At 40.5% G+C, this 144,179-nt stretch overlaps 3 protein-coding genes across 5 annotated transcripts; 1 reads left to right on the top strand and 2 right to left on the bottom strand.

Annotated features, from left to right (window-relative positions):
• Window positions 1-16,125: 16,125 nt before the first annotated feature.
• LOC119144868 (cytochrome P450 7A1) lies at window positions 16,126-23,253 on the bottom strand. Its single transcript, XM_037380746.1, has 6 exons — window positions 23,091-23,253; window positions 21,563-21,803; window positions 20,287-20,900; window positions 18,817-18,947; window positions 17,698-17,873; window positions 16,126-17,081 (listed from the first exon to the last, which is right to left on the bottom strand). Exons 1-6 carry the CDS (start codon window positions 23,168-23,170, stop codon window positions 16,782-16,784), a joined length of 1,542 nt encoding a protein of 513 aa, XP_037236643.1. The 5' UTR covers window positions 23,171-23,253; the 3' UTR covers window positions 16,126-16,781.
• A 15,282-nt stretch (window positions 23,254-38,535) lies between these two features.
• LOC119144754 (syndecan binding protein) lies at window positions 38,536-55,651 on the top strand. 2 transcript variants are annotated; one of them, XM_037380500.1, is made up of 9 exons: window positions 38,536-38,666; window positions 43,162-43,227; window positions 46,120-46,198; window positions 49,871-49,980; window positions 50,300-50,458; window positions 51,892-52,067; window positions 53,299-53,470; window positions 54,034-54,125; window positions 54,935-55,651. In XM_037380500.1, exons 2-9 carry the CDS (start codon window positions 43,177-43,179, stop codon window positions 54,987-54,989), a joined length of 894 nt encoding a protein of 297 aa, XP_037236397.1. In that variant the 5' UTR covers window positions 38,536-38,666; window positions 43,162-43,176; the 3' UTR covers window positions 54,990-55,651. The 2 variants fall into 2 exon arrangements, with proteins under 2 accessions (XP_037236397.1, XP_037236398.1); XM_037380501.1 differs by lacking the exon at window positions 38,536-38,666 and adding an exon at window positions 39,405-39,447.
• A 4,182-nt stretch (window positions 55,652-59,833) lies between these two features.
• On the bottom strand, window positions 59,834-99,595 carry NSMAF (neutral sphingomyelinase activation associated factor). 2 transcript variants are annotated; one of them, XM_037379774.1, is made up of 31 exons: window positions 99,316-99,595; window positions 88,822-88,911; window positions 88,646-88,724; window positions 88,490-88,557; window positions 88,363-88,399; window positions 85,566-85,616; window positions 83,015-83,086; window positions 82,575-82,622; window positions 82,425-82,477; window positions 81,789-81,918; window positions 80,760-80,831; window positions 79,787-79,895; window positions 77,121-77,297; window positions 76,116-76,195; window positions 74,611-74,701; window positions 74,452-74,515; window positions 74,283-74,334; window positions 73,163-73,283; window positions 72,726-72,857; window positions 70,898-70,940; window positions 70,278-70,441; window positions 69,161-69,269; window positions 67,681-67,739; window positions 66,904-66,971; window positions 65,168-65,235; window positions 64,809-64,932; window positions 63,999-64,082; window positions 62,805-62,955; window positions 62,300-62,402; window positions 61,174-61,283; window positions 59,834-60,187 (listed from the first exon to the last, which is right to left on the bottom strand). In XM_037379774.1, exons 1-31 carry the CDS (start codon window positions 99,366-99,368, stop codon window positions 60,093-60,095), a joined length of 2,757 nt encoding a protein of 918 aa, XP_037235671.1. In that variant the 5' UTR covers window positions 99,369-99,595; the 3' UTR covers window positions 59,834-60,092. The 2 variants fall into 2 exon arrangements, 1 of the variants encoding a protein (XP_037235671.1); XR_005103118.1 differs by lacking the exons at window positions 59,834-60,187; window positions 62,805-62,955 and having other exon boundaries at window positions 99,316-99,466.
• Between the last annotated feature and the right edge of the window lie 44,584 nt (window positions 99,596-144,179).

Raw genomic sequence — 144,179 nt, 5'->3', positions numbered from 1 at the left:
GCTTCCAGGTTTCTGTCTGGATCTCCATCATCCATAATTTCCCCTCTCTAAAGCAATTACTTAAATGAACGGAGCAAAATAAACAAAGGAGAGGGGACAGATGGATGTGTCAGTCTGGCAAACCTCAAGGCAATTTGGGCTTAGGAGGCAGAACAGCCACTCTCAGCAAACGTAGGCAGGAGAGGATGCTTGTTTAGTCGGGACTTTTAACACATCCCAGCCGAAATAGTCGCTGCTCTGTGAGAGGCCGTTAGCAGGATCAGCGGTGGCACTCCGGGCTGCTGGGCTTCTGACACCTGCTTTCCTTCATTCCTGTCTGCTAGTTATTGTCTCTGATGGTCAGTTCAGGAGAATAGTGCCTGCATTATGTCAGGTTTTGCAGACAATTATTGTGGTTTGCAAGAGTCTGTTACAAAAGGCAAACTTAAAGTCTTCCGCTTTCCTTCAATACCTCTCTTCATTCAGTGTCTTCAGCATAAGGCCCCAAGATACACAGAACTAACACTTAACCTGGGTATGTTAAGCAAGTTTGGATTGTCTTGTCTTCTCACCATGTCATTTACAAATATTGTGTTTGCCCTGCTTCTATTTCATATGGTTTAATACATGTGCCACAAACAAAACAAATTAGACAATCAATATTTTGGTGTATTCCCTGTATCCCTTCTGGGAAGCTTATGGTGTTGGCAGATAATTTCTAGCCAAGGATTCCAGCCCTGTGGAGTTCTCCTGAGGGCAGCTTTCCTTCCTTAGGTCAAAACGTCACTATGGCAAGAATTTTACTTTTTTAATTATTATTATTATTTGCTTAGTTTATTAGCAAATAAAGTGTGGTTAGTCATTGTGTGTTCCAGGCTGCACAGAGTTCTCCAGTGTTTTGATGTTTTACATCTAAATCTGACAATTCTTTTGACAACCCCCCAAGGGACTTCCAATAATATATGAGGTTTACTTTGCTTGTGCTTTTTGTAATCCTGTTGTTACAGAGCTCAGCCTTCAGAATATAGTTCTGTCTGAGTTTTGTGGATTTTTATAGTATCTCATGGCCCAAATTAAGAAATAAAACTTAGGTTGCACATATGGTAAAAGATGTAGAGTACGTCAGGTGAGAAAACTAGAACCTTGAAATTATTTTGGAACAACTTTGATTCTCCATGTGTCTCCTCTAATCTGCACTGACCTCTTCCACACAGAAGTTTTTACTTGTTATTTGCTCAGATAAACATGATCTCATATGTGTACAGAAAATCTCTTTAAGTTCTGTGTCAGAGGCTTGAGCCTGCAATACTTAATACCTGCCTTCTTCCGAAGCAACTCCCTGGAGGAGACTTGGCCTGCCTGTAGGTACACGTGAGAATAATTAACTTTTAATGCTCAAATCCTAAGCTTTTTGTGGCTGGTTCCATGTCTCAATGTGTCTGCAACCCCTAAAAATATGGCTGCCTAGTTCTAGTTGCAATCTTCAGGCCGTACTGCAGTAAAACTTCGAAGCAATAAAAAATCAGTTTAATGACTACATTATTGGTTTCTCCAATTCTAGCTCCTAGTACCCGAACAAATCTTAGTTCCTAGTTCCTTGGATGATATTGTAGTATCATTCCCACGGATCTCCAAGTTGATGCACTGATGGATATAATGTGTAGCTTTGGTGTAGAGAAACTGTACGGAAGAAAAATTATTTGTTTTCTCTTTCTTTCTCTTTTGAAGTAGCAGTTTAGCTGAACCCATAAAAAGTCAGAACATGTCAACCTGGCAAGGTCTGTTTGCCTTAGTTGTCTGTATAGGTTTTATTACCCAATCGACTGCGCAAGCAGAGAAGGTAGAGGTGACCTGGAGCTGGTGATTTCCAAATAGCCTTTAGTCATGGCCAAGGCCACCAACAAACACGCATTTGATTTTATGAATTTTCTTAGAATAGTAGCATATGCAAGCTCAGATAGCACTGCTGTCTTGTTACAAGCACCGTAACTAATGTTAAATGCTGTTACAATAGTGAGATATCTTTATTATAGAGAAAAGCTACATTCTGCTAATAGACTTAAGTCTACTCTTCTATGAACAGGTCAGTCTCTTTTCCATAGAGTAACAATATGATAGTCGATAATACAGATTTTTGTAATATATTCAGAAGAACTTGAAATTTTGTGTAGTAGCAGTAGCATTGTTATAGAGAACTTGTCTACAGTTATAAGGATATTTTAATTCTTGCAAGACAAGATAAAAAAACCAAACAACCTGTAACTATACTATCAGATAGGAAAAATTTATTTGGATTAAGATTTTATAGATAAAACAAAGCAGGGGTTGCCAGAGCTGATGGTCTGATGAAATCGGACCAATCTTCAAGAACGAACTATAGTATGGTTTGTTCAGGATGTGGTGTTTTGTCTAAATTCCTGGAGTGAAAAATGGATGTAGATTCTGCCAATAAATGTATAACAAAAGGAAAGTGTTAGGCTTCAAAAAGTAGCCTGAGTACACTGGAGGTTTGAAGGACAGGTTTGAATGCTTGTTAAGCAATTGAGAAGCAGCTGCTAATACCACTAGAGCCCAGTTCTCCCTTCTGGTTTGCCTTTACGTAGAGCAGTGGATTACAAACTGTGTAAGTTGGTCACAGCAAATGATTAGGGGGAGATTTTTTCTCCTTTATCATGTTATTCTGAGGGAGGAACAGATTGTAATCTGTATCAAGTGTTTCTGCTAGAAAAGCTTCAATAGATGTGACAAAAGAAGACACTGCCGCCTTACTCCAGCTATCATAGCACTTGCAGAGCTTGCATCTACAGTTCCCATGCCAGTGGGTGCCCGTCTTTCATAAATGCCACGCTTTTTTTGTATTCTTGCCTACTTGAGTATGTCACTGAAGCCGAGCGAGTCTTCTAACAACATATTTTCATTCTGTACTCTCAGGTTCTCATCTATTATGTTGTACCTCATCCATTTTATTTGGTCTTCTGCAGCTAATGATTCTGCTTGAGTAGGGAGTTTCTTGGGTGGCTAATTATGCTGATCATGTAGCAGTTTCTTTTCTGCTGAAAAATTTACTTTCTTGAGGATAGATCATAATAGTTTGTATCCCAACGATTCACCTTCTTTCTGAGACCCAGATTTTTGTGCATCTTCAGGAAATTGTTTGGAAGATGTATAAAAGTGGAAGAAAGAAAAACCACTCTTTTTCAACTCAGTGGAATATTGTCACGTTTCATGCAAACGTCGCTAATGAGTTCTTCTTTCTACACACTCTTTGCACTTCCTCTTTTTGCCATAGCTAAGCTTGATTTTTCATATTAAAGACCTTGAATCTCTTTTGTGTTGCTTCTCTGTTGCTGCTACTCTGAAGGTATTGGTGTCTGGATGTTTCTCTGCCCTGCTCTGCTCAGAGTGAAGTCCTTTAATCCATAGATAGAGGAAAAAGGCAAGATTTGCACTGGAAGCATGCACCCATTCCCTTACTCAGTGAGCTAAAAAACTGAACACAGTGTAGTGGACATAAGAAGTGAATGGTAACAACAGAGGACCTTGGTTAGCATGAGAGGCATGGTGGCTGCTTCTTACAGCAATATGTTATTATGGACTTCTTTTTTCCCCATTGCTCTTCTGTCTTTTGCATGCTAGAATGTGCCTCTCTCCTCAACATTTTTTACTAAGTGGATGATTACCACCTTCAACCTAAGTTCTAAAGCACTTTAGCAGTAGTATCGTCAGCTCCCATAGTTTCGTCCCAGTAATGGGATTTTAGCTGTCATTGCAGCAAATCTATCAACCCGTGACATGCCAAAGACTGAGCATGTTGCAACGTAGCTGTGGGAGAACTTCCCCTTTCCATTGCTGCTTCTATTTTTTTCATGTTTTTCTGTTTCCTAAAGCAGAACAGACGATTGCTGCAGAAGTCAGCAGGAGTTTGTTCTCATTCTGTGAGCCGATAGCATTTTCTAGATGAGGAAGTTAAAAGGAAAACAATCAAAAATAAGCTCCAGCAGCAAGAAGTGACTCTGCTTATGAACCTCTTCCTATGAGCACTGCACCAGTCCCTTGAAGCTCTCACTTCCCTGCTGCAGTACCAAGACTGGGATAAAAGAGGAGGGATGAATTGTGGCATAATTTAGGTTGAAAGCTACATCTGTAGGGTTCATCTGTACCCTGGGGTTCTTTTGCCCTGCTCTCCAGACTTAGTAAGGGATAAATGGATCAGTTTGCATTTAAACCCATGGCAGTACAGGAAATCTGTGGAGTTGCAGGTGGGAAACATGGAGTATGAGGTAACGAATTCAGCTTCACTAAGGGCAAGTCTTGCCTGACCAACCCAATGTTGGAATGTGTTGGAATGACTACATCAGTGGACAAGGGAAGAGCTACAGATGTCATCTATCTAGACTTCTGTGAGGCCTTTGACACAGTCCCCCATATTGTTTTCTTTAAATTGGAGACATATGGATTTCATGAGTGGACTTTAGGTTCATAAGGTATTGGCTGGATTTTCTCATCCAGAAAGCAGTGGACAGCAGCTCAATGTGCAGATGGGTATCAGTGCCAAGTGGTGTCCCTCAGGGGTCCATACTGGGACCAGCATTGTTTAATATCTTCATCAATGACATAGACAGTGGGATCGAGTGCACCCTCAGCAAGTTTGCAGATGACACCAAGCTGAGTGGTGCAGTTGACATGCCTGAGGGACAGGATGCCATCTGGAGGGACCTGGACAAGCTCAGGAAGTGGGCCCATGTGAACCTCCTGAAGTTCAGCAAGGCCAAGTGCAAGGTCCTGCACCTGGGTCAGGGCAGCCCCTGGTATCAGCAGAGGCTGTGGGATGAAGGGGTTGAGAGCAGCCCTGAGGAGAAGGACTTGGGGTACTGGTGGGTGCAAAGCTGGACGTGAGCCGCGAATGTGCGCTCACAGCCCGGAAGGCCAAACGGTGTGAACAAGAAGGTATTTCACAAGAAGCATGGCCAGCAGGTTGAGGGAGGTGATTGTCCCCCTCTGCTCAGCTCTGGTGAGACCCCACCTGGAGTGCTGCATCCAGCTCTGGAGCCCTCAGCACAGGAAAGACATGGACTTGTGGGAGCGGGTCCAGGGGAGAGCTACAAAAATGATCAGAGGGCTGGAACACCTCTCCTGTGAGGACAGGCTGAGAGAGCTGGGGTTGTTTAGCCTGGAGAAGAGAAGGTATTTGTGTATATAGCAATAGATAAAAAATAATTCTTGGAATCTGCCCTGATATGTCTCCTCTGTGATTTCAAGTTAATAGAAATATACAAAGCCACTTTCTGTCCATATAGTACAAGTTATAGAGGAGACTTTCAAGAGCAGTACACGTTGGTTTCTCTGCTTATGGTGGAAGTTTTAGATTAAGTTCCTACTGATGTTAACAAAACGGGAAGCAAACCAATGCCAAGTGTCTTGGGGAATTTTCACTACGTAAGAATTCCAGAGTAGTGGCTGGTAAATGTTTTCAGAAGAAAATGCTATATAATTCTACATAGATTTCAATATATTAATGCATGGTAGGAGAAAGTTAACAGTTCTATATTTAAAATGGGAAAAACAGAAGTTTTAGTTAGTAGGGAAGCTATGAAAATAATTCAGAAAGAGTTGGATAGCCATTTAGCAGATCTGGCCTAAGTTAAATATATCAGAATCTTCAGCAAACCAAAACATTTTGACAGCCAGTATAGATCAAATGAAGCAAAGTGCTATGCTTTCCATCTTTTGAGCCTTTAACTTGAAGTAATTTTGAAATGAAAGAATTTTTTAAATGGGAAGAAAACCAGGAATGTGTCATTTTGAATACAATGAAAGGAAAGAATTCATTTGCTTATTTCCAATCCAAGCAATTCAGGAAATACAAACCCTATATGATTGTTGTGATTGACTACAATTCGTGGTTTTTTCCACAAAAGTTGTTGGCCAAAGTGTTTTTCCAGATCTGTGCAGTCTTGACTCCCTTGGCTTATCCATAAATTACATGATACAGTGCCTAAACCAAGACATTGTCTGTCCAGGATCTCCTTTCAGAAGGTAATTGAGAGCAAAAGTCTCTATGATGGGTTTATTATTTTATATGATTGATAGCTGTCTGGTTCTGGTAGAACTCAAAATCTGCTCTAAAAGCCAATAACCAAAACTGAATCCAACGCCTGCATTTCTTTGGCAGTCATCAAATCCCTGATAATGGGATTCAGTTCAAAGATTAGGACACTTAGATGTTAGTACCTACCTGTACAGATTTACATGTGAGCAAGATGCCCAGCTCCCGTGCAGTCTGGTGGAGGTTTAGGGTGTGATCAGGCTATTCTACAGTCACATCCCAGAAGCTTTTCAATTTCTGCAGACTCCATGAAGTCGAGAGATTTGACACTTGATTTATGGGATCCACATGCCTGTGTGAAGGGAGCCTAGAGATTACATAGGATACCACAGGGCATCTCAAATGGCTCTAGACACCTGTGTGGGGACAAATGAGTCAAACCACTTCTTCATGCCATCATTTCAATTTAGAAATTTATTTGGTTTACCCTAAAGTAGTCATGCATGCTTTGGCAGCTGCTGGTGTTCTGCTGTCGACACATGCTGACCAGATCTCCACTGGCTATATGAGGATTTTTGAAACCTAGTTCACGTATCGACACCTACAGATAGGCTTCTAAATCTGTGAACTGACTTTCACTCTGGCTCTCTGTCACTCTTAAAATAGGACTTTAAACTTTTTTTAAATTTTGTTTTCATATAGTCTTTGGTGGTACAATTTAATATTTTATTTTTCAGACTGTGACATAAATTATTTTCATCTATATATGTGGCACCCAATTTTTCCTTTCTTTTTTGTATGCTTACCATATATTCATTACAAAACAATCTGGTTTACACTGAAGCTAGGAACTTGAAGAAAAGGCTGTTAACTTGTGAAAAACACCTGCTTCAAAAATATTGCAATTATCCCCCAGATAAGCATAACAAGGAGTGAAAATTCTATATTTCCTCAGCTACTACTTCTTGCCCAGCATGTTTTGACAATACATATATTGTAATAATGGTTCTAAGGTGCTGGTGATAGTTGCACACGTGTTTTATTTGGCATGCTCCAGATACATTATTTTCTGTATGTTCTTACCGGTAGTCCTCTGCGCAAAGGTTCAAGGTTGATTGCCAGCGCAGTTTGGTGTACTGGTCTTTAGCAATAGCTGTAGTAGTGGAACACCTTAATAAATGCTGTTCAAGGCCAGTTCGCATGGCCGAACATTATCACCTAATAACTTTGATCAGAGTGGTAGCAAATGTTTGCATAAGTACATGCATGTGGATCCAGTCTGCTGTATTTTATTTACAGCAGTAACTGTCTGGAATAGGGTCTGTCTGAGGTCTACTCTGGAAATTGAGGTTCGTGGTTTCCACGAAATCAGCACTCTTACTGGGCTGTACTTTTCTTCTGACTCCATCCTGTCGTATCTCCTGAGAGTCACCTTGTCTGTCACTCCTCCCCTTAACATTTTGTTCTCCCTCACTCTTTTGTTACCTAATACAAGCTTACTTCAGTGGTGATGGTGCTGTGTTCCTTTCTTGCTTCATAGCTTGCTGAATGCACCATTTAAAATCATGTTATGGAGTACTGCTTTTAAATGGTGTTCTGGCTTTCCATCAACTGAATTTATACCTGCTTCACTCAAGTGACGCTACTTCCCGATGTCTTTCATCAGGTTAAGTCTCAAAAATGGTACCTTATCCTTGCCCTTGGTTACCCATCAGTGGTCTCAGCGGTACTCCTCTACTTAAAATATTATGTCTTGGCTTCTGCGTAACTGCTGATAAGATACAGCCTTTCCTAGCCATTCTCCTAACAAAGCATTCATCCAAGTGCTCCCTTCTTGCACTGTAGCAATTTTCCAGTGCTTTTCTGTCCTACTACATCCACTCATATTTTTACGGTAAAGGTCATTTATCTACGCTGTGATTCCTCCTCCCTTGCTGCCTTCTCTGCATCTTTTATAGCACCAAAGCTAAGCCACTCTGGTTTTACTTTCAAGGAGCTTCAAAGCTTAATACTCACCTATCTGTTGTATGGTATTAACTGTCTTATTCTTATGTTTTCGATCTGACCAGATCAAGATGCTTTAGTGTCAGTGATAACCTTGACATTAACCAACCTGTTGGTCTCTTCAGCTGGCGTGCTGGCAACGCTGCCTTGTTGTTTCCTCGCCCTCCTCTAGATGGATGGCTTTCGCCTTGTCTTTTCCTTAGACTGTGACATCCTTGGGAGAAGCATGGTGGCGTTTTTTTCTGTGTTTGTATAATTCTTATAACAAAATCCTGATCTGTATGGAAATAATACCGATAATAAGTAACAATAGTAAAAATGTTCTTAGCAGGGAGGCCAAGGAATAAGCATGTAGCTTATGCCATCATTTAGCTTTAAAAACCACTTGTGGGGCAAGATGGGGCTGATCCTTCAGCTCTCATCTCTGCCCTGCCTGCACCAGGAGCCTGAGCAGTTAGCTTAGGTCTTCTGAATTGCAACCGGGTGTCTACCTTCAGGCATTGCAATGCCTCCACTAGAAGCCTAATGTCAGCCATCTGCAGATAGGTCTGCAGTGTAGCTTATCTCTGTGGCTGTATCCAGCACCCATAGCACCTGGCTATGGTTTCTGTAGATTCTGCACAATTCGTAATGCTTTATCATATCACCAGATTTCAGGAAAAGTCCTTTGGCTGTAGTCTCTCTACAGACGTAGGAAAATCTCTTCTAACTCCAGACATGCAACTTCAATGGACAGCAACTGTTTCAGTCTGTTTACGTAGGTTTGCTGTGTCTACGTAATACCTATAAGGAACTCATGTACCAAGACTATGAGGCACAGTTAGCAGAACTCATAGAATCAGCAGTTGCTTCTGTCATTGATGGTTTCCCCTGTCATTTTTAACAACATCTTCAAATGCTTATGTGTATATTAATCCTTGTTCCAAGTTCTTACGTCTAGGAAATAAAACAGCCACGAAATGACTCAGTTCAATGCGGAGGATGTATTTTTAGAAAGCCTCTCCTTGCCTGCCTTTCCTGAGGCTTCGCTTACTTGGGCAGAGCAGTCGAGCTGAAATGCCGCATAAAGCAGAGAAGAAGTCTTTCCCTCAGCGTAGGGAGCACTTATCGTTAGAGGAGGGAGCAGAGCTGAGGTCACCGTAGGGCAGCAAGGCCCAGTTCTCCTCTTGCCCACTGATTTAACCCTTCAGGCAGCATTCCCCACCCTGTGCTTCAGCCGTGCAAGCTCACCGTGGTGAATGAGAAAACTTTTTGCAGGCACCGAGTGCTTGTATCAGTCCACATTTCTCTTGCAGTCTCAGATTTACCTTCTGAGGTGCTCTGTGCAATATAGGCCAGATATCCATATGGAGCACGGTCTGACGAGAGCCAGGGGGGCTGGCACTGCTCTCTACTGGAAGGTGGGACTGGCCATGGCACAGCTGGGTCAAGTGTGTCCCAGGGGTGGCAAGGACTAGCCCCACACGCCTGCCCGCCAGTACTTCACGCAGGGCTTTTGCCAGCAGCTAGCAAAAGGACAGAGGCCTCCCAAAGCCCTCCAGAACCTGACAGAAAACCAGTTTTTTCTTGGAAAGAGCTGAGCACTTGTAGGTTGAGCATCTCTGAGAGCAAGTTCATTATGTAGGAGCCTTATACAGATCCTGAGGAAGCTCCACTCACGCTTGCCATACTCTTGGGCAAAGCAAACCTCTTGCCACACCTAGGGTGAAGTGGACCTCCAACCTGACCTTTTCCAGCTTATGGTCTTTAATGATGTTCTTGTGGATGTTTGTATGCCTGCCGTTACTGGCGACCATGAGTCATCTAATCCCCTTCCAATCAACTGTTACACAAATGTTACCAAGAAATAATGACATGGCTCCTCACACTGAAGAGATCTCAACACAAGTGTGATTCAGTCAGCCAAGGTGTTTTAATCTTTCAAAATCTCTATGGGTTCCTTCTATCTGATAAGGTGAATTTCAGAAATTACTTGTTATTCTTAAAATGATCAGTGGGATCTGCAGGATCTTATTTATTGGTGAATTATGTAAAATGAGCTTTCCATTTTAAAAATCTGTGGCTCTCCAGTGAATTGCGCTGAAGTGACCTCTCTCTCCTTTCATGACACGTGGACCACTGAAGATCGTTTGATTTGAAGTCTGTCCCACAGAGTTGTCTGTCTTGGCAGAAAACAAAGTCAACAACAGTTAGCAAGCTGGGTATTTGCACTGACAGCAGTCCATTTAATAGTATGTAACCTTTTTATTGTTTAATTCTAAGGTTATTATGAGGCAATGGCTGCTTTTACCACCAAAGCTCCTGTATGCAGCTAACTAAAGAGGGACAGGTTGTAGGCAGAATTATGATCAAGCCCCCTGTGTGTGCTGTTTAACTGTGTTGACCTTATGGTGGTGTAAATGAGAGCAGATCTTGGCCCTATCTTCAGGCTGCTGACATGCCACCTTAGCACTCTGTGCAGTTCATAAATGGCAGATACCAATTTATGCTTCTACAGTTACCCATTTACACTAAGACCATGAACAGTGTCTTTTGAAGCACCCTATTGGCAACCAAGCTATAGTTATCACTAAAATTTATTTTATGCTTTCAGAAAAAATATCTCATGACTTTTCCTCCTTTTGCTTCCTCATTTGTTATTCGTCAGAAACTTGCGTGAGAAGTCATATAAACAACAGTTTATCCTGATATTTCAACAGTAAAATACAAAATAAATTTAAGACCTTTAGGTAGGGTCTGAAAGTCTTTGTTCAAAACCACAGTGACCAAAACCACTGTTGACAAGTTGAAGAGTGGCTGCCTGAACTTATTGGCAGCTCTGTTGCTAGGTGCCTACAGTTCTGCTTCTCTTTAAGCAGGGAAGTGCTGTAATTTTGACTGAGAAGAGCAGCACTTTGCACACAGCTTTGACCTTCAGTCCATCAGGACCCACAGAGCAGAAGGTCTTCTCCCTCTGCTGTTGGGGAGCCCCTAAAAGCAAGCCTCACACAATGTGTCCCTACACAATGCAGTGGCAGCTTCTTCCTTTCAAAATTTGGCTAGGATGCTTTTAGCTTCATCCTGTAAAGCAGTTCCAGGCTGAACCTTAACCTTGAGAAAATCACCAGTGTGCTGCAGCTCACAAGGGCCAGGTCCCAACCACTGAGAGCTCCCTCCATGCTGCACCTTACTGCATCCCAATACATCCCTGCATACTGCATCCCAAGCCTGCCACTGCTGCCACCGAGTGTGGCTGCTGCTGCTTCATGCTCACATTGCCGGGAAGGAGCTGGTTCAGCCTGCTGGAGACAGATGACTGCGCAGGGTGGGTTTACATTACCCTTTACAGACAGCAAAGGCTTATCCGGGGTAGTTTCTCCATGGATGAATCCCAGCTGGTGAACAGCTATGGCCAGCATGGTTTTAGAAATGTAAAACTGTCTTGTTTTCTGATAAGGTGTCTTATTTTATTAGTAAGGTCATTGTGTCACCTCCAAGAACTCCGTGATGAGGTAAAGTTTTCTTTTATCCTGAAAAGTGTAGATTTTCACTGCCTAGATTCCATCTGCTTAGCTGAAATGCCTCCTTCTGCTGGGTTATGAGCCACCTGCTCTGACCCAGCTGCCTGTGTCATGCTCCTAATTTCAAGATCACTGTGCAGGGGCACCTGGTTAGCCTGATGCAGAGCTTGTCTGGGTCCAAAAAAAGCTCGAGCGCTTAAACTCCTGACTAATCTATAATATGCTTGTGCCTCCTTCAGAAGGTACCTCTCACTCTTACTCACCCTTAACAGGACAGCCGCAAGGTTAGCGTCATCCTGTGAGGTGTGGGAGAGACTGGACTGGGTACCCTCCTCTACCTCAGGGACTTCAATCCCGTGTTGAAATTGAATCTTTTCTCAGCCAAGAGAGCACTTTAGCTGTAAGGGTACCATCAGGGGGTCATGCAAATCATCCTGTTGAAACCATTCAGTTTTTCAGAGAAAACAGGCCACAGATTACCTGAGAAATGGAATGAATGCCTGAGCTAACCTAATGGTTAGGTTCCTCACCTGAGGGATGGGGTCTTTACCACACTTTTGCCCTTATCTCTTTACGTATTTTACCTAGTAAGTATGTAATGTGATATACATACACAACCCATGGCAGAGGTTGCCTCCTTCTCACCAGCCTGGATTTGCCCAGTATTTTTCTAATTGCTCTTATGGTCTTTAGCCTTCCTTTTTTTGGTCTTCTTATGTTAAGAAAAGTACTGCTGTTAGGAGAGATAGCAAAGAGGATTGCCCTGTTATAACCTCGTGGTGTCCATGACTCTGGCAAGGCAGATGACTATCGATTGCTGAAGTATTTGATTTCATTAGCTGAGGCATAGCTGCCACAGACTTTGTACTCTTTTCTGCCCTCACTTGCATCTGTGTGACCACAGTAACGGGGGTTTAACTGAGGTTAGAAAACTAGCAGCCATGGCAGCAAACCAAAATACTTGTATATAGCCTGATATAAAAAAAAGAAATCCCTATCAAAACTGTTCAAACTGTTCATCTGTATGTCTTTTGTCACAAAGTGGAAGCGTACTGGGGGGGTTATACTGGATCTTTTCAGCTGCATATCATCAGGTCAACATTAAAAAGTGGCATTGCTTTGCACAGTCCCCTGAAGACATGCTGATATACTCCTCGCGTTCCTGTTCAGAACCGGGCAGAAAGCACTGGTCATCTCTGTTGTTTCATACACTGAATACCAATCCACAGGCTGTGGGTCCAGCCGCCAATGGAGAATTTCTACACCAGCGACAGGCAAGTGATGGGAGGCCTGGGTGGTGAGGGCCGCGCCGCTGCAGGAGTGTCAGCAGGAGCACCTGAGCCACCCCGGCAGGACCCTGTGTATGGTCTGGCAACAGTGCTGCGTTCTGCCAATTCATGATGGCTCTGCAGTTAAGACATTGGACTTTGGTGGGATAGATCCGGACCCTCATGCCTGCCTCTGCTGTGTTTTGTGACCTGGGAATGGTCTCACTGCCCTGGTTAGGAAATCTTTGAATTCGCTCTCTAGGAGAGCAATGTGAGGGGTACTAAAGCTGGCCATTTTAAAGTTAAGCAGATCTGTATTACTACTATAAGATAGTTGTAATGCATAAACATTTGGGTGTTCTGGCCATTCGTTAGTCATATCTGCCCTAGCAGAAGTATATCTCTTTTCCATTGGACTTGAATTTCTTAAGTTTTCTTTGAAAACAAAGCTTTGTACTTTCCATATTGGAGTAAATAATTTTTAAAGCAAAGTTGTTTATCATATGCATAAATACGTATCACAAAATAAAAAAAAATATTATAGTTATTTTAATTGCAAATAGACCTTTAAGACCATCAGTTTAGATTATTTCCATTAGAAATCCGTAGGGATTTACGCAAGTTGCAATGAGGCACTTTTTGTTTTAGAATGTCAACAATTTTAGAACTGACTTCAAACATAAATTTGTAAATAGCAGTCCAGCCTGACAGAACTTCACAGTTTTTATTTGCTTGCTCTTCATCTTCTTGGTGCAAAATTGGCTGAAGGCTGTAGGCAGAACCTAACATATTTGTAGCATTTATCTGGTACATTCTGAACATTAAAGACTGAGCTAATCCTCACTGAAAAAACCAATATGAAAAGTAAAACTCTAACAGAAACAGAAGCTTCTCCCTATATGTCTGCTGCAATGAAAAATGTGGCATGGTTCTCCCTAGCTGAACGTCTGGTTAAAATGCTGAAGTCCCTATGAAGGGTTAGAGAGATCACACCAATATCTTTTGTAATACCCTCTATAGATCAGCCCACGTAGCAAGTATCCAGAAGGAATGAAAAAGTTATATAAAAAGGGGAGGAATATAGTAGCTGAGGGGAGAATGGGTTTCAGAGTCCTGGGAAAGAAAACAGGCATCTGACCTAATGTAGACACTGTCAGCATAGTGGGGAAGACTAGCTAATGAGATCAGGTCAGTCAAGCAAAGCCCTGAGAGCATAATTCCAGTGGATCAGGATTAACACACAGCAGAGGAAGGAGAAAGTGCCAAGAAGACCATGCAAACATGGAGATGCTGGCTTTTGTATCTCCTGTGCCATCTCCGAAAACATTGGCACTTGGCAATGAAGTCAGTAACCTCCCCACAATGTTCAGGACTTGGCTTTACCCTGCAGAGTGAATCCTGTGGTGGTTTTGCCTTCCCCCCAGTTTTCTACTGTTGGTAGCACAGGCAGGACATAGGAAACCACAAAACCACAGATGAAATGCAGAGAGTGAATTTGCTTTCATTACCAGGGCATCCCTGAAGTAGCACCCAGGCAGAGGCAGACAAGTGGGGATGCAGGCACCTTGGAGCTCTGTCCACGCCACAGGATCACCAAAGCTGCTGTTTTCCCCTGTACTCATTCGTGCGGGTGTAGTTTACCGCTGTGCTTTGATCATTCCCACAGCAGGGCAGGAATCTCAAGCATTTTCAATAGGGTGCCTCTAAGTCTATCATAGGCCTATGTTATCTAAACACAGATGTCTTACTTGTCCAACACAGAAGGCTAAACAATTATTAGTTTGATATATGTGGTTTTTGACACCCTAGCTGAAAGTCACTTGAGCATGTTTGCAATCCTCCTCTCCAGTCTTCCATTATTTTCCCACACTTGGGTAGCTGGAGGTCGTATCAGCTCTAGGAGCTACTGAATACTTCAGTTTCTCATAGACCAAAAGAAACAGAATACTTCAGTTTCTTATAGAGCAAGGGAGCTGAGAGAAAACATTAAAGCCCAGTCAGATCAGTTTGGAACAGCCAGTTTGAAGGAGGCAAAGGATGTAAAGGAAGGCTTAATTTTCCAGGGAACCTAGAGTTGCTTTAGCAGTTGTCTTCTTATCTTTTATTATCTGCTGTTGGAATTCTATGTTGAATTCCTGTTCATAAAGGAAGAGTATATTGCTTAAAGCATTGCATAGCTTTGCTACCCTCAGAAGCTGTTGTTTTAAGTAGGATTTCTCTAAGAAAGGGGGAGTAGATACTCTAATGGTAATAATATGTGCCAGGGCACATGTAGTGATAATGTCAGACTTTCATGTATTCTCTGAGTCAAAGCTAGCTTACATTGAATGTGCTGTAATTTATATAAATCATACCAAAATATAATTGACAGAAGTATGAAAACAAGCTGTACATAAAGACTGGATACTTCCCTTACCAAAAGAATCAAAGTAATAATTGAAACCCATTTGCATTACACATAATAGTTGAATATTACATGTATCGCAAATGGCAACAAATCGGTGTTCTCTATTCTCCTTTAAGAAGGAAAAGAGATTAAATAAAATTACAAAGACAACACACAGCTAATAAATAATCACACACTACAGAATCTTTTTATTTACCTTTGAATATTTAGCACAGTGGATAGTGAGAAAAGAAATGGATACATAATTTAAAGCAGTTCTAGGACTCAATCCAAAATTCAGTGTTTAGGAAGACCTCTATCAGCTAGACTGGATGTCTTGCCAGAATGTGAAATTTGAAAATATCTAATAGTCCTGTACCTCGTCTTCTGTGATGAGGCTTACTTTTGAGTCAAGGACAAAAGGTCTGACCATAAGTCCTTCAGAAACATGCAAACCCAGGATAAAAACAGTATTTTAAATCCATTTGTTCTTTTCATTGGCAGATGATAAGAAAACTATCTCTTTCAGCCTGAAGATGTTTCATTAAAAAATGGGCTTTTGTGACATCCATCCATCCATCAATCATATGCAGCAGGAAAGGATAGGGATGTTAGAGAACCAAATTTTATTTTCTCTAGAACAATTGCTCTTATGGAAATGCCACCACTAAAAATGAAATATGGGGGCATACTACCCATGATAACTTTAATTGAATTAGACTAGGAAGACCTAAGGAGTATGACCAGTGGAGGCTACTGGAATTATGGAGTTCAGGCAACTGTGCAAAATCCAGCTAGAATACTGGTGAATATAGGGTAGCTATTTATTTATCTCCATATTGGCATTGGAGCTGGCTAGTTTAAAGCTGGCTTAGGTGGCTTTGGATAAGTGCATAAATCTTTGATAGCATTAAGACATTAAAATGACAAGCAGTCTGGAGATGCATTTGGTTCAGCCAATATCGTTTATTTTAATACAGTTACAACTTTCTGAAAATAAGTATATTACAATGAATATCATACAAGTTTTGTAGTTTCACTAGAACGTGAACATTTCTGTAGGTTTTCTTCAAGTCTTTTTCTAGTTTTTCATAAAACCATAAAGGTACTTCCCCAGGAAACTGTCCCCTCCTCACTGTGAATCTGTCTTTATACAACAAAAATTTTATTTTGTCTGTGGGGAGAACCACCACCCCCAACATTTCACTTATAAAAAAGAATAAGTTTTAACTGTAGTTGAATTTTGACAATCATTTTGAAGTAGCAGATTAAATTCTAACTAACTCTGGGAAAGTATTTGCTGACAGAAAAAAAAAAAAAGAACTATTGTACTCACACAATTCAAAATCTTAACTTGCATTTCAAAATGGTTGGTAAAAGGGGAGTCATTTGCATCAACACAGTGCATTAAACCCACCGCATGCTGGTACCATAATGGTATACATTATGCATTTTCCATTAGACTGATGAATTAGCATCTTCATACAGATTTCCCCCCAAGTCTTGCAATGCTTCATTTGTATACATGCATAAAACATATATAAAGCATATGTTATATAGTACATAGTTTATATGTATAATATAACATATGTATATATTCATAGGCATTTCAGTCTATACCTGAAATCAATGTCATTGACTGGTTGCAAAATACCCAGTCCTGCACGGGATTGGTCTAAAGAAGGGCATTGCACGTTATTGTCCACCAGCTCTATCTCAAAATATGAAAAAACCAAAACCAAAAATTGTTTAATTTCATGGACAGCAAATAACCTGCCAGGGCATTTTGCTATGCCTGTCCCAAATGGCATATAGTAATACTTCAACTTGCGACCGTTGCGGTAGAAGTCCGTCTTTTCTTCTCCGTTCTCATTGAGAAAGCGATCATATTTGAATGTCTGTAAATAAACCCACAAAACAGTTACTTGGTATTTTAATGTCTCCAAAGACTAGAAAATGCCATTAAGACATGAAATGCAGGCTGAGGAAGAAAAGCCTCTAGCAGTAAGTGTTGTACGGTAGCACCAGGCCCCATGGGGCTGTTTTAGAGAGGGTGGCATCTCAGTTCTGGTATGTGCGGCATGATCCCAGGTTCTTTGCTGGTAACTCTCCTTTTCTGACCTCTGAAAACAAGGTTTATAACCTGCGTTCTTGGTCATGCAGTAGAACTGAAATATTTCTCATTCTGTGCCTTTGGGAAAATACTATCCTTACCCTTGACCTCCCTCAACCCCCCCATAACGGTGATCTTTCCTCACGGAGGAAGGCAGTAAGTAGAAGGCTGTCTTGGGCTGGCAGCACACTTTTTGGTTAGACTGAAACATGTTTTGGAGCTAGTGCTTGCACTGACTTTATTCTTTTTCTTGCCTACCATTACGTCTCCAGGCGTAAGAGCAGACTGCCCGGAGTACAACAGAAAACCAGTCGCGGGGGCACCCCTGATACATGCTCTATTTAAAGGCATGTCAGCTTCTGCTAGAACTCAGAGTTTAATGCACTTTGCTAAATACTTACCAAGGGATCAGCATAGATTTCTGGATCAAAATGCAACAGTTGAGGATAAAGAGCTACGATATCGTCACTGCGAATGTTGTAAAACTCATTCTCCAAGTGCAAAGTGAAATCCTCCTTGGCAACTCGGAATGTCATGGATGCACTTGATAGCCTCATTGCCTCCTTGATGATGCTGTCTATTAGGAGAGGAAAAGGAACGATTACCATGGAAATGGTATGTGTGTGTCCTTGAGGGAGATCATGTATTTTGAACTATTTCAGACCCATTACCAAACCCTGCATTTATTAGAAGAAATATTTTAAAATATTTTAACAAAAACTTTCTAAATGCCTAAGAAAGTATCTTTCTCATTTCTTTTTAGCACTATTATCTCTTCTGCAGATAATACTGAAAACATAATCTGCTTTCCCCTAGAAAAATACTTCTAGTTGATGCAACAGAATATTTGAAAGTGAGACACATTTTCACTCTGAGATAAAGAACGAACCAGTCGTAACTGGAAACATAACAAGAAAAGAAACAGTGCAGTGATCAGGATTTTCTGAAACTTTAAGAGGTGGTGCATAGAAACCAGTATTCAGAAAAAGTAACTTGGGGGTTTTTTTGTTTCAACATAAGCTGATTTTTTTTTTAAGGCCACAGTAGTTAAAGGATGACATTTTCAAAACTCTCCATAACTTTGACACTTTTGAAAATGTGCCCATAATTTGAATAATATTAAGAAGAAATAAACCTAGTGGTGTTAGAAGATACTGTTTCACTTTGTAAGAATTGGGATATAAAATTTGGCAACGCTGTTTTATTTGATCTAAAGTCATTACTAAACAAAAGACTGTTCTGAATTATCCATAGGTCTCCCATACTATGTTATGTAGCTTTGTAGCCGTATCGAGACATGCCATTACCCATGAAAAAGTGCTATACACGTGAATTTTTATACTCAGTACCACCTGGGACATTGGGAAGACTGATTGTGTTGCTCAGAAACATGTAGGGTTTTGTTCTAGCATTTGTTGGCTAATTCCATAGTAATTCTGAGCAAGCATTTATCTGGTAACAAATAAACACTGTGAATAATGTGGGGTGATTTCTGGTACTCCTGCATAAAGTAATCCTACCTAGTACTGGCATATTATCCAGCTGTTTTCGGTTCAAGGAAATATGTTTGCCATCTAAGCTGATCTTCTCTCCAGCACTTTCCAAAATACTTTGCACTTCTTTGGTAGCAGCTGTCATTGCTTCTGGATTCCTAAGATCAAAAGAGCAGAAGTATAACATAATTTTACACTTAAGAATGTTTTAAAAGGGGTTTTGTCATTAATTTTCTTCCTGACTAAAATTTAGTTTGATAGCTGACAAGTTCAGCCTTTTAAAATGAAAATGTTGCAGGAAAATGCTGCAATTACACTTTTTCAGGTATTGGCAAAGGTACCACAGCTTCAAAAAAAGGAAAAGAACCACAAGTATTTGAGTCCGTCTCCAAAGACAAGCAGGACAGAACTGATTTGCATAACTCAGGTAATAAACAGTAATATCACTAAAAAGGAATGCCAGGAACAAGAAATAAAACAATTAGATTAGGGAATATCCCCACTGCGGGTAGAAAGTTTGGGAACAGGATTATATATCAGTTTTATAACGTCACTTATCCTGGATGATGTCCCATTACGTAGCAATATTCTGCCTCGCTGAAAAGAATCTTCCTAATACTAAAAGTCCACATAGTATCCTTTGCTGTCTAGACTTTCTTACAGACATGGAATGTATGAGCTATGGTGAAATTTGTATACATAACAATACAGGATGCAATAGTGTCTTGATGAAGGTACAATCAGGGTGTTAAAAGACTAAAGCCAGAAGACCTAATGCCAATGCATTCTTGGAGTGAAAAGCACTAAGGAACCTCAGTTTTTAGCGTTGGCAGGTAGATATGAGGGTGCAAGCCACTGACAATAAAAAATGTCAGCAATTGAGATACATACTTAAGAGTCAGTCATGTTGAGGTAGATTATACTCCACAGAGACCCACTCTAAAATGGACATTTAATAGTCTTATCTGAACTTGTGCACTGCTCTCATGAGTAACAAGTTCAGCAGCTGCAGTCTGCACTGCAGCCTCAGTAGGTTCTATCAATATATAAACTATTCTCTATTATCTATCTGTGAGAACAGTAATGAAGTTAAAGCTCATTTTGCCTGCTCTAGTGAGACAGTCTAAAAATGTCTGATTATATTGGGAGCCTTCAATACAATTAATGTTCCGACTGCAACCAACAACTTTAATGTCATATCATATAGATTTACTTCAAAACTGTCTTGACAAAGAGTAGCATTGCCCCAGTGTGCTTTTCTTTAAAAAAAAAAAACCAAACTTCTGCAGAATTGCTCTGTGGTATTACTACTTGGTCTCAGGTGAGTGAAGAGTGTTTCTGTGGAAGTCCAGAACAACATGGCACTTCTGTTGTAATCAGTAAGCTTTTTGACACTGATGAAGTATCAAGCAGTGGAATTTGCCTGTATTAATGAACTGGTTTCTGAAAGATATGAAACTTTTTTCCTGTTTGGAAATAAGAAGCATTGGGACTTACTTAAGAAGATAGAACAAGCTCCAAAACGTGGCAGGAATGGTGTTGGCTTGTGAGGCCCAGAGCACTGCCACATGGGTCTTCGCTTTTTCCATGTCATCGAAGGTTGACAGAGTGTCATTCAGGAACATACGGAGAGTGACAAGCTCAGAGAGGTTGTCTCTCTTCAGGAGGTTCTTGTGGAGGAGTGCCTCTCCCAGCTTCTCACGTGCGCTGTGGGCACTCTTGAAGAGGTGGATAGGCAGCCCCGCCACGAGGGCTGGAAAGATCCTATCAAATTCCTTAAAGTTTTCAAGGGCATTTAGGATATGAGCTCTCTCAGTTTCCTGCTTTGATGATAGATTCTTGTCATTATTTGAATTAAATTCTTTACCAAAAAGTGTTAAAAAGCCAGACTCGAACATCACCTGGCAACAGAATGTATAGAGTCCTTCTGTCACCCAGATATTAGACTGAAGTTTAGATGTTCTTGACTGCAGCATGACGTACTGTAAGTTTTCCATCATTGCTTCAATGAGGGCATCTAGGGCATTACCTTGAAGCGTTCTAATGAAAGTCTGATGAAAATTTTCAGTGGTGTTTCCCTCTGCTGGGTCAATGCTACCATGCCCAAAAGCCTGTCACAAAATAAATTGTATGCATGATCAATAAGGCCTGTCATAACCTTGATGATAAATGTTAATAGAAATTAAATCCAAAGTATAACTTCATAGCTTACTAGAGAAAATAAAGGTTATCAGTACTAGCACTGATGCTTTCTCGCTGAGCCATAACAGTGAAGTGGGCAAATGAAATAGATTCAAATACATGCTCACAATTAAATGGACATGGTTACCTAGACCTTCATTCAGCTCCCGTTGACTTTAACAGGAGCCTTTTTGCTTACTTCAGTAAGAGTTTGACTGAGCTCCTACAGTGTTGCATCATTTTTTAAGGCATTAGGACCAAAACTTCCATAGCAGTGAGAACCTCCTGAAGAAGGTTTCAGCAAGCTACATTATCATTTTGCGGACGGTGTTAATTGTATTCCTGCTTTAGCAAGTTGGGATACTATGTGGCTAAACAATGTCATTCTTGGATAATTCAAACCATCGCAAATTTCCTTTCCATTAAGGAAATGGAAAAAAAGACCCCAATGTTTTAAACCAATAAAAGTGCAGAAATATGAAACCAATTCTATCTCAAAGGCACAGTTATGATATAGGGATTAACTGGGTACAACTGTCCTGCCAGCAGATACTTTGCATGTTAAATATTAAAACCATTTTTAAAGTAGTACCTTGGCAGAAGTAGCAAAATGGAACTTCTTCCAGTCCAAGTGTTTTCCTTGGCGTATCAATGCATGGTATGAAAAAGGGTCAGTGAGGAAATGAATGTATTTCCCCGCTACTCGGCAAGTGAAAATGTGGCCATGCTTCTTCTGCTTTTCTCTGAGAAATTCAAGAGGGTTGGCACTAAACTGCAAGGCACAGCCCAGGTATGGAAGGAACCCATTTTCAAGTGGTGGCTCACCTTGTCGCCTACAAAACACAAACAGAAACTGAATTTGTAAGTATGTATAAGGATCTCTTCCCCAGGACTACCAGGTAAGTAAAATACTGATGCTACATTTTTGTAATGTGAAAAAATACAAAAAAAACCCCAACCCAAACCACCAAAAAAATAGTATATTGACAAATATTATTCTCCCCTTTTAGGACTGAGCCTATTGTGAGGTTTATGGTGTGTAAGAAAGAATAACTTTAACAGCCTGTATTATAATAAACATAATAAAACACAGTTCAATTATGTCATCTTTCTTTTCCCTAGATCAGGAATATACTTTTCACCTGCAGAGTTGTTGTCGTTAGCTAACATACATAGTTATGTAATTGCCCCATAAATTAATAATCCATCCCATCAGTATCATCTGATAAATTTTTGGGCAACGGTATCCACAATTCAATTTGAATACCAAGGGGAATAGCCTTTTAGCGTAGAAAGTTTGTTAGTATTGGCATATCCCATTTGGACCAGATCCTGCTGAAAGCAGTGGGAATTTTGCTATGACCTTCAGTAAGCTTAAGAGTTAGCCTTTCAAGCAAACACATGCTGTAAGTTAGGCATATACTTAAATGATTTTTTTGTTATTCTGAGTCAGAAAATGACTTTCCTGAATAAGGACACCGTGGCTGCTAAAATAATGAATACTTTAGCTTTTCCAATAAATTCGTAATGGTTATTATCTGAAGATAACTATTTTCACCCTTTTTGTTAAGAGTTTAAAGTAAAACAAGTAATGACTGCTAAAAATACAAAGTTACAACAGGTAAGCAAATTATTTGCTCCTTAAGTAAATATGCCAGTAGGACAAATGCTTTTAAGGAATTAGACATAATAAGGTACATAAATATCTGTATTAAACTGTGTTACTATGTATGATAGACTGATATTATGAAAATGGTTGTAAATAGGTATTACACTATAATTAGATATAAGAAGGTATTAGCTGTGATTACAATGCGGGTGAAACTATAGCCCAGGACTTTAGGAAACCAGAACATGCATATTTTTGTTTCAGTTACTTCCTTTATTCATAGATCTGTGTCTACAGCTATGTCTAGGAATTACCTCACTATTAAAAAGCCCATACACAAACATGCTATTGTAACATAAATCTCTCAAAAGACCAAACTACAGTGTTGCCCATGCCACCCTGCACCTGTCCATCTGACAGTCTTCAGATGACACTTCTTTTAGTTATGTACACAGTATATTTGATAGAAATAAAAGCTAGGTACACTGAGGTACAACTGTAGATTCCTTACCTTCTCCTCCTCCCTTGAAGAAACCAAAACCCACAACAGAGTATTATCAATGTTCCCCAGATCCATGATGTTATGAACATTTCTGGTGATGCCCAAAAACTTCCAAGTGGAAAAATGGTAACTACCAGTATGGCAGGAGAGGTGACTGAGAATGATACAGAAGACAGGTCACAATTTATATCCAGTGGGTGCCCCACTGTATCTAATGGCATTCAGCCAACCTAGCAAGCTATTGATTAACCATTTCTGGAGAGACCCTGTATTGTCTCTCTTCTGACATTTTTCTTCAGAGAGCTTTGCTGGATTGATGTAGGCAGTTGCAGACATGGCCTTGAGCTGATGTCACACATCAGTAGCAGTTCCAAAGTAATCAAACAGCTGTAATAGCTGATAATTTGAAGGTCTGTCAGGTGTGGTTTGATCTATCCTGCAGATTTACCGATTACAGTTTATAGTTCAAGTTTAGCAATATATGAAATGGCTACCAACAGGTGTCCAAAGGATTCAAGCTAAGTGGTGGCTGCAGCTCATGTTGTCCTTTAGCTGCCAACCTGCTCACCCCCTCCCTTCTCCTTCTCGTGGCCTGCCCTGGTTCCATGTACCGCTGTGAGAGGGGATGGTGAGGGTTCAGCTGTGGGCAAAGGGATGGTTGTGGAGATGAGCTTGCTCCCTCTAACTACGTTTCTCTGGTAGAAAGGGAAAAATGGGCTTTTATAATGCAGCTTGAGAGAAAAGAAAGCAGGATTAGACAACCATACTGGTTTGGGGTTTTTTCATTGTCTTTGGATCACCCTTTATTTTCCCATTAAATTGTTTTCCCTTTCTGTCGCTGACCAGGGAGAGCTCAGACTCTAGCTTTGTAGCAACTGGCATCAAGCTGTTGAGGAGGCAGCTCAGGTAGCATATAGTGATGACTCATTAGTCATTCAGGGCCTAATATGTTTCTAAGAGAGAAACATGGGTTTAAGTCACTTCTTCAGGCTCACTTTTGTACCAGTTTTTGTTAGTGTCCCTACAGCTGTGTGATAAAACAATAAAGATTTGGAACTTTTGCTGTCCAAATCAAACACTGCACTGAAGGTGTTGAGCTGCAAACCTGGCAGATGGGAACATTATCCTGGCTTCAAACCAAGGAAGGCAGTGAGGCATGGGGATGCACATCTGAGGCAATTTTTAAGCTGCTATACTGAAGAAATAAATTATTTTTTTAGCATTGAGGTTTTCCCCCACTTAAAAAGCCAACTCCTTTTGAGTGTCAGCTCAAGATCCAGTCCCTCACCCCACTTCCATTTAAGCACAGGCGTACAGGCATTTCTTTCATTTTCCTGCTTTTTCATTAGCTGAATTTAGTCTGTTATAACAGAATGTATAGAATTTATAAAAGCCATGCTTTCCCATTTTCTGCTTATTTCCATTATGGGAAATTTCAGTTCTGGGTGTCATCTTTGACTACAGCCTATCATTCCTCATCCTTAACAAGTACGATAATTTGTGTCTAATTCTTATTGCATGTGTAGGTCTCAGCCTTTTTATGTCCAAATGACAACGAACAACAAAGTTGGAAGCTTCTGTCAGTCAGGAACAATGTTTAACCAGCAACAGATACCTGTGGCTCCTCAAACTATCATGCACCAGGTAGAGCTGCCAGTCACACTTTTTCCTTGCATGGATTGGGTAGTTGTACTGCAGTGTGATGATAACATCATTTATAAAAGGTATCCCGCTGCCAGAACAGGAGTAACTTCTCTAACGCTGCCCGCCTTCTTTCTCTTTTTGATTTGTGCATATATAATACCACTAAAAGTGTAACCAGGTGCAGGCAGAGAAGAGAAGCTGCTTGGCAGCCTACCTTAAATAATTTCTCTTTCTCTCAGGAAAACCAGATGTGCCCTGTCTTTTCCATTTAAAAGACCCTTGTGTGGCATCCCCCTTGATAAATAAGTATTATGATAGAACAGAGTCACTTTTTCCCAGTTTCAGGTGCCTTCTAGTTCCAGATCATCTCCCACCTAGTTTCTTCAATAGGCAAATCTACAGCCCCAAAGCCAGCCAGTACTATAGTAGGGTGCAGCCTGTGACATATGTCCTTGTGATAAATGTAAGCGGGAGCGCTGTTTGCCATAGATACTCTCCCACATTCAGCAGATGAGAAATGTCAATCTCCTTTCCTTTAGACCAGCGGGCATTAGGCTTTGCTGATTTTTCAGCAGTACCAGTAGAGTGCCCCGACATTCTGGATATGGTATTTTGGCATTCTTCAATTTCAGACAGAGCCACAACATCTGGCTGGACGTTGGGTCCCATTTCCCACTGCCAAAGCTCATGTTGTCCCACTGGTTGACAGATACTACATTTTCTGCAGCACACTGCACATTGTGTATGAGGTTGGTTCTCTTGCCCCAGTCCAAAAAGGCAACAGGTAGGAGTTATGGATGCAGTTGGAAAAAACATACTGACTCATTTTGCCTTGGCTTTGTGAAGCAAATTTGTCGTGTAAATGGTAAGAAGAATATTAGTGCAAAGAACTGACATGACCCGGGCTCAAGACTCACCTCAGGCCAATGTCACCAGCAGCAATAAAGCACCCCATATCCTTGAATGTATAAGGCTTTGTCATTGCAGGTTTGAATGTGGGTGTTCATCCCTTAAGAACAGTGGAGAAACACAGTGATGCATTGGATGGTAGTTAGAAAATACAATAACTTTTAACAACTGTCATTTGACTTTTCAGTTAAGCCCTTGTACATAGTGAACTAGAACCAGACCAAAAAAAGCAACTAAAGAGGACGTGGATGCAGACAAAGCAGTACCCTGACATTTTACCTACTATGATGTGTTTAGCACAGACTGCCTGGCTACCCACACCGGCTGCAAGGTCAGCAGAGACATGGTTCTGCTTGCGCCTTCAGGACCACGGCTTTGTCAAGAATGATGCATGTTAAGAAAGATTGCACCACTTTCGCCAAAAGGGCATCAAGACATTTTTTACCTAGCTATGCCCGCTGACTGTGGGCAGAGGCTGCCAGGAGCACTCTTGTCTATCACCTCTGCTCCAGCCAGTGAAATACGTTTGGTTGTGGTCTTCATGGAGCCAACACTGTTTCCATAAATCAAACAGGCCCAGCTCACTTCTGTGGTAACTCGTGAAGCCTGAAAGCAGCCTTCTGGCTTGCTTTGTACAGCTGCTTGGAAACAACTCACTACTCATCCAGGTCCTCCCCCCGCCCCCCCCCCCCCCCCAGCTTCTTGTCCTATGTTGTAGCTATATGGCTTTTGTTAGTCATGACCCACTCATGGTGTTTAAATAGACAATAATAAATAGGTCAATCGTTTTTTTCCAGGGTTACTGATGGCTTCATAACTCAGGAGCACTGGTACACAGAAAGATGTGTTGGAGTTATGAGAGGCTGCTGATTACATTTGGCAGCAAAAAGCAAATTTGCACACAGCTAACCAGAAAACCTGCTTGTTCACTGGAAGTAAATAAGAGGAACAGCTTATAAAGAAATAATGTACTTTTTTCTCTTGTGTGTGTTGCAACAACTGGGTTAATAACTTTGGCCAACAGATGAGAAACACTGAAACCAAATGAAAAAAACAGGTCATCTGTGTGAAGGCAGCCCTGCAGTTCACAGGGCAGGAACAGTCTGACAGGCTACAACCGCCAGGAGATGGAATTGCAGCTATGAAACATTTCTGCAGCTGTGAAACAGTGGAAAAAGTGGAGCCATATTAAAGGAAAACCTTAAACAAAAAGTTGCAGAGCTGAGCTGTTTGTAGCTCAGAACCTTCTGCAGCCAGAAAACTGCTAATAAATAATTCTGTGTCACCACCTACTGGTAAAAGTCTTCTAATGGGACTTGAGTGTTCTACAGCATTGAACTATGCTAGTCAATTACATTTCTTGTTTCTAGAAAAGAAAAATGGTATTTATTCTACATGCCTATGTATTTTTCTTTGTATTTACATACAAGTATAGCTTTTTTGAAAGTTATCATGCTACTAGTTTCTGGGGAAGACTGACTTTGCCTTGTTCTGACAGTGGGGTATTTAGGAGCTGTTGATTGCTGTCTGTTCTGATATGCTGGGTAAGACCGCTGAGGTTCCTGAGGGCCAAGCTGAAAACCTGGCTTTTCTGAGGTCACTGTGAATGTTGCCATATTGATTTCAACGGAATCAGGTTTTACTCTTCTCCAGCCATGAGAAGCAGCTACTTTTAGAGAGGAATGACAGCTGTCATCACAAAGGATCCTGTACCAGCATCAGTGCTGGCTTGACAGACCCAACAAAGTCTAGAAACTGGAAAGCATCAGCAGTGCTCCAGGCATGGAGGGGAGAACGCTGGCTGCCGTGTTCACTAGTAACAACAGGCCTGACCTCCAGCCTCGGCATGCCATAGCCCAGCCTGCCTTCAGTGCCATTTCCAGACATCAGCACTGGTTCTCAGTGCCATTTCCAGACATCAGCACTGGTTCTCAGCTGTGTGTTGGCAAAGACCTGCCCTCACAGGGAGCAGTTAACAGCAGACAAGCCATTAAGTCCTGTGCCTCATCTCCATTGCACTCTGTTTTTTCTGCGTTTGCCCTCAAATTAAAATTACTACTAGGAAATGGAACTACAGCACTTCTTGATTGTTGCCTGTTCTGACCCCATCTTATTTTCTCTGCCATTTTAGGGCTCTGTTGAAAGAGCATAAACTAGCTGCTGTTACCAAGTGATCGTGCCAGAAATGTAGTATCTCCCCCACCGAGACTGTAATCTCAAAACTAAATACAACAGATCTCTAGCTGGATTCGCCTTTTCCCTGGTTTGGGTTGGGTCAATGGAAAAGGTGGAAATCTTGTATACCTGAATAAGAATAGAGCATCTAAAACAACTTGAGTAAAATGATATGAAATACGCTGTAGAGAATAATGCCAATCAGTTTAATTATATAATGAGCTACACAATCTACAATAAATTCATGCTACTGCAGTATCACTTTACAGGTCTATTTTAGCATCTGTCATGGTTGTTCAGAGAGCAGATTTTGTCTACATTGTACTCTGCCTTCTGCAAAATTTGTGAGTCATCTGGCTCCAAGAAAATAGTGTGCTCATATTTATTTTATTATTAATAATAATTTTTCTGTAATTTTTTTGAATGTAGTATGGTAGAGATACAAGTCTTTTGTAATCTGACATCTTTGTGATACCCTATCATTTTTTTCATTATGAAGCACTCTGCATACACAATGTCTTGTATTTGCATTATGGTAAGGCAATCAACTTTGGTGTGCTATGAAGTTGGACAGGCTTGGGAACCGGGTTTCTTTGCATCTTGTTTCAGGACCATTGCCCCTGAGCATTTAAATAATACTATGGACAGATGTTTCCTCTAATGACCAAGTTAATATTTACATGTTTATCTGAGAGTATCCTCTCAATGTGCCCATATATCAAATAGTGAAATTTGCTTGCTTACACCATATCAGTTCATTTTGCCTCTGAGATTTTCTTTGGTTTTTTGGAATGTCAATTCAAATACTAGTAACCTTTCCATCAAAACCTGGAACTTACAATGCCACTATCTTCCCTTTAATATCCAGCATTATAAATTAAATCTCCCTAACAAATAACATCCTTTCATTTGAATGAGAGTACTTTAATAATACGTTGCATTCTGGCATAACAGGTTTCCTTAAAATTGTAGAAAAGGGAATTAGGAAACTTATGGTTGCTGGTAACAATTGAGAATAGTAAGATTTAAGTAAGTTACTTTTTTCTAGGTATCACAGAGAAGAAACTGTAAAGAAAGAGAGCAATTATGGAAGTGGAGAACAAATAGAACTGAGATGGGAACACAAGCAGGATGCAAAATAAACCATGAGCCGTTATTACCATGAGGCATTATTGAATGAGTACTCAGTGCAGCAAACTGCATCTTCTTAAAGCATTTTTTTTTTAAACTCTGGAGTTGAATGGTATAATTTGATAACAAAACAGTGGCTTCTATATTATCCCATTACACCTAAAAGCCTAATTTCAGGTACTCAGAATGCTGAATAAGGAGAAATCAAAGCTTAAATGTGATTACAGAAATGATGCACCTCACTACTACCAAATAATTATTTGGAGAAAGGTAGTTAGGTAACAAGCCAGTAGAAGATTACTACACAATTGTCTGGATGAACATGACAAGCTATTCTGGGCTGCCCCAGCAGATGGAGTAGGGAATGTAACAGCACCTTCTGCCTCCTTTTGCTTCCCTTTCGTTTTCTTGCACTGCTGCAGTTCCTTTTTTGGTTTGGTTTTTTTCCTCCTCCCTCCTCCTTTTTTTTTTAAAAAAAAGTGCACCATCCTGCCTCCCACATACCATTGTAGCTTACTAGTTGCTCTTTTTCAACTTGTGGCGTGGATTCATCTGCCTGAGTTAGACATCCATTAAGTGTAGCTCTTAATTTATGTCCCCAACTTCATCATACTCACTCACAACTCCCTTTATATCTCCATTTAGAAGCCACTGAGATTGAGATGTTGGAAGGTCCCTATACATGCAAGTTGATATCAGCAGTAGCAAGTGGTGTGAGAAAATAGGAGTGGATATGTAGAGTGAAATGGTGCTGAAGACCTGATGTCCACTCTATCCACAATTTTTTTGTTGTTGTTTTTTTCTTCTGACTTCAAACTAGCTCTCTGGCTCAATGGACTGAATACTCACCAGCAGAACAGACTTTATGTCCTCCTGTATTGCAAAGGTTACTTTCATCTAAAATGCAAAAATGCACTTTGTGAAGTCCAAACCTGCCTCACCTCAATGCAAAGCAAAACATTGTAAGGGGACATCTGGAAGGTTTGTTTTGCACTCCTACTCCAAACTAAAATGCTAAAATAGGCATGCCCAAGTGTATTTCTACAAACATATGTAAGACCTTCACCCTTTTTACATACACATCCAAGAAAGATACTATTGCATATGTCTTGATGGATGCCCAAATCTCATGTTTGTCAGGGAAAAGATAAAAAGCTGGCCAAGCAAGTAAAAAAAAAAAAAAAGCTCCAAATCAGCAAAAAGGCTCAATCACCAACAAGAAAGCACCAAACCCTTTCACAGATACCTTGGCTGTTGGTATGTCAGACACCTTAAATGAAGAACGAAGGAGAGTAAGAGAGAAGGGTTATTTTGCTGTTCTCCTCTCCAAAACAGCCATTTAGATGAAATCAATCTGGTTTGAGCTTTAACAGAGTGGAAGATAGCTTCAAGGCTTTGGCAACATCATAGGAAAATAGGAGAAAGCAGAGACTGGCTGGCCAGTTTGTAAAGGACTGGGTGAGTATTTAAGAAAATATTAAGAATAACCAGTGACACTGGTACTTACTCTGTGAGAAGGATGGCATCTTCAGAAGCACTCTTGTTCACAGCTATTTCCATGTTCTCTGGGCAGGTGCTGATATCCCTCCGGTGCTGCTGCTTGGGTTTGTGCCAGTTCAACAAACTTCACATCAGGTTGCTAAGAGGTTGGCTACACACTCCTTTTGCACCTGAACTGATCATCTTGTACAGTGCCAACCTCCATCACTGCAGTATGAAGGAAATCAAAAGCTCTACCACCATATTGGTAGGTTTGGCTAGGAGCCAGCCTGGGACCTGTAGCCACAGTGCAGACTCTCCTTTCAGGCTGTGGCCACTGCAGATCTGAGGGGAGATAGAGGCCAACAGGGAACCAGCAGCTGGAAACCATCCCTGAGTTCCCCTTCCTGGTGATTTCAGTTGCTCTTGTGACCACTTTGGGATTGGAGAAGTCTCCAGAAATTTGGGGGAAACGGCGAAGCTGGATTAACAATGCCAGTTGGAAAGGATCTGCAGCCTGGAAATGATGGTGGCTGCCTAGTGGGCAAAGAGCAGTTGTCATCACAACTTTCCTAGGACAGTTTTTCTCTTGTTTCAGGATCCTCTATCACTTTTCCCTTGGATCTATGTACTAACACAGGGATCGTTCTCTGAGAGCATCCTCGGCAGGTTGTTGCTAGCCTATTGGCTGTTTTGGGAAATATTGCCTAAAACAGTTGTATATAAATGTGTCTTTTAATGTCAATCTGAGCTTCATTGGACTGTACAAAATGTGAAGAACTGGGTGAAGAGTGGGAAACACAGCTGTGTGACCGAGCTACATTTTACTCTTCCAAGGGAAAATACACATGTCCTTCTACTACTAGAATACTTGGATATTACATTTTCTCCATCTCTCTGTGCTACTTTCTATATTACAGTATTTATTGGAGGATACAAGTGAAAAGTTAAAGAATGAGTGCCTTTCTATATTGCAGGAGAAATCTGCCAGTCGTAGCTTCAATCTTTTTCTGTCATATATTCGTCTTCACGATCATATTTCTATGCAGCCAAAGCTTTTTTCCTCTCTTCCCCCGCCCCCCCCCCCCCTTATTTTTTTCTTTCTTTTTTTGCCCTAAAGGGAACTGTGGCAGTGAACAATGCCTTCATTGTGCAGAAGAAAGGAAAAATAAGGCATGGTGTTGCAATAGACATAACATGAAAGCAAGTTCAAAGTGTGAGGCAGCTCAGCTGCCCAGATTAGATTAAAGAGATGAATATGGGACCATATAAACAAGCTGTCCAAAGCACAGCCCACTAGTTTTACATGTGAATCAGCCTTCTGGCCTAAGACAATTTAATTACGACTGCAGACAGATGGCTAATTTGAAAAACTATCTATCTGTGCTGATGTTTAAGAAGGAATTCTGATTTTCTACTATCATAATTGCTGTAATATTGCATTTGACCCATTTCTTTCTATACGTTTTTATATTATTTTTTAACTTCAATAAGCAAAGACTAGAGATTTACCTCTTATGGCTTTGCTTTGCAGATGAAAAGACTTAAACCACAAACAGAAAGACAAAAATGGAAAAAAAAAAAAACCCAACACTAAACACGAAAACTGACAGATGAGGGATGACAGGTAGATGTTACAGAGAACAGGACCTGAGGGAGACAAAGACAAAACACAAAGTAAGACATAAGCATTGAAACAGTTGGAAAATTTACAAATGGAAACAAATTATCGCTTTTCTTCACCAATTGACAAGCCATATAGCTCAAGACTGATCTCATAAATTAAACAGATTTGGTGTGGTCAGAAATGCTGTGGCAGCCTTCCAAAAAACACTCCTGAGCCACGGAAAGCATTCGGGTTGCTGAGTCAGTGCAGAGACAGATCCCCAAAAAAGCAAGGGCGCCGTGCCAACAGCAATACATGCCTTTGGGTGAGCCGCCTTCTGATCGCTCATGGCAATTCAAGTTCCCATGACAGTCTCCCCCAGAATTTTCTGACTGGTCTTCAGATTTCCAGTGGTGACAGATGTAAAAGGGAAATTCTAATTATAACTGTTCAGCAGTGGTAATTTGTGACCAGGGAATGATCTGGCATGAAGGGCAAGGAGGCTCAGCTGCAGGAACGGGTTAAACTGGCTGGAAGCGGGAATGCCAGAGACAGAACAGATTCCTTGCAAAGGAGTAAAGTTTCCCTTGGTGATGAGATATCAAACAGCCTCAGCATTGTCTTGTAGCCATCCTGAAATGGGAGTGCGCAGTGACCCAAGCTCAGGGGCCACCTTTGGGAGGCAGAGCTGGGCTGGGGGATGGACCCACAGCCCGGCTGAGGTGCCCGGTGTGACCACTCTTGGGACTGGTGCTGGTGCAAGTGTATATAAGAAATCTGCTTGTGACGCATCTTTGCAGATTCCATGGAGAACTGCATATTGCAGTGGGACTCTGCCCAATGCATTGTTCATTAGATTTTTCTTATATACTTAAGCACAATTGCATGTTTAATTCGCCTCCAGGGATATACCATCAAAATTCTCCAACAGATGCCACTAGTGAGCCTTGCTGAAGCGGTTGACGTTGCTGTCAGCCCCAGCTCTGCTCCATCTCTTTTTCCAGAGGTTACAGCATTGGCAGCCAGAGCCACACAAAAGGAGTGCCCACCTCTGTTCCACCACCCCAGCCCAGAGGCCAGCGCCTGTTCAGATCTATCCTCGCTGATGTTTTAAGGCAAAGTGCCAGGCTCCCATTGAGGCATTACAGCTTAGGTTTCCTCATGCTGTGCTTGCTGCAAGCACTTGTGCCCTGTGTTCATGAAGTGCGAAGGTGAGGTGGCCAGGGTGTCCTCCCCGTGCATACCAGCAGCCACCATGACATTTGCTGAGTGATTTCAGTGGAGCTTCTCGGGCAGTGGCACTCAAGCCTGACCAAATTCCTGCTGCACTTTCAGCTGATTCCAGTGCATCACTGTGACCCAGTAAATGCAGAACACGGATGTATGCTCTGCCAGGCTATTTTATTTACGTGTTTTGAGGGCAAAGGGATCTGTTTGTAGTCCTCTAGTCCAGCCTCATGCTTCATCTAGACCACAGAATGTCACCTAAATCAGAGACCATAACCTCAGCCTGAACCAGACTGTATCTAACATGAATGTATAAAATGTTGATTTAGAGACACTAGGAGAAAGGAAAAAATATTGAATCCTGGGGAAGCAGTTAAACAGTAAAAATTGCCATTACTGTGAAATATACGTCTTACTTCTACTATGTCTATCTGGTCTTTACAACACAAAAACAAAAAATACAGATTTTTAAACACTGAAATATACACCAGAAATAGGAGAGAGCTGTTTGGGCTATTTAAAGTCCCTCCCAGCGAAGTCCCACTTGCGCATTAGGCACAGGAAGAGCACAGTCACCCCTCCCGTCTGACCACACAGAGCTCAAATCCACCCCTTCCTTGGCTCTCTTTCCTGTCTTCTGTCTCCTAGGACTGGCTCAGGGTCATGCATGAAGGTGCCGGTTGTCTGCAGGACCTCTGCTTCATCTCTTGTAAAGATTGGAACATGTCTAATGAACAATGAGGAGAGAGGAACATCTTACTGCTCACGCCCTGGATAGGCAGGCTGCAGAGCTGGATGCTGTTCGCACCTCTGCTGTAGTGAGAAGTCCTCTCGCCAGGCTCTCCACAAGCGGTTCCTGTACTTTCCTTATTTTCCAGTTGCCCCACTGAGGCTCTAGAGTCTAATCTGCAGAAGTGTTGGGTGCACACAACTGTGGATAACTGGCTAGCTGAAAAGGGTCACATAGACATAGTTCAGCTGGCTGGACAAAAATGCACATCGCTCTCAGCTTAGCTGAAGTAAAGCAAAAATACACTGTCTTTGGCTGTTCTTGTTACACAGTAACAGGAAGATTTCGGTGGGAAAAGAATGTTGCAGGTGGGAACAGATAACTACAGAAGAGAAACTAGGGGCGGGCTTGATATTTAGGCAACTAACCAATAATGAGCTTAACTTTTGTAATATGTATGAGCTAATTATAACAAGGCATAAAAGGTGACTGTAAGGGACAATAAACGAAGTCTGCTGATCACTCATATTGAGTGACTGTGTCTTCCCTCCGTCGCGACACACAACCATAAGTGAAGTCAGAAAGGTGATTTAACAAAAACATCTTCTATATTTTCACAAACATGAGACGTGAGTTTGTAGAACTGAGAGCTCAGAATAATGCATTATGAACATATTCAACTTAAGTGCCTGAATCCCCTGTGCGTATCCTGGGAATTACGATAGCAAATAACTGCATGATTGTTTGCACAGCACTCGGACACTAGAGTGTTACTTAGAAAAGACAGTGACATTAGTATTTCCATCTTTAGAGTGGAGTTTGAATAGGGGACAGGAAATCAGGCATGAAACTGCCAAGTGAACAGTGGAAAATCATACACTCGCTGAGCACCATCCACCCTGTGGGCTGGGGAGAGGACAATGAAAGTACTATATTATATTGCCCTTAAAAGAGAGGATCTAACATATATGATCAGGGAATACTTGGAATCTAACATATATGAACATATATAATCATATATGAACAAAAAAACCTCAAAAACTTCTTGTTTACAAAGTCTACAGGTGTAGTGCACAGCTTAGTGCAATGCAGCACAGTTACTTAAGCTGGTTTGGGGCAGGTTTGTTCTAGAAATACAAGCAGGAAACTCCTTGCACCTGGCTTAGAGCAGGCCCTGTTAACTCCCTCATAACTACCCCAGGTACAGGACCACTTCAATACAATTATTCTTTTTCCAGCACTGACAGGGTGCTGTCTTTCACAGTTTGTACATGTTTTGAGCGGCCACTGAAAATGTTTCATTGTTGAATGGGTGGAGAGCTTCCTAGTGAACAAAAGCAAAATTTGTTTCCATCTTCAAAGCAGAAATGTGAATTTTTGGGTAACAACCATGTATTATTTTATTAAGATTTTTACAACAGCTGAGACTGATACCAATCAGTAGGTGGTTTCTGTTATTCTTTGAAAGTTGGCACAAGACTAGTAAAAAGCCAAAACCAGTATATTGACGATGGAAAATTACCACGCTATTGCCCATCGGTGTTCTACTTTCAACAAGAAAAATCCGATAACTTGGCCATTTGTTCCACCTCTCTCAAAGAACAGATAATCTTTTTGCAAATACCTCAGGAGCTGATCAGGAGCCATTTGTTTGGGTGATTCACCTCTGACTCCTTAGAGCTCCCCAGTCTCGGTGGAGTTCTTATAAAGATATGGTCAGGCCCGCCTGCTGCCCCCTCCAGACTCTGGGGCACAGAATTATCTCCCCTGTCCCAGGTCCTCAGTTCATGTCACAGAGTGACTAAGGCATGTGCCAGACCCTTCCAAGCTTTGGTTTCCCCAGGAAGGAAACAAGACTAGAACTGTAGCTGGAATTGCTTTTGGGCTGTGTGTTTGAAGGATATTTGAAGGACCAAGACACGCCAAACTGCACTGGTTGCACAGATTAGCCATTTTCCAGCAATTATCTTTCTGTTTTACTATGTTTTGTTCCTATACTTAAATGAACAATAATTTTGAGAAAGCTTTTCAGTACAACAAGGTTCATTTTTCACTGTCTAAAACCTGTTCTTAAGCAAGAAGCAGCAGCCTCACACTGTACTTCAAAATATTTATTGAAATTGCATTTCATGGTACGTTTGGAGATGAGGATGATAAGATTTACTTCTGTTACCAAGGTGGATGTTCCTCAGGTGGATATGGGTGCCAGAGCTACTGCCTGTAACCCGGACTTCACTTGTTCTTAGATTACGTATTAGTAATAGTGCACACACAGTATGCTCAACAAATAATAGACTATATGGAGCCAAGTCTTTGGGCTAAGATATCATCATGAAGAAAATGAACATTCATTATGTGTGTAAAATCAGAAAGTGTGCACTAACAGTGCAGGTATGACATCCACCAACAAAGGCTGCTACCTTAATAGCAGGCTGTCGCAAAAGACCACGACAAGAGATGAAGTAATGTAGAAAGTACCAAATAACAACCTACCTTTCTGGAGAAAAGAGAGGTCTTTGCAATGAGACGGGTATTGAGTGCAAACCAAAAGAAAATATTGCAGTTTACTTATCAGCACCAGCACCATCTGGACGACTGTCAACCACAACCTGCAATTCCCATGCTATATGGACACTGCAGTGCTCTTGGTTCGCCAGGATGGGTACAGGGCTTCACCGTGCTGAGCTCATTGCAGGATGAAGAGTTACACACTCCGTCTGACATGCTGTGTCTGTCTGATGCTTGGTTTTCAGCGGGGGTTAAACCACGGCAGCATACAAAGTTTTAAATCTTTCACTGCACTAATGTTAAAAATCACTTTTGGCTACACAGAAAATTTAGCACTTCAAAAGTAGTAATCATCTGTCATTATTAAACCAGAGCTAGATTCCCTCCCTCCCTCCTGGCCCCAAAGGCACCTAACACAGGATTTTTGTGAATGCATACCCTATGCCCAAAACTGCACTTCATATATATTTAATGATCTGTAGTTGCATGACTCAGTAGCCAATGGTTCAGGCTCTGGTACACAGGAAGGTGCCAGCCTTGGCTGATTTTTGGGTGGAGAAGCAGAAGCCTTCTGAGCAGCTGGAGAAAGGCTGTTCCTCTGTAATTCAGCATTGCTGAGGCTGCTACCCCAATCCTACGCAGCCCTGCGGTGCTCACCAAGGATGCTGGCAACTGGCGAGGATCAAGAAACAGGAGGATTGGAAGATACACATTGCAACAAAGTATCTGTTTAGCCAAGGTGAGGTTATAATTGTTATAAAGCTCAAGTGATGAAATGGCCTGTTAGTGCTGGAAGAAACAGAATCGACCTTCCCTCTCATTCCCGCCTCTCCTTCCTCCTCCTCCTTTCTCTTGTTCCCAGCCGTACCGTCCCTTCCCTTGCTCTGGCTGCTGTTGGTGCTTGTGAGATCCTTTTGTTGCTGGTTTGGCTTACTAACCCAGCAGAAAAGCATTCATGTTTTTCGGTGGATTTGATTTCTGCTCGAGCTGTCCCACAGAAGAGCCTGACAGCTGCTGGGACTGGCTGAGGACAGGAGAAAGTGACTGGAGATGGGAGCAGACCTTCCTCGCTGCTGGCAAACTGATGAACTCCTTTACTGAATGCTCTGGTTTCTTAGCTGAAAAGAAGTGTTGGGGCGCTCAGCACATTTCATTATCTGTATGATGAACAAGATTTGACAACAGGCAAAGAAGGAGGCAAAGACTCTTAGCAAAGAAGGATTTTAACGACTGAAAATGGATGCCAGAGGAGTTAATGCTATAAATAAGGCCAATGCGGAACAATTACGGTAATGGAGTATGAAAGCCTCTTTCCGAGTGCGTTCTGGGATTTCCCTGTGGCTGGTGTTCTTTACTATCACAGCTTCTCCAGGGGAGCTTCCCCAGGGGACATGCTCTGCCCCAGGCGTGTCCGTGGGGGCGGCTCGGGCAGGCGCTGCCCCGCCGGCCCGTGAGCTGGCCCTGCGATACCGTGAGCTGGCCCTGCGGCCCCGTGAGCTGGCCCTGCGGCCCCGTGAGCTGGCCCTGCGATACCGTGAGCTGGCCCTGCGGCCCCGTGAGCTGGCCCTGAGACCCCGTGAGCTGGCCCTGCGGCCCCGTGAGCTGGCCCTGCGGCCCCGTGAGCTGGCCCTGCCGGCCCGTCCCCGTCCCGTCCCGGCGCACCCACGCCCGGCCGGCAAACACGCAGAGCAGAGCCGGTACAGGGCAGTTAGCAGGGTGCGCTTTATTGCCGGGGAAAAAACCCAAGAAATGTTGGAAGATGAACAGAGAACTGTACTTTTTCCTTCACGAAGGTGACAGCTGGGAACCAATGAAGGCAGTGCAAAGGCAGTAAAAAATGAAGAATGCCAGCGGCGAGCCGCCGCCTAGGTAAAGCAAGCAGCCGGTGGGGAGCGTTGCCGGCCGCGGTGGGAGCGGGGGCCGTGTCTAACGGAGCCGGGCCGCCACCCCCCGGCCCCTCGCCGCTCCGCCGCCGGCCCCGACCCCCGCCCCGCGGCGCCACCTTCCCCGCCCGCCGGGCCCGGCCCCCTCCCGCCGGCGGCGGAGCATGCGCGGGGCCGCGCCAGTTCCGCCCCCGCTCCCCTCATAGCGGCGCTGCCGGGACCCACGGGAGCCGCCGCTGCCCCTTTCTGTGCTGAAGGGCCCTGAGGAACGGCAGCCGCCGCCTCGGACGAAGGTACAGGAAGAGGCCGCGGCCGGCCGGCTGGCGGGGCCCGGTGCCCCGTGTCCCTTTGTGCGCGGGCCTGGGGCGGCGGCCAGGCCTCGGCGGGGAGGGGAGGGGGGGCGGCGCGGCGGGGAGGGGGGGCGGCCGGGCTGCAAGCACGGCGGCCGGGCATGGCGGAGCGGGGAGGGGGCGTGCCGGGGAGGCCGGTGCCGGGCTGGCTTCACTGTGCCGCTGGCGGGGGCAGCGTTTGTCCCCGCTCCGCCGGGGAGCCGTGACGGGCTCCTGCGGGAGGGGGCGGCTTTCCGGGGGCGGCCGCTGCCGGGCGAGGGGCGCTGCCTCCCCGAGGGGCCTCTCCGTCCGCGGCCGGGGAGAGCGGCGGGCGAGCGAACGCCAGTGTGTCCGCGTCCTCCGGCGGTCGTGGGCTTGGGGGTGTCGTCCGACCCCGGTCAGCCCCCGGGGCCGTTGCGTGAGGGCCGTGCTTCTCGGGCAGCGCCTGTGAGGAGGCCGGGACGTTTGTAATAACTTCTTTTCAGACAGGCTAAATATTGCGGGGGGTGGAGTGGATGCGACCGGCCTTTTCGGGTAAGCGGGCCGCGCTTCGGGTCTGAAATGGAGGTAGCAGCTTTCAGAGCTAAATGTGTAACGAGAGCAGTCGCTCAGAGGCTAATTGGGTGTGTGTCAGAAGGGACACGCTGAGTTACGTTAGTGGAGGGCTCGTCTTGCGAAACGGTTGCTCAGTTCCTGATGTCTCAGCCTGACCTTCAGGAGGTTTTGCCCCGGATCTGCTTCAGAGGTGAATTTTGGGGTTCCGAAGTGCCTGACGTCTGGAAGTGGAATCCAGTGTTTCGGTACTGGCGTTGTGGGCTGCCGTAATGTCTCCACGGGCCACTGGCAGAAAACACCTGTGGGTGGTGGGGTTTGTTCTGGTTTGGTTTCTTCCCCCTCCCCCAGTACTGACGGCGGGTGCTTCCAGAGACGGCCGGCGCGGGGGCTCGGCGGGGCCCTGTGCCGTGTCCAGCTCCGCGCTTTGACCCGGGCAGCGTGCCCGGCAGCCCGGCTCCTCCCGGCTGTGCCGCCGAGGGCGGTTCGGGATCGCTCCCCCCCGCAGGGCTTCCTGCCGGCAGCCCCAGCCCGGGCCGGGGCCTGGCGCTGCCCTGGGCGAGCAGGATCTGCTGGGTGGGACGAGCTGGCCGGCAGCGGCAGCCAGGCGTTCCAGCCGGGGGCACTGAGAAGTGGGGGGAGTTCTTAGGCCATCTCTCCTGCTCCACACTCTTCCTTTGGGTTTTACTTTTGCTTTCCTAAGCGCTTGCGTCCCTCGCAAGATGCAGGAATATGGAAATGATCAGGGAAAATGATTCTGATGTCACTATAGGCCTTTAACAGAGAAAAGGAGGTTATAGTGACTCCTGTTTTGTGGTAGCTACTGCCCAGTGCCTCAAGCCACTACAGTGCCTGCTGGAACTCCTGCTTATGCTGTGAATAATGCTGCACAGAAGTTGTGGGGAAGTTCTTCCTGCAATTACTGGTCCCTGACAGTGACAATTGTTAAAAAAAAAATCATATTTTAAACTAGATACAGTATTTTTGTGGGTCTGGCCTTACCTGGCAAGGGGTATTCGTGTTACAACTGCCTGTGCAGAAATTGCAAATACCATATAGAAAGCTATGAGCTCACTGAATGCAGTTACCGGGTGACAGTTATTCTGGCTGGTTAGTTGGAAAACCAAAACCAATAACTAGTAAGATTACAAGGAGGGAGCTAGCCTGGTGGCTCCTTGGTACCATGGTGAATGCTTGGGTTTGTGAGCCTGTGGCTGGGGGTTGTAAAATGGCAGGATAAGCTGTTGCAGTGTTGTCTGTGATCCAAGAATGAATGTATATACTTAGCTTTGCTTGTATCTTTCTACCAAAAGCACTGTGCCTCTCTTTATAAATTAGAGGAAGGTTGAGGTTGCCTGTTGATGACAAATGTCACCACCAGTAATTGTGTACAGACTGAGATTGGTCTGTGGAGAAGAACTGAAGCTGGCTGAGGAATAAACATGCTGGGGTTTGCGGCGTGGAAGTGTCACTGGGACAAGGGATGCAGCAGACCCTGTGCTGTGCTCTGCTACTGTGCGGATGTCGGAGATCACAGTCTGCAAAAGGCTGCCCTTGTGCCCCTTGTTGCCCTACAACAGGGTGATTCCTTTGGGGACACACTGTCCTTTTCCTGCCTGCATGCTGCTGGGGGTGGGCTGACTTCAAACATGTACCAGTGCTTGGACCGGCACCTGAATCTACTAGGGCAGCTGTAGTGTAGAATTAGATGGTGAGTCTGATGCTGTGTCTGACTTGACCGCTGTTAGCAGCAGAATGCAGCATCTGGGCACCACTTACCTGAGCTTTGCTGGACTCCAGCTTGCATTTGCTATTACCTGTTTTGGATGAGCAAGAGCACCAGACTGTTTCAGGTCAGTACTGGATTAAAATGGAGCTTTAAACTGGGTTTAAGTATGTATGTTTAATTTATAAAGCTTCTAGGCTTCAACCATGTTTGGTTTAGTTACAACAATTAGTCAAAAATGTCAGTGGCAATTAATTGTTACAACATAACTGGCTGCACGTTCACAGTTTAGGTCTCAATTTAGGGCATGCTTTTTGAAGTTTTATTTGTAGCTTGATATGATACTGGAGCTGTTGAGCGCTCTGCTGAACAAGTAGAAAAGCTGTTGATGAGTTTAGTGTAATACAAAGATGTCTGTTGTGTTACTGCAATATCACATTAGACATTTTTTTTTTTAAATCACTTGGTATCTGCACATACAGAAGCAGTAGCTCAAGGATTTGTGCAGTGGTCACTTTTAATCTGGAATTTTTGCGGAATTGCTACACTAATAAGGACCTCTATTGTTTGGATGAGTAAATGAATCCCCAAACTGGAAGATTTTAATAGAGCTGCCTCACTAAGGGCCTTCTGTAACTTGCAAAGCTGTATCAATCTTGTTGTCTTCTCTTTCTGTTGTCTTGTCCGGCCCCCCCCCCCCCCCCCCCCCCCCCGAAAATGTTCCCATATGTTGATGTGAAATATTTTATTGTTTTGAAGAGTTCAGCTGACCTAGGTAAGAATGTGAGTGAGCTCTGGAAAAATGGGGTTTCCTGAAGCCTCAGGTGCTCAGCCCTAGCACCAGGCGAACTTCCAGCTCCGCCTTAGAGGATCATGTGAAATGTGGTGTGGGTTGTCTTTTTTTTTTTCTGGTTTTGCTCCCTTCCCCCCTCCTTGGTTTCCTTTTGTTGTATTACTTCCTGATAAGTTGTTACAGGGCTCTCCCAACATCACATGAGAGCCAGCCTGGAGCCTCTGTGTTTTGAAACTCACTACTGACTGAATCTTGCTGGTTTATGGTCTCTTGGTGCAATTAATGTGCTACAGATGGGCATGGAAGGCAGTTCTTTTCAGTGGCTTATTAATTAATGTCATGGTTTAACCCCAGCAGGCAACTAAGCATCACACAGCCGCTCCCCGCCCCCCCTCCCCTGCCACCCTGCAGTGTAGGGGAGAGAACTGGAAGAGTAAAAGTGGGGAAAAAAAAACCCTCATGGGTTGAGATAAAGATAGTTTAATGGGACAGAAAAGGAAGAAAACAATGATAATAAAAGAATTGCAATATACAAAACAAGTAATTTGCGATACAATTGCTCACAACTTGCTGACCGATGCCCATCCACTTCCTGAGCGGCAGCCCCTGGCCAGCTTTCCCCGCAGTTTGTATACTGAGCATGATGTCATATGGTATGGAATATCCCTTTGGCTAGTTTGGGTCAGCTGTCCTGGCTGTGTCCCCTCCCAACTTCTAGTGCCCCTCTCTCACTGGCAGGGCATGAGAAATTGGAAAGTCCTTGACTTGGTATAAACACGACTTGGTATAAACACTACTTGGCAATAACTGAAAACATCAGTATGTTATCAAAATTACTCTTACACCAAATCCAAAGCGCAGCACTGCACCAGCTACTAAGAAGAAAATTAACTGTCATAGACAAAATGAGGACATTAGAATATCAGAACTGATGAAGGTGTTTAGATCCTTTAGATAACAGGGTGAAAGCTTCTGCAGTTGTATATAAAATACTGTCCCAGTTGGGAGGAGGACACTAGGAGGAGATGGTTAGATTTTTTCCTCTTAACCTGCATCATCATTGCATCCTGGCCTCCTAAAGTCTGTCTTTGCAGTGCATCATGTGAAACTGTTTTCTCTGTATAGGCTTTCTTACCATTGAGACTTAAACTTTGACAACGCTAAGTTTATTAGGTAAAGCCTATTACACAAAGGCTATTGCTGATAATGGTTTAAATGGGTAGTCTTAATGGAATTTGTGCTGTGCCGGGTATCTGTAGTACTAAGACTTGCAGGTCACAGATCACTTATTTAACACTCTATGCCTCCTTGCTTTTTCTTAAAATTGTAATACTAAGTAAATATCTCTAACTGCTAACCCTGTTGTTTGTTTGCCTCCCCATACCCAGTGAGACTGCATCAAAATGTCTCTCTATCCTTCCCTGGAAGATCTGAAGGTTGACAAAGTTATTCAGGTACGATGGGCTCTAATAAGATGAGTTTTGATGACAATAATATATATCTTGTGATATTTAATCCAGGGAAGGGGAGATTTTTGTTGTAGGTGAGAGTTCGTTTTACCATCACACTCTAAAAGGGAAAAGATAAAAAACCTGTGATGTTAAATATGATTAATGCTTATTTTACCACTGTTGGGTATATTTATTGTTTTATGTATTCATTAATAGTAATTTGTCTTTATGTTGGAATGTCTAGTTTTTTTGAAGTATAGGTACTTTGTCTTAAATAGACAAATGCGGTCAGTCTTTTCTCATACTTCAGCTCTGATGTGATGAATAGGTGTTGACTGCACTAATAGATCTGCTATCTCACTCCTGGTGTTCAAACCTGTGTCAGAAAACTGTCATGGTCAGTTGGGCACAACAAAAGAACACTGGGCTCTCTTAGTATCATCTGGCATCACAACTTGTCCTCTTGCTATTTCATGGTAGTGACCAGTTCTTTTAATATTTCCAAGATGCTCACATTTGTTTAAAACAGTTTATGTATAAGAATATTGGTAGCTTTATTATGAGACAGGATGAGGCTGAAAAAAATACCTGTGCAACAAAACAATGAAAAACATTAATGGATAAAAACTCCATGAGAAATTTGATATGAATGTATTTTACAAGGAGTTTCCTTGATTCCTTCAGCTTTTTACCTAGCTCCCGTTCTTATTTCCTAAACTTAAACTGTATTGCCTGCCAGTTCAAACAGTAGCAATGAGTTATACTGCATTTTAATGTAGCTGCTACTGCTGTCCTTGTCCTTCTCACTGGGAAGCAACTAAGCAAACTGCACAGAACAGCTTATTAACTCTCCTGAGCTGTCCCAAAGTGGAGTGCCTCAGCCTCACCTGTGTTTCTGTGTGTGGGGTGTGCCTCTTGAAGTTGTGGGTGTTGTGTTGGGATTTCTCATCGTTGTCTGCCCACCCCACCCCTTTTATCTTATCAAAGTCCTTCATCTACATCTGAACTGGGGGGGGGGAATAAAAGTACCCTGGAGCCAAGAATATGCTCCTTTGGCCTCTTAATGACCAACTGCTAGAGTTAATCTATTACATTTATTACAATTGTTAATTGTAACAAGTATGCCATTCCACTTTCACTGATATTTTTCATAGAACCATGGAATGGTTCAGATCAGAAGGGATCTTTAAAGGTCATCTACTCCAAACCCCCTGCAATAAGCACTAACATCTTCAGGTTGGACAGGGCTCTGAGCAATCTGACCCAGCTGATCTTGATGGTTTCCTGGGATGGGGCATCTACCATCTCTCTGGGCAACCTGTTCCAGTGTTTTGCCACCCTCTTTTAGTTGAAAACCCTTGTTCTGTTGCAGTGGGACCTGCTAAGAAGTCTGTCTCCATCTTTCTTACAAGCCCCTTTAAGTACTGAAAGACCACTATAAAGTTTCCCTGAGGCCTTCTCTGGGCTAAGCAACCCCAACCTTCTCAGGCTGTCTTCACAGGAGAGGTGTTCTGTCCCTGTAATCATTTTTGTGGCCCTCCTCTGGACCTGCTCCAACAGGTCCATGTCTTTCCTGAAGAGCTGAGCAGACGGGGAGAATCACCTCCCTCAACCTGCTGGCCACAGCACGTAGCAAAGGCTAAATTATTTGCCTCTCCCAAAAGGTACATTACAAAAATGCTGTTTCTTAAAATATGTGTCGGAGAGCAGTATTAGGAGAAAAGGAGGCAGCGTACTGAAAGATGAAGCCTGTATCCAACACAAATGTGTGAGATTAAAATGACTGCTGTTTAAAACAACATACTTGTTACATTAAATATTCTAACCTGTTCTTCTTGTCTAACATTTCAATTGAAGGCTGTTCTTCTAAATACATCTGGTACTGATAAATGATGAGTCATTCTTGCTCTGAAACATTTTTCTAAAAACAACTTCCTGGAGAGTACAGGACTATGAGGTCTTCTATTTTAAGCGTGATTTCCTTAAAAATGTTAAGTAATTTGACTGTCACATTGTGTTAGATGATTTGTGTGTCCTGTTCAGTGTCAGGTTTCACTATGCATTTACCAATTTCACCCCCACCCTCACCTTTGACGTTCAACCTCAGGAGAGCTATTGGTATAGCTGTTTCCATCGCACTTAACAGGCCTTTCTAAGGCAGTTTTTCACTGATACGATTACACAAGGCCAAACATTAGTAGCTGAGGTGTTGAGAAGGAAGGAAGGAAGTTGGCTTTATTTTTAACTTATATTGTATTTATTAAATACATTCTCTTATATTTGTGAGTCAGTAAGCAATACAGAAATTAAGCTTAGTGTGTTTGCTGTAGTGGCAACTTCTGTAAAAAAAAAAAATAATTTGATAAGTTCCATTTCTTTCAGAAGGTATTAATCTAGTAGTGTTGGGTTTTGTGGAACTTGCAACATTTAAGGGACCGTTGTAGAACTCATGAAGAATGTCTGTAAATGACAAAGAGGTAAAACAGCTGCTATCCAGCTGGAAAAAGTAATTGCAAAACACTCTACCAAAGTTCATACCTTGAAACTTAAAGTTATAAAGCTTTGTCAGCCAAGTTTAATGTGTCTTAAGGCTCTCTAACTTCTTTGATGACAAAAACAGAACAGGTTGACGGAAAAGCCTTTCTGCGTTATTACTGTAGCCTTGTCTCTGAGGGAGATGCAAGTTGATCTACTGAAGTACTTTGATACTACTACAGCATATTGTATTGAAGTTATTTATTTCAAAGAAAAACATGTGACTTCAGAACTTCAAGATGAATAGTAACTAGTGTGTACAGGAAAAAAACACACTTAGTCTTTGGCCTGGGTAATAAAGATGTAATAGACTTTTTTTTTCTTGTGCAAGATAACTTATGTGAGTGTCTTTGCTTTTAGGCCCAGACAGCCTTTTCTTCAAATCCAGCTAATCCAGCAATCTTGTCTGAAGCGTCTGCTCCTATTCCTCACGATGGAGGTAAGCTCATGTGCTGTATAGTATCCCAATGTTGTGGAATGCAGTTATGAAATACTAAAGTTAACAGTACAGTCAAAAATACCTATATATATGTAACCCTATTTACGAAAGGTGAGACTGTGCCTTCTTGGAAATGCCAGCACCCACCTTGGTGAAGGGTTATAGGAGTCAGAAAACAGTGTTTGCTTATAAAAGGAAGTTGTGGCAAACACTAACTCTTTCCTTTTCCAAGTAAGCCTAATGTAACAAGGTTTGCTGTTGGTACCATTTGAGCTCTTTTAAACTCTGACTCAAACACTTAGTTTTCCTTATTTATCACATGTATATTTGTAAGCTTTAGAGGGCAGCATGAGACTGTCTTTCTTCTCTGTATGAGGTTGCTTAAGCACAAACACAAATCTCTTTCAACAGAGAAGAGCCCAGTTATAAACGATAACAATTAAAACAATTTTATTTTGGGTTCAATCAATTTAGGTTGAGAAACAATAAGCAAAAACAGCGCTGGGTGCGCGGAGAACTCAATTACTTCCACCACAGGCACACCTGAGTCCTAAAAGCAGCGTCTTTTCTCCCCGGATCCTGACCAATCTCTTCTTGCCGGATGTTCATCCCGTCCCGCTCTTTCCCCATTGGGTTGTCAGGGTACGCCTTCTCCTCCTACTGGCTCTCCTTTGGTGTGCTTTTTTCAAATCTCAAGGTCTTTGTCTCCTTTGGCTGTCGTTTTCCTTATCTCCCTTGTCGGGCTTTTCCAAGCAGCGATTGCCTCAGGGGAAGGGGAAGCCATCACGTTGTCTTAAAGGAGAACCACACGTGCCCACTCGCCACAACTGCGATACAGGTCCCAGATTTACACAGGGTACAACAATTACACTTATCACAGTACATTCTATTTTTGACATGAATCATGACTGCGTTTATCACACCAGGAAGGTGGAACTTAATCTTACCATGTTATCAACATAAAGCTTCATACCATGTTAACAATGTAAAGCTTTATCAAGATAAAGCATTAGGCGAGATCTAATGCTGAATGACCTGGGAGCCCTGGGGGACAGCAAGCTGGCCATGAGCCAGCAGTGTGCCCTGGTGGCCAAGGAGGCCAGTGGGATCCTGGGGTGCATCAGGAAGAATGTGGCCAGCAGGTCGAGGGAGGTGATCCTCTGCTCTGCCCTGGTGAGGCCACATGTGGAGTGCTGTGTCCAGCTCTGGGCTCCCCAGTTCAAGAGAGACAGGGAGCTACTGGAGAGGTTCCAGTGGAGGGATATGAAGGTGGTGAGGGGACTGCAGCATGTCCCTTGTGAGGAAAGGCTGAGAGGGCTGGGCATGTTTAGCCTGGAGAAGAGAAGAAGACCGAGAGGGGTCCTTATTGATGCCTAGAAATATCTCAAGGGCAAGCGTCAGAAGGACGGGGCCAGGCTCTTTTCAGTAGTGACCAGTGGCAGATCAAGGGGAAATGGGCACAAACTGAAATGAAAGCAGTTCCTGCTGAATATGAGGAAGAACTTCTTTCCTTGAGGGTGACAGAGCCCTGGCACAGGCTGCCCAGAGAGGCTGTGGAGTCTCCTTCCCTGGAGACATTCAAAACCCACCTGGATGCGCTCCCGTGCAACCTGCTTTGGGTGACCCTGCTTTAGCAGGGGCTGGAGTAGATGATCTCCAGAGGTCCCTTCCAAACCTGACTAATCTGTGATTTGTACCTCCTTCTCCTCCTTTTCTCCCACAGACATGTACATCCATGAAGGTGCACAAGTATGTTTGAGGTCAGAACTCTGGGTTAGTGAGTTATACTTGGTCTAAAAAGCCTACAGCCTCTAACCAGTGTGACCAGCAGCAGTGCTGGAACAGCTGTCAACAATGCTGGTGGATCAGATTGTAAAGCTTGGTGGATGTAACTTTGTCCCCTGTTCTCCTGTGGGTGCTGGTGTTTTTAAGATGACTTTTAAGGCAGGGGTTTGTATAGCTGACCAGAGCGCTGCCTCTTGTAGATCCCTTCTGGAATAGATACTTACCTGGCTTAACTTCACCAGACCAGTTTTGAGTTAGCTTCAGCACTCCCTTCTTGGCAGCGTTCTTTCTGGTGTCCAGAGTTTGAATTTTCCAGAAGTTTTTGTCTGCCGGCCAAATGACAGAATTTTGATATCGACTTGTGCACTAATTGCTCAAGACCTGTGCGTAGCTAAAGAGTGGTTAATAATTTGGTATATCCCAAATGAAGGGAGGCCTACACCATCTATAGGATGTGCCAAACCCACCAAGAACCCTTCTGTTCTGGGAGAGGCAGGAGAATATACAACATCAAGAGCTTTTGGATGTGTTCTGCTATTTGGAGGTCTCAGTTTTGAATGAGAATGTAATACAGCGAGCAAAGATGCATCTTGTGTTGTGGTCTTTGAAGAACAGAAGAGAAAAATGGAGTAGCTGCAGAAGTCTTGTGCAGCGTTAATTGTATATAATCCTAGGGGCTTTAAAACACAAGGAAAAGTAGAAAGAATATTCATTGAAAGCTTGTTAACCAGTATTGGTAAAACTACAAGCTGATAGATAAATCCTGAAATAAGATCAGACAGCTCTCATGTGAAGCAGTGTGCAAACATGACCACTGAAAGTATTAAGGAGCAAAAAAGTCCCTAGTTTATACTGGAATTCACCTTGTAATGACCTTTGTTCTGTCCCAGAAAAGTTACTTTCCGTTCTGGTCAAATGTAGATTCTTATAATAGCTTTATACTTAATAGTTTTATATATGTACCCATAAACAAACTGTGGAGCCTGCTTGCTTCCACGGCCGGCCGGCCCTTGCACCACCTCGATTTTCAAGTAGCCTGTTCTGTCCCCACCAATTCAGTGAGAACAGCAGGTGGACTCTCAGAAGAGTTCTTCTAGCTGCCACTTGTTAGTAGCACCAGTTAATCTGTGGAATGTCAAGAGCAGTATCAAGCTTATTTCCAGAGTGGTTTGACTCGAGGTCTGACAAGTCTGTCAGTTTAACTTCCTTTCCTCCCACTCCTTTCTGGTGTAGAGGAATCTTCTGCTGGGTATTAGGGGCCGTGTTTGTTTTGTCTTGTTCAGAAGCGTGTCTAAAACCACTTCAAAGCTATGAGGAAATGACAGCTACTTTATGATGACTGATACAGCAGACCGTGCTGTGGACCTTACAGCCGGGAAGCTGTCTTCTGCAGAAACTGCCATGCCTGGGATCTGGAATGTCCTTGGCATGGCCGTCTTTTGAGAGTGCTGTCTTGCACTTGCTGGAAGGTGGCTTTGCGTCTGTGTGCATTCTCCAGCATACCTGGTTTGGGGGTGGGAGGGGGAGTAGTTCCCCACTAATTGCCCAAAAGCTTTGGAGCAAGGGTGTGTCTTTATGGAGGGCAGCACAGTGTTGGTTTTGGAATTTAGCACCATGTGTCCAATGTTTGTGCCCTAAAGGATGAATGGAGTAACTGAACGTTCTCTGTAAGCTCTTCATCTCAGAAGTGCTGCTGGTTACTCAGCTAAACTGGACTAGAGTAACAGCCCTGCTCCAAGTGCGTCTTCCATTGTAATTTTCAAATTAATGCGTTACAAAAGCACAAGATCTGTTGAAGTAATTATACATGTGAAAGCAGTAACTGCTCGTTCTGTTAAACCAACAACTGTACTGATGGAGTTTTTTTGTTTTGTTTTTCTCCTATAGGCTTATACCCCAGACTGTATCCAGAACTGTCTCAGTATATGGGCCTGAGCCTCAACGAGGAAGAGGTGCAGAGAAACTTACCGGTGGCAGCAGCTGCTCAGCCACAGGGTGTAAGTACCAGTCAAGCATGTTTCGGCAAAAGTATAAAGACTAAATGTATATCTAGCATTCTAGAGAGTAGATTACTATTTATTTGTTTTGAGTACCATACTTGACTGATAAATGAATTATTTTGACTAACAATACCTATTTTAATCTGGCCTTAAACCAAGCACTATATTTCCAGTGTTGGGGTAGGGGAGAGAGTGAAGAGAAGCAGGTGTTGTGAATTAATTTGTGTGGGTTTTTTTAAATATCACTTCATATAAACTGACATATACCTACTTTAAAAAAGTTGAAACTGTTGTCTGGTTATTTTGTTTTAATCAGCAACTGGTAACACGACCTTCTACTAATTACATGGTAGCTCCAGTGACTGGAAATGATATTGGAATTCGCAGAGCGGAAATTAAGCAAGGCATCCGTGAAGCAATTTTATGTAAAGACCAAGATGGCAAAATTGGACTTCGCCTTAAGTCTGTTGACAATGTAAGTATAGGAGCTTGCTTTTGCTTATACAGATATTAATGCTGGATTAAACTAGTAGTGAAGTTAGTGTATGGTCACAAAATTGTCTTCTATATAATGCTTGCTTATCCTTTATTGGGATTCTAAAATCCTTCATTAGATCAGTACCTAGATTTCCAGCTATCTGGACTAGGATCTGAATTTACAGTGACAATTTAACTTCCGTGTGTTTTGTAACATCTGAAAAATCCTTGTAAGTTTGGTTGGGGTTTTTTTTCCCCCACTTCACAGCATGAAATTGTCCTTGCAGAACTGCTGTGATACTTGTTAGCAGTTCAAGACTTCTTGTCTCTGTCTCTGTGGAAACACTGAGCGGTACTTAAAGCTCAGCAGTATGCAGAGAACTGCCCATGGCTTAAAGTAGTTCCTCTTATAGATTCTTGCAGTGTGTTGCTGGTGAGAAAGTAAGGATAAGGGTGGGTGTCATCTCACCTATATGTAAAGAGTAATTTCAGAGTAGGCTTTTTTTCAAATTTCCCTCAACATGAACATAGGTGCAAGGAGATCCTTAAATCTGCTTAGAAGCTTCCCTGTTTCAGTGTTGTTTGATTCTCAACATGGAAAATGCTACTTTGAGTGTTTATTTTTCTCCCCTCGGGAAGGCTATTTAATTTGATTGTTTAAGAAAAAAATGTACTCAAGGTTTCATATAAGGTTAAAATGCTTTTTGTAGTTCTCGTAACGCAAGAAATGCTGATGTTTTCTTAGAGTAGATGTTTTTCTTGTTTTGTTTGTGACACCTCCAGCTCAAAGGTATTATCTACAGTTTGCCTTGATATGCTTTACTTGGTTTTCAGGGGTACTTTGACTAGAAATAGTTTTTTAACACCTTGAGTTTTTTAGAGGTGCTAGCAAGTCATAATTGATTAAAAAAAAAAGTTGAAAACAAATGGGGTTGTGAAAGAAGGAAAAATCTGGAACAGAGTTCCTAGCATTGCTGATTTATTCTCCAGCAATATATAGACTTAATGTCTGACAAAGGAATTGTTAGTTAAATGTAGAAGGAGATACGCAAGTTTACAACTGGTCTGTTTTGATCCAGTTCAGATTTCTTGTTAAAGCAGAATAATATTTACCCCTTTGAGTAAGGCTTTAATGTTTGTCTTTTTTTTTTTTAATGTTTAGAGATCTAGCCAGAACAACTTGCCCACTTCTGAATTTTATTCTAGCATTAATTATCTGTCAGTCTCTTAAAGACATCTATAAACAGGCTGAAATTTCAAAAACACCTCTTAAGGTGATATAGTTAGCAAATTCTTCTGTCTTTTTGGTTTGTATTACATAGAGAATGGAAAAGCTTAAAGGGCTGTGTGTTATGTCACTGGTCTTCATCTTTAGGGAAGAACTTCCTCCTTTTTTTTTTTTTTTTACCCCCTTTTTATCCCCTTTTGTAGGGTATATTTGTCCAGTTAGTTCAGGCAAACTCTCCAGCATCCCTTGCCGGTCTGCGGTTTGGAGACCAAGTTCTGCAGATCAATGGTGAAAACTGTGCAGGATGGAGTTCTGATAAAGCACATAAAGTTCTGAAACAAGCTTCTGGAGAAAGGATTTCGATGATCATTCGGGACAGGTAAAGCCAACTGCAGATGTGGACTGTCATTGTCCATCTCGGAGTAGTAACTCTGTGGGGATTAGGTCTCCCCTTGCTTGAGCAGGACTGTGGGCATAATAGAATCTGTTTGTCCATGTACTTCAACAGTAAAGATACTCAGAAATGATCCCTTTTGTGGGGAACAGTCAAAATGGTTATTAATTTGTTATACCTCATCGTGCCCGGAGTGTGCACGGGATACTTGCATTTTCCAAGGTAAACTAGTGAGTGATAGCACAAATCAAACTTAAAACTCTGAATTCAAGAGTTCTGTGCTTTTTTTTTCAGACACAAATTGACCGTTGCTTATACTAACTGAAAAAGCAATGAAAGATGGTAGCAAAATACTTGCTATGTTAATGAATACATTTGCATTTTTATTTAGCATGATACTTTTCTTGTGAACTGTTCCTTACGTGTGGATTAATGTTAGTTTTGCTAGAAGTATGCTTGAACAATACAGATATTTAAATAATGAGCTCGTAGCTATTTGTATGTAGTAATAATAGGTCAGATTCAACAGAAGTCTGTAGGTTATGAGAAAATGGATGGTATGACTAGGTACATGTCCTGAAGCTTTTTCAATGTTCATTTTTAAGAACCAAGTTTGACTCGGTGGAGGGAATGCTGCTTCCATTGGTGCAGCTACTTCTACCCATGTATTGAATCAAACTACTGCAAGCAGTAGATTCCCTGCTCTGTCTACCAGTCCTGTGCCCAACTCCTCGCCCTCTTCCTGGATTTACTAGCTTTTTTTTAAGGCACAACTTAAATGTTTATGGTCTGTAAAGCAGTAGAAATGTTGGGGAAGCCTTGTACTCCAGAATCCTGTGGTCTGCCTATAACTGTTAAAACTGCCTGTGCTATTTTATCTACTTTGTAACATTTGTAGAGAACGCTTAATTTTTGGTGGATGTTTGTGTGTGGGGGTGGGTGGGTTGATGTTGTATGCGATTTTTGTGTTACTATTAATCCAGATGGTGAAATGCCTGTAGAACAGGGAAAACATATAAGGTTTATAAACAAGTATATATTAATATCACAATACTAACAAAATCAAGTTAAACCCAACTACTTTTTGTTGTAGTTGATGTGTAAGTCTTTTAGAGTACAATTACCTTTTGTAAGTCAAGGATGCTGAAATACTGTGTGGTTCTTTCTGTGGCTTAGTAGACTGAAAGAATGGTTTTGCATTTTAAATGTCTTCTAGGCCTTTTGAACGAATCATTACTATGCATAAGGACAGCACAGGGCATGTTGGTTTCATATTCAAGAATGGAAAAATAACCTCCATAGTGAAAGACAGTTCTGCTGCAAGAAATGGACTTCTTACAGAGCACAACATCTGTGAAATTAATGGCCAGAATGTGATTGGATTGAAGGTGAGATAAGCAGCATATGGTGGGTGTGGGCAGCTGTGAGTTTGTGTGTGTATAGTAACTGTCTTGGAGATGGCAATGGATTGTATTATATTGTTTGATGTTCATAAAATCAGTCACTCATGAAAGGTAACAACTTGCTTGGAGAGAAATGTGTATTTTGAGGCTTCTTTGCAGTTCTGTATCTGTAGGCAGGGCAACACATTCTCTTCCTCTCTGCCCCTACCTGGCTAGGCTGACCCTCAGTTTTTATCTTTAATCTGACTTTGCTGGCAAAACAAAGAATAGGCTTCTCTTCCTGCCAGCCTGTGTCAAACTCTAGTAGGAATTCTGTGTATAGTGTCTGTATCCCTTCTCTAGGCAGTTTGTACTAGTGATAATGTGATAAGCAAACATCTATGAAGTGGTATTGCAGGTTCAGTGATTTGCCCTGAAGGTTAAATACTCCACGCAAGGAGTTGTGGGTCTCTTTAAGCTGCATGAAATGTCTAGAAAAAGCTCTCGAACAGCTGCTTTATTAGTCAGCTCAAGTAATGTTGCTCATATGACTTGTTGTTTAATAACAGGACCCCCAGATTGCAGACATCTTGGCAACAGCTGGAAATGTAGTGACCATTACTGTCATGCCTTCCAGTATTTATGAGTATATAATAAAGAGGTAGGTAATAAACAAAGCAAAGAAGCCGTGGTGTTAATTATAATCAAGTTGACAGTGACTGTTTTTCTGTAGGTTAAATAAAATGTACTCATGCTAAGACTTAATTAGAAACTTAACATGAAGACTGGAGAGGGGGTGGGAGGAATCTGAAAATTTGCTTCATCTGATGTTTTATTCAAACTGGTGTGTTTTGGTTGGTTTTAAACTAGTCATGTGTTAGTAATGCTTGTTTGCCTTCTCTTGAAAATGCCTTTTCTAAATGTAATTTGAATAAGACTTGAGTTTCTGAGAACTTTCAAGTACTTAAGTAACACAAATATTTGTTACCTTGTAACTAAAACACTGCTTCTAGCGCAACTAACTCGGGTGACCTACACGTGACTCTTGGCAGGATGGAGGGTTTTTTCTAATCCTTTGGCAGCAGTGGCTTTCTACATCTAAATCTCTCCTTCAAAAATGTTTTTGAAGCTGCTAGAAATTAATAATGCTTTAGGTATAATTGAGTCTTCCCCCTGCCCTCTTTCTCTCACTTGTGGTGCTACTCTGCTTGCACACATGCCCGCATCCTGAAAGATGGTTGTAACACAACTCTGTTACTAATAAAAACATTGAGTATCGTGGGCTTCCCTTCTGTGTGTGCAGTTTGGTGCAGCTCTCTGTAGCAACATATTTGTCAAAAATAGTGGAATAAAAGGCCAACTTTGAAGTAGTATTGGAAGGGCTGGCAATGACAGAGGGACAGTGATCAGAAGCTTTAGTGGTCTTCTGCAGTTGTCTTACAAAACTGAATGCCTTTTCCTTTTCTTTAGGATGGCAACTAGCATTATGAAGAGCCTGATGGATCACTCCGTTCCTGAAGTCTAAACTTGCATCATGTATGTGTGTGTACATATATATAATGATGATTCCACTAAACTTGGGCTATTATACTCGGTGATTTTTTTTCTTCTGCACACGAGCCTTTCTGGAGGCTAAGAGAAGATATGCTGCATCAAGCATTTGCATCTATAATGGCTGGGAATGTTACAGTTCAACATATCTTGTTTATTCACAAACTGTAAAACTTGTAGCCTTATATGCTTGACAAATGTGAAATTCCACTTGTTATGACTTCTTTTCATAGGTCTTTTGGTTTACTACTACTATAAGCCATTGCAACTAAAGGAACCAGATATCACTTGCGAAGTCCCATGTTGTTACCTAGGACAATGCTGTGCTTTGTATGTCTAAGACGAATGAGTATTTTTACTGCTTTCTGTTCGCAAGAGTAGATCTGAAATAGCGTATTAGAAGTATGGCTAGTACTAGTTAATTTTTTGTTCTAGTAAATACTGTTTACACAGGAATGCCAGTTAAGCTGAATATAGCTAAAGGCATCATTCAGTAAGCGTATTAAATAAAAGTAGTGTACAGATACTCATATCTTTTTATTACTTGTTATACAAATTGTAACTAAAATGCTTATCTCTTGCCTTAACCATGTTCTTAAGGATTCAGAAGTAACCAAATAAATGACTGAAACTTTAGATCCTCTGTGTGTGCATACTTAAGATGAGCTAAGACGGGCTTGTTGAGGCCAGTTTCAGCCAACAACAAAGACATGATAGGAAATACAATTTAAAGTAGTCTTCTAAATAAGCTTGCTGCCTACAACGCTGAAATGTTTTAAAAGGGTAGATCTGGGATAATTTAAACAAGATCTGTGTAACTCTTCTCATACCTTCAGCTTAACACATGGCATGGCAGCCTAGCTCTTCTACAAGATGTACTGATTGTATAGATGCAACTTTATTTTAAAACTGTTTGCAGCTGACTGGGTGTACTGGGTCTGGTTGGGATGGAGCTAACTTTCTTTGTAGCAGTGGGTATGTGCTGTATTTGAGACTTGTGACTAAACCAGTGTTGATAACAGCCATGTGTTTGCCACTGCTGAGCAGTGCTTGCATGGCGTCAGGGCCTCTTCTGCTTCTTGCTCTGTCCCCTGCCCCCGGGGGGTAGACTGGGGGTGACCAAAAGGCTGAGAGGGAACATAGCTGGGACTGCCGACCCAAACTGACCAAAGAGAGAAATGCCATGTGGCTTGACACCATGCTCAGCAATAATCTGGGGGGAGTCTTTTCAAAGTAGTTGTTGCTTGGAGACTGGGCATCAGTCTGCTGGTGGGATGCGGTAAGTGATTGCCTCTACATCACCTTTTTTTTCCTCTCTCCCCCCTTTTACTTAGTTGAACTATCTTTATTGTAACCCACAAATTTTCCTAGCTTTTGCCCTTCTACTACTCATACTGTCCTGCTGTGGGGTGGGTGAGTGAGAAACTCGGTGGGGGCTCACCTGCTGGTTGGGGTCAACCCACTGCAACTGCTCATAGGCATGTTCAGCTGAGACTCTGTAAGTGATCTAAGTTAAACACTAGTCTTGGGGAACAATTTCCTCAGCTATGAAATGTAGGAATACTGAACTTCAGTCTCCCTTATAGTGGGCATTAGCCTAAAGTCAAAGCAACTTGCTTTAGTATAGGTATGAGTTGTTGTAAAAGGGGTGTAAGGAATCAGTTCAGCTATACTTCTAGAACTAACTTGGATCCAGAATTGGTCTGGGGGTGGGGGTATCTTAATTATTTACTTGCTTGTCCATCTAAGTAAAATAAAAGATGACTACAGGAGCTCCCACCAAGAGGAAAAGTAAACAGTTCATAGCTTGGCATTACAGTATAGTCTCGTGTACTGTCAACTTTATCGGCCTGGGTAGCTAGTTGCAGGTTTCTTCAGTTTGTAGGAGAAGCAGCAAAGGTGGTAGGGTTGAGAACTTTTGTTGTGGGTCTGCACCACAGCTTCTGTTCTTCCTGGGAGTGCTCAGAGTTAAGCTCAGCTCTACCTGTGAAGAAGAGTCTGTCTTGTACCTTCCTTTTTCTCTAATTTTTCAGTTATGGTAACTGAGAGGAAAAATTGTTACACTACTTCAGGCTGAAGTGGTGATCAAATTCATCCTGGGAGCCATTTTAATTGGAATATTTGGTTACTAAATGCTGTGCCTCTGGAACCATGGTGGCAAGCACTTAGTGGCAGTCATTGGTGACTTCATGTGGTGCTGGTAGGATTCAGCCTTATGGGCATAGGGCCTGTAGCAGTCATCTTTTAAGTTCCTTGGCAAGCTAGGTCACTTTGGTATGAATCCCTGGAGCCTCGAACAATGTATTATTGAAATTCTGATCTCTGCCTCTAACCAGTTTTTACTTAGGAGCAGATGATTCAGCAGGGAGGGGCCAGTTCTGTACCTGTTCAAGCTTTAAAACTCCTTATTTAAGTGAACCTGTTACCACATTACAGCTTGACCGATGGGGTTTAGGCCACCTGAATCTTGTGACTCCCCAAGTGCAAGTCTGGCTAAAACATAAATAGGTAGAGACAAAACCAGGTTGGAGGAATATACCCCCAGAGGAAGAATACACTTCTAGTTATCAACCAGGTAGCTGTAACAACAGGGGCCATCCCTTGGAAATAGGAGGGGTAGAACTTCAGTAGAAGTACTTAGTATACCTCCAGCTCTGCCATACAGCAACCAAAGTGAAAGAACTGATCCAAACCCTCTCCTTTCCATGCAGGAACAAGCTTGGACAGAAGAGTAAGGTATAGTTAAATGTACGTACACCAATAAACTTGGAGTTAAGCTGCAAGAATGTATCAGTCAATATGTAATTCCTTGCACGCATCTGATCAAAAAAAAACCCCAAAGATACTGATGATAACCCTGTTACTAGGTTGTAACTTGATTCCCCTCCTTCCCTCCCTTAAAAAGCTGCTTCATCACCCAAAGCAGCCTTAGCTGACTGAGCATTCTGTTTCATGAGTGCGCTTTACAGCAGAAAACAAACCTCAGCTGCACTTGAAGAGCTATGTGTGGTATGTATCCATATTTAACTAAAAGTAAAGGGTATCTTTTCTCTGAGGCAGAGAAATTTCAGATGTCACAAACTTCAGAGTCATTTTTCCTCTGGTTGACATGAGTGGGAGGCCCCCTAATGACAAAAGAGTCTAGTGTGCCCAAAATTGGGGTAAGGCAGCATCAAGGAAACAAGTGTGAAGGTGCATAGCATATTGTTGCTCAGGTAGTTCTTTTGTGGTTTTCAAGCACGCTGGCATATAACTTGAGTTGCAAAATTGCACATTAGCAGGTACAGAATACAAAAATAGGATGTGCTGAAAGGAAAAAGGAGTTACAGTGCACCTCTTAAACCCAGGCTTGTACTGTAATGCAGAAAACCAAAGCCTTGGGGGCCAGGGACAAAATACAATAGGGTGGAGGTAAACAAGCAATATGACAGGCACGCTTGAAACACCACATAAAAAGCTTTTAACACAATCCAGAAATGACCCAAGACATTTCCAGGCAAGCATAGAATGTGATTTTCTATCTCTTCTTTGCCTACACAGAGATTTATTTGGGAAATATAAATACAATGAAAGGTGAAGGATCAGGGCTCATGCTAAATATTCTGCAGCAAGACTGGTAACAGCAGGCACAGATGATATGGCTTAATACTTTGTCACATGTGCCTTCACCACACATACTCATTGATTACATAAAGATTCAGTTATTTGCTAAGCCAAGTGAGTAAAGCAGCTGAAATACCAGTTTGCTTTGACATCATGCTACTACCTTACTGAAAGGTAAGTTCAAACTCCAGCATAATAAAAAAAAAATTGGGAGACTGAAAAAACAGCACCTAACCATAAAACAATTGTTTTACAATGCCAGAGAAACACCTGTGCCCTGAAACAGGTGTTTTGGTATCAAAACCAAGGCAGGATATCTATAGACAAAGGGCCAGCTGAACATAGTTTAGAAGAATGCTTGGACTGGACACATTGACAGGCCACCTTAATACCAGCAGTAAAGAATACCATCAGAGAAATAAATATTGATCTTGGGTCATACTGGGGCAACATCACAACTACTTGTTGCTGTAATAAGCCACTTAAAGACTATTTCAAGTCTAGTTTCAGAACAGCTTATTGCAGGAAATCATATCTTAAGTCCTACAGAGTGTAAGCCTAGTACAACACTGCTTCGTCACTGGGTTAAGACAAGAAGGGACTGGATAAACACAGGAGCTGTAGCTCTGTTTAAAGGCTCTATTTAAATTCCATCTCAAAGATTGTATGAGTTGAAAGAAGTTGAGAACACCAAACAGAACAGGACAATGCTTAAGATTAAATATTTAGAGAAGGACAGCACCATAAGTGATAAAAGGCAGTAACAGCAGATCCTAAAACTAATTTCAGGTCCATTATTAGGGGAAGACTGATATCAACACATTACATGTGTTCTCTGTTAAGAGGATCACTTCCTTTCAGGCTAATATATTAATACTGTTTCTCAACAGGAAAAAACAATACAGAGTATGTTCTTATTCTCTATGCCTTTGCAAATAGCCACCTTTAGACGAGATAGTAGACTAGACTGACCACTGCTCAGGACGGCACCTCCTTGAGTGTTTGAAGTAGTATTTACCACTGTATGCATCGTCACTAGGAAGAAAGGTTGCCTACACAAGAGGTACATACATTATGTCATGAGACATGGCACTAAGCTGCAAGCATTCTTAAAGACTTAAGTTATTGCGAGTGTTTCCTCTTTGAAATCTGTTCAAACAGCAAGGTGTGATTCATTCTATGTAAATTAAACAATGACTGCAAAGACCTCTTTACTTATGAAAAATAGGTCTTTAATTTCATCTCAGATACCATTTTAGACAAGCATTTTCAGTACAATAGTTGATGAAAAACAAATGCATACACTATGGAAGTTAAGAGCTCTCAGTGAAGTTACCATGACATAGAAAGTCATAGCTGAACAAAGCTTCCTATCTGGTTGAACTTCAGCAGCCATCATTGCACAGAGTTAAGTTCCTTTAAAAGATTTGGTTTAAAATAAAGAGTTCATTTAAATGTCTGGAGGGAAAGGCACTTAGTATTGCAGTTTCCAGAACATGATTTGTTTGTCTTCCCCTCCTGTAATAACACTGTTGCACTGTTCATTCATCCACATGGACATTACAGCACCTGAGGAAAAAAAACCCCAAAACCAAACAAAAAAGTAAACCCAAATGCAAATAAAAGTGGTAGTTGAGAGGATGGAACAGATCTTTTTAAGAGCGTTTAGGATCGTATGATCGTTAGTTTGGATTACATCAACACCACATATACTAAGAACAGTTTTAGTAGGCTTCCAACTGGCTGCTTATATTCACACTAACAATCTCACCCTACATTGCCTCAGCTGCCCTGGGGTACTTGAGGGACAATGTCAATTGCCGTGTAGAATGCAGAACGGCACACTGGCAAAAGGATTCATAGGGATAAGGGGAGGAGGTTTCTTCAGAAAGTGAGATTTTCACTCCGCCATTTGGACTTCTCGTATTAAAAGTGTATTCACATCTTCCAGCATATGCTTAGAAGCTCACTTCTAAAGCTTCCCCTAGGTACAGAACGATCTCTACACACATCGAGTTCCAGAGTACAAGCTCATAGTAGGGAAGTTTGAAATAACCATTCAGGAAGGCAGCCATAAAACCGAAGCTGAATAAAACTTGAGGTTTTTTTTCCTTCACACATCCTGATTGCTAATGTACTGGAGACTGTACAGATACCTTTAAGAAGGCTATAAATCCCCATCCAAACCAATTTATCTAGCGAACTTCACTTAATTTGTTGTTAGACTTACAGTCTGGATAGACTAACGAAGTATACGATGCAGCCTGTACTACACTTTATTAGGGTTATGAGGTAGAAAAACGGTGACTTCTGTGATATTGTGTGAATTAGAAAAATGCCAAGTCATTTACCTTTGGTCAGTCTTGTAAACAGCAATATTCCTTCACTGTTAGGTTCATGTGGACCTACTTTTAGTTCTGGTGTTCCAGATAACGCTATCATCATGAAGAACTGCCCACTGACTGAGCAGATGACTCTCAAACTTTTCAGTACTAGCAGGGCTGGAAAACAGGAATCTTCCATCCAATTTGAGAATAGGAATAGCTCAGGCATACCTGTATGTCCTTTGATTCTTTCAGTAACTTTTCCTCCAAGAAGGTCCCAAATCAATAATTCACCGGATTGACCTCCCGATAAGATGGTATTTCCATCCCATTTGAAGCACCTGCAAATAAGTCTGTAATTAGTTCACTTCAAGCTTTTGTATAATGAGTCCAACACTTCCAAACTGACTAGGCCAAAAAGAATTGAAAATGGAGGTACAAAACTGAAAGAAATTCTACCCTTTAACAGTCTTTCCAGAAAGGTTATTGCCAAATTATTTTAGAGGGTTGTGTCCCAAACTTGCTTCTCTGTCTGCCCTAGACCCAGCCAGACCTTCCCCTGGCAGAAGGATGAAACTAATTCCTGTAACAGAAGAGGACCCAGTCAGCTGTACGCGTGTATAGTACCCGAGTGCTCACATGAACTACCACTTTTACTTCTGTCACTTCGCGTTCCTGAAACTGTCATCTAAAGTGCAAAGATGAGTTTCAGGGAAATAACTGAGCAAAACAAATAATATATGCATCTATCTATCTATCTATCTATATTTACGTATACGCACACACAAGAAACCAACAAGGATACTCCATGTACGGCTGCTATATTTTTACTCCAGTAACTGAGTTAGCATTCTGCGGTTTGTCAGGTAAACAGATAAAGAACTGCATTTTTTTTTTTTTTTCCAAACCAAAACCAACACTAATTATGATAGCCAATCTTCTTAAAATTGTCAAAACAAAAAGGAAGCATTGGAACTAAAAAAAAAAAAACCAACCAAGATTATTAACAGAGACGATTCAAGAAGAATCCTTGTTAGAAATTTCAGTGGCTCAACTGCTGGAACTGCTAGTTAGCTACAGTTCCCATAGTCTTTTACGGATGTTACAGTTGCTGTTGGAAAAAAACCCATGAGGCGATTTACTTAGATACTTGTTTGTTTTTGTCCCAGCTTGGAAAGCTTGACCATAATGCACACAACATGCTAGAACGTCAGCCTTTGCACTTTAAAAAGTGATTCAATAAAACAGAGTTGCCAGTATTACTGCCCCTTCCATTCTGCTGTCACCAGCCAACTATCATCTCCACAGTCAACTAGTGGGCCACACAGCTTCATAACCTGAATGGTGTCAGAATTACCTCTGTGGCTCATCAGTAGTTACAGAAGATATAAGCATTCCAGTTTGTACATCTATTACTTTAAAACAATTGTCCTCTCCTGCGCTAAGTAGATGTCTGCTGTCTGTACAAGAGAAAAAAGCAAACAAAAGAAACAATAACAACAAAAAAGCGCATGTTTAGACATTCAGTTATAGTTACCAAAGCAATCTGGGATACAGCGTGTTGGATGTGACACTGCCTGACCTACTTATTTATAGATAATTTACTGTAAATTAAGTCTCTAAGCAAGCAATGATAAACAAAACCGGTTAAGAGTCTAGACCACTGGTCTACAGTCTAGTATGGCCTTGTGTACAATTAATAATTTTTTTATAAAGGAGATGTGTGCCAATCCAAAACATCTCACCATCCCCCTTGAAGTAGTAATTCCAATTAAAAAAGAAAGGTATATTACATGACACCAGGAATAAGATTCCCTTTGGAACTCCCAAGGATGCGTATTAAAAACTGAAATCCAACGTACCAGGACTAAAAGCAGCATCAAACACAGTCCCAGAATGACATGGCAACTGGTGCAACACTGTTGCTGTAGTAACATCCCAAACACTAATGGTACCCTCTTTGGTTCCAGATGCTAGTATAGTGTTTGCAGCATTAAGGTTGATTGTATTTACCTAGAAGTTAAACATCCCATGATTTTCCTATTCTTTCATGTCAGCCATCTTGAGACAGGTTTTAAACATACACAAAACAAGGGCATTATCTATGAGATGATATTTTATTTACAAAAAGCTTTTCCATTTAATTCTGCAACATCCTTAATTAAGTACAATTATTAAAAATCCTGCCTGTAAAAAGTAAGAGATAGCTCCCTTTGATGATATTTGAAAATGCTTTTTATTTGCAGAATCAGAAATGCAAATTGACATTTCCGACTACTCTGAATACCCATACTCTCCATCTAATCTCCATCTAAATACAAGAATTTACCCTTAAGAGTAAAATTCTTTACTTTTAAGTCTTCCTAGCTGTCAGCTGTTTCCAATTCTCTTGGGCAGAGTTCCTAAATGTTATCAGAACTGTGTTGTAGTTTAGTAGTTGCCTGTGTTGTGACCTGTTAAAACTATTATGAAGGTTTAAAACACAGTAATTCTAAATATCCTACTAGAGTGATATTAGAAGCTTAACAAGTGTGCAGTTACATATTTATGATTCACTGCACACAATATATAGTTATAGTGAAATTCACTGATATGTTTTATAGCATGGTAAACAACTCAGAGGAATTCTTTTCCATTTGCTTGCCATTGGCAAACATTAAGAAGTTGTTGTAGTAATAAAAATACTTGAAAAACATTAGTCTTATTTCAAAAGCAAAGCAGCAAACACCACGCCCCGCAGTCTTTCCTGTCCCAGCTGGAACTTTGTACGTACAAGCCAAGCAAGGCAAATTAGGCACCTCTGTTTCCACTGTTGCTTCAGTCCCCAGGACAAGGCCATTCGAGCAGGGGAGCAGGGGACACTGGCGCAGCACGCATCAGACAAAAACCCCCAAAACGAAACAAAACACCCCTACACACACACGCTTCCCAAAACAACACCCCCACTTTAGCCCCCTAACCTAATCCTTGTGCTTTAGCACTACAGGTTGACTTTGATTTTAATAAGTAATTCATTTTCATATTCTGACATACTCTATCTCTACCCACATACTTACACTAACATCGTGTTCTAGCTCTGCAAGCAGTTCGAAGTGGTGTTTCTTATTGCTCAAGGTCTCTCCAGGAACACAGTGCCACACCTACAACACAGATATTTAGGTTTGCTCAAGGAAGCATTAATATAACCCTGGATGAGTTTCCTCAGTACTGAATTCTCACGTTCCCAGGAGGGCTGCTTGTGTTAACTGTGGGCCTTGCCTACATGGCAGAATACAGCAACAATAAACGGCACCTGAACTCATTTACCCTAAACAGAACCACATATGCTGATTCCAGATAGCTTACAGAAGCCTACCCAAGTACAGGTATATCACTGCACTGAACATATACTTACCAAAAAGCTGTACAAGGAAGGCTTTGGGAAATTCTTTCCTGTCCCTTATTTCCAAATTATCTTTCTACCTAACTGTAGGCATGCTTTTTCGCTTAGCAAGTTCCTGGTCCACCTAGCTGAAGAACATAAGCTACAAAACTATTAAACATTTTAGAAGCCTATTCCACTCAGCAAACAGAATCACCGGTCAAGGTCTCAGAACATTCTAGTTCCTCCAACAAATACAGACTGCCTCCAAAACTCCCATGTTCAGTTACAATGAATTAAATTTCTTTCAAGATAACACTTCAGCTTTGAAACAACTGAGATAAAGTTAAATGAAGAAGATATTCTACAAACAAACTTACTATGATACTAGCTAAGTTATTATTCTAGTACAACAGGTACGGTACATCCACTCCAAAGCATTTGGCTGGCTGACCATTACAAAGTACTAAATAGTTATTGAAGTATAACAACCCCACATACAAACCTTCACAGTGGAATCCCAAGATGCAGAATATAAACGCCCATCACGCCAACAGATCTTACTGACTGCATCATCATGTCCCATTAAGATGTCCTGCTGTCTTCCAAATGCAATTGAATAAAAATAGCTAATAGGAAAAGGTTAAAAAAGCATTACGTCTTCAGAAAATAAACCCCTTTTTTCCAAATAGATGAAAGTAGCTTTGCTTTTACAGTTTCTAGCAGAAATCTACTGAAACAAAAAGTAGAAACATAGACATTGCATTTTAACAATGAATTGCTGTATCATTATCTGAACCCATAAACATAATGACCAAGGCACTTGATGTAATTCAGTAAAGTCAACAGGAAGTAAATACATACATATGATTGTCCCATGAAGAACTTATGACAGTGGTATCTCCTGGTAAAATTAGACAAGATGACAAAGCCTGCAAGAAAAAATAAATAAAAATAATGTAGTGCTCGATTTCTTACCCCAATTCAAACAGATGTACATTAACATGCTTCTGGAGAACAAGCAGCGTTTTTATTCACACAACATAAAAGTGTTTTATGAACACTAACTATGAAAAACATTATGGGTTGGACACTGTACAGCAAAAACACTTAATCCCTCATAAATATACAGGTAGCACTGAAGTTCAAAAATACATACAGAACTGACAGATCTCTGTTCTTTAAATGCTGGTATTTCAAAGTTTGCATACATGGTATGCAATTTCTCATTCTGGAGAAATTGTGTCAGCTCTTCATCTTGTAAGCTACTGCCAATTTTACATGCAAACAGCTAACAGAAACTAAAAATGAAGGTTTCCTTTGATGTTTGTTCTCCATGACAGCTACTTACCATCTCAACTCTTCCAAACAAATGTAACCAATTCCTACTATTCTCAACAAGAAATATTCTTTACAGACAGCAGCTCAGCTACATTACCATCATGGGAAGCAGCAAAAAAAAAAAACCAACAAAACAACAAACCCAAAATAAAAAAAAAAACAGTCCATTGCCTCTACTAGTATCATTACTTGTCACGTTTTAAGACTGTTCTAAAAAACAGTAAGCTGCTGGACTGTAAAAAGGTTACTGCCTCTTGCATTGCTGCAACAGATCAGCACTAAAACTACAGAGAGAAGAGTTTTTTTTTTAAAAAAAAGTCCTCCTCAAGCAAAAATAACCTTTGGCCTAGGAGTCAGCAAAAAGCTTCCTTTTTACAGTGCCAAGAAACAACATTCCTAACTTTGCTTGGCTAAAGCATTAGGAATTACTGTATCTCAACTCACCTGCTAGCATGTGCCATGGCAGGCCATGGGGTCTTGACCCTGCAACTTAATTGGGTACCTGTTAGAGCATGCTATGGCTTCTGTCTGGGTGACACGTTTGCCTTTTTTGTTCCCTCTAGAGATGAGGGTACAGAGATGGCTGCTACATCTTAGTATCTTGCCTCAATAAAGGATTCCAAACACGACAATTGGGAGTGAATCTCTATGACCTAGGTCAGGCCACAGTGTTCAAGCACAGAAAAATTAAATACGGAATCTCTTTTCAATTGCTGTTTTAGAAGCAAGGGAAAAATGTTGTTAGAGGTTGCCATGACCATGGCTCATTGAGAAAGGGCGGCTCAAATTCACCCAGCATAGATTCCACCCCGTGCTTGATTTTCCTCTGCCAGCTGACTCGCAGCCTTCAAACACTTGGGAGCAGTAAGGCAATGCTGGATGTGAGCACATGGGTGGAATTTAAGCTTTGTGATTCTGGTCCCAGTGGCAGTTCAAGGTTGTTCAGGAAGACTCCACTGCACATGCCAGACTATCTTTGTCTTCTGCAAGCCCTTCCTTGGAGAGCAGGGCAACTCAGAACAGAGCTAGCACAGAAGTGAAGTGCAACCATTTAATGCTTCCTTGCCATGTTTGCAGAATGTGCTTTGTCTCCCTGGAGGCCTGAGTGACTATCAGTTCACTCCACTAAATTATTCACACACAATACAGGTGAGTAGGCAGCGGAAGAAAAGAGGCATTGATGCATGCTAAGAACCATTTCTCCGAGTAGCTTTCAGAAGATACCCAATGATCTTGTTTCTATTTTGACAGCAACTTACCATGTTTGAAAAGGACACACTTCTCTGGATTTTTTTTGACTCTTTAGAAAACATCTTCAAAGTTGAATCTGTCAATGTACAAAATTGAAGACAAAATGACCGGTTTATATTATAGAAGCTAGTAATTTTGCTCCTGTTTGAATATTCAAGTATCTTACTATGAAAAGCAGGTATAGCTTTCTCATAGTCTTTGAGAAACTCTTTATAAAGCTTGTGATTTGAGCCTGGAACTGGCCTGTTTTGTACCAGTTACAGACAGACTGCCCCATGCCTATCAAACTCTAAAAGAACTCTGGTGTCTAAAGGGAGAAATTACCACCTTCCCAAGCCTAGATAGAGATAACATTGAAACCCTTGAGTCGAAGTGATCTGAAACTTAACAAATTTATATACTTCAGCTATTTAATTACAGGAAATATTTAACTTAATTTCTATAATAGGTGACTTGCAAAGGTGACAATCCAAAAGCCAAAGAGAAGTAGCTTTCACATATGAATACTGAAATCCTCTCAAACAGTAAGGAAGAATTGAACGTGAAGCAAAGACAAAATTCCTGCATTTGGCACAAGATAGGGCCACTTTCATGACTGTAAAAAAAACAGATCTCAGTGATTCCAGAAATATCCCATTTAATGTTATCTTTTTTTTGCTCTCAGTGAAGATATTAATGGGATTCAATCTTAACTACATTTCAGAGTTTCATGCTGTTTTGTTCACAAAACAGTAATCTGCATTTATGCTACAGGTTCTAGTAAATACCTCTGAAGTAATACTTACCCTGGGATGTAGTGAAAACAGAAGACCCATTGCAAGTGACTGCTATTCCAGTAATTGCCCTGTTTAATACAAATAAGTTTATAGGTGATTTCATAGGTTTTGAAACTTAACCATCATACTGTAAATTGACTGCAGGTAAAATCTGTTATTTGATCTAAGAGCTAAAACACTGAAGGAGATTAAAAGCACCACAGTGGTATCTTATATACCTAGAAACAATAATATACCTTCATATAACATGTGAAATGCCAGTACAGGTTTCCCATATTGTTCTGCATGAACTTCATCCTCATCAGAAAGGACATTGCCATGTGAGAGGATAAATAGTTGCATAGTCCACCTTTCCAATTTGGGATTAGGCAAAAAAAACCCCAAACCCAAACAACAAACAACCAACCCCCCCCCCCCCCAAAAAAAAAAAAAAAACCAAACCAAAACCAGAAAGCCAGCCAGGAACCTGCCTACAAGCAGATACTGAATACCTCAAGTGTCAGGAAATCAGAACTTGCATGTCTTTTCTACTCAAATTTGACACTGGCAAAGTCACTATAGTCTAGAAATTCAGACATATAGCTTATGTCAGGGAGTTGGTTAGGAAGGACAAAGCACTCTGCACAGCTAAAATCCTGTTATACAGACCTGTTTATTATTTTTCTCAGCAGTCCTCAGGAAAATAAAAAATAAAAAAAAAATCAGAAGCTGAAATTCAAGTCTGCTTTCAGGATCAAGATTTCCCTAACCCTAACAATCTGGTAACAGAGGCACTTTCTCACTACAAATATAATCTTGTTTTCTGGACAACAGAATGCTTCTTTTCTAGATTGGGTTACAGTCACCAAGAAAGTAGTTGCACTCAGGGTAGTAAGAAATCCTCCTACTAGTCCAGCCACTAGGACAAGGGATGGCACCAAAGCAAAATCTGTTCTTTAAAATATAGCTGATGTTGTTCATTGTTAGGTACTTTCAAAGTTCACCTGAAGTGCCCCTGCTGACCCATGGCTTCCTAGGAATCCATCAGAACAATAGTTTCGTACCTGGATTAACAGAAAACCTATAGCTGGAGACTTGGCAGACTGCTCATACAGCAGCAGCTCAAGGTGTACAGTAGCTGAACTTAAGTGGGTTAACCTTTCAAATTAAATGAGATTAAGTAGTTAAGTCTTTCTGGGGTTATAAATAAATAAATGGAAGTCTTTGTGTAACTGCTGCTACCATAGTTTTAGAGATGGGTAAGCAATATCTGCTTCAGGTACTAAAATGATAATGAACTTAGCTCTAGATCTGTATAAGAAACAAACGAACAAGCAAGCAAAAGATAATCAAGCTGACATACACTCATCTTGTGTAATCAAATCAATGAGCTGTCTCACAAAGTATTTACCTTAAACCCTAAGACATCATTCAGATGGAGATGCAGATACCCCTACCCCACAATTAAATTGAGCAATTTTGACTGTAAAAACAAAAGAATAGTACCTACTCTTTGTGAATTTTATATTGCTCATCTAATTTTAGTTTGGCAATATTATTCCAAGCAAGGGTTATACTTTCTTCTGTCAAATCTTCAAATGATTCCTCATTTGGAGAAACTGCAATAAAATGCCACAATAAAGTTTCATCACAAATAGAAAATAGATTTCAAACAATGAGGTAGCTGAAGTTGCAAACATAAATATGAAAGTACAGAAATCATGCAGAGCTCCAGAAATAAGAATTTTTGGCTAATGCAGGGAGTGACAATATCACAAATTGTTTTTCCAAATTTCTTCCTGGATGCATTATCTTACACAGTCAAAAATATTATTTTTCTCCCAAAACTGGAGCTTTTAAACTGGAGACTTTACAGAATACATTTCCAAAATGGAAAAAAACCCAAAACCAAACAACAAACCAAAAATGTTTCTGCAAAGATGTTCTGGTGTTCCATTGAGATGTCAAGAGCTTTCCAAATGGAAAAGTACCAGGGAAGTCACCTACTGTTACAATACAGCACATGCTTTTATTATTCTGTTAGGAATGTCACAATTTCTTCACACTGCACTGTTGCGCAAGGAAGTTATTCAGTCAACATTGTCCCTACAGTATGTAGGGAAAACAAAGTAATTTCTATACAGATTTTCATTCAAGTCTTGGAAAAGAAAACAAATTTGGACATTTAATTTAAATTCTATGGGTTTATTTGCAACAAGCCAACGGATCTCTCCAAAGACATGCCTGTTCAAAAACTGAACAAATCTTCACATCATTTAGAATGCCTGGGGATACAGTCATTGAAGGTGTTATCATATTAGCTTGATTTTGAAGCGTCACAAAAGGTCAAGGATGACAGTCCTCCCACAGCTTCAAAAGCAGAGGTTGAACAGTCCCAGAGAAGACCATTCAAACAGAAGACAAACCATCGGACAACACCTGTATTTTCAAATTTGAAACTGGTCTTGCCCATTTTTCTTTAATAGTTAGTTAATGGATTTATTTTGAGTTGGCCTACAGGAGAAGTGGCCAAGAGAGCTGTATAATGAGATGCTGTGGGAGAAAGATGCAGTACTTCTCAAAATTACAAATCTGCTACATTGTCAGTTTATTTATTAAACATTTACCTGGAGACTCAGTTATGGAAACACTGTGACTAGATGTTCCAGACAAGCTTTTCAACTTCGGTATTATCCTTCGAGGATGAGGAATTGTAAACAACTGTTTTGGCGTCTGTCCAAACTCCAAGATTTGTGTCAGCAGAGCTACCTTTTCATTGGGGTCCATAATACTTTACAAAAACAAGATATTTAATTAAGCCAAGTAGGCAAGTATTTTTTTTTCTTGTCCTCTCCCCTGAAAGCATGGGCCTGCACATGCAGTTACTACTGCACTATAGGCCATCACAAATTCTTACAGAACTGATTTACCACAGATGTGATGGACAGTCATATGACAGCTTCCTTATTTTGTTTATGTACGATGACAATATGCTCATAAATTAAAAAAATAAAGCAATTTCAGAAAAGCCGGACTGACAAAGTGTTCACATAACAATCAGTCAATGCATGCTGAAACTGAGAAACCTGACGCTGGTTCTCTGTGTATTTGGGAGTATAAAATGGAAGAGCTACACCATTCACATACAGAGCACTTCTACAACCAGCAAAGAACCTGGAGGGATACTGAGAAATTTAGCTAACTGCTTTAACAAACAAACAAAAAAAAGTGGATTCCTGTTAATTACCTGTTTAAATCCACTCCTCCTTCATAAGTTAATGGGTGAAACACTAGAAAATAAAAAGTTTATTTGTACAATGTAGATATACAAGGCTTATTTTCTTTGTTTTTATAGTAGTTATGCAAGATGAAGTTGTGATTCTTACTCAACTTGGTTATACCTAAGCAACCAAGCTATTTCAGCAAACTATAGAGTTTGAGATCTTGTGTTTTAATCCTGGGTTTCTTACCTGAAAAAAAGTTAGGATTTCTAAGAAACTCAAAGAAAGTTTCAGAAGAAATCAGTCCTTTCATAAATGAAGACTTATTTAAGCTTCATTAAATAACTCCCCACACATATACACAATAAAGGGAAAAAAAAGCACAGTTGCATAACTGGATCTCTGGTTATCTTCTCAACAGGTAACAAAATGTAGTAAAGAATGATCATAAAGGTCCGCCTATTCACCTGTTAATTTGCTATGAGGATAGCAGTTATACAGTGAACTACTTTGGGGTCTCTGCATAAGAACATGTACTTTATCTTTTGACACAGGTTCATTCATAAACAGATAAATTCTGTCTCTCTTTTCTAAAGTATCTGCAACTCGTTATGCTAATAACAATCCATGCTGCAGCAGAAATAGCATGTTGTGCATAAAACGTGCTCTTATTTGAGAGATAAAAATATAGGTGCCGTAATTTAAATGCTGATTTACCATATTCAAAGCCTCTGCCACATTATAATTGACACTTACGGTCACTGTACGGTTGGATGCCAACCCCTGCAAACCTAAAATATAGCCAATCATGATTTAAGGACATGTGGGTAAGCATATTAAAAAAAAACCCAACAACAAAAAACCCACCACAAAACAAATCCCATCATCTTACCCTGGAAGTAGTAAGCACGGGCTACTAAAATGAAGAGTTGCTTATTCCTTCCCTCCCCACTGTTGTAGGCAGGTTCTCTTTTGAAAGTTATTCTAGTTTGCACTTAACAAGGTATCTCAATATTGTCTGTTACTTGCAATCCTTCAAAAGCATCAGGGGTTCTGGAATAAACACCCTAAAAATCTAAAGTGCTAGTGTTCCTTTGCCAAGGAGACATTTCCTTACTGGGTAGCAAAATACAGCAGTTTGATATTTAGCTGTAAGTTAATAATTGCTATTACTGTTAGATTTAGATAAATTAAACACATCATCATAGCAATTACATAACAGCCCCTTTTGTGAGCATTTACAATGGCTACATACATGCTCTGAATAAGCTTGCAAATAGTGAAACTTTCCACATGTACAGTAAAAAGTATATACACTACTGCAGTAGTATATATGTGCATAAGGACAAACCTAGTCACTTGCACATTTCTTCCTTCATTCTTGCTCCTGAACAGTTATAGCCCATTAGCCCCTTCTTTCCCTTGCCACTTCTCTCAGGTGGAGTTTGGAAAATTGTATGGATATTCTCACACTGCAATCACGGTGTAGGGAAGTTAAATACATGTTCATGTGGAGATCCTACAGATTCCTACTTTTAATCGGCAGACACTAATTCCATACTACATTGCCACACAACGCTGTGCGAGAAAGTAACAGCAACGCTATAGAATCTTCTTGCCTACTATCTTAGGTACATCTTCAAAGATGCAAATTACGATGAAGGCAATAGACTTTACTAGATAAGACATCGATTCCAGTAACAAAGAACTGCATTTCCTTTAAGGACCAAGCATTCAAAGCAGTTTTGAACGCTCAAAACAAGTCAGACACAGATATGCTGTTATTTACAATTCCTGTCTAATTAAAGCATCCCTTTTTTTTATTTTTGCAATTTCTATAAAGTGTGTAATTACCATTGTGAGCTGCAACTGCTTCACTTCCTTTCTGCTTGCAGCCAAATATTAGGTCAATCCATTCATGAAGATGTTCTGATACATACTGACTTTCTAAAGCTTCTTGACTCTTCCGCAGAAAGTCATCAGGACCTGGCAAGAGAAAGGTTAATTGCAGGAGAAGATACCCCATTCAGTATTGGTATCCATCTCTGTTCATCTTCCTTCTTGAAAAAGAAACCAAACAAAAAACAAAGCCCAACCAACCTCAACAGCCCACACCAAACCTCGAGTTTGCTACAAAAGTTAAATGCGACTATTAATTATCTCAATGGTTTAAAGCAAAAAATCCTTCCTAAGAAAACAGAACGGGTATTTTTGAGAGAACCACCACCATATCCCAGGAATCTAGATAATCTTGAATTAATTCATAATACAAGAAGTTTGACTATTATTACCTGATGCCCAAGGGGGAAGCTCTACATCTTCAACTATCTTTCCACCTTGCCTTTTTCCCAAGTCCAGCTTCAAACTGTTTACTAGAAAACTAGAATCATTTTCATAAAATTCTGGAATCAACTGGAAGAAGAAAAAAAAAGGAAATTTTGAGATTAGCCTAGCTTTGATCATTTATGTCAAATACAGTCAGTAAAAACTAAAAGTCGTCGAAGTTTGTATGTCAAGTCCTAAAGCTGGGTAGTAATTTTTCCAGGCTTTCTTCTTTGTCAATAAAGTAGTACTGGAAACTTCCTCCCATTACATCCTTCCAACTACTTCTAGGCTTTTTGAGTACCCACAAGGCAATTCTTTGAGATAAATTCAGAGTGGCATAAATATTTTTAACACGTAATGTGTGGCATACAAATCCATAACATCTAAGAGTATCTTCAGAACTGTCATTGCATAGCTACCTTCTTATTTTTAAGATATCAGGTAAGAGTCAAGACAAAAGTCTAGACTAAAACGAGAATGATAACAGAAGTTTCAGAGGTTAAGCCAATTATTTAAGAACCACCATAGCTAACCATTAACTATAGATTTTTTTTTAAAGTATCACTATTTTAGACTCCTTTATCAAAGAAGCATTAACACCCACTATCTGACAGTTAATCATTCTCAACATATTCTACAAGTTATGGTTTCTCTAAGGCTCAAAAAACTAAGATAAAACTACAGTTTAACCTCACCAGATGTACTGTTGTAACACAGCCAAATCCTTACAAGATTCCAGCAGACAATGCATAAAATTGCATCTTTTCAGCCCTATTCCACTCTGGTAATTCCCACTTATTCCAATAACATTCACAATAACACTTCTATTAAATTAAAAGCAGACACAGACAAGCAATCATGGAATTACAGAGAACGAAGAAGTTAAAAACGTTAAAGGATTCATAAATTGCAGTCAACAGCCCCAACAACCCCCACACACAACTACAATCCACAAACAAACCCTCTAAAAAATCCAACCAAACACACCCCAGCCCCACCTCAAAACTCTCAAATCAACAGGAGACATCTATGAACAGAAAGCTTAGCACAGATACCAAGGACTTCAATCATTTTCCATCCAATTACCTCTTTGAAATCTGTTGCGCCATCCAAACAGTTCTTCCATGTTTCTGCAAGACTAGATAACATGTATCAGTCACACATTTGTTAAAAAGCTATTTTTTAAGGCTTTGCACTCCCTTGATGCATATCTGAAAACAAAACCAATTCAGGTATAGACAAAATGTAAACAAACCTGTTGAACATTCTGTCAGCATGATCAAACTTTCCATTCTGCAGACACAGCATGTATTCTGGGGCTAAGGAGAAATAAAAAAAAAACATCAGCTTGCTCCAAACTTTGTCCACTTTGGAGGTAACGGTCTGCTCAGAGAGCATGTAAAAGCTGTCTTACCAACTCTAACAAGGTAAAACAAAACATAACCCGGAGATGAATAATGGCTCCCATACATGAACTTGGGCTCTGGCATTTCCTGATAACGTGTCTGCAACATATGAAGAAGAAAGAGAGGTCTGTTTAAAATCAGCACTCCTGCTTTCCTTCAATATTAAACACATACACACTTTTTATTTTTTTAAGACACAGACTAGGACCACCCTTATTTATTTTTTTTTTGTAACAATAAAAAAAAGCTCTAATAACCATAATCAGTAAATCAAGAAAGTAAAAAGTTGTTTTAAGTTATATTAGAGAGAGAGATATATATATGATATACATATATGTAATTTGTGTGTGTGTATATATATATCATCCAGAATTACCAGGGTTTTTTCCTCTCTCACTTTCACATGTAACTGCAGCGACTCAGCTTCAAAGGAGTCCAAACAAATACTTCCTTTTTGTCTTTCATGTGAAGTTTAATAAGTATGGAAGAACATACTGACTTAATTCAACCTGGAAGACTCTCTCCTGTTTGAAGCACCTAGGTGTTACCCCTAAAACCTATCATAATCTAAATAAAGTTACTTTTACTGTAGGCATGAGACAGCTAACAATTTAAGGACACAGTCAGATCTTAGAAAGAAAACTGTGTACTGTTATTGAAAACATAACATTTATCATGTTCCTACCTTCAACAACCTCAGGAAGCTTTACAATTTTGAAATATTTAATCTTTTTTGACAATATAATGCAGTTAGTCTGGCAATATTTTTGCTATGCTTCATTAAGAACTAATGAATGTTCTAAACCAATATGGTTATGTTCTGTAAATTTCAGAATAATTAACTTACCATAGAAGACAATGCTTTTATACAAAGAATTAAAAGCTAAGAAAGGGAGGATCTTCTAAGCTTGTAATTATGTGTTTGCTTACGTAAAGGAAGTCTGCCTACTTTGAGAAATAGAAAAAGTTTGTGCACTATTATCTGCATGTGCAAATTTTAGATTGGTGCTCTGATCTCTACGGATCCAGGTTTCCTCCCTTTGAAGTACTCTCCCTCGATTCAGCATTTTTCTTAAATGGAAGTACTTAAGTTTTCTACCACTTTGTCTTGTATAATTGATACATGTATTTTACATTATGCATTTAAATCCATTGGTCTTGAAGTTTTATATTTCCGTGTATGTTTATAGCATCCCAGTACCTGCCATACAAACGCACTCACAATAGTTGAATGGATTTGGGGATTTTATTTTAAAAGTGAGGTAAAACATTTTAAAGCATATCCATATGAAATGGCAGTAAGAGCAAGGAAACAGGTTCAAATGCTTTTAAATCAGTACCAATGAAATCAAGCTGAAAGGAAATGTGCTATGTTTACAGGTAAGTTTGCTTCTGATAAGGTTTATAGTTTGGTATCTACGTAATTCCCAAAACCTGCTTGACAAAGCTCCTTTTACTGCCAATATGTACAAGGCCCACAATGCACAGCACGTAAAAGCCAAGATATACATACCAATAGCCTATCCAGCCTTTCCTTATTCAGGGCACCAATTGGTTTGCTAAGGTCACGGAACGTTTCAGGCTTGGTCAGATCTAAAAAGATATAGTTAGACTCTAGGCATTCTACTAGACGGGAATGTACTCTGATCAATACTTGAAACCAGAAGACACCCCACCCCACCCCAAACAGCAATAAAACAAACAAAAAACAATGCAGAACCCCTCCAGTAACTTCTGCTCCCTAACTGCAAAAGAATAAAGTCTTACTGTAAATGGCTACTCATCATCTTCCTTCCAAGCAGATGTAATCTCATAGCTCTTGCTTCATTCAGAACTAGTACATGTACATGACATCACCTACTTAGCACAGGTCCTGCTACCTGAGGCACAAAATCAGCTGGTATTGTCTTCCTCCTACTCATTAACTATTCTGTCAGGCTACAGTTAAATACCACCAAACAATTGGATCGAGGTGTTTCAGTGGGTGCTGATGAAAACAGAAATAGATTCCCCTACTCTCCTCCTTGTAGAGGGACACAATCCTCAAGAGAACAAGCTTCCAACACAAACTGCACTAAGACCCTTAATCAAGTAACCAATTTTGGCACAGGCCATTAGTCTCTTCCTTTCAACTTACTATGCTAAGAACTATAAAAGAACAACCGGATCCTACACATTTCAATTAATCCAACTTGTTCCATAAAAACCAATTTTACCGGTTCCTTTGCATTTATTAGTCACAGACAGTCTTTGAACGCTCAGTACTGCCAATTTTCAAAGTGACCAAGCAGATGCTTGGTGCATACTCTGGATGTGAAGAGTGAAGTTTTTAACAGAAAAAGGTGAGGTATTTTATCCACTAAACTTCAGAGGAGGGGTAAGTGCACAATAAAACTTCCAAGATCACTAATGCCAGGTTCACTCTGATGTAACGTTAACTTTATGCAGTGTAAAAGCTGCCCTGAGACACTGCAGGTTGGACATAATGCACTAACATGCCTTTTTTGTATACACATACCTAATACTGAACTAGAGTAGTCTGCTATGATCCAGGGAAATACAGGATACTGGGAGAGATCGTTGCAGCTTCTATCAGCCAGATTGTTTAGATGAAGAAGATACTGGTAATTTGATATATGTCCTCGCTGCCATTGCAACATGTAACTTTCAGCTGTATGCTCTGTAATATGATTTTCTAAAATAAAAGAAAACATTAAGAGTTTTGTGGTTTGGACTTCCATCCCCAAATTATACTGTGATTAACATGCAAGGTACTGTAACATTAAGGGCACAGTTGTTTAAAAGAACAAGCCAAAATTAAGTGGTAACTTCATGCTTCAATAGCTACCATATTGTATACGTTTTTTTAAGGATCTGTTCAAACAGGCCTGAATGGCATTCAACAACAACAACCATGCAGAAGGAGTGCTGAAAACATGGAAACAATGGATGGGAAAGAATTTTAACTGTTATGGAGGCATAGAAAAGTATTTGCAGACCATGAACAGCCCTCTTGGCAATCAGGCAATCTTTAGGGTTTCAAATTTCTAGAAGTAGTTCTGCTGGAGTCAAGAAAAAAAAAAATTAAATATATTTTCCTACTGGACAACTAAGGATGCCCACTAACAATGACTTGTGGAAAGAAGTTATGTTCGTATGTGAACAGGATTCAGTTTCAGAACCACCAAAACAAAGAGACTTGGGGAAGATAAAACTTGACCACCACTCAAGAAAGTAGAAATTACGGACCTGGAGTTTCCATTTGAAGCATTAGGCAGGGGCTCAAGATATTCAATATTGCACTACCCCTCTACTCAATGGCAAGAATACAAAGTTATGCTGCTGGACAACGAAATGACCTGGGAATGTTGATTGCATTCTGTCCCTCCACCTTAAAATGAAATTAAAGGCCTTTCTTTGTTATCTTCTCTGGCAGGTTTATCAGGAGAAATTGTGGGGTGGGGGAGAGATAGCTTTGCACAGGGTTTTTTTTCGGGTTTTTCTCTGTTTTTTCAATTGTTCCTTCCATCGATTCAGAGTACAGCACCTTGGCAAATGCCTGAAATAGAACTGAAGGACTGCAACCATGGCATGATGGCAAGAACAGTCCAATCATCAAGTAACCACAGTGAAACCACATCCTAGCTACAGAAAGCATTATACGGCACATTTCTGGATGATTATTTTACCACAACTGTGTTATAGGCTGCTCTTCCCCATACTTAGAAGTCTTTACCTTTTACCATCATTTGCTGCTGAAGCTATAACACAAAGCTATAGAATTTCTATGGAACATCAAATTACTCTAATATTATCACTGAAAATATTAACTAGAAGAAAAGGAATTCAGATTAGGACATGATCGGCCTCTATTTTAGACTAGCATAGGCTGGAAAAACATATTCCAATCCTCCCTTCACCTTAGCACCTTAAATTCTACATGTAAAAAGCATTAGCACCTTCAAAGAGAGGATTTTCTGCTGTCAGACAGCTATTGAGGTGCTACAAACACCTTTAGAGAAAGGGCTCACCCTTTTTTGATTTCTAAGCTCCAACAACATCATCTTCATCTGCATCTTGAAATTTCATCTTTGAAAGTTATCCAGAAAAAAAAAGTCTGAAGCAGGGTAACAGCAGCAGTTATTTCAGTAACAGGGAAAACCATATCAGAACTTACTTCCTTTTCAAAAGGAAAATCTAAAAGACTAAAACAATTCTTAGGGGAAGTGATTGTTCCTGTGTGGCCTTTCTACTTTGCTTAGTGATGTGGGGAAAACGTCAACTGATACTTAGGCAAATTCATTACAAAACAGAACTAGACCTCTGGTACAATAACAGAACAGTACAAACTTTGCATAAACACTTTCAATATTGGCAGTAAATGTGAGTTTCAATGTTTCAGTTGTAGTAGCATTACAGAAAAACTATTAGGTTTTTTTCTGCTTGTTTTTCCTGCACACACTAGTCTATTTAGAAAGTTTCATAAAGTTTCAGTTCATGATCTGCAAAAGACAGGTATCACTTCCTAGAAATTAATGCAATTAAGATTTAATAGAAAGGAGAATTTAACTGTTTCAGAATGGTAATTTTCATCAATCACTGCTACGAGTGAGGAAAGCTCACATACTTAAGTGTACACTGGAAATCCATCCATTACGGGAACTTTCTCAACAGGATTTTCACTTGGACATAACTGGTGGCCGGGGGATCCACCCACAATTCAGTCAGCCTTTCAGCAAAACACAGTTTAGCTGAGTGGATCTTATTTACCCCTTGCTTTGAAGATAAAGTGTTTGTGGGGCTTTTGTTGGTTTGCTTTGTTGTTTTTGGTGGGTTTTGTTTGTTGGTGGGTTTTTTTGGGGTTTTTTTTTTTGTTTGTTTTTTTTTGTTTTTTTTTTTTTTTTTTTGGTGGGGGTTATGTCAAACAACAGTGTGTATCAAGTTGCAAATCAAATTTCACCTTAATAATGCTATCTCAGCTTCCACACTCAGCTCTTCAAATGAAGAAAATACATGCAACTTTGCAACATTCATTCTGAACTTCGCTTACTTCCATCAAAAATTTTTAGGGCCAATATATCTGTTTATTCTTCTCATTTTTCCCACAAATCAACAGAGCAAAGCCCAGACAAATTTACGTTCACAAAGTACTACAGACTACATTAATAAATAAATACTTCAAACCTATATATGTTGCAATAAGGAAATAGAGTTCATCTCGATCTTGATAGTTGTAGAATTTCAAGTAGATGTCAGAACATAGATCATTTTCTGTGCAAAATACTTCAAGTCCCTTAGAAGTTAAGGGGGGGGGGGGAAGAGGAGAAAAGTAAATGACAGCATTACTGACAAGCTGCAATATTAACATTTTTTAAACAGAATATTCCAGTTACTAATATCTAAAACTTAGGACTGTAAATTGGGTAGCAGTTTTGCCCACATATTCTGACATTTTTATAATTTCTATTTCCAATCATAAAAGCATTCAGGTCACACCCAGCTGAACAAATAGCTTTATAGCTAGCCATACACTGGCTCTGTCTAGATTGATTAAGCACAAGTAATACACTTTTTTTGTCCTAAGTGAATGGGGTGAGGCAGAGTTAAATGTCTATTTAGTTCAAATGTGTTTTGAGACAAAAAAAATTCATTCGAGACTGAAGTTTCAGTGTGAACACTGAAAGCATAAGTTCAGAGGTTCTACTGAAGCACTCTCATCGTCTCTTAGCCATGTACAGCAGAACTCATCACTCCGCATTAGTCTCAATCTGAACCAGTGATCAAACTCCCTCCATGAATCAATCCAGAGAGAAAACACACCATGAGAGAGCAATTCATTCTATCCCAAGATAAGTGTTAGAGATAAATGGAATTAATTGCTCCCTGGAGGTACTCCCTTCTCCCTTCCCCTACACTGACTGCTTACAAAAGAAATTTTTCATCCTTGACAAGAGTTCAGCCTTCCTGTTTTTATCTTTTTCACAACACTGGGAACGAGAACACTTAAAAACCAGAAAGGATCTGTGAGCGCAGTGCGCTACTTAATTCAGAGTTTTTAAAAACATTTAGCTTTTACCTAATGACATACAGTTTCAGCTGCTCATTTTAAGAAACAATATATACCGAAAGACATAAAAAAATATATATTTGAGCTTACCAGTGGCATTAGCCCATGTCTTCTTTTATAGATGCGACGTACATTTTGCAGTGTTATTTGTACTACTGGCTTCTGGGGGGGGCAAGAAGGGGGAAGAAAAAAATAGAGATATTCTAGAAAGTATTTTCTTCTACATTAACTTCTCCAGTCAGTCTGGAATACCAGCAACACGAAAACAATATCCATCCATGTCATTTTAGCAGTAGAACAGAGGTGTTAAGCAATTATGTTAAAAAGAAGCAGCTTGTCTTTGCTGTTGGTTCTTGTCTGAGTAGCAAAGCAGTTTAAGAATAACGAAAGAATAGCGTATTATCACCCAAGTCGGTTGCCAGTTATAATAATCATGCAAGAGAGGAGCAGAACACAATAAGCTATACGAAAAAATAAGGAAGCCATTGGGCTGCTGGGCAAACTGTTTGCCAATGGTGCCAGCTGGTGGACAGAAATGGAATAGCACGTTGTCATCAGCTGTGAAACGCGTTTTCCTTGCCTGGACATGTCTCAGCAGGCCACTAATACTCTAAAAGTATCACTGCTATTTCTCTGACAAAAGTTCCAAAGCTGTAACCTGTCTGCCACATGCACTCAGGTTTCCTCTAGAGAAAAGAGATTATTAGTTTAATAGAAAACGTACCTAAGATCTTCCAATATAAAGTAAATGCACATAAAACTCGCACTAGGTAGGAACAGCATCACAGAGTAAGATTAAGAAATTTATCTTAAATGCAATGTCAAAAAAAGTGATGTTTAAATATTAAGAGTATGAAGAAAGGATATTTTGTGCTTTGTCAGTAGGAGGTCAGCTTTAAGCAAGTTGGCACAGAATAAAGCCTCAGAAGCAGATATACACTGAATGCAACAGAGCAGCACAGATAAAGGAAAACTAAAGAGCTTCTGATTCTAACTGAAAATAGAGCCTTGGAGATGTGCGCCATGTCCATTTAAGAGGAATCATACAGAAAATGAAAACTGTCCACTAGAGGGGCAGCGTGCTCACACCATATGCAAGATTGTCTACGAGGCACTTACAGGATATCCATTAAGAGGTTGGAAGTACAAGTTAGCATCAGTAACACACACATGCCCTGGATTAGTCACCAGTGGTGTCACCATTTCTGCTTTACATTCCATATGCAGCGTTTCAGAAATGCTTTGAAATCTACAAGTGAAGAAAAGGAGTAAGTTTACCTCCAGTTCTTTCTTAGGTAGAGCTACCCTTAAATTCTTTAGAAAGGTTTTAAGTTAGTTTATAACCTTGGGACTCTACTAAGCCTATTTTAGACATGAATAAAGTTCTTTGTTGAGAACTCTACTTAAACAGGCACTCCAGAAAGGAAAGTTGCTACCTTCTGCATCAGTCTCAGAGCAGTAAGCCAGCTGATTTTTCCACACAGAGCTTTATTTGGCATATACTGATGCCAAATTTGCAACAAATTCACAGATAAATGAACAGTGTGGAGAGAGAAAAAAGTATCACATTCATCTTCATAACACAGAATTTCCCATTTCCATTCCAGATGGTTCAGAATACAAAGATGATAACTGCCTGAATTAGAGAATTTATGCTGCCCCAAACAAGCACCTTGTTTGTTAAGTACTCTCGCAGTAGACTCATCAACCAAAAAGCTGAAAATAATTTCCAGTAGAAAGTGATTAGAAGGATACCTGTTTTTATCAAATGATGTTCTAGCCAAGCGTGACTGCAATATAGCAGTTATCTAACGTGGAAGAAAAAAAAGTTAATATGGTCTATGATTCAAATGCAATTAAAATTTTATTATTAAAACAGTGATAAAGAGCTAATCAGTTACTTACCATGGCAGCTTGATCTCCCATCTTATCTAGACAAGAAGCCCTGTAAAGCTGAAGAACAGGGAACTTTAAGTGAAATAGCATAGAGAACTCCCACACAGCTCAGAAGTCAATACAAACTGGAGGGGCCTTTAGCATTCTTAATGACAAGAGTACTAAAAGAGATATTATTTTTTCTTTTTAAAGTAGGACATGTTTGTTCGTTGCTACTGTCATGTTATTACTTTGCCTGTATACTATACCCGTGCACAGTAAAAGCTAATATGGGTAGCTTACGACAGGTGTCAGAACTAGATGCTGTGTTCAACTGCTACATTTTAAAAATAGATACTACAAAAATTTCACCTTCAAATTAAGTATTTAAATACAGCTCTCCATTAAATATATATATATAAAAAATAATGCTGTGATTAAGTGTGTAGCGATACCAAATAACCACATACCTGATGCAGAGTTTGCACAACATCTCCTAGTTTCCCAGCAACATCCAGTTGGAATAAGTGCTCTGTTCTACCCTAAAACCAAAAGTACATTTACTACAAATGAGTTTAAAATAAAGCTCAGTGAAAAAAAATCAAAACTAAAAGCACTCTAAAACCTGGTCAAAGTATGCTATCAAAGGTTGCAGCATACCTGAAACATTCCCAAGGCAGATGTTAAACACTATTTTTTTTTCTTTACAAATGTATCCTTCCTGTGGTAAGCTCTTTGTGCAGTATTTAGTCCATTATTTATGCAATGGAACATAGTAACTTTGAAGTGAACAAACCAATACAGCTTAAACATCAGTAAATATAAAAGTGCTACATATATAGCTAAATATATATATATTTATATTAGGTACTATATACCTTTTTTTATATATATATGTATTTATAAAAGGTACTAGCTAAATATAGAACTAGTACCTGCTCTGTGTACTTCAATATCAGCTGAACACAAGTAAATGTAGAATTAGTAAATGACATATCAAACAGCTACTGTGTATCTTTTAGACAAACAATACCAGCCCGTCAAATCTTTAAATACTAGTCTATAAAAGTTACCTTTCTCCTCTACATAAATAGTTTTGAGCTGAAAAGATCCTAAAGCCAACCACAACCTGTTTTGACCAGTTACTTATAAAAACCTCGCTAACATACCACCCAGCATGTCCAGCACACTCATTTTTCCCCTTCAGAGTTTTCCCAGCTTTCTTAAGTGTCGTTTCATAGTACATAGTTCTGGGTTTGACTTAAGCATATTCAAAGTATGTGCATAGATCGACTGGCAATACTTTTACACATAACTCATATTTAGCAAAGGTTGTGGGATCCCTTGATGACCCCTAATGTAGTATAAAATGTATCAACACGTTTCTGTAAGGTTTTGTAATTTCTCAGGCTAGTCTTTACAGAAGAAAAAAAAAAGTGAGTAGTAAGATGACATCAAGGCATTGATCAGTGGGTACAACCGGATTGATCTGAAACTGAAGGAAAGAAGACAAAGAAGCCTAGATGATCTTCAGTGAAATGTACATGATCTGAGCTGAACTGACAGCAATCCAAGAGGAAAGCATGCTTCAGGAAGCAACTGGAGCTTGAGTAAAGGGAGACAAGAAATCCAGTAACATTTAGATAAAAGCCTTGTAACATTTCACCCAGAGCACCATCTTCCTTCAACAGCGAAAGCACGGGTCTCATAAATCCTAGTGGATGATCCAACAAGGATTGCTCACAGACAGCAACGTAAAAGCTTTTGTAAGCAGTTCTCTCTGTAGCTCTCCAGCCGTATACAAAGACAATACCTCAGTATTTTGTAATTAAACTGAAACAATCAGTGCAGGACATGGAAGATAATATGTACTACCAAATTCCCGCACTCAATGACATGCCAATGATTCAAGTAGAAGATATTCAGCAACAACAGAAAAAAATCTGCAATGATTGAAGACAAACTAGATTTCTTGTTTTAATATGCAGAAACATAGCTGCACTTTGGTGAAGTAAATTATAATGGTTAACTGTCAGGAACATTTTAGGTATGAATGAATCTTGACTTAGGAGAAAATAAAGTGAAAAGCCTTCCAAACAGCCCTTTTGATTGTTTTATTTTCACTGTGTTGGTAATGTGGTAAGGTATTTGTATGATGCTTAATAAATTTTGCACATGGAGGCTAAACAGAAAATAGAAGGACTAGAAAAAAAAACAGGTTCAATATATAAAGAATGCACAAAGCAAACAAAGAAAATGTAAAAATCCCTGTTTAGAGACAGATCTAATCACAAAACCAACCTAAAGCAGCTGTTGAGAGAACAGAGATCAACTCTTGCCTCTTCCCTGCTCATTACAGTAACACAAATTTATGTCTCTATCATTCTTGAAATGTCTTACTTGAACAAATATGTTGAGAAATATCATTATGTCTGTTTCAATTCCAGGGCAAATACGGTGTTTAATGACTCTGAATTTTCATTTTGTGTTTTTGTTTTAACCCGTCCTGCATTCCAGGTGAAAAACTCTTACCTTGAGGCCTCCAGGCTCAGAATCAGAGGAGACCCACTCCATCAAGAGAAATCAACCAGAATTAAGCTCTGATTTATGCTGTAAGCAGTCTTATCTGCCATTTCTTTGAACTGTGAAACACTCAGCTGGGAACTATCAATTAGCAATCTTATCTCAGGTGTGAGCAGAACTGATGAGAAGCCATTTAGCCAGGAAGAAGTGTCCACTGGATACTAGCAGTCAGCTGACAGCTCTGACTGTTGAGCCCCCAGAGCCGCACATCAAGCTAAATAGCAAGTGTCAAGTCTGCAGTATGTCCTCCAAAAAATATCACAAGCCAGTTATGGAAGAATTCAGACACTTGTTTTATCAATATGCACAATTATTAATTTTTTAAGCTTTATTGTCATATTCCTCAAATGATAATTATCTTACCCTTTCAGAAATGGGAACATAAATCCTTGCAAAACATTAATTTTCTAAGATTAGCAAAAAAAGAAAAATACTTACTCTTACTGTTTTATAGGGTGCAATAATGTTTCTTTCTTTAATGAGAAAAACCTGAAAGAGTAAGAGATGTTACTGCTTCAGTCCTTAAAAATAATAAATAAATCAGAAGTACTGATAAAGACAAAGCTGAGAACACTGTTTAAGCAAGCAAAACACTGTTGCAATATCCTGCTTTAGCTACCCCAGACCTACACTGCAGAAAAACAATTGCCTTTTATAGCAGCTGTGTCCTATTTAGTTCAGAGGCTTACTTATCTAAATAGTTTATTAGTGGGTTTTTATTCTAATCATATGACCTTCAAGGAGATACAACATTAAAGGCAATATGCACTGCCATCTCATTCAGTGGAAGGATCGTCTCCCTCTTTCTTCTGGTGGCCCATGCCCTTAGGGCTCTGTCCTGATGGGCATTACCCCATACAGCAATTCACAATATAAACTACTGTGTAAACCTTCTCAAATGAACCTTCTTCCACTTTCAAACATTTTGCTTCCAGTTCCAGCCACCATGAACACCAGATTTCCTCTCTCATCCATCATTTTGTTTCTATGATCCTATTCTCACACCTGAGAGAATCTTCACACACACACACAAACACACACCCCAAACCCACATGAGTACTCTTCAGAACAGACTTGACTGCTAGCACATTGGTTTGTAGATATTACCTTACTATCAGCTGTCTGAGAGAAGCCAAGCCAGAAGTAAGTTGTGGTTTTGCTCTGTTTGTAGGGAAGGCTCAAACTTGCTCAGTCTCAGGTCTGAGTGTTAAGACTCAGGATTGGTTCTGAACTGCAAAAACCACACTGGACTGCGCTACCAACTGCCTTCTACTCCACGGCCCCAGAGACTTGGCTTGATCAAAGGGCTTTTTCCTGCGCCTTAGTTTGTTTCCTACAGCTAGCACACCTGTGGCTTTACACTCCAAGGCATCATGGCAGCAGTCTCAAACCAAGAGCAAACACTAAACTTGCAAGAACAGATGCTGTACCATTCTCTAGCCAAAAGCCTTCTGGCTGGCACGTGCAACCTTCCCACTTCCCCTTGGCTGGCAACAGAACCAGCCTTCACCACATGACCACTCACAGCACTGTCCAGCTAGAAGAAAGCGAGTGGTGTTCTCAGAAGCTTACAAGCTCAGCATGCCTCCCTAAGTGCTACATTAAAAAATAATGGCAATTACTGCTTTCATCCAACATCAGCATGTACAGATCTCAATCAGGCCATAGGAGAATAGGAATCAGAGACACCTGCTGTACACTCAGATAGCTCTTCTGCAAGAAAATTAAACATTTTTCTACACTGAGAGCCCCAAACTACATTAAAAAGTAGAAAATAAGAAAAAAAAAAGCAGCAAGCGGAGCAAAAACTTTAGGAAATTAAGACATTATGCTATTTTGGAGCATTTTCCTCCAATTTTATCTTGAGAAAAAATAGTGAAATAACCTCCTCATTCCCATTTGCTGTATTTTATAGCCACTGGTTTCTATGTTGCCTGTTACGTAAATCAGTTTCTTATCCAGCTAAATATTAACAATTTTTTTGAGCCTGACGTTCCAATTATTCACTACGTGCAGCTTCCTATAAGGCAGAAATTCTTACACTTAGATCATGATTTGTCATATGTACAACTAACAAGTGCTTCACACTTGAAAGTCCCTATGCCTTTTATACAAAATACCAGCATTTATCATGCCAGTCAACTATTTCAGAATGTTTCCCCAAAGACAGAAGGATGACTGGCAAGCTACACATGGGAGAGGCAGGGAGCGGGAGGTACTAACCACTGTTGCCATTTTAAAAGTTAATTCTCCTTTCCTATGAGATGTTTTTATAATCATTTTTTTTTAGAACATATACTAAAGATGTATGGTGGAACAATGGCATAGAACAATTAGAAACGTATTTTTAAAAAACCACTTAATACACTAAAGAATTCCCAAGACAAGAAACTCTGACTACACAATACTCTTCACAGAAGCAGTTTCAAGATGAAAATAAATATACTGATTACTTTAACACAGTCCACAAGTTTCTCCAGCATAGACAAAATTAAGTGCTTGAGTTCATTTTTGACTGTAGCAGTACTTAACTGAGCAAAGCTATCAATTTCAGGTATTGCTAAAGGCAGATTTTACAAAGGTGTTGGAATGTTTAAAAGGTTATTTCCCACCTCATCCCTGTTTTTTCCTGAAATGAAAACAAACATTTTTTGGAAACTTTTACAGCTTTGGAACACCTATTAGCTGCAATTTATCAAAGCTTGAAGTATATTCCCTTGGTTAACATTAAGTATGAACATATCCAAGTTAATCACAAGTCATGATTGAAACTCGAACTCAATATTTCAGGACAGCTATGGAAAATTATTTGGTGGACATACAGCACAGTACAATGTTTTCACAAAGCTGAACTGCAAGGATCAAGATGGCTTTGCCATTACCACTACACACTGCAGAAAGCAGGAGAAAGCAATACTGTAAGACCAAACCAATTATGATTAATAATCAGTTTAATTTCAGTCTATTCTCCTTTTTCATTCAATTCTAAAATTGCTTTAAGCTCCATTATAAAATGCACAGTGCAAAAAGTTTGCTTTAACAAATTGACTTAATGAAGTCATTAACAGTTTGAAATCTCCAGTATCAACAGCTTCACATTAATGCGAAGATTTTGACACTAATTAGTTTTGTTCCCAGTTAACCCCCCCACCTTAAGATTCCAGCTTTGAGGAAGACACCATTAAAGAATGTAACCTTGCTCATTTACCAAGAATCTGTTATATGCAGGTCTTACCTGGTTACTTACAACAGAAATCCCTCCAGATGTATCCCTAAAATGTAAATAAGATATTTGAAGAGATGGGTGTTTCAGCTTAAAAGAAGTTACATATATATATATATAGTAACTCAAATTCACGTACCGTGTGAAAGGGTTATTTGCTTCATTATCTTCCGGGGCTTTTATACTAATGCAGTCTCTCAGTGATATCTGCAGCAAGTTATAAAAATACATACTCCTTAAAAGCTTTTTAAGAAAATCTTAAGTTACCAAGAAATTGTAAGTTGGCACTGCTTACCTTGATAATGGGTCGGATATTGTCATCAGGTTCAAAAATTATTGACTTTGAGCAAATTTTTAGAGAGCCTCTGAATTTTCTAAAAGGAACAGTGAAAAAGAAAGTATTTGTATATGTGGTAGGAGATACATGAGACTAGAATGATTCCAGTAAATGAAAGTATGCAAGAGTTGTACCTTTCATCTCTGCAACCTTTATTTATAATATGATTAGCTGTGTGCTGCTCAAAATAATACTCCTCCAGGTTAAGAAGAAGCAGGGAAAACCTACAAATAAATAAAACTATTTGGTCAAAAAGAAACCACCATAACAGTTAGTATTCCAAATAAAATATACCAGGTGTTTGGGAAGTCTCCACTGATTTCTGTGCCATACCCCACACCCCAAGAATAAATTAAATTATTTTTTTTAAAAGAACAAACCCATATAGAAAATTTGTATACATGTATACACATGAAGATCAATGGATGTTCTTCCAACATATACAAAGTTAGATATTTGATTCTGTTCATATGTCTCAGGTGGGAACTATCCTAACGTAGCCAGGGTTTCCGCCTACTAAACATTAGTTTCGCGCTGATCAGTGTATGCCAGTCAAAACATGCAACACCACAAAAGGAGGGGCAAGAACTAATCACTTGGAACAAAGGAGGTTAGATCTTTCTGAAGCAAAGCCAAATTACATTGGTCTAAAATGTTAAATGAAAACATGGTTTTTACAACACAGCTGAGCCACATGCCGGATACCCTCTGAGGAAGCATTACCTTCCTCTCCGACCACACTTCTGCACTTCCTCTGTACCAATGCCTGTTCAACTCCACAGGATGGCTGTTTGTGAACTAATCCAAGAGACAACAAAACCCAACAACAAAATTTAAGTCTTCTAAATATTTAGTTGCAGGATTGTAGTGATGCCGATGCTGGTACGAGGTAAAATGCAAATAGGCTAGATTAGACACAACATGAAAGTGCATTCTCTACGGACTTAACTTAAAAAAACTGTTATACATGATTAAAACTCAACTTTACTAACAAGGTGAACACATGGTCATCGATGTGTTTCAACTGTGGGGAATGCCAGTGGGTATTGGCACAGCAGGAGGAGCAGAAACATATCACTTCAGCTGGAAGTACAACAGCTTGTTTGTGCGCAGCACTAGTTTGATCTGCAGAAGTACTTAGCATTCATTCACATCCATGCTTTGAGCTTTTTGTACTGTGTTCGCAATGTGCTTCATGAGAAATGCCTGTGACAATGCTAATAAACACCATCTCCCTAGAGCAGTACTCAAACAGCAGTAAATATGTTGAGAGTTCACAAAATGAACTAAATATACTGAATAGCATGCTTGTTAAGAAAGCATATATCACAATAGGAAAAACAGTGTTATTGGCAAACACATCTTATTCACATAAGATTTGTGTTGTGTCTGTTACATTAAACAGAACATAACAATAAAGGTTTACTGTAACTACAAGTAACAGTGGGTCCATATATTCAAATCTGCTTGTGTGTACAAGACACTTTGTCCTAATGCTCTGCTGCCTTTTCAAAATGGCATTATCTTAAACTATCTGTTTTCAAAAGAAGAGAGGTAATGATGCCATTAAGAAACAAATTATGTTAAAATTTTAGAAAACATGTGAATTAGAACAGTATATGCCATACAAAATTCAATACAAGTCTCCAAAACTCTCTTCAGCCTCTACTGTTGCTGCTACTATATGGTTCTTGAATATCTCTAGTTTCCAACAGGGTTTTAGAGGCTTTGCCTTCCTGTAGCTTTCCTCAGAAGACATAACTTCTTGCCTTCTGTTTCTCATTAAGTCTGTTCTTCAAACTTACTGTCACCTATGAAAGCAAGTACTATCAACAGGTGTACACTGAATTTCCAGGTTTCTCAGGCCTTGGTGACTTTGAAGGAGGCAAATCATTTTTTTCATATCTATTTTGATCACTCACCTTCAGGAAGCTGAAATAGAAGGTCTAGCCCTGCATTTTGAGGAAAAAAAAAAAAACTTCACTAGGAACAGTCTACAAGCCAAGGGAAAAGATGAGTATGAAACCATAGCAGCTTCCACACAGTTACCATTAAATTCCATTTTTCAACATATCATCAAGTTGAAATCATCTGGGATGAACTTAAACAGCTTTCAGTCAAAGCGTGATAGGACTTGCTACATCTGAGTTTGCAAAATCCCAGAAATATTAATAGTTACATTAGGATATATAAAGAACAATTCACCATCAGAATGCTTTTCTTCCTAGTTTGTATAAGAACGCACATTCAACTTATATACAAGCCAAAACATTTAAATAAAAAAAGTTCAAAGGTAAAACCCAGATTTGTTTGAAAAAAAAATTAAAAAAATCTTCCTCTACCCTTATCAGGGGACAGACACTACTGACATAGGGAACAACCAGCTTCACAGCAATGACATCCACTGTACCACAACTTTTCTTCCAAGAAAACTGGTAGCACCTGGTTGATAGAATGCATTTCTGAAATTGTTCGTTCTTGGGCTCTTCCCTTTGTCTCCACCTATTCGTTAGACAAACTCCCCACATTTTTTACACTTTCCAAATTCACCTGTTGGCAGCACTGGTAATTACTAAACTTTCCTTTTAGGTCTTTGGTAAATACAGGAGTCCTTCATATGTTCAAGACAACCCCTGTTTTGACATTAGAACATTTGCTCTGTTATTCACAGTAACTACAGCATGTTTACATAAGCCAAAAAAACATGAACCAAGAGAGTACTTTCAAATTTCTCAAGATAACCATCCCCTAGAAACTGCAGTATCTTTATACTCAACACCTTATGCATCAATTCACCTTCCCAAAACCAGAAGCTGTGGGCTACTGGGAAGGATTTGAGGTACATTCTCCCTGGCATAATCCTCACTCCTGCTTAATCAGATGATTTCACAACAAAAAATAACACACAAGGTATCCACAAAAACTCAAGATAAACTTTTCATATAGGCTAACTAGGTACTGTGGGAAGGTGTAGGTTTCTTCCTTTTTAAATACAGTATTTACCAGCAGCATCCAATTTACCCTTCTACTATTAGTCTCTGTGTCTCTTCCACATGACTATTCCCTAACCAGTTTCACAGGGCATTGCTGTAGAGCTCCTTGCTGGATAGCAGTTACCTCCTTTGCCATAACCTCATGCTCAATTTCTGATCTCAGTTTTGCTGTCTTGAGAAAGGGTTATTTACTAGCAGATGTTAGTATGTCATATAGGCCAAGTGCATTTTCCCTGTTTTATCTTTCAGTTCACGCTCTCCACAGAGCCATCCAGGTGGTTCTGCAGTCTCTTCCAAGAATTTTTGCTTGTTACTACTCTCGTACTTGCAAGTCCACTTACTCTGACCACATCTTCCTATATTTTCAGCCTGCTATAAGTCACTTCTGCAGGCGGAGCCAGACATCATCTCCACAAAGATGTTAAATCTCCACAAATACAATCACCAATCTGTACTCTTCTCAAGTACCCATTGCAACTGGAATGAACTTAAAGCCTGTCCAAATATTGTCACAAAAACTGCACCTTTCAAAATTCCACCTTTCTTGGCTATAAATGATCCCTCAAACCACATGATTTCATGGTCTGCTTCTTCACCAGGCCAAAAGAGCATATGATTAAAGACACCACTAGCTAAGAAGAAATATTGTTATCCTTCTTCCTGGAGTTCGGCTGTTTACATACACCTATTGAGTCTATCTTTAACTCTTTTTCATGGTACTGCCAGTGTCTCCAGCTCCCTGGAGCTTTCCATGTCTCCTTTTCTCTTTCTCTTCTCTTTCAATTCCTCATGATAATAGTCCCTATTACCTTCATTTCTAAAAATATGTTTTCAAGTTCTAGTTATGATACCATAAGTAGAACCAAAATTTTCAGACCTGCATCTCAATTACTGGCTAACAAATCTAGATAAATTCAAGTTACTGCTAATTATGAACTTTGGAGATTATGAAGCATGATCCCTGCAGTAACAATTTCATTTGTCTGTGTTAATGATCCACAGGGTTGTCAAAAAAAAGGAAAAGTCTAGTAGCATCATCAGATGTTCCTAGAGTACAGTCAGAGCTTTTTATCTTCAAAGAACAGACTTCTTCCATGTAAATAAGCAGAGCTACTGATAGTTATTCTATCAACAGGGTTCCTCTTGAGAACAATTACTGCACAGGATGGTACTTCAGGCTTGCCACGAGGTTTAACAAGTATCTACAGAGAGCAAGGGAACAGATCAGTCTCTGGTATGTTGCGTGAGTAGACAAACAACATTGTGAAGGACTGGAAAATTAGGGAATCATTCACAATAGCTATACAGTTAAAGCCATGGGGATCTTTAAGATGCAACTAAGCAGCTGGACCTTAGGCTGACTGTCTTCCAAAGAGCTAAAGAAGGTATTCCAAAGACACTTGTGATATCAAGATGATAGTATATAAATTTTGTATGTCAGTCAACTGCTGTGTAGACCTATGACAGGAATTTGTATGCACACTTAGTATAGATCCAAAATAGTAATTTAATTCTTCTGTGCATGAAAGGAAGAAAAAAATCCAACCCCAAAACAACAAATAACAGTAGGAAGAGAATGCACGATACCCTGCATAAGAAACTGATTAAATCTGTAACAGCTGAGAATTGTATTTTGGTGTTCAGCCACTAAGCAGCTGTACTGTTCCCTGTGACAGCACACACTGTTAGCTTATGACTTACCACAGTGCCCTGGAAGAACGGCCTGGATCACAAAGCCAACGTCAAGTCAAGTAAGACTAACCCAGTTTGTTCCCAGTCTACTCTTGCTTGCCTTCAAGTCTAACTGGAAGGCACAAACACCCCCCCTCAATCTCACCAATTAATCCAGTAAACTGGTCTTCCAGTGAGAAGGACTGGACAACTTCAATAATGCAATTGGCTCTCCCCCCCAAATATAAAGAAACCAATAAAAATAAAATAATCACATGGCCCTTGAAGCAAACCATAAGTATTAAATGGGAAATGTACAAAAATACTGTAATATCTAAAATGAAAAAGTTGGGCTTTTTTTTTTGTACTTTTAAATTGTCAGCAAGAACCAGCATCTTAAAAAACCAGTGCTGGTTCTAACACAAACAGTTGTGGTTTTTAATAAAAAGCAAAAGGATCTTCTACATTTGCCTGCTATTCTCAAACTTTGTATTCTCATAACACAGAAATAATCAAATATCAGTAACTATTCCATTTCAGGCAAATGGAAAAGAGTTAAGTTTGAGATATTTTTCTTATCATCAGCAAGTGGTTCATTTTAATCCATTTTCAAAATGTATAACTCAACTGTTACTTGACACTTCCCAAGTATAAATGATTTAACCAACATTTATTAAAAATCTACTTAGAGAAGTGTAATGCTATATCTTCTTTTGGAAAGCAACTCATGTATCTGTTGATGCAAACCTCTTTGAATTCAAGCAATAAAACTCACAGCTTAAGGTGTATTACAGGATATTTTTATACTGACTTCCTAATAAAGACACATTTCACAGGTTTATGTTCACAGATTTTGTGGTCACCATGCTATTTAATGGCTTGCAACAGACAGATTAAGTTAGTAAGCCACAGTTGTGTCTTCAGAGGTCATTTATCATTTTCTTATCTAAATAAACCTTATATATTCTTTTGAAAACGACAAGGAGAGACAAATTAGACAAGATTTTCAAAGAAAGCTCAAACCTCATGAAAGTATCCGTAAGGGGTGAGAGTTTGAAAGATGTTCAGTGCTTTATATTATGGCTTAAGTCTGGTCTTTATCCTTAAAAATCTTACCAATAGCAAACAAGCTTTCAGAAAACTTCTGAGAAGATGATTTTCTTAATACATGTGATCATTTAAAAATTGGAACTTAAGGGAAAAGAAAAAAAAAAAGCTTCAGTAGCTTCACTGAACTTGCCACCAGCCTGAACTTGCAATGCCACAGAAACTACTTATGGTTGTGGAAACCATCCACTTCCAACTGAAAAAGCTATCACATTAGCAGATAGCTCACAATACAAGCTTCTGTTCACAGCTGTGGAGTTTCCCCAGGGCAGTTTTGCACAGATTTAGTAACCTGAATCAGCCCACGGAAGGGAACATGAAGTACCAGAGACAGTACAATGTGAAGGAGTTAAGGGCAAGAACAACGTGGCCAGGAATGAGACCCTACCCTTTGGAAGGCAGGAAGCCTGCGCAGCAGCTCTGCTGTCAGAGATGCTAAGAAGCAGTTTCACTTTCTAGGATGAAACCAGTCGGTAGCTACCACTGCCACCAGGGCAAAGCCCTAAGCTTTAGGGTGGGTGGAAGGGCACTTAAGCTGTTACAGATCAGGTTCAATGCAAACCGTGTATTTGAAATCAACAGCAGAAACAGCTTGGAGGAGGCAGGGAAAGAACAACATGCTAGGCAAGGGAACATCTTCTATTATGACAACTGACACAGCTGGGGGGAAAAAAAAGCAACACACAGAAAAAACCAACAACCTTTAAAGAACATAAGGAGTTTCCCAGGTCTGAAAGAGAAGGCAGATTTTCAGTCACGGTTGTGTCTGTCTGTCTGTCTTAAGGGTGGGGGCGCACGAGGGGAGACAGTAGATAATCAGTCGTGCACACCTCCACACACCCCCAGATAACTCTAATGAAGGCTCTAACAGCTTTTGTGTTGGAACATCTTCAATTTCCACTCAGTGTTGTAAGTATACAGAACCTGGTGGAGTAAAGGTTTTACTTTTTAATAGCATATGACAGAGCTGTTTCAGCTTAAAAAGGTAAGCATCTACACTTAAGGGAAGTATTAGATTAAAGCATGCTAATATAATTTTTCTTGAAGACTCATTTTACATTTCTGTCTTTGTATAGTCCCAGAAGAATTACATTAAGAAAATCTGAAAAATTCCTATGAAGTGATGTGGAAGGTATTTTCTTGTGAAGGGAATTGGTTTGAAAAGCAGCTTGCCAAGAAAAGCAGAACTTAATCTACAGGAGCAGAAAGACGGGTGACATAGGTAAAACCAGTAAACGAACAAAGCAGTTAAGAACTGCGGTTGCTTTCTTCTAAACACAAAGTTCAAAGTGACCTGTTTACTTTTTGCCTTTTTCAAAAAGCTGCCATATAATTGACACTCTGAAAGGGCAGATAATGAGTCAAGACACAGGAAAACTAGGTAAACGAGTCGCGAAACTAAGCAGCAGCAAAACTTCGCCTCCTATTATGTCATACCCTATACACAAGGTTTAGGAACCCAAATGGCACCCAAACATTCCTAGCATTGTTCACAGTATGCAACAATGAAGCAAACCACACTTTACAACTACAAGTCCTGACAAGATGCTATAAAATATCCTGCAAATAGAGTGTGTCCTATCAGGCTTAGTCTACGTTAGAATTTTACTGTTACTTTGCTTGATGTGCATGTCCCTCTACACTTCACTTTGAAAAGAGCTTGTCTGAGATCCAACAACATGGTAGGAAAAAACCCCAAAACAATAAACCCAACAAACAAACAATTTCTTTTATATGCTAATGTCACCTACCAGCTGAAGCCCTGGACTTGTTCAAATTGGACACAGAAATGAACATGCAGGGCCCAGTGTCTTAGCAAAATCCTGATTACACCACCCAGAGAAGGTACCCCACTGATCCTGCTTTAAATTCTTAATCTGTGGTTGAATTCTTACCATTTCCATCATTTCATCAGGAAAGCACATGCTGGAAATCTACTTGGACACAAGGATTTCAAGTGGCTGATCCAACACACCTTGCACAATCACTTGACCTGATATTGGAAGTACAACCCTGATAATGGAAGGACATTGTCAGGGATGCAAAAGCAGGCCGGCCCAATCAAGCAGCAACCAACAGCTATGTAAAACCGATTCTGAAATTAAACATAATGAAAGCAAGCTGTAGGACTCAATTGCTGATGTTTGAATAAAAGCCTTCATTATGTACATTGTGTCCCAAGAGAGTAAGATAAGACTACAGACCACACAAAATATCCATCCACAGGACCTACATGGTGGCAGTAGGCTGCTCTGCAGGAGTGATGCTCCCAGCAGAAGAGATGAACCTCTCAAACGGGAAGCTGAGCAGTGTGCAAGACAAACCAGCAGAACCATTTCATAAAGAGCCTCTCTATGAAGTGTTTGGTTGCCCGTGTTTGGGCACACTGCCAATAGAACCAAGAACTCAATTTATAAAGAGAACACCACCGTGAGCCAAACACCACACCGTTTAATTTGAAGTTTTGTAACTAAAGCTGTTGAAAAATGGATTCTTGTTCATGAGTGCCAAGTATTTTAGGCATTAAATAAAGCAGGTAAGCATGCAAACAACACTAATTTAAAAAGGACATAATATCTTTCTTTACTCTGAACACCTGGGCAAAGTGAAAACAGAGATGTACACAGATGAAATTGAGATAAAATACAGATGAATTTGAATGGAAAATTCCTGCTAGAATGAACCTTCTCAGTAGGGACTAGGATTTGTTCAATCAAATGTAAATTTAAACCCGCTCCTTGTCTCAGTGTGCACACACAGGACACTTCAGTATTTTCTTGTTTTCTTCTAGAGAATTGCATACAGTCAGAGAAGTAGGTTTATGTAACCAGATATTAAAGCAGTCCAACTAATTAGTTAAGAGGAAATAGTTCTTTTCAGATCACTTAAAACCAATCTGATCTTCCCCCCAAAGCAACTGTATAAGAGGATTAACTTTTTACCTACTAAGTTTCACAGTACTCTTAACTAGAACTTCTACAGGTTACATTTTATAGAAAGTGTTGAAAAGAAAAGCTCTCCAAGGCTATCCCTTCAATTAAGTGACAAAAAGCTGGCTTTTTCCTGCTGTTTTAAGGCAGGACTGTAAAGAAAACAGGACACAAAGCTCACTATTTCTCATTTGGTATTTCAGAGCCCAAAATCTTTTAAGTCACTTAGATGTTTTTAAGATTTCCTGATTCAGAAAAGCACAGGAAGAGAGAATGGGAGAAGACCTGATACAGGGTACAAATTATACACAAATTTACTTTTATTTTAGACAAATATAAATTGTTAGGTAAGGGGTACAAACAGAGAAATTAATTTGCAGAGATTTAGATAGGAAAAGCTGCCAGTGCAAATTAGAACAAGTCTCATCTTTCATGAGCTGCTCAAATTACAAACCCAAATAAGATGATCTTAAAATGCCTGAGCAAAGAAAAATATTTCTCATTAGAGAATTTCAGTAACTGCAGATCAGTAATACTGACAGACATTGATATGTTGGGTTTGTTTTCAGGCCTTTTTAGAAGAGATTTAGATGCCACTTGGGTTCTTTGGGACAAGTCTGATGAGTTCTGGCCACCTTCTCAGCTTCTTCAGACAAAGGAGACTGTATTAGTTCTGTTAAGGATCGTATATAGTCATTCTTCACACTTTTCCTATACTTCAGGTATTTTACTTCAAAATTAAAACCCCTTCTCTTTCTACACAGGAAATCCGTCCATTCCCCCTGTGATCCCTCACACACAACTGAAACCACAGCAGCCCCCAAAAGCAACAAGGAGAACCGATATACAAGACAACAAAAAGCGAGCCAGAATATGTCTGTACTTAGAAAACACTTTAAAAGTTGCAGTAGCTTCATGGGCTGAATAGCAATGAATCAGAGTTTTTATAGGGACAAAGTGAGACCAGCGCTTTGTCATGTGTTTTTCTCACCAACAATAAACAGTGCTGCGTAACAAGCAGAGACCTACATCAGGAATTTGCACGGGATCAGCCTGTCCAGCTCCCGTGCCTGCTGGCTCCCCAGTTCCTGCAGCAGGAGGCAACTGGGGAGCCCTGCTCCCCCCAGAGAAGACACCCGTGTCCCTCCACTACACAACCCATGCTAACCTGGGCTCTCATCTTACAGAGATTTCATACACAGCGATAATGAGATGGCAAATGGTTTTGACACTTTGTGACAAGCCAGATGCTGATAAGCCACATAAAAGAAACAGGACACTACCTAAAAATAAGAGAGTATATTCAGCATGTACTCAAGACGTTCTTGCATGTTCGGTTAGCCACAGGCAAAGAGAATAGATTACAGTCAGAAAGCAGGAATGGGCTAATTGAACTTAACACTTTAAAGCGCCAGCACAGAGTCTGTAATTTAAGGGCTGACAATACACTGATTATAATGTTCATAAAAAAAAATAAACTCTGTCTTATAGCGAAGCAGAGCTGTAACTCCATGCCACTAACACAACTGAGAACAAACAAATACAAAGAAACCTACAGACGCTATTTTCAGGCAGTTTACACACGGCAAGCTGCATTCATATTTTCCCAGGTCTGTTCTACAGCCTTTTCAGCCTTAACTCTCGGGAATCATCAGCCACCTCATTAAAACAGCAACAACAACGAGGGCACAGCCCGGTACAGCGCTGGGCGCAGATCCCGGCGCTCCACCGGGGCCGGCTGCCTCTCTGGAGGCCGCCCCACCGCCCCTCCGCCGCCCCCTCCTCGGCGGAGGGGGCAGGCCGGACTGGCGTGGGGGTAGGCCGGGGCGCCGGGGCACCGCGACACCGGGCCCGTCTCGCCAGCGAGGGAGCGGAGGGCGCCCCTGCCGTGGGGCCCGAAGCCGAGCGGGTGGCCGGGGCCGCTCACCTCTCCTTGGAGTACAGCTCCCGCTCCAGCCGCCGCTTGCGGATGAAAGCCATGGAGCCGCCCGGCCTAGGTGCTGCCGCCACAGCAGGCCAGGCCAGGCCGCGCCTCAGGGAGGCGGGGAGAGCGGGCCGGCCCGCGGCCGCAGACAGGCAGCCGGTCTGCCGGGCCCGGGCGGGGGCGCCCGCGCCGTTTATACCACCGGAGAGGCGGGGGAAGCTGGCACAAGCAGCCGGGAAAGCCGGCCTGTCAGCGCCGAGGGCTCTGCGTCCTCGCCCGGGCTGCGGCGTCTCTGCGGCCCCTCAGGGTCTCCGGGAAGAGGGCGCCGGGGCCGCTGGGCTGCCTTGGAGGGGGGGGACCCTCTCCGCGGGAGCGCCGCTGGCCACACCACGCTCCCTCCCGCCATCCCTTGCCTTAAAGCTTCAGCCGCTTTACGTGTATGGTTGCAGGCACGCAAGTGCCACCCGTGCCCGCGGCTCCCGGCAGCGGGGACAGGCTGCAGAAACGCGCCCCTCGGGGCCCGGGGCGACGGTGGGCCCGGCCTCCCGGCCGCGTCCTGGGGCGGCAGGGAGCGTCGTGCTGGGGCCGAGAGCCGCTTTCGTGTCCGCACGGAGGGAAGCGCACCCTTCGTTACCTAGCGAAAAAGCCTGTTTACTTGCATTAAAATAAAAATTGTAAATATAATGCCACTGCAGTGAGACCCCCTCTGCCCATAATGTGTGTGACAGATGCTGTCCCGGCAGGGGGTGAAGTTCTGCCGGGTGTTCAAAGCCCAAAGAAAAACTCTGCAAAAGGGGGAGGTAAATAAAATCCCTCCGTTCATATAAAACACTTCATATAACTGCCATTGTATCTGAACAATTCATAACGTGTTTACTGACATGATCTCTTGTGAGGTAGAAAAATACTGCTACATGCATTTTTATAAGTAAAAAAATCGATTCACAGAGGGAATGTAATTTTTCACATAGGAATAAAAATAATTACAGGTGTGTAGGCCTCAAGAGATTGTCTAATCTAATCGCTGCTCTGAGGCTGAATCCGGTATATATATGTTGATCAGTGTTACTCAAATATTTTCAATTTGTAGACCTATAAGCGTGGGTATGAGAAGTATATATACTGAGGTTTGCTTTTCCCAATTGTCTTTCAAGGACTTCTTAGGCGCAGTTCACAGAATCTAAGGAGGTGACAGATCACAGTTTGAAAACCAGTGATATCAGCTGCAAGAGCTATTTCTCCAATTGATTTGTAAAGGCACCTGTTTGAAGAAAATCTGCAACACTTGCATGTAGCTTGTACAAATGTCTAACAGCATTTATGAATATGTATGTCCAATATCCAATCTGAATTTTCTTTGCTGCATTCCTTGTTGTCATACTCCCCGTGGAAATGGACCATATTTGTTATGTTGTTAAGTTTTAATAAATATGTGTGTGTAAATATATCTATATTTATTTATACAGCTGCTTATATGTGCAGATATGTATACCATCTTCTCATAGACTAAACAGTTTTGTTCAGTTTCCTCAGAGAATGCACTCATAAATGATTTATTCTTACAGTTTTACTCTGGCTTCTTTCCAGTGTGACTTTTGTCTTTATCTTAAGGTATAAGATAGCAGTCCAATTGAGGCATCAACACCAACTAGAGTGCAGTAATTATATCCCATGTATTAAACATGAGAGGAATATCTATAAATACATCCCAGAAAAAAACCTGCTTTTCTTGTGACAGAAACTGCTGCTCAGAACCTTTCCTAACATATTGCCACCTAGTTCTCCCCATTTTATGCTGTGTCTTTAAGTTCTTCTCGGGTATTTTGCCTTAGCCTTAATGATTTAATCAGCTAACTTTAGGCATTTATACAAGTTATGAAACTAGTTTTGAAATCTGATTCTGTCTTCTAGCTCTCAGGCTGGTGAACACCAGTTTTTTTATGTATCTATATTCCATAGCATCTTGCAGATCACTAATGGAAATATTGCATAGAACTGAAGTGACTACAGATCCTTATGGGTTCTCACTGCAAATGCGCTCAAAGTTTGATTTTTGCAAGGAGCATGCCAATTGGTTGGTAGTTTCATGACAATTATGTTTCCTTTGCTTTTTGTTTTAATGAAGTGGTGTCTAAATTGTACTAAACTCAAGATCTATGATACTTACTCTTTTTCTACTGAATCAGTGAAATTGATTGTGAAAAAGAGCATTAGACTAGTGTGAGAGCATCTGACAAACTTATGCTAACTATGTCTTCTTCATCATGGAGTTTCTTCTAGAATATCCCTAAGGATCAAAATTAATCTGGTTGTCTTTGGACCTCCTTTCCTTAGATAGACACATTTTATCCTTTTATAGTTGCCTTGAACCTGTGTGGTCTTTTAGCAACTCAGAGACTGTTCTTGCTGTATTATTAAGTAAATTTCTTCAGGCCCTATTAAATAGAATACATGCAATTAAAATAGTTTTTAATGTGTTCCATTTCTAAATTCTATGGTAAGATAAATTTAACTAAGTATCTGGGCACTTCTAATGCATTTCCAGAACATTTTCTTGTTGCCCTTTATACCGCTTTTCACCTGTCACTCATCTTGTACTGTAGGCTTTCTGATTTTATTATTTTATTCATATTCTTTTATGTTACTTTTCAGTTATGTCCCTTTATTGTGACTTTTTTTTCAAGTCCTTGAAGAGCTCTTAGTGTGACGTTAACACAGTCTACTTAAGCTTCCTCTGGTTTCTTTTGTTTACATCAGGATAGCTTTCTGTTGTATGTTTAATTAAAAATGGATCTATTGTTCTCTGTAGAAAATCTAGGTTAGCTTTTAATGACTGAGCTTAGGCCTAGACCATACAGAAAGGAGGTTAATTAACTCATATAGAATGTCATGCTGTTATGATGAGCCTGCTTTTAGTACCTAGACTAGCTTGATTAAGGTTAGCTTAACTATTTCTACATAACAATGCAATTCATAGTTGGCAGCGTGAGCGTGCTTTTTCTTCCTCTTTTAATTATGGTAGGGAAGCCTATTTTGGTAAAATGTGTCATGATCACTTTCACCCAGTTTACCTTCTGCCTTTAAAATCAAAATGAGTTCCTCCCCAGTTGTCATGCAATTGAAGTTGGTAGTGCCTCATATAACTTCCTCTGCCCTGTGTAGCAAAAAATCATCCCTAAAATATCACAATAATTTGTTGGACATTTTATGTCCTGCCATATTGTTTTCTAACTCATATTCAGGTAATTGAAATCCACTGTTCTCTCCTGTGCAAGCTTTTTGAATACCTTTATTAGTTGTTCAGAGTAAGTCAGAAAAAACATCAGCTTCCTCCTTTTGAATACAGCTATAGCCTCTTATGAAAAATAGGCCCCAATCGTGCCATACTTTTACTTCCTCCTTGCCATTTTCACCAAGAACAGTATCTTTTGTCTCTTCCTGTGTTCAATATGAAATGAGTCATCCTCCCCTGATTTCCTGTGCCCATTTTCCATAGCATTCTTATATACAACTATCACTGATGTGTGACACCATATCTCTGGGATGCTACTAAACCCATATTTTTCCCATAGGTTCACTAGATCCCTGGCATTTGACTTCAAATATGCCAAGATATTTTTCATTATTTTCTTTTCTGTCTTAATACCTACTTCTTTATTTTCTCTTCCTCTCTAAGAGTCCTTATTTCTAGCACTTTTTAACTGACCTTTTTTAAAGTCCCTTCCTAATGTTGTCAAAAGGTCTGTGAATCACTGTCCTAAATGCTTTTCCCTGTCTTTGTTGAATGGACATTATTTCTTCCCAATAGTATTATGGAACAACACCCCATGGTCAAGTAGCTCAGACCCTCTGCCAAACCATCCACAAAACTGTGCCTTTAACCCCAGTATTTGTCACAGAGCAGCCAAAATCCAGTCCTCCCCATAAAAAATATTAGTCTTCTGTCAAAGTGCTGTGATAATCCTGTCAGTCTGGCTGGTTTCCTTCATTCTAGATTTGTACCAGCATCTTGCTAGGGATGTCCTTGTCTTTGCTTGTATTTTCCAGGTAAGCATCCCTGCTCGTTTTCCTGAAGAAACTGGTGGAGAGCAAGTAACAGAAAGAATCAGAATGACAACACTTAGAACCATTATATTTTCACACTGGTAGTGCCACCTTAAATAAATGAATGGTTCTAATCAGTCAGTGCCTACATATCAGCACAAGCTTAAAAATGTACATAGATTATTCTTTCATATATACATATGAATTTATATTGCACAATATGTACCTTAACATCATTGTAAATACAATCTTCATGTCTCAGGTGTAATACTGTGTCAACAGTTTTATTAGGGAAGGTTTTTATAATAGTGGGTTTATGGCAGCAATTCTTTGGGGTATTTATCTAGTAAAGCTTTGTCTTTCAGGTGCCTAAGAAGCCTCAAGTAATACAATGCTCAGTGTTCCATGTCAATCTGTTCTATTGTATTGAGAACTTTTAGACATGTTCAGAATAGGCTTAACCTCAACTATTGAAATCAGTGGTGAAGTTCTTACTGAACTGTTGGGAGCTTAAAAGACTCCTGTGTGTATTCAAGAATTCATCCAGTAATATGTTTATTCTGCAAGGTATGTCAATGGCCAACCCATGACACATTAACCAAAAGCAAAGCTAGTAAAGAATACAATACTTTAGCTTATTGTTATTAGAGTTAGTCAGAAAATGGAAGCACAGTTTTTTCATGGGAAATAGCATAGTCATCGCTCACTGTTTTCAATGACATTTAAACTATTTAAAATAAGTTTGCAGTTTTGTAAAGTTATCATTTTTTAAAGATACAAATGAATAGTTTTGCTTTCAGCAAAAGTTTAGGGCAGGCTAAATTCTGTAAAGCAGATGATAGCTCCAAGTTCTTTGTGGCATATGCTATCTTTTCATTGTGTGTGTACTCAGCCTAGAATAATATATCCTTAACTGGTACGTCTTGTTTCTACCACAGTAACAATAATAGAATCAACATCAGCAACAGGAACAATTAGATGTACCATGGCTTACCTGTTGCCCTGATCTGATTGATGACTTGAGGTACATGCAGAAATTCTCCTAATTTAAAAGTAATCATATAGAGTTTACCTTGATAATACCATTGCAAGCTCTGGTGTGAACACATTTAAATTTATAATCAGCTTTTTCATACTAAATTCTTCTAAGTTTTTTTGAGCTAGTTGTAAATCAGTTTGTATGTGTACACAAAGAAGCTTGTAAATATTTAACAGATTTAAAATCAATTTTAATTAAACCAATATCTGTCAATAAACAGATGTATAATTTACCATTGTACCTGGAGCAAAACAACCATAAAGGCAGATTTTCAGTGTCAGCATTTAAAGCTGTTCTGTAAGTAATACCATGAAGGCAAGGAAGAGAGACTTTTGTACAATTATTTTACCCAACTGTCACGACGGAGGGAAGACACAGTCACTCAATATGAGTGATCAGCAGACTTCGTTTATTGTCCCTTACAGTCACCTTTTATGCCTTGTTATAATTAGCTCATACATATTACAAAAGTTAAGCTCATTATTGGTTAGTTGCCTAAATACCAAGCCCGCCCCTAGTTTCTCTTCTGTAGTTATCTGTTCCCACTTGTAACATTCTTTTCCCACCACGATCTTCCTGTTATTGCGTAACAAGAACAGCCAAGGATAGTGTATTTTTGCTTTACTTCAGCTAAGCTGAGAGCGATGTGCATTTTTGTCCAGCCAGCTGGACTATGTCTATGTGACCCTTTTCAGCTAGCCAGTTATCCACACCCAACAATTTAAATTCATGATTTTATGTAAAATTAATGTTTCTAGTGACAACCCTCTAAACTACACCCACGATTAAATAGAGTACTTGACTATATATATTTTTTTTTTTAATTTTAGTTCTCATTTGAAGAATTAGGTAGTTAATACATCTCCTTTAGATCACTATACTCCTTCGGTAACATTACTACCAGCTCTTTTTCATAGGTTAAGCCATGTAGAATTTCAGCCTCTGGTTTGGTATACACTGCTTAGAAAGATTGATCCCTGCACTTCATTATGGAGGTGTCCTGAACAGGACTCGTAAAATAGTACAGAGTGTATGGTAATCCAGAAATAATCTGGTACAGTTTATATATATCCATGCTGCTGGGGAATACAACAATACTGATTTAGTCTCTTTAAAGGCATGTAAGATTTAAAGATCAGAGGCAAAATTTTAACAGAAAGGAATACATATACTTTATTAAAACATTCTGACTGTACTGGAAATAAAAGCTGAGTATGTTCATCAAGTAAGATGCCTCTTCACACCTTCAGTGACTCAGCTACTTTATGAAGCTGATGACTTGGCTCCCCTCCAACATTCATACTTCATGTCATTAGATGCATAAGAGTCACTCTGCTTTGCTGTATAGCTACTAAATATGATACCAGAGATGTTGATTTGAAAAGTGGATGAGCAGTTGAGTCATTTCTCTGTATAACGAGTGTTTGAAGGAAAGGCCTTTCTGTAAACTTGTTACATGTAGTCCACAGGACAGTGGAGCTGTATTTCATTTAATAGTAATAAAAGTAAATATGGATAGTAGTGGTGAAAGAAAACCCAACAAGTCTCAGGGAGGGTGGGAGCACCTATTGAGGACAGATACATTATGCCAAAGTAGTATACAAATACAGCCTTACACATTAAATTCTGTTTTCTTTTTTAACCACCTCTAAAATATAATGGAAATTTAAAGAGTAACTTGTAATGTCGCAGGGTTTTCCCCATTTTTGTATGGGCAAATTTGATTTGTTGGCAGAACATTAGTTTCCAGATGAATACATTGTTTTATTTCTTTCCTTGTGAGCAAGTGCATGTGACTATATGTTTAAGAATATGTATGTACAAAACTCTAAGTCAAAGGAAAGTTTAAATCCCACTCTGTAAATTCTAAATCACAAGTCTCCCTTTTTTAGTCAACAGGCTCAGTGTTCTGCTAGGAAGAAAGTGTCCTCCCTGGCAGATGGTGGCTTACCTTGGACGTAGGGGAGGGAAAAGAAAGCAAAAGAACTGAGATGCAGGGCTAGACTGTCATTTGCTTAGATAGGTTGTCTTTAAAACTTTTAAGTTTTCAGCTAAGAATATTTTAAATGGCTATGTTGTTTTCCATAAGTAATAGTCCCAGAGATGCTGGGCCATTTATTAAGTACTTCTGCCCTGTTTCCAACAACATTCCTGCTGCAAAGAAGAGTTGTGACAGAATGATATTCATGCTTCCATTTTAGTTCAGTAAAACAAATGCATCATTTAGACTAATTTTCAGACATACATGCAAGCATGTAATATTTCTTTGATATATATTCTAAATTATTGGTTGACTGTATCCTGCTTTCCACAAATCATAACCTAGTTCAGCAAAGGTAAAGAGCAAACCTATGACAACATAAGTTCCATATAAAAGATAATACTGTGTGATGAACTGGGGAGATACAAGATCAGCTCAGCCAAAGTCTGAATAAACAAATTAGACTGCTTTCCCTATACTGAAGAACACACAACAAATGTATAAAGGCCCTTCTTCATTCCCAACTAGAAAACCTGACACATTTTGTATGATGTGTAATACACGTGTCCTATGAATATATTTCTGAATGCAAGACCAGATTTTTTCTGAACTGGAAAATGCTGTCTCCTCTATCACCAGTCGATAGAGTTATATTTTATTTCAGAGCAGCTGGAGAAGTGACAAATGAATACAAACAGCTCTTGTATTCAGAGCGATTGTTTAGAACATAATTTCTTCAGGAAATAATTGTACTTGAGGCACTAAGAATGGATTCTTCTCACTTAAATTCAGCCAAATATGTAAGTTAAGCCTCTAGTCTGAGATAGTCTTCCATGTTTCTACTATACATCATGGAGACAGGTGGGTGATTCACCGTTCTTATCTCTGACATCACACCTAAGGAGAATAAATTGCTATAGGACCTCCATTCACTATGGAGAGAGTCCAGATGACTGTCTTAAATTAGACATTCAGTTTTAAGGTAGCTACAGCTCAACAAAATAGCCATGTGAGAAAAGTCATGGATTATGTTACGTTATTTATTAACAGCAACCCCAAAATTGTCCTAAAGATCAAACTCACCAATTGCCATCTCACACACATGCAGGAGTAACTGCTAGCACATTTTAAGCATGTCAAAATCTCTGTGGCCATGCTGGTCTCATGAGTTATAATGATCAGACATGCCTGGACAGGCTTTCCACCAGGCAGCATTGTGTTCACTGGGAAGTTGAACATTGAAAGTTCGCTGGACATAAAGCACACTGCTCTTATAGCTGCTGTGTAAGTTGTGCTTTTAATTGTGGTGGAAACATAGCTACTATCAGCTGACTGGTTAGAAGGAGAGAAGAAAAGGAGCCTTTTGCATTTTAAGAGGAGCAGAGGTGAAATTCTGGGTTCTTGTGTGCTCTGAAAAATTTCCAAAACCAAGTTAGCGCTTCTGCTCAGTACTCATAAGGATATGGTAATTTTTGCAGTATCACATTTAGATTTCCCACTTGGTATGATATGAAAGAGAAAAATTCAGTATTTGATATTGCTGCCTCATTATAATAGCCTGACTTCAATAGCCTTCTGCTCAAAGAATTGGAACAGAATAGGGTGTGAGAAACTGCTTAGGACTACACTCAGCAATATGCAGAAAATAAATTGAACTGTTCCTCATGCTATATGCCTTCCAATATTTAAACATTTTTTAAAATTTTCTAAAGGAAAAGACTATTAATGGAAGAACCTGTTCAGCTTCAAGGTGGCTGCTCACTTCTTTCAAAAGAATGCTGGAAACATGGTTTAGACATTGAAGCTGTATTTGTCTTGTCATTCTTGGGTGGTAAACATTAAAGAGTTCATATGCTACAATGGCATACTTTAAGTAAATAAGATTTTTTAGAAGTCTAAAGTGAAGGGCACCTATTCTTCTAAAATTTTGAACCTGAAATCCATTTCTTCAAAGCCACCTGTGTGGTCAACATCTCTTAATGGTCAGACGTTAAAGGATGTAGGACTTTGGCTGACAACTTAAGCAATGAGCTGTGGTGGTTTGGGAAAAATGGAACAGAAGGCAAAAAAGCCAAGAGTATGGTTCATCATCACTACATGGATCACCACATCTGTGTCTAATAAGTGGGATGCATTCTTCTAGCCAGTTGTACCTGTGAGTTGGATGTTTTTTACTCTGGTTGTTTTCCTTCCTCTGACTGTAAGGATTTGTAATCTGTTCATGTAAGCAAACTAAATTCTTTGGGAAAAGGAGCATCTTTTGGTTGCATTTGTATAATATGTAGCAGGATATTGTGGTCCATGACACTAAATCAATTACAGCAACAGAGCTACATTAGTTGTTGATGTTGTTGTCAACTGGGCCGTAAGAAAGTCAAGAAAACCAGCAAGACCTCAAAATCTAAATTAAGTTATGAGACCATAAGTGGATGCCATTAGCAAAAGGAAATGTTAGGATGGACAAGGTAAATTTCTGCCTGACAGCATTTGGTTGACATTCAAGTTTTCTTCTACTCTGACCACTGCTCCTCACTCAATCACTACAGCAGTATCCAAACTCTTCCAGAATTTGAAACCTTGTAATTTAGGGGTAATGTTCAAGTGAATTTGTCTCTTCAAAAGTGTTCTTCAGTTTTTGCCAGCAAACACATATCTCTTTGCAATGGGCACAGATATTCCTCTGGCTGGTCTCCACTGCTAGCTGTGCTCTTGTCACTGTCACATCTGTCCAGATATATGACAGCTTTTTTCTCCACAAACTTTTTCTAGATAGATTTAGAAACTGTATTAAGAAGCAAATAGTTTTTAAATTATATGGGTTTATAATGTCATAGGAAAGTGAGAAACAAAGCAGGCGGAAATACAATGAAAAGCCAGGAAGTTATCATATACTTAAATATGCATTTTAAATGTAAATACTGTCTGAATATATAACACTGATTACACATCTCCCAGTGCACTTAGAACACTCCTAGACAACACATGAAACCACTTTAAAAGCCAAGAGGTATGTGCAGAGCTTTCCTGCAGGCTTTTCACAAAATAGATCTAACTGTAAACCACAGGCTCTTGTGAAATAGCGACACCACAAAGGTTGGTTCTTCCTTACATTTCATCAGAAGCTGTAACAATAAATTCTAACTGTCCACACATGATACAGGAATGAATTTGTAAAGGGAGAGATGTGGTGAACTGTTAATAGAAGACTTTTACAAAATCACCTATGATGTTATTTTTGCTTTTGTGACTACTAGGTGACAAACAGGATTTGTAGTGATACTCCACTCTGCTCTCGACCACAGCAAGTCCTGGCAGACCGGTATTCTTGAAGCTTGTTTATTACTCACCAAGGCACGACCTGGAATTTTTAAAATGCTTGTATTTATTGTCCTGTCTGTGGACGCTCAGCTCTCCCAACTTCTCCTTTCACTCTCAAGTGTGTTTTATGAGGTGTTAACATTGCTTTTCTGCCCATTCTAGGGCTTACATCTACTTGGCGGCTGATGCACAGCTCCGTCTGATGGTGGAAAATCAGTATGACAGACCCGGGAGAAAGCTCACTCCACCTCAGGGAATGAAACTTTTGGGATTGGTTCCACCCTAACAAATCATAAACTTGCTATGTATTTATCTACTACATTGATGAGCATTTGAAATGAATTTTTATATATTTTAAATAGATAAGAACTGGAAAAATAATTTGTATAAAAGTTTTCTTAGAAGTTTGCATTACCTACGCTTGTTTATGCAATGTTTCATCATATAATAAGTAGACGCACTAAAACCTAAACATTTGCCTTGATGTATCCATTTCAATTAGTTTAGGATGCTTGTTTCTGACAGAGGTAGCTTCTGTATGTCAGGAAACAAAATAAGGATTTATACAACCAGTTTAAGATGTCCTTCATTAAAAAACCCCTTATATCAGAGCTTTAGGATATCACCATATAATAAAAATTGTTATGAATTTTCACCTAGGTGAGACCTCCTTTTGAATTCTAAACAGCAAAGATTTCAGTCACAGAGGGGAGTGTAGTTCTTCAAACCTTATAAACCGAGAAAACAGAGGAAGCCTTGATTTATCAAGGTATGCAAGAAATTCTGAAGCTAACTGGGATTCTTATTAGATATGCCCTAGAAGTAGATCATCAAAAGCCTGTGAAACTATTTCCCTGTACTTCTATCAAAAGGATAACAGGTCAGCTTTCCTTAGTTTAAAAAAGAAAGAAAAAAACCCCCGAAGTAGAAGTGCTGTTTCACATTTTTGGTCACTTGATGGCACTAAACTAACACTATATACATATTAATCACCAATAGAATTAAGACCATTTCCATGCCACTGTATTTTTTTATATTTTTTTTTTAAGACTTGGCCCGGTGAAAGTGTTTTGTTTTATTGAGGGCAGATTTCAGACATAAAAGAGATTAAAATATAAGCAAACATAAAACCAAGAAACAGTTGTGAAATCTGGCTGACTGTATCCCGTCTGTCTTGTTAAAGTTCATGACATACTACAAATACCACGATGTAATGGAATACATAGCATTTCTGAGAAAACCAAAAGTCAGTTTTCTAACATAACACACCAAAGACCAAACCAAGCCTTCCAGCATAAGATCTGAGAGAAATATCTGCAAACTTTGGACAGTGGGGGTTTCCAGCAAAATGTGTGGCCATTAGGTAGATATCTACATGAGGCAGAGCATGTGGCCATCCTGGCCTTTTCCGTGTCTCATTATCTACAGGGAAATTGCCAACATTTCAGAGCTAAATGTTGGGTTCTTTGTGTGAATGCAGAGGTGAAGTAGGGGGAGCTTTGCTTGGATGGTGTCAGTCATGTAATAGGAAGTTCCTGGTGTAATAGATGGCTGAGGAAGGGATTGTAGCCCACTGTGTCTCCCAGTAAAGGTATCTCCTCATGGACTGTACAGCAAAATGTCTGCATTGTCTTTATTTGCACTTAGAAATCTGAGCACTCATAAATGGAGCCTTTTCCAGGAATTTTCAGGAAGTGATTAGAGTGATAAGGGAACCTTTTTATTTGTCGGAAGTTTTGAGCCGTCGAAGTATTTTCCCCTTGTACAAAGGGAAAAATAACATCTTTGAAAATTTTCACAGATGAGCAATCAAAAATACTTTTGTTGGCTCAAATAATGTATTTTTTCACACAATGCCTTTTCTCTGGATGTTTTTAACTTCTTTTTCAACAAGAAGTTACTTAAATTTGAAAACCTCCAGAAGTTTTGAAAGATTTTTTACAACCTGCAAGGGCAACCTCTTATTTTGGAAACCTAAAGCAGGCTATTTCAACAAGCTGAAAAGTCAGGGAGGGATTTTTTTTTTTTTTTTCTTTTTCAAATGGGGATTACATTCAAGCCTTTCCCATAAATAGGTTTTAATGAATCTGTAAACACAACAATTTTTGGCACAACATTCCCAGGCAGCTCTAGAAAATGATGCTGCAGATTGCAGCCTCTCCTCTTTCTGGCAGCACTCCTGAAAGAGCTGTTGTGACCAACAGAGCAGCGCTTGCACATGGGGACTTTCCTAGAGCCGAGTATGGGAAATCCAGTGACATCACATGTGCCTGTCCTGGCTTAAGGGGAAGGAAATGGGGTCATTGTGTCATGGTATCTTAAGACAATGTGGGGTTTTACAGTTGGAGCCTTTTTTTAAAATCATAGAATCATTTAGGTTGGAAAAGACCTTTTTGAGATCATCAAATCCAGCTGTTAACCCAGGACTGCTAAGCCCACCACTAAACCATGTCCCTAAGCACCGCATCTACATGTCTTTTAAATACCTCCAGGAATGGTGACAACCACTTCCCTGGGCAGCCTGTTCCAATGCTTGAGAGCCCTTCCGGGGAAGAAATTTTTCTAATATACAGTCTAAACCCCCCCTGGTGCAACCTGAGACCATTTCCCCTTGTCCTATCACTTGTTACTTGGCAGAAGAACTGACACCCACATTGCTACAACCTCCTTCCAGGCAGCTGTAGAGACCGATAAGGTCCCCCTGAGCCTGCTTTCCTCCAGACTAAACCACCCCAGTTCCCTCAGCGGCTCCTCATAAGCCTTGTGCTCCAGCCCCTCCACCAGCTTCGCTGCCCGTCTCTGGACACGCTCCAGCCCCTCAATGTCCCTCCTGCAGTGAGGGGCCCAAACCTGAACACGGCATTCGAGGGGCGGCCTCACCAGTGCCCAGTGCAGGGGGACGGTCACTGCCCTGGTCCTGCTGGCCACACGGTTTCTGACACAAACCAGGGGGCTGTTGGCCTTCCTGGCCACCTGGGCACACTGCTGGCTCACGTTCAGCCGGCTGTCGACCAGCACCCCCAGGTCCTTTTCCTCTGGGCAGCTTCCCAGCCGCTCTGCCCCAGCCTGTAGCGCTGCGTGGGGTTGGTGTGACCCAGGTGCAGGACCCGGCACTGAGCCTTGTTGAGCCTCAGACACTCGGCCGTGGCCCATCGGTCCAGCCTGTCCAGATCCCTCTGGAGAGCCTTCCTGCCTTCAGGCACATAAACACTCTCCCCCAGCTTGGTGTCATCTGCAAACTTACTGAGGGTGAACTCAGTCTTCTCTTCCACATCGTTGATAAAGATATTAAACAGAACTGGCCCCAACAGCCCTGGGGAACACCACTTATGACCAGCTGCCAGCTGGATGTAACTCCATTCACCACCGCTCTTTAGGCTGTTCAGCCAGCTTTTTACCCAGCGTAAAGTACACCCGTCCAAGCCATGAGCAGCCACTGTCTCCAGGAGAATGCTGTGGGACATGGTGTCAAAGGCTTTATTAAGGTCCAGGTAGACATCATCCACAGCCTTTCCCTTATCCACTAAGTGGGTCACCTTGCCATAGGAGATCAGGTTCATCAAGCAGGACCTGCCTTTCATAACCCCATGCTGGCTGGGCTCCATCATCTGGCTGTTCTGCACATGCTGTGTGATGGCACTCAGGATGATCTGCTCCATAACCTTCCCCAGCACTGACATCAGGCTGAGAGGCCTGAAGTTCTCCAGATCCTCCTTCCTACCCTTCTTGTTGATGGACATCACATTGGCTAACCTGCAGTCAGTTGGGACCTCCCTAGTTAGCCAGGACTGCTGGGAAATGATGGGAAGTGGCTCGGTGAGCACTTCTGCCAGCTCCCTCGGTACCCTTGGGTGGATCCCATTTGTCCCATAGGTGCGTGTGTGTCTGAGTGGTGTAGCTGGTCACTGGCCATTTCCTCTTGGATTGTGGGGGCTTCATTCTGCTCCCCATCCCCGTCTTCCAGCTCAGGGGGCTGGGTATCTAGAGAACAGCTGAGCTTACTATTAAAGGCTGAGGCAAAGAAGGCATTAAGCACCTGAGCCTTTTCCTCATCCTTTGTCACTCTGTTTCCCCTCTGCATCCAATAAAGGATGGAAGCTCTCTGTTCAGCCAGGCCAGTCTTCTTCCCCGCTGGCTCGTCTTTTGGCACGCGGGGATGGTCTGCTCCTGTACCTGTAAGGTGTCCTTCTTGAAGAATGCCCAGCCTTCCTGGATGCCTTTTCCCTCCAGGACTGCCTCCCAAGGGACCCTTTCAGCCAGGATCCTGAACAGGCCAAAGTCTGCCCTCCAGAAGTCCAAGGTGGCGGTGGTGCTGAACCCCCTCCTTATTTCTCTGAGCGTTGAAGACTATCATTTCATGATCGCTATGCCCAAGACGGCCTCCAGCCATCACATCCCCCATAAGTCCTTCTCTGGTCACAAACAGCAGGTCCAGGGGGGCACCTGTCCTGTGTGTCTCACTCACAGCAGTGCTAGGACATTATCTTTCACACACTCCAGGCATCTCCATGACTGTTTCCTCTCTGCCGTATTGCATTTCCAGTGGACATCTGGTAAGTTTAAATCCCCCACAAGAACAGAGACTAGCAATTGTGAGACTTCTCTCAGCTGCTTAGAGAACATTTTGTCTGCCTCTTCATCCTAGTTGTGTGGTCTACAACAGACTTTCACCATGACTTCTGCCTTGTTGGCGCTCCCCCTGATTTTTACCCGTAAACACTCAACCCTGTCATCTCTATAGTTAAGCTCTAGACAACCAACACATATATTGTGTTTCTATTCTTTTATTACCTAATATGTTATCATTAACTTGTAGTATGGGAGACCTGGAGAATTCATCCTGAGGGGAAAAGACCTCTTTGACTTCACCAATTATGGAGTGCTGGAGCATTTATATGCAGGTTTTTTTTCATGTTGTCATTGTCTAACTGCTGCAGAAATGATCATGATGGACTCACTTTCTCATATCCTTATGAAGAAGTATGGTGTTTTCTGGGACTTTTGTGGACTTTACAATGGCTTCAGTTAAGTGGAAGATTTGCAACTTGCCAGCCAGTGAATCCATTGTACCAAAATTTTGGTTGAATTTGTCATCTTGTGTGTCCTTAATCAAGTTAAGCTTGAGGAAAGGATTTGGTCAAAACATTACAGTGATTTCCACTGTATGCAAAGCCAATTTCTGTCCTTCCTACTCATGAATGTTAATAGCTTTCCACAGGAGGTAAATGAGGACAAATTTGGCTTTCTTGGCTTAAAAATACCTTGTTTTCATGGCTATCTGATTATGTACTCACTAAATTTAATCCAACTACAACAAACTGAATATGTTCATGAGGTTGGATAAATGTGAGCTAACCTAATATAAACCATGTGAAAAATCACACTGTTCTATGCGGTACCAGTCAAACGGTATTTGAAAAATATATGGAAATATAAAAATACATATGAAAATTTTCTCAAAAATAATAGATGCAGGTCTAGTCTTTACATGAAAAATAAAAGCATACGATCTCAAGCCTAAAATCAGACTCACAAACTCACTGCCAGAAAACAAAGAAGAGAAATGGAGAAAAGCTCAAGAAATCCTCCTTCTAATATCACACACTGTCATATAAGATTCCCACTGTTCCATGTCTTAGTCTCTTATGCTTCTCATACATGTGCTGGAACTACATAACACAAAGCCTAATTTTTTATAGGCCTGGTAAAAAATGATCATCATTTTAATTACATGTGAAGGTTTGATTATGGTTGTATGCATGCAGCTCAGAAACTGCCTTCTCCTTATGTTGCTGAACTTTGATGATTTTTAAAATTTTCTTTGTCATACAGCATAAATTGAGTTATTTCTTCTTTTATACATTTACAAAGGGTTTTAAAAACATTGCAGAAGTAATCAGTCTGTAAAGATTTGAATCAAAAACCTGGCATTTACTGAAAAGGCTGCTAGAGGGACTTTCAGGAAGATGGACGCTCAAGGGTCTGCTTGGCTGAGGGGTGAATTTGCTGCCAGAATGACATGGACACAGCTACCTTGCCCCCTCTGTGTCTTCATGGAACCCCATGATCCTTATTCAAACTGATTTGCATTACATTTCTACCTGAATAAAATGTGATAAAATGGAGAGATGACTGTGACTTAACCAGAAACATTCCTGGAGACTCCTAGGGAGACCTCTCATGTCCACTCACTCTACTACTTACCCATTTTAGCTTTGATCAGTCATTAGCTATCTAACAGGGCAGACCCACAGCTCTGCTGTACTCAGTTCTGTCTTATCTCTTATAATTATTTACACTCAGATATGCTAAGATTTATGCATCTGACAGATATTTAGCCTAACTGACTCTTCATTGCAAATAGTTTTGGCTATAGGCCTTCCTAGTTGGAGAATGTGCTTGTCAGATTTTCATAATAAAACTGAAAGATAAAATCTTGGTCTCAGTGGATAGGTTTGTATTTATTCTTGAGGGATAGCCCTAGCAAGGCTCAAGATTGCAGCTTATCCATTTGGCAAACCTGGCCCCAGCAGAATACATAGGACCTTGCATAATAAAGGTTTGGTTGCTTGTTAGATGCAAACGTTAAATACAATTAAATACAAGGGTTTAATTAATCATTAAATTCAAGGAAGTGGATGGCAAAAGGATCAGCAGTGAAAACAATCCATGGCTGTCAACAGTTAGGGAATGGGGAGATCAGAGAGTTTGGTGTGGCCCCAGGCTGCTCTTGCAAGATGTAGACATTGAGATTGATGGGAAAAATCACTTTGTGGTCACCTTCTAATTCTGAACGGACTTGTGCCTGAGTGTAAAAGAGGGAAGGAATTCTTTGCATCTTCTTCTGCCTTGCAGAGACCGAAGAGACGCTGTCCATATGATTTCTCTCATTCTCTGTCAACATTTCCACTGACTTCAGTAGAAGTCTAAATTAGGGAAGTCCAGCTTTAATACCTTTTTATGCCTACAACTTTCCCTTACAGAACCTACTCATTTTCACAAATTCACAGACTATATTTTTACTTATAATAAAAATAAAAATCATTCAGTTACAAACTTCAGACAAATGATTAGTGCATGAGTACTGAAAGCTGAATTCAATACGAAGAGAAAAAAAGTTGTGAAGCCAGATACTAGGCTAATGGAGCTTGGCATAGTTCCCTTAACATCAGTGGAGCTCTGCTGATTTATCCAAACTGAGAATCTGGCCCATTAAAATTTAAAAATAAAACTACAAGTACCTACTAAATTTGAACTTTGTACTTTGAAATATAAGGCAGACACTTTATCCACAGGTCTGTGCAGTCTTTGGTTAAAAACCACTGGAATTTAAACATATTATTTTTGGCCACTGGAAAGTGCTGGTATTGTTCCCTGAAAGAAACAGAAACATGTTGTGAATTTAAAAGAAAAATTAATAGAAAAGTTAAAAAAAAAATAATTAAAGAAGGCTATAGAGTTCACACAAAGTGCATTCCTTCACCCCAAATTAACAGCTGTGTGCATGAAGATCTGCTCAAGAAGTCAGACTTAATTTAGCTGTTTTCCCTCTGCAATTAGTGTGGTAACAGGAGCGAAGACTTTCTTTCCTCTCTTTACTAACAGTTCATTTTCCTTTTAATCTCCTAATTCCAGTGCTGAATAATGTGTGAAATTTTGGAAAGACACTCTTTTAACAAAAGTGCAATTACAGTTGTGTGTGTTGATGGCACAGTACCTTGCCGATAACCATCCTCTCTGCCTTTGCAGCTTCTCTGCCTGCTGTCACCTGCAGCCCAGTGTACCAGTCCCATGGGAGGCTGCAGGGTCCTGGCAGAGACCATGGCTGAAGGTAGACAAGCACGAAGGCTCCCTAAAGTATATATGCCTGGAAATATATAGGTAAGAGGAACTGACCTGTCAGGCCATGGATCACAGATTGGGCATGTCTATGAGGCCGTGAACAGCCCCATAACTCCGAGCTGGAAAAAGGGGTGGTTTTCCTGTTACCGTGGGTTAAGCACAGCAAAATGTGAGTTTTGACTTTTCAGACAGTGGTAGAAATCAGGAATAATTAAAACAAAGTTAATGATCTCAGGTGGAAATTGGAACAGAGGATGTGCATACCCAAATAAACATGCATACCCGAATCCTGTACTCTCCTGCACTCTTCAGCCACTGGAAGCCATGGGAGTGTTTAACACACATCTACCTGGCTATGTAACAGGAGTGATGGAGGAAACCCATACTCTGATCATCCGTGTTGTCTGATTACTCAGTAGTCCACTGGCATGATTTTGCTCTGTGCCAACTAGCGTGTTCTGCCATTATGGCTAGATTCAGATTTGGGGTTTGGAGGCACTGGGGACCATTCCCACAAGGGCAGCATGAACAAGAATGACAAGACTTTGCTGCCTCCACCCTCCACAGTTCTCCAAACTGTACTAGCAGCTTTTGTACCTCAAACATGTCAGCATATCAAACCCAAGGCATGCAACCCTAATTTTATTTTCACGCTGCAAAATCACTGTTTTGGTAAGCTGCAATGCACTTTTGCATTACTGTGAACATTTTGCGCACACACTCGTACAATGATAACCATATGTTAGAGCCTCAGGGGTACGACGCTGGACCTGAAGAAGACCTGAAGGACAGGTGGTACCTAGTGTAGACAGGATCAGGTCAGGCCACTTTGCTTCAGGGCCAGAGAATGGTCCCTGAGCAGGTGTTATTTAGTAGTACAGCCATATTCACAGCAACTGCAGTACCAGGTTCAAATAGTGAATGTTAGTGCTGCAGAATAACTTACTCCTGTGAACTGAAATGCCACCTCACAGAATATAGCAGATACAAGCGTAGCAAAGGCCTTTATCCTAAATGTGCTTTAGGTAAGCATGTTAATGTAAAGATATGAAAATAAACTAAAATATCAAAGTATAGATCAGTCTGGCATCTGTTTTCCATTGCAATAAATATTTTAAATAATGTCCCCTTAAAAAAAGTGTTCTCAATTTTTAGACAAGTGCAACTCATTGATATGCTGTATTATGCCTAACAAACCAGAACACAACAATAATAAAGCCCCATGTTTTATTGGACAGAATGCATAATGCAATCTTTTCCACCTAGAGAGCTTCCTCTTTTCTCACTGGGATGAAGTAAGAATATGAATAATAAACTAAGTGGTAGTTCTAAGAGACTGGTGCTCTTTCTCACCTGTGGAAGTCAGAAAGACGGAAAACAGGAAAAGCATCTTTCAAGTAAGAGATGGGTATTTTTGAAAACATCAGGTATGAGGATGTTTAAGTTCAGGTAGCCATTAACACAGCTACGCTCATGCAACTCCTGTTGCCTTAAATGTGTATTTAGCGCTGATCTGTATGCTAGAACACTTACATATTCCTGTTCAGTTATTGAGAGTAAATATTCTTGAAACAGACTGCTCAAGACTCGCTACAGAAAACCCACTTCAAGCATAGCTGAACAAACTTTATAAATCCTGGGCCAGGAGAGACACAAAACAGCACACCAATGAGAAATATATATTCAGAATGGTCTTAAGATACAATGCAAATTTTAAATTAGTTTCTGTTTTGATGGACATTCTAGTCTATAACGGTCAGATTTTCTTAGGAATTGGGAAACAACCTGAGTCTATGGGACTGCTCCCCATGGTGCAAGTCTGATGAAATCATGTTGACATTAATACAGAGCCAGAATCACATCCTACCAGTGTAAGGACAAAGGCAAAGGCTCACTAGCTGTGCTAAACAAAGGGTTTGAGCAATAACTTGGCTAATTGCTGCATGTATGTGTGGAAATGTGCTTAGAAAATGACAAATTCTTCTGCCACGTTTCAAGAACAGTGCTCTTAGGTCTGCTGTCTGCCCTCTTCATCTGCAACCCACAAACAGTGTGGGATGTACATTGGAAAATGCATAGGGTAATTAAACTTGCCAGAACACTTTCTCCTCTTAGGGACAAAGAGGTCAATGTTTTCAAATATTGGCTTCTACACTTAGGCACCTCAGTCCTCAGTTCAGCATCTAAGATTCTTGGCCCTGGTTGCCCCAGTGAATTTCAGAAGAATTGGTGTTGCTGTCTAAGGATTAGGTGACTGCTCTTCTAATCACCCCGTTTTTAGAAATGCAGACATGCTTCTCTACTGGAAGATGTCTGACTGTTCTGCAGATTATGCATTTGTGGCAGATGGCATTTGGCCTTCAGTTATTGATTACAAAAAGTTGAAAGCATGTGAGTTTACATATAGAAGTTTAGCTGAAGTAACAAAAAAAAAATCTTTTTTGATACTGTATAAGGCAGTAAATATTAACTTAAAAAAATTCCATTTGCCATATGGTCTTCAGGTGATTTGATGTAATTCAAAACAGGCATTCAGTAGCCTAATAGTTTTACCGTATCACAGATGAGTGCATTCCCTTGAAATACATTTTTAGTTTGCTTCTCAGGCCTTGATTCTTCTGCTGGCATTAGAAGCCAAATTATAGAAGCAAAGCAAATTCCAAATTCAGTCCACAAGCCCACATTATCAAAACCCTCTCCACTGGAAAAATATTCATGTCAGGCTTGAAATACCTTAATCATATTTTTCTTCTTCATCCATCAACACAATATATGAGGATATGATGTAGAAGAGCTAGAAGCTACTCAGCAAAAGCTCTTCCCTGTGTTGTCCAAGTCATTTCAGAGAACTGTGATTTGAGTCTGAGCTTAGGCTCATGGGTTCGTATTTTTAACATGATTATGCACATGCATGACTAGCACCCATACTCGAGCGCACATACTGCAGATTTTAAGTCCGTGGTTCCACACACATCTTAGTTTGTTTTGTCACTGTGTCTGAAGCAGCAATGATAGCTCTGCGAGAGGCTTTAGAGAAAAGCCTCTATTTTTAGAGAAAATACACATTTTTTTTCTCTGCTGTTGTGATTTCTTAAAATAACAGAAGTATTAATGTGAAAACCTTGAGTTCAGATGGGAAAATATTCAATCTGAATGACTATGTATTTGTAGATTCAGGAAGTTTAAATACCAATGAAATATCTGTCTGAAACCTTAGGTAAGCAAGCCCACTTCACTTGCACAGCCATTTATTAGGGCTGTTGTCTAGCAGTTGATGCATGATCTTTTCCTCTCCAACCTACTTCATGTAGATCCGATATTAAATAAGGAGGGTAGTAATTCTACTGGGCAAACATGTTCTCTAAGTGTGGCCAATGTGAGCCAAGCAGTGTGTAGTTGACAGATACAAATATTTTGTTCTGTTTTAACCATACGAATCAAAGATTAGTGTAACAGACAACGTAGCTGGCAATCGCCTACTAAATCATGTCTTCTCAATCAGTTGCTCACTATTTTTCTCAGCATTATATCCCTTTACATCTAGTTTATACTCCTGGTGATTTTGTTTTAAGCAACTGGATTTTAAATGGGACTGTTTCAAATGGCTAGAAAGATGATGGAGCCACTGGTTCCTTAAAAGATTTTCAGACTCCCCCCAAAACTCTTCACGAATCACCATTAGTGAAGTGGGACTTCACACACACCAGTTCACCAGGGACAGTATATACTAAAAATGCTTATGTTGTTAGCATGGTGAAGGACTAAACATGTGCTTTATGAGAACTAGATACTGCCAGAAGGCTGAGCAGACAGACCTGTGGTGGACTAGCAGCACAGGACAAGTTAGGAGAACAAGGAGACCACACTTCATGAAATATGACATAGACTCTTCCCTGAAATGAGCTCTTGCTTTGCTGAGTTACCTGTGTGGCAAACCATTATAAGATATCACTGCTTTTTTTACCTTAGCCTTTAGTACATTTAAAGCTAATATGGGTAAGCCTAGTCCTATAACCGTCATGTTGCCATGCTGTCACACCACCAGAACCAGCGCAATTTAGACATGCGCAGTGGGCACAACAATTATTTTGGCATAGTGGCCATTCTGTCTTGGAGAGCCTGGCCAGGAAGAAGGTGGTGCCACCACCTTCTGGGGCTTTCTTATTCTCTTTGCAGGTTAGCAAGCACAACCAGGAGCATCTTAACTGCTCAAAGGTGCCAGGACAGCAGTTGTGTTCCTTGTTAGGACCTGAGCACAGAAAAGGGAGAGCCGCCCCACTCTTTCTCACTCATGCGTGTGTATGGGTAGTTATAAGGCTCTTGGTGTGGGAGGGACAAGAATTGTGAATCATCACAAATGCTGCTGCTAGGTATCACACACTCTTTTTTAAGGCTAACACAGGGATACTTACGGGAAACTACAATTAAACTAAACATTATTTCTAACCTTTTATTAATGAGATCACAGTTCCTAGTTCAAAGCAGGTGAAACAATAAATACATAGTTTGAGCAGAGAATGTTAAATGATATATGGAACTTCTTATTAAGTAAAAGTAAAAAATTATGTTGCAGACATTTTTTGCCAAGCTCTTGTTGGTGTTCCAAGAAAAATTAATAAATGACCTACTATAAAAGCTATTCTCTTATTACTTTTTTGAAGCTTTCATCAAAAATAGGTATCTTGAGTGTGTTGGATATTTCTGCTTCTTTTGATGATTTACTGTAACGTTAATCTCCACAATGTGGTTGTGTTAACACCTTCCTGCTGCTAAACCAAATTTCACCTTCAGACACAGAAGGACTAAATTTTTAGACAGGGATAATCCAGGACTCAGCAGCAGTGGATTTTGGAAAAGTGAGTGAAATATAACCCAAGCTGGGCTGACTGGGTTGGCAGGCTGAAGCTGAGGCAGCTTAAGAAGAAATGAGTCTTTAAAGATCCTGTGTGTTGATACTTCAGTAGTATGTTACTCTTCTGAAATTTCCAAGGGACTTTATGAGGACTAGAAAGCACTATTTCATGGCTGCTCAAGACCAGGTGTTTTGCTTAGGAACAAGAGGAGTCCACCTCAATCCATTCTGGCCTGTCAACTGCTCTGACACCATTGATCACTAGACCTACTAAAATGGCTGCAGATCCCTTTGCTTCAAGTGTACATAGAAATTAGAGTTGAATGTTTTCTCATGTATTACAAAGTTACAGGTACTACAGTGACATGAATTGCATAAGTCTGGTAGACGGCTATGCAGGCAGATAAACTTAGGAATGTTCTCAGAACCTAAACAAGACCCTCAGAAGTTGACGCTATCAGTTATGTGTATGACATCAGTCTGATGTAGGTGAACCTCTTCTTAGGCTGCAGTCTGGGTAAGGGATTGCTTGGATGAGGCTCGACTAACAAAGCTGCAGGGTGTTCACTAGATAAGGGCAACTCCTGAAGGGCACAAAGGAGATGAAATCTGAGCTATGGTTTTCTATAGCCATTGCAAATGAAGTGGGAAATCTTAGCTCTAGTTACAGGAATAAACTACTATGGTGGTCCATTGTCATGCGAATGTAACTTTTCCTTTAAGCACTTTGAACAGTTTTTTATGCCTATACATATATATACATATGTGCATGTATATGCAATGTATAGCAATGTGTTCTGTGTCAGCCTCTGCTTGGAAAAAATCTAAGTAGGAAGTTTGCTAGCGAGTGTTGTAATGATGTGTTTATTTTCTGTACCTTGTTTGTGTAAAAAGGTTCTTTACTTATTTTTTGAAGTAACTGAGATCGTCTTTTAACTTGAAGAGCTCTTTGGCTATGCCTACATTAGCAAAAGTGCAGGCCAATAGGAGTGGATCTGTAGACTTTCATATTATATGCATTTCAGAAGGTGTTACTTTGGGCTAATCCTATTCTGCTTATATGGATTGAATGCCTGTCAGTGCACTAGGTGTGCTGCTGGAGTTGTTGGTTTTTTTAAAAATAATTTCTGCAAGTGTCCACAGTTCTGAGTGTCTAAGCATTATCCTTTAAACATTTGACAGATGAGTTTCAAGGAGCTTTAAAAATCTTTGCAGTTCCAGAGTGGTTGAAATAAGTGCTGCTATCATTGGTTTACAGTTCACATACTAAAGTATTGCATAACTTGCCAACAAAGAAAGTCTTTGTTTGAACCAGGGATATATGCCATGTATGTATGACTCCCAGCTAACTTTTAAATTTCTCTTCAGTAGTTTAAATACAGTCTTTTTCAGAACCACAGATGTCTAGATTTGTACCTCAACCTGTGCAAAATAATATCACCTAATGGTGATCGTTGCTCATCACCTAATAGACAAAATGGGCAAGAAATACCTAGGCTATATCAGGTTTGTTCTTTGTGACCACATGATGTGAAAGCAAATGCTAAACACAGCCAGAATAGAGTAGTATTTCAGTCAAACCATATTAACTTTGTGGTACTCTAAATATCTATGCAATATGCAAGATTATATAAATCAGGCATGCGACTTGTAAGCAAAGATATTCACCAGCAAAATGTTGTGACTGATTTATTTAAAATGAATTAATAAATAAGAACCAGACTGTGCAATACACTGACACTGATTTTTGACTTTGTAAACAACAGTGACATAGATCTAATTCAGACTTACTTTTATTTAAAAAAAACCCACTTTTAAATCTTGTCTAGGTTAAAAATATCATACAGCAACTTTTTGTCTTCTGCCACAAGTCTGCCCTCTATTTGATCAATGACATTTCCTTTGAAAAATATATCTAGCTTCTGAAACTACAGTGTCCATCAATGATATTCCTGGTTGTGAAAGAGCAACAAGAAGTTGATATAGCAGATAAGGTTACCGACATATCTCCAAATAGAATTTCCTCTGTGGCAATTTTGAATAGTCAATTTTGAACACTTATAGTTTCCCAAATAGACAGTGAAACTTTATTATCTCCAACTGGTTAAGGAGATAGGGTATTCTAGAGTAAAATAGATGGCTACCCCATTCAATCTATCCTTCTGCCTACAGATGTGTTCGCTGTCTGATTGGAAAAGTTTTAAAAAAAGTCTGCACAACAAAAACCATAATACACCTGGCCAGTTGTGGAATGCTGATTTCCTAAAACATATTCCTGCCTGACTTCTGTAAGTAATCCATTTATACCAAGAAGCATGAGGTTTCATTATACTTAATTATCTTAGCATAATTATAAATGCTAATGGTCACATAATTATCTAGATCTTTTTAAAATCCAATCACTCAACTCACTATTTCACTCAAAAGGTCTCTTAGGGCTGTAAATCCTGTATTTTGCATGAAATAATATTTCCTTGAATTTGTTCTTCATTTAACTGCCATCAATTACACCATATAACCTCTTCTTATATTTTGGAATAGAGAAAGACTGGGTGCTTGTCATAGTTTTATATTATCATTACATTTCAGTGCTCATTTTGTAATTTAAAATCGTAAAAGAATACATAAAAACCTAATGAATGAGTTGATGACAATCATAGAAAAATAACAAGCTTTATAAGCACTATTACAGCCACTACCTTAAATCATCAAGCAAGCAGTCCTACTCAAAAATATGTCAGGTCTGCAATCAATCCAAAGTTGAAGTATGTAGGTGTCTACCAAAGAGATGAATCCAGACTTTAGGATTGTATGATAATACCGTTTTGCAAAAGGCACCGTAAAGAGTTCCTCCATAGTCTGAAACTGTCAGGTAGTTCTCACAGATCCCAGGACCCCAGACCAGTTAAAAGGCTTTGTAATCACAGATGGATGATTAGTACTTTTTTATTCACCCCTTCATTTTAATGTCTTATTTCTGGACAGCCCTTCTTTTGCACCATTGCAGATAACAGGGTGTTGCCATTATTGCTGGAGAGTGCTGGACTTAGATCAGCCCTTCCTCCCACTGCATGGTTCGCTGCTGCTATCATCACTTAATTCCACTCCATGCCCACAGGTCATTAAAATCATTACATTTTTCATTTCAAGAATCTGACTCTTACCATAAAGCCCACTATGGAGTCTCTTTTCTTTAATGGGGAGTAACACACCTGCATCAGGCAGAGCAGGGAATACTGCTTGCTGTCCTGTGATCTTTGTTTTTCCAGCGTACAAGTGCTGCCCCTGATCACCACTCTTAATAACTACCTTAGCTGTCACCTCCTCTTTCATGCCTCCACATGTGTCAGCAAACAGGCTCCTTGTCTTCTCATTCTTCACCATTCTCTGTTCTTATCTCTTTCACAGTGTGAACCGGATCTTCTTGCCAAAATGTGACCTTCAGCATCTTTTGGAGTGTTTGTACTCTTATTCCACCACTCATTGAATGAAGTCAGCAGTGCTCAGGTGTGCTACAAAGCTTTGCTGGTTAGGCAGAGACCTAAGCCCATAAGTTTCACAGGCCCTCCAGTGCTGTTCCTTTTCTTGTCTCACGCTTGCATCTAACCTTGCACCACTGAAGTTAATGAGAGCACCCATTAATATAAATTCAAGCTGTACACCCTAAGCCTGGGCCTAAGTGTCAGTAAAAATGATGTGACAATTAATAAAACTGTAGCCTATAGGTCCTAAAGCTGGATTAATGACAATACTGACAAATGAAACTAAATAACAGTAGTTTAGGTCTCTGATGTGAAAGCAAGCATGCACTGGTCCGGCAGAGAACTGGGAGACAGTCTGCTGTAAATGTGTGGTTCAAACACATCAGCAATTAGCGGTGTGATGCAAAATATCAGCAGTACTTTGAGTATAAAGGAAAGTGGGTAGTGCTTTGCAGATTTCAGGTGCAGAGAAAATGGGCTCTACTCTGTTGCCCATTTTGATTTTAGGCTAACATGGCAGTATTGTGCAATTTTGCTATATTGCCTGAACAAAGCAAATACAATGATTTTATCATCAAGGCTAGTTCTTGGCAAAAATAGGTCAAGGATCTTTAGCTGTTTAGGAAAGCATATCTCAGAGGATAAATCAAGGTTTATAAGGCTCAGGACTTCTGCAACTAGCTAAAGTTTGTAGAATAGAATCATGGAATCATTTAGGTTTGAAAAGACCTTTAAGATATGTTACATCTCAAGAACATCCCAAGTTTTTAATCTTGTATTTTCTCCCTTGTTGTCTGCCCTTCTCGTGTTTAATAATTGGAGCCACAGTTATATTTTTAGAAAATGTAATACACCACAGTCTTTCTCATTCTCTGACTCACTTCTGGACCTTCACCCACTCAGTGCTGTTCTGTCTCATCCCTTCTGGTGTCTTGCTGGAGCCCGAGACTGATAGAAATCCCCTAAAACTTGGCTAAGAAATGTGGGGGTTTCTTCTCAGGAAATAAAGGATGATGCTTCACAGAACCACAAGTTTAGATGAGTTTGGAAGGCACCTCTGGAGACTGTCTAGTCCAAACCCCCCTGCTCAAGCAGGGTCAACTAGAACAGGTCACCCAAGACTATGCCCATCTGGTTTTATGTATCTTCTCTCTGTGCTGCTCTCCTGTCTTCTAGAAAGAGAAATCACATTTTCAAGTTCCTAGCCCATGAGCCATCTGGGTGCAAAATCTTAACTTAAATGCAGCAGACAAAATATTTCATCACAGATTTCATTTATGATTGTTTATCACTGGTTTTAATATGATAACAGTGTTTGCACATGCTTGTGGAATCCATAGTGCCAGCTATAGACCCCAACACACCTATTTGAAGAAGAACCTGCTTGTTATTTTGTTTGTTGTCGTGTAACACATGAAAAAGGATTGTGTGTGTGTATGCACATATATACACACATGCATATATATAAATACATATGCATATTTATGTGTATGCACATATATATACATACACACATGTATAAAAGGTGTTTCCTTTGTGTACATGTGAAAAGTATTGGCAAAGCCAATTTCACTGCTTTCTTCCTTTCATCACAAAAAAAGGCGTTCCCCTGTACACGAAAGCACAGCAAAACTCACATCTGCCCAGCTGCAAATGTGGAACCAAATAAATATTGACAACAGTAACAAGTAATAGAAAAAAATTCATTTCTGTGCTTTGAGTAGCACAAATTAAAAAACAGTCTTTCTTCTCATGTCAAAAAGATTCTTCTCAGATCTAAAAAGACATTATTGGCTTATAGGCATCATTCCACTATGAAAACTGTGAGTTAAGTGATTAAAATTGGACTAAGGAAAGCCAAATAAACAACACCCAGAAGAGCTATAAAACATGTCATTGATGAACAATGTCATTATTATCATGCTCATGAGTACTTCCATTTGCAGAGACAATGGGTCAGATCCCCAGCTAAGTGAAAGAATATACATTCAATTGAAATCAATAGACCTACTTTGGTTGCATATAAACTGCTGGTTGTTCATTCCCCTACTGCTTCTACACTTCTTGATGCGGTTACTAATATAGCTTGGCAACTATCATGGCTGATGTAGCTGACTGAGTGAAGCAGGGAACAATGGTAAAGTGTAACTGAAAATGCTAGTATAACTGTAAATCTTGACAAACTTTGTGGTCAAAAACTGCCATTTTGAGTACTCAGAAAAAGACAGAATTTCTAAGAATTCTTTCAGATAGTCTTTCCTTGGCCAGCATACGACATTTAGGAATATCTAGAAACAGGTGTCCGTGACCCAGCAGGGTTTACAGCACAAAGAAATTGTAATCCCTTTAAAATCTGTGTATCCCGTGGGTTGATCACCACAAATGGGGGTGAGATAACCATAATGCCTTCTCTACAGTGAGCAAATCTTCTACACTAATAGCATGATCACGTAATGACTAGATGATCTCTTCCCACAGGCACTCTCAGTAGTGAGTTGGGAGTTATTTTGGCAAGTTTTACTGAAGATCATTTTCGGTTCAGAAGAGGCATTCAGCTTCATTCAGAAGTACTGTCTCTGAAGCTACTTCTGATCAATAATATCTAGCCAGAGTGCAAAAATTGCTTTGTTGATACGGCTTTTTGGATACACACATCTCTTGCACAGCACTGGCTCCACTTTTTTTATTTATTACATTGAACAGGAGACACCTCTATTTGCCTTCATGACTCCCTCCAAATTTTTTTAATTTTAAAGCCATCAATAAACTGATTGCAATCCAAATAATTTGTTACATTGCAATAGTTTCAGGACACCAGAAATATGGAAATAAGTAATTTCCAAAAATTTGTAAAAAAAAGTTGTAGTAAGTAATTGATGTGAATTATTAATTGCAAATGTCTATGAACATTGTATGAAATAGCCCAGAAGCTACATTTCCCAAGTGAAAAGAAAAGCCTAACTAACTCAAACTTGCTTGAAGAAAAAAATTAAAATTGTCCCTCTTTTTATTGGGAGAAAGAAGAAATTGATAGCAATAAACATTAATCATAACTAAGAATTTTTCAAACAACCAAATGTGAAAAAATAATACGATTTTTTTTTTCTGGGTTTTGTTAATGCAAATATGGTAAGGTCTGTCGGTCCAATAGTACTGTAAAAAAAGGGAAACATTTCTATTTGTATGTATGTACAGCGTACAGTGTAGAATATGTCAACATCAGATACGTACTTTCCAGTTGTAACTGAAGAGTATGTTAGAGAACAGCTGTGGAAGAAGATATTTTCAAATCAGCAATCTGGTCATCCCATACCCATGAGTTTTAAAAGAGCTGGCAAAGGAACTCAATGAACATTAATGCTGAAATTTAGTCAGTCTTGGAGCACTAAAAAAATTCCATTAGACATTTTTTAAAGTTACCATTGTATTTTAATAGGTAAGAGGAATAGTCTAGGCAATTACAGGCCTATCAGCCTCTTCCTGTTCAAATAATAAACAGCTGACATAGGATAAGCAAACCAAAATGCTAATATAGTTCTGTGCTACAGTTCCTTTTAAGTGCTAATCTAGTGCTAATCTAGTTAACAGCAATTCACATGCACAGATGGAAAACAGATCCTGTCTGATCAACCTGATAGGGTTTTTTTCAGTGAAGTTGGGTGATAAACATAATGATGCTTGACTTCTGGAAGTTTTTGACAGGGTTCAGCACAACCTTCAGGGCGAAAGCTGGAATGATAAAAAGTAATGTGGCAAAAATAACCGATAGGAAACTTTATAACCAGTCCTTGCAAATGGGGGGAATGTGTTGGGCAGAGTTACTTCTTCCCACTGGGAGCAGATCTGGAACCATTTCATATCTCTGTTGTTGCTGACTGGGTTTGCAGATGATAGGGAAACTGTGGGAAAGGCAAGTGATGAAAAGGAAGGGGTGAGCTGCTCAGTGGAAGCAAGTTTTCAGACAGTCACATGTAATGTCACTCAAGTCAGCTCTCTGTGCAGAGGGAGTCACCAAGCTGTGAAAAAACAGCTCAGATCGGTACAAGTGCGTATTGTGTGGCAGTGGGCTGCAGTGCTGATGTGATCCTTGGACTTACGTAGACAAAGTGATCTTAAGAGCTGAAAAATTATATTCCCCCTTCAAGTGGCATGAATCCGACACTTACTACAATCCCGTGTTACTGTTTTCTCTGCAGCCCAAGGAAAATGTTTAGAATTTGGAGAGCACTCAGGGAAGAGTCATGACAAATACAAAAGGACAAGTAAACATACCTTGGAGGGAGATGGGGACTGCAAGAGCTCTATCTGTTCAGCTCAACAGGGAGCAGATAGGAGTATGCCTTTGGTCACAGTCCACAGCCAACTGCAGGGGGAAAACAGGACAGGATAGATGGTTCTTCGGTCTGGATGTGAATGTGTAGATCTTTATCCAGTGCCGAGAAGTTGAGGACACACACACAGTCTGTGGTAGTTAAACACAACTAAATTGTTTACCAAAATCCGTGGTGAAGTCATCTGGAAAAATCTCAGTTAAGATCACATGTTCTTTAAAGTGTTTTTCATTATGGACAGGAACCAACACAGTGAAGTCCTGTGGCTGATCGCTGAGTCAAATCTTACCCACAACTTTCTTCCCTCCAGTCCAGCATATTTATTTCACTGTCTGGCAGGAGATGAAAACCCACCATTTTTGTACCTTCTGCACACAGAGAGCCTCTTAGAGCCAGGAGCTGTTCTATTTGCTTGGGATAAGCAATTAGTACCGGAGTCATCTCTCCTATGCCATCTGCTCATGGCTCAGCATTTAGGACTGTGCCTGCACCTGCAGCAGAGCGTGAATCAGATAGGCTTGTACAGTACAGGCAGGAAGGCAGGTTAAGTGATCACAGTGGTATCTTCTCTCTAGATAATCTTTGATTCTAGTTAAACTAAACCGAGTGGCTTTATTTAGTACCATTCTTTAGCGGGACTGGATGGCACGCCAAGATCTATTTACTTAGTAGCACCAGAGGCAGCCTTATTGAGACAGCCTAAGAGCAGAACAACCTTACACATAATAAAACAATTCGTATTGATGGGTGTGCACTCTGAGTGCACCAATGGGCCTTATGTGCCTTTACCAGACTTAGTGCCCCGACAACATTTTTTCCTGATAACTTTTCCTTAACTGTAGCTTGGAGATGATTTAGATTCAGTGGAGCGACGCTTTCTGGGAAAAAATCTACTTTTAAATCTCCTTTACTTTTATCTTTATACTTCTGTTGTATTTTTCTTTATTTACTAGTTCCGGAAAGTGGTTTATGATAATTTTTTTCCCCTCTCTCAGGGTCTGTGTGTGGTTATCACCACATATAATCTTTGCATAGCACAAGCATAACAGCATTTTAGGCAGTTACATTAAGGACTGGCTGCTAGTTATCTAGTCCTATCAAATATGAATTTCAGCTAAACACTTAGCTGTTGGAATAAAATAAGGATCTTTCATAATTTCTGTTTTCTAAATATTGTGTTCATAGTATTATAAAAGCCTGTATTCTCCTCAGCTATTTGTCTGTACTGTTGTAAAGCCCAGCTGTTCAAAAGACAGCTGGACAATGACATAGTGTCACTTCTGTAAATCACTGGGATACAGGCACAAAGGAGGGCACACACACCACATTGCATTAGTAAATGCTTTAATCTCAGAAGGGTGGGAAAGGATCTCTTGAAAAATTCTGCTCTTTGGCCAAAACTGGGAAATGCGTTCAGACTGAAAACTGAAAAGGAAGATCACACTGAATTCTACACAGTCTGGGAAGGGAGGATTAGATATAGGTAGAAAATTGGGTTAGATTCCCAGTCTAGCCTAATTTCCAAGTTAAACGCAACAGTCAAATATTGTGGTAATGCTGCCTAATCCCAAGGGCATCTGCACATTTTACACAAATGGTTGTTCATAGCTAGAGCTTCACTTCAAGAATATCATCTCCACTACTTCTACTGAGGGAAATCCTTTAGTCCTGTGGTGGGGACATTGTAACTTGGGGTGGGACAATGGATTGGTGTCCTTTTTGGAAATGGCAGAAAATGGACTCAGGTTTTCTGCTTTCTGGCCAAAGACTACTGGGGCTGCTGTCATCTGCGAAGAGGGATTGGTCCCTCCTGAGTGCTTTTAGAAAGCAGTTTGGAGAAAACCCAGTGTCTGACAGTGTCTCTTGGCAGCACAGAACCACGTGCTAAAAGGGAGGAGATGAGCAGGACTTCAGACCTACTTCTGTCCTCAGGTTCTCCTAGTAACTACCCAAACTCTCTCAGGCTGCTGAAAGCCACTGTGAAAGCTGTTCCGAGACACCTACCTTGCCCTGAGATTGCACTGAGTGCTTATCTGCCTAACTCCACGTGAAGGCTTTCATTTCAGGAGTCTAGATACATAAAAAGTAGGAATCTGCTTCAGCAAACTGCTGAGCTTTGTAGCCTCAGCCTTCCTCTACACCTCATTAAAAGCCTGCAGCAGAAATTGTGCTTGCTTGATATATAAGCATGTAGGTTTTGTACCGTTCAGGTGAATAAAGTAAAGCCTATAATATGGACAACATTTGTTAACATTCTGTGAGGGACTGCCATATTGACCATGGCCCTGAAGTAAATGGCCATGACATTTCCTCAAATATACAGAAGGGCTTGAAATCCTTAGAGCTCTTACAGAACACAAACTAGCAAACCTAATCCATTACATGGAAAAAAATTCAGGCCTGCCCTTTCCCCATTGTTGTTTGGCTGGGTAGATCCTTTTCTCCAATTTTGCTTTTTGTTCTCACAGTTTTCTGAGGCTTCCCAAGCTCCCACAGCTCCATACACTCTTTCGTTTTATGGACAAAACATGGTTGTCCGTATGACGTCTCACCTACTGATCATGTTGCTTCTTTCTCATGTTGCTATCAGATCGCCACACCATGGAACAAATATGTAACAAAATCTGTTTTGTGTGATTTTTTTTCTACACTGTGGGATACTCAGGGTGAGAAATTTCCTCACCAGAACCTTTCTGAGATATATGGATGTCCTTCAAGAAGGCCAGGAATTAGAGGATGACCACCTTCATCAACCCACCTTTTGTACCGTCTACATCCTAGGGTTAGGTTTTATGTCCTATGATGACCAATGCCTCACAAATACATATATTCTTTGCCCTTGCTGCAACGCCGATCCATGTGCTGTTTAACAGACCCTTGAGCACAGACTCGATGCAGCACTGTCTCTGTAACAGTGCCGTTAGTGCATGTGGCAATGTCTCCACTGCACAGCCAGGGAGTTAATTTTTCATTGAAAACTACAAAACTCTTTATTTGGATCAGACTTGGATTAATTTGTCAAACCAGACTCACAGGGCTGGCTATTATCCTTTCCAGGGGATGGTGATTAGATCTGTACATAGGTTGGGGGTCTAATCTCTGTCTTATACAGTAATAATAAATATTATAGCCTTCTTTGCTTTATGTTTTTCTAGCTGTGCAATCTGTCAACCAGTTTATCTTCTTTGCTAATTAGGCTAGGGGCTTTGGGGGAATTATACTGCAACTCCTAAATCTCTTCCTGATTAGCTTCATGTTTACCTTCATCATTTGATTTGATAGTTTTTACTATTATTTTAATACAGAAGAATACAATTATTAATACCCTTGGAGGGGGCATTGGTGCCTTGACTGTATAACAATGGTGTCAGCTGCTACCCCCTTGCTGTGCATTCCCAATGCTGAAAGTGGCTTTAAATACCAGTTGGAGAACTGCTTCTCTGTGCTTCCAGTTAGTGTTTGTAAGTAGCTGTCGGGAGGGCTGCTTTCTCACTTGCATTACATTCTGGAAAAGCGTAAAGAAACAGATTTGTGTGGTAGATGTGGGGATTTATCCCCTGTCGGAGCACTAGCAATGGGGACTGAAAGGCTTCTTTATTCTGCCAGGAGAGAAGTTTTCAGCTGGAGTGGAGGCACCGCCTGCCACACTGCATGATCCCTGAAGTAAATGAGATGCGTCATTTGGATAACCATCAGTTGGTGACCATTGGATTTTGCCTTTTGATGGGAAGTAAAGACAAAGTTTCCCAAGAAAAACTTTTGCCTTCTTTCTTTGGGAACTGAGGACTGTAAGCAAGGGACTACGTAAATGCTCACTCTTCAAGGAACTGTAGAAAATATAAAAAAGACTCTGAAAAATGTTTTCTAAGTTTAAATTCTGAGGTTATGAAAGAAAATGGCAAACTACACGTAAAGAATCTTGGAAGAAAATATTTTCTATTTAGCTGATAATAGCTAAGGGCAGTGTTTAGATGAGTCAAGGAAAGGGTGCTCTGGAAAATGGACATCATAAAAATGCCCCTTAGGGGTTCATGTCAAAAGAATCAATAACTTTCTCAAATCAACCCAAAACAGGAAATGAAATGCAAACCCACAAAATCTGCATTGGAAAAACAAAAATTCAAAGGAAGTGAAAATTACATTTCCTACAGAAACAGTGCCCTGGCTGCAGGGAACATTTACAAACTCTTCTGTGTTCTCTTTTTCTGGTTAAATGAGTATCTTGATATGCTGTATTGTTTTTGCATGGTCAACAGCTATAGGAAAACATACTTACATTGCAGGCAACTAAAAGCATCTATTGAAAACTTCATTTTTATATTTCCTGATTTTTTTTTTTTATTTGAACTGTGAAAACATAGCATAATATTACTACAGCTGCTTGGATTTAATAAAGAACTGAAATGACACAGAATCAAGTGAGTTGTGACAAAGCCCTGTAAGTGATGCTGGTCTGGTTTACAGGCAAAAGGAATGTGAAGAAGTGGGGAAGCACAGGATCATAAAATCCTAGTTTGGGGACGTGAGCTTAAAAGTACCACTGGGGCCAGGGCCATCAGGCGAATGAAGAGTTTGCTCTGCCCTGAAGGATACTCATCTCTGATAGTTCCAGCAGCAAGAAATTATGGTTGGTGGGAGCAGGGTGGGGGAGATGAGGAGGCACAGCCAGGGTCATGAAGCTCTATGTTAGACCAGTGTCAGCATATGCAGGACACTCTATCCTGTGGTACTTGGAGGACAGAGGAAACAGGAAAATTAAGCTAATATCTTAACAACAAAATGTTGAGTACAGTGGGTACTCCAGGTCATTTTAGTGTATTTCCTCCTCGAGTCCAAAATCTAATGGATTTGCAGTAACTTCAGTCAAGACAGCTTAAAAATTGATGAAGGCAAGCTTGGGGTGTACTAATCCTGGAGATGAAAAAGGGGAGAAAAGTTCCCCAGACCAGCTTGTACGTACTCTGCGCAGCTCAGTGCCTGCAGCAGGGGCTGAAAGGAAGATGGGGAGCCAGGGACAGTGTCTTCCTGCAGGACACCAAACCAGTGTCTCTGGGACCTGACAGGAGCAACCAGACTGTGAGCACAGGAAGGGTTGCCAGAGGGGTCCATGCCAAAAGGAGATAAATGTTCAGAACTCTCCATCTTGCTGCCTTGACCACAGCCAGGCAAATTTGGGTGTTTCCATTTATTTAAAAAAAAAAAAAAAAGGAGTGACCTAGCCACCTAATTCTCAATGTCTGTGATAATGAGGGTTTTGGGTAAACACTTTTTGGAACTTAAGCTTCTTAGAGCATTAGGGAGAGGAAATCCTCAGATGTCACTTGTACTGTGCCTGCTTACTTATTTTAACGCAATGTGTCATGGAAATGCAGTGGATGGCTACTCCTGAGTGTAGCGCAATAGCACACTGCGATGGCCATATGTGGGGAAATAAACATCTTAGTAAACTCCTTATCATGTGACCAGTATTGAGTACAAATCTACAGAACAAGAAAAAGCAGCCCTTTGTGCCATGAGATTATTTTTAACTTGAGTTTTCAAGTAGCTATCAGAGATTACCTCTCATCTTTCACAGCATGAATTTCATGTCCATATTGTTAGGAAATACAGAACAATATGGAGAGCGCAAAGGAAGAAAGGAGGAATTAATGTACCTAAATCAGCTGAGTCATGACTGAAATACAAAAAGGAATTCTGAAGGGTTGACATTGAAACAGTAATGGAAAAAATCCCTCAACTATAGCTACAGGGTTACTTACTACAGTGTTTTTGATGGGAATTATGACAGGGTTCCTGGGGACTCTCTTGCTTCAATTAATTAAACTCACACTGAAAGGACTACTTCAGCCCTTCAATGATTTTTTTTTTCCATGGGAAAGTAGGAAAAGTGATTTGAAAATAATTTAGTGAGCTTTTTTTTTTCTTTTTCTGAAGTTGAAGGCTTTGAGTGGAAACCAGAGCTCAAGCCACAGACCTGAGTCTGGGAGCAGAGCATGAGGTGAGAGGTGAAAGGCATGGAGGGGAGGGCAGTCCTGCAAGTAAGAATCAACAAAATCTCTCAAATGTCATCACCTCTCATATAAATTTGTTCTCCTTTCTTTTTTTCTGTATTCCTACTGATTTTCGCCTCTCACCCTTAATTCACTTTTGTTTCTGAGCTGCAATATGCTTTTTCAAGAGAAATTTGAAATTGTTTTGTTATGTTTTGCTTGCTTATTTTATTTGTAATTGAGACAAAAGGCTAAGTGTTCCTTTCCAGGCAAAAATCACAGAATCACAGAACAGTCAGGGTTGGAAGGGACCTCTGGAGGTCATCCAGTCCAGCCCCTGCTAAAGCAGGTTGCTGAGAGTTGTGTCTGGGTGGGTTTTGAATGTCTTCAGAGAAGGAGACTCCACAGCCTCTGGGCAGCCTGTGCCAGGGCTCTGTCACCCTCAAGGAAAGAATTTCTTCCTCATATTCAGAAGGAACTGCTTTCATTTCAGTTTGTACCCCATTGTCCCTTGTCCTGTCACTGGGCACCACTGAAAAGAGCCTGGCCCCATCCTCCTGACACTTGCCCTCCAGATATTTGTATGCATTGATAAGGTCCCCTCTCAGTCTTCTCTCCTCCAGGCTAAACAGGCCCAGCTCTCTCAGCCTTTCCCCATGAGGAAGATGCTCCTGTCCCCTCGTCATCTATGTAGCCCCCCACTGGATCCTCTCCAGTAGTTCCCTGTCTCTCTTGAACTGGGGAGCCCAGAACTGGACACAGCACTCCAGATGCAGCCTCACCAGGGAAGATAAGAGGGGGAGGACAACCTCCCTCGACCTGCTGACCACACTCCTCCTAATACCCTCCAGGATCCCACTGGCCTCCTCGGCCACCAGGGCACCCTGCTGGCTCATGGCCACCAGGGCTCCCAGGTCCTACTCCACAGAGCTGCCTTCCAGCGGGTCTGCCCCCAGCCTGTGCTGGTGCGTGGGGTTGTTTCTCCCCAGGTGCAGGACCTCACACTCGCCTTTGTTGAACTTCATGAGGTTCCTCTCTGCCCAGCTCTCCAGCCTGTCCAGGTCCTGCTGAATGGCAGCGCAGCCTTCTGGTGTGTCAGCCACTCCTCCCTGTTTTGTATGACCAATATGAATCATGCTAACTCCTGTGAGCACTCGGAAGGGTGATAACTAACTCGTTGGAGCTGTATGGTCTTTCAAAACAGTCTGTGATTCTCCAAGACATCCGTCTAACTCCTAAAGGAGATACCACTCCCCAGATTTTGCCCCATTCCATTTTCTCACAAGAAAGACAGTTATTTGAAACTATCTTCCTTTTTGAAACAAGTCACTTAGCAGTGCATTATTTTTTTCTTTCTGAAGTTGGACATACGGTAGTGCATGTGGTAAGTATGAAAAGAACATTGGGTGATAAGAAACATACAATTAAGCCCATGAGTGATAATGAACAGATGCTTCCCTCCCACAAATGCTTTCTCATATCAAATGAAATCTGGCTGCAAGATTTTATCAGTTCTAGGAGTTTACTCAACTTTAGAGAAAAAACGTGACCTACCTTGATAATATCCCATATGGTTATCTCTTGCCCCAGGGCTTTTACCTTTGTGGGTAGGTTCTTGTTGTTTCTGTTAAACTGATTTTGCCGATGTTGGCAAAATTAAAAACACAACCGCATGTTACTTCTTGTGAGTTTACAATTGACAAAGCCAGTGCACACATGCTAACTGATGGTGGATGTTTCTCTGTACTCTTACTAACTACTGAGAGATTTTTCCTCTAATGGGAGTGGGCAAAGAGAAACCCAACCAGTTTGTATCAGCAACATAAGCAAGGAAATGCTGGCGAAAGTAGTTTGCTATCATATTTGATCCAGGGCAGCCAGGATAGGATGGTTTCCAGCAACAATCTGTCTTTAACATGTTGAAACTTCACTGATATTACTGCACTAGTATTTATTACTGCACAGCAGAAGTGCCTGAGCAGAGATATGGACCTTTCACACGGGGACCTACACAGGTCTCAAGCAGGCTGGATAGCTGTGAGCCCTTGGAGCTGTGGGGTGGTCAGTGTGGCTGGGTGGGCAACGTGGCAGCAGGGCTAGCCTGGTGCCTGCACCCACCTGCTCTCCAGCTCTGCCACTGCTCTGCTGTAGAGCCACCAATCAACTATGAAGTTCTCTGTGTGCCTGTTTGGTCCTTCCTTTTTACTTGTCCTGATGTTTTAGATTGAAACCTCTGTAGGTGAAGGATGCATTTTATCATGTGTCTGTCAAGTGCCAGTCTTGGCTGGGAAATCTCAGCACTCCTGTGTTATGAATAATAATTCCAATAATAAAGGCAAAGCCTGACCATCTGGCTGCTATTATGGTAATGTCTTGCTCCGTGACAGTAGGTCACTGTGCAGCTGCTTCTCTGGCTCATTCTGTATTGGAAAAGACTACTCTCTGGCTTTGGGCTATGTCTCCATGGCTTGAAGATAGAAAAGTCCTGTGGTAGTGCCACCTGTCCTAGGTACGGAGGCTGATAAGAAGCCCACTGTAAGGAGAATATCACTCAGGGTTGTATACTGTGATACTCAGCTGCAAACAACAATTAAGCCACTGGTTTCATCCCCAAAGTGAGAAACAGTCACTGCTTCCAAGTGAACATCTTCTCAGATCACTCCATTCATGCCTGTCTGGTGTCTGGACAACATGGCCCATCCCCAAAGAGTATGAACTTTCCGCTTTTATTCAAGCATCTGTGGGTAATGACAGGATTATGACTTAGTAGCAAACCTCTTCACCTTCCAGTCAGCTCCATCTCTGGCTCCTGTGACATGAGTTAGCTGACAGTAAGGTGTTGGTGTGTCCTCCCTGCCCACCTAACTCCATTTGCTTCTTGCAGATTGCTGCATTCCTGGTTGGCATACAGCAGACCCTTCCGTGCTTTGAGATCAAGATACCACTATAGCTGTGAGTTGCAAAATGAAACAAAACATAAATTAGAAATTACTTATAAGTGCACATTTAATGTTGATCAGAGTTTTCAAATGTGGACTTTTTCATATTATAAGATGAAGTGTGACTCGTGATGATAATTCACGTGGCTGAATATAGTGCTACTGATAATAATACTCGACTGGAAAACTGTGAAATGCTTAGCCTCACTGTCTATTTTTTTCTTCCATTAGCTGTTTTATTTTATTCCATCTACAGTTTTCTTTAGTTTGTACAATATGTTTGGCACAAGCTACATTAAAAAAGTGCTATTGCATTTGAAAAATGATTTTTACTGTCTCAGAGAGATAGCTTGCAAATTCAAAATTGAAATTAAAACTCCTTTCCCCTCATATGCACGTACAACTCCATAATAGACAGGGACCTGAGCATAACTGGACGAGCAAGAATAATTTCAGTAGTCTTTCCTGCGAAGACCAGCACCACTGTATGGCTGATGCCTTGCTCACAGTGCTGGCCAGTGCATCTGCAGGGCCATGTGATCCCAATGATTCCTTGCATGAGGCACAGAAAAGGTGCAAGGGATGGATGTGTCCCTTTAGCTAAGCTGTGGCTGAAGGCACACACCAGAAGGACCCATCCTGGGACCCCAAACCAAACAGCTTAGTGTGGTCCAGCCCCCAGCCCAGGGCCAGCCACCCCTCAGGCAGGCTGGCTGCATCCATACCACACAGCCTCAGCACAGGGACCCCAGTAACCCCACGGCAGCCTGGATCTGCAATGTGCAGATCAGTTTGTGTGAAGGTTTCCTTTCTCAAAACCCATGATGAAGGTTTTATAGCATATGGCAGGAAAGGGAGGCTGTGTGTGGTCACGGGAGTGGGCCGCTTCAGGCTGATGGTCATATGGAGATAGTGCTGGAGTACTGCATAGGGCTGGTACCATCTTGTCCATCCTCAAGGACAAAACTAAAGGGTTTCTTTCCATAAGGAAATGGGCTTAAAATCACACACAGGCCTAGAGTGAAGGGGAGCTTCACTCCAAGAGAGACCCCAGGAGTGAGCAACCACTTAAAGCAACACAGATGTCAAGGACCAAGAGTGAACTGGTGAGCTAAGTTACTTGGCAACATTGATATATCCTGTAAATCGCAAATATTTAGGAGAATACAGTTTATTTACTTGTGGGTTTTTTTACCACTGATCAGGCCAAGCTTGCTCATATCCAGAAGTCATAACAGGCTGTAATTTTTTAAATCCCCATGGAGGGCTTGTTGCAGCAGTGTCCTCAGGAGAAAGGCGGGTTCTCTGTGTGGCCCAAAGCAGGTGGAGCATTCACATGTCATATTGCAAATTGGATGCTTTATTCCTTTGGGAGCACTTCCTTTGTGTGAGGCAAATTAAATCTCTGGCTTGTCTGAGGACAAGGCAAGAAGACTCTGTTTTGAGGACAAAGGGGAATTTCAACCCTCTCTTGAAACACACCTTAATCAATTTTAAGTGTTTGCTTCTGCGCCTTCACCTATTTTATCTGTTTTATCTTTTGAAAAAACATGCACCATAGCATGGAATTAAGGCATTCATTCAATAACATTCTGTGCTTTTTTTCACTCATATATTTCTGCAGTCTATGTTGTTTTTCTACTTTTTAATTCAGTTGTATTCAAAACAATGGCAGAAGTCCCTTTAGTCTGAATGGTAGAGGATGAGGCCTTGCTGGAGGAACACTTTCTTAGGTTTCTTGATTTGCATGTGTCTCTCAAGAGGAAATCTGATTCATTTTGGGAAAGGCATGAAAATCCCGAGATAAATTTATTTTCCCAAACAAGATAAAAGGAACCATTTGGAAAGTAACCAATGCAGGCAAGTCAATTACACCAAATTATTAATATGAGGAGTTACATTTTTTTCTGTTTGTAAATATGCAGCATGAGTCTGATGTTTAGAGAGATGAAGTAGCTGTTTCTTGATATGCAGCTAATTAATGAATGGTTCATTGTAATTCAAGTAATAGCTCTTCAGAGGCTATGCAGGTCATGGTTTGGGTCCATTTTCCCTGACTGGATGAACATTATTCTTTTAGAATCTATTTCCCTGGTACAACTATTCACTGTGACAAAATCATAGTAATGATTATTTGCTGCTATGATGAGAGTTCCTTTCGTTAGAGCATGAAGGGAAGGGAAGGGTGAGCAGAGCCAAAGCAATGTGCTGAAAAACTTCCATACAATTGGAATACAATTCCATACAATTGGAATACAATCCTGTACAATTGCAATACAAGTCCATACAATCCCAGACATGGAGACGGTTCTTACTCCCTCTCAGATGTTTTACATGTCACACAATGGTCAGTTTTTCAGGTGTGACTGAAATAGTTGGCAATGGCCAATGACCCAGCTTCAAAGGCCAATGACCCATTAGACTTCAAAGCATGGAGAGTGGATGGAGATAAGAGCAGAAAAATGTTGGGGGAGAATAATAAATGAATAGGTAGCTCAGCAGATTTTCCCATCCACTTACTGCTGCATTGGTGTGCTGATGCAGAATTTTTGGGTGTGGAAATCTTCCAAGAGGCAATTATTAGACTCTTTAACAGCCTGTGAGAGGTATCTCCCATAGCGTAGATGTCTGCTGTGCTCCTGGGTCAGGTCTCCAGGAAGGCAGGCAGTGGAGCCAAGGCAGTATGGTGGAGCAGTGCTGCCAAGGAAGGGACAAGATCTGACGTTTAGCTGCTGTGAAATGGAAAGCCAAGAATGTAATCAATGACAAAAGTAGTTCACTAGCTTTTCACCTGGGAAAATGGATCCACATCCATTGAGGAGCATCAGATGGGACAGTTACCCACTCCTGTTGTAATGACTCCGTGGCAGAGGTCTCTTATCCAACCCTCAGTGCCCACAGAGGGGAATGCCTGTGCCCCAGCTATGGCCCATGGCTAAGTGATGTGCTGATGTTTGGATTATTTGGGGAAAAAAAGAACCCAGACAACAAAAGACTCCTGTTTGCCACTTTCCTGTCCAAATTTTTCTCTTGATGCAGGAGGTGCATCACAAAAATAAGCCTCGGATCAGCAGTTATTTCTGACCCATAGATTATGTTTGCTTTTGTTTCATATCACAGGGCCTTGTGGCTGTCTTGGCCTGGCTTAGGTTTTCCTGGTGCTGTTCATTGAAATGTTTTATTTTCCACCATTGCCTGTAGGCACTGACATGGATTAGCATTGGCAGCACAAGGCAGGGGGCTTACACACCCTGATGCTCACTAATTACAACCTCCTGAACATCCTAACAGCTATAATAATACAGTGATGTATATATGAAGTCACGGTCTGTCAATGTATTGCCCCTGTGGTGTAAACCCTGCAAGCAATATACTCATGACTGGAAATCCCCTTATTGCATGGAGAGTTTTGTTCTTTGGAGTGGTTTCTATTTACATATCCTCAGGTTCTCTGAATGTCCAACAGAATGCGATACTGCACAAACCCATATCTTGAAGACACATGAGGATGCAGTTTTCTTTCTTTTCCTCCTTCATTTCTTGCTTCTGACTCCCTTACCTTCTTTTTCCCATAGCTACTTGCCAACGTTTTTTCTGGCACAGTGGCTGAAGTACCCAATCTGGGAAAACACGTATAAGGTTTATTTGTTTGTTTTAACTCTCTGTGTTAACAGTTAATGCATTTAACTTGCAAAATACCTGTCAGGGTCTAAATATGAGTTCAGGCACCTAACTTCTTGTGTGTGAGTTGCTACGTTGCCAGTGGTGAGGTGCAGTGCAGGGGAACTGCATTAGTACATTTAGTCCTAAATGAAACCCCTTAACTTTGTGCAGTGCAACTATAGGAGCTTCTTCAACCAGTTGATCAACTCCTAATAGACAGAATTACTTCCTAGTTGTAGTGCAGACATCGGTTTTTAGGCTCTGCAAGTGCTGCAGAGAAGTTGGCAGAGTGCTTTTTTTCTTACATAACATGTACATTGGAAGTGCTGATCCTTCTCCGCTGACTGCAGAGGGAGGTTCTTAACAATGTGCCTCCATTGGGTGCCAGAATTAGGTCCTAGTGCTCTGCATGACCAATGGGATGGGTACTGGACACCCCTGAGCATCTGGAGAGCTCTTCTGAAATGAAAGAAAATGGCAGATAATGTCTGCTCTGGATCAATGGTGATGACTGTGTTAATGAAGAGATTCTGGTGTTTTCTGTGTCCTGCTCTGCTTGGCTCTAAATGAGGTCTTTGGATGACAAAGAAAGATCTCACAGAATTAAAATTACTCATGTATGCCCTCCTAACATCCCCTCAGCATGTGCCTAGCAAAGCCACATTAATTTCATTGCTAGGGGGAATTCCCTACCTCCAGAAATGGGAGTGGATTTGCCTGTAGTAGCAATTAGGGTTTCCAGTAGTAAACCCTCTCCGGTTTTCATACACTGAATGTATTCCTCACAGTAATGATATAAAGACAAAAAAAGGAAGATAAAGGGTCTGCATCATTATGTGTGACAGAACATATACACTGCTTTTGCAGAGATTGGCATAATCATAACTAATCTCATGGAAAACTGTAAAAACATAAAGGTTGTATGAAAAGATACATAAATCAAATTTATGAAGTAATTTTATTGTGCTTTTTTGGATGTAAATTCTTTTAGAGGACTCATCAACCAATTATGGTATGAATCTTATTTGATGATAAGAATGATGATGATTAAAATATTAGAAACTAGTGAAAACTTCACTTCTGGGGAAAAAAAAAAAGTTAAAAACAAGCCTTGAGGCTAAAATGTTAAAAATAGACATTTTTTGTATGAAACCATTTGCACGAATGAAACTAATAAGTTTTTATCTAAACCATCTGGTGGAGGAAAAGCATTAAAATGTAAAGTCACGTATTGAAGCCCCCAGAGACTTCTTTTGAGTGCTATATGTTAAAAAACATATATATATATATATAAAAGGAAAACTGTATCTTTTCTTTCATTTATCTGAGGCTTTGCTCCCCAGAGTCCAAGATTTAACCAGTCAGCTTTGCTTTGGCAACCAATAC

Source organism: Falco rusticolus, chromosome 3 (assembly GCF_015220075.1).
Source record: "Falco rusticolus isolate bFalRus1 chromosome 3, bFalRus1.pri, whole genome shotgun sequence".
NCBI lineage: Eukaryota > Metazoa > Chordata > Aves > Falconiformes > Falconidae > Falco > Falco rusticolus.
Note: the sequence above shows the minus strand (reverse complement) of the source record. Positions and strands in the feature narration are given on the sequence as shown.

What these genes read in the sequence shown, in the direction of transcription:
- LOC119144868 (XM_037380746.1), bottom strand. Translation starts at nt 23,170, where the DNA reads ATGTTCATAACATCATGGATCTGGGGAACATTGATAATACTCTGTTGT. An exon ending in CTTCAAGGGAGGAGGAGAAG is followed by an intron (nt 21,804 to 23,090) that starts GTAAGGAATCTA and finishes TGTGTTTTGTAG; the next exon opens with GCGACAAGGTGAGCCACCAC. An exon ending in ATTTTGCTACTTCTGCCAAG is followed by an intron (nt 20,901 to 21,562) that starts GTACTACTTTAA and finishes ATTTTGTGACAG; the next exon opens with GCTTTTGGGCATGGTAGCAT.
- LOC119144754 (XM_037380500.1), top strand. Translation starts at nt 43,177, where the DNA reads ATGTCTCTCTATCCTTCCCTGGAAGATCTGAAGGTTGACAAAGTTATT. An exon ending in CAGCTGCTCAGCCACAGGGT is followed by an intron (nt 49,981 to 50,299) that starts GTAAGTACCAGT and finishes TGTTTTAATCAG; the next exon opens with CAACTGGTAACACGACCTTC. An exon ending in TCGATGATCATTCGGGACAG is followed by an intron (nt 52,068 to 53,298) that starts GTAAAGCCAACT and finishes AATGTCTTCTAG; the next exon opens with GCCTTTTGAACGAATCATTA.
- NSMAF (XM_037379774.1), bottom strand. Translation starts at nt 99,368, where the DNA reads ATGGCTTTCATCCGCAAGCGGCGGCTGGAGCGGGAGCTGTACTCCAAG. An exon ending in TTTCTGTTGTAAGTAACCAG is followed by an intron (nt 85,617 to 88,362) that starts GTAAGACCTGCA and finishes TTACTCTTTCAG; the next exon opens with GTTTTTCTCATTAAAGAAAG. An exon ending in TTCCATAACTGAGTCTCCAG is followed by an intron (nt 69,270 to 70,277) that starts GTAAATGTTTAA and finishes ATTTTATTGCAG; the next exon opens with TTTCTCCAAATGAGGAATCA.